Source organism: Hypanus sabinus, chromosome 25, assembly GCF_030144855.1.
Source record: "Hypanus sabinus isolate sHypSab1 chromosome 25, sHypSab1.hap1, whole genome shotgun sequence".
Taxonomy (NCBI): Eukaryota; Metazoa; Chordata; class Chondrichthyes; order Myliobatiformes; family Dasyatidae; genus Hypanus; species Hypanus sabinus.
In genome coordinates, this window is record NC_082730.1 from 6,103,315 (window position 1) to 6,230,116 (window position 126,802).

At 45.3% G+C, this 126,802-nt stretch overlaps 2 protein-coding genes across 8 annotated transcripts; one reads left to right on the forward strand and one right to left on the reverse strand.

The window, feature by feature from the left end:
• Window positions 1-8,117: 8,117 nt before the first annotated feature.
• Window positions 8,118-102,535, reverse strand: LOC132380948 (sushi, von Willebrand factor type A, EGF and pentraxin domain-containing protein 1-like). Of its 6 annotated transcripts, XR_009507881.1 has the most exons (20): window positions 101,859-102,535; window positions 96,368-96,464; window positions 93,374-93,447; window positions 91,422-91,598; window positions 82,221-82,317; window positions 79,856-79,929; window positions 77,244-77,420; window positions 72,915-73,011; window positions 64,208-64,281; window positions 61,602-61,778; window positions 57,981-58,077; window positions 56,107-56,180; window positions 53,516-53,692; window positions 48,229-48,325; window positions 45,842-45,915; window positions 40,419-40,595; window positions 37,780-37,842; window positions 22,334-22,400; window positions 13,206-13,353; window positions 8,118-9,106 (listed from the first exon to the last, which is right to left on the reverse strand). XR_009507881.1 is itself a non-coding variant. In XM_059949957.1 (19 exons), the coding sequence occupies exons 1-19, from the start codon at window positions 101,911-101,913 to the stop codon at window positions 9,103-9,105; spliced, it is 1,929 nt and encodes a 642-aa protein (XP_059805940.1). In that variant the 5' UTR covers window positions 101,914-102,535; the 3' UTR covers window positions 8,118-9,102. The 6 variants fall into 6 exon arrangements, 5 of the variants coding, with proteins under 5 accessions (XP_059805940.1, XP_059805937.1, XP_059805941.1 ...); XM_059949957.1 differs by lacking the exon at window positions 13,206-13,353; XM_059949954.1 differs by lacking the exon at window positions 8,118-9,106 and having other exon boundaries at window positions 9,120-13,353.
• Window positions 102,536-106,005: 3,470 nt separating this feature from the next.
• Window positions 106,006-125,670, forward strand: LOC132381258 (complement decay-accelerating factor, GPI-anchored-like). Of its 2 annotated transcripts, XM_059950639.1 has the most exons (6): window positions 106,006-106,188; window positions 108,291-108,482; window positions 114,024-114,120; window positions 117,482-117,555; window positions 122,981-123,134; window positions 125,604-125,670. In XM_059950639.1, exons 1-6 carry the CDS (start codon window positions 106,119-106,121, stop codon window positions 125,611-125,613), a joined length of 597 nt encoding a protein of 198 aa, XP_059806622.1. In that variant the 5' UTR covers window positions 106,006-106,118; the 3' UTR covers window positions 125,614-125,670. The 2 variants fall into 2 exon arrangements, with proteins under 2 accessions (XP_059806622.1, XP_059806621.1); XM_059950638.1 differs by lacking the exon at window positions 125,604-125,670 and having other exon boundaries at window positions 106,007-106,188; window positions 122,981-123,366.
• The last annotated feature ends 1,132 nt before the right edge of the window (window positions 125,671-126,802 follow it).

A 126,802-nucleotide genomic window follows, 5' to 3' on the forward strand; every position in this document is an offset into this window, starting at 1 on the left:
GTCTGCAGAAGGCGGCTTGGAGACCACCGAACCCCGTTTCCCGTCCCGTTCCCCGTGCATAGTTTATCGAACACTGAACCCTGGTCTCCCGTTCACCGACTCCCCCGTCACAGTTCACCGGTTCCCACATTTACCGATAGCCGTTACTTAGTTACACTTCTACACCACCCGCCCCCCCCCCCCCCCGTTCCCCATTCACCATGCAGGGTCACCGTTTAGTGACCACTTGTGTCCCGGTTCACTGTTCACCACTCCCGTGTTCCCCAGACCCCCTTCACCGGCCCAGACTCTCCATGAGAGCGTACTCCGGCCGGATTTACTGCGGCCCATGACACCGCTGACCTCCCCTTTGCCCCAGACCCCGTCACACGCCGAATCCCGCTATTTCGGCGACAGCCTCCGATTCGATCTCCGGCTCCACAAGCCAGGAGCACCCACACTTTGTTCGGTGGTTGCCAAATCCCTATTTGCCTACGGACTTTAAAATGACATACTCCTTGTTTTAACGCGAGGCGTTCCTCCCCCACTCTCAAACCTCAACAGAAGTGGTTTGCCATTGTCTTCTTCTGGTCAGTGTCTTTTCAAGATGGGTGACCACAGCCATTATCAATACTCTTCAGAGATTCTCTGCCTGGCATCAGTGGTCCCATGAGGCAGAGCGGCACAGCAGCAGCGGCCTTTCAGACCTGGTGTTACTTTAATTTTCTATTTTAAGTTTGATACACAATTTTCAATTCGGGCACATGGATAACAGAGCGGCTATCTACCATCGCCAGACACTACTACAATACAGAGATCGCCCAAAAACAGACCTCCACAAAGATCTGCTGGCTGAATTATGCGACGTCGGCTTGCTGAGGGGAATGGGCCTACATTCCTCGGACTCGCCTGAAGCTGGTAGCCAGCGATGGAGACGTCGAAAGCGATGTGCAAGGAAGCAGAAGTGAGGCAAGCAGGTAGGGGTCCGTGCCAGGCTAAAAGCAAACCCTAGCCGGCCGGCTCTCCTGTCCAGATCGTAAAGAGCACCAGATTTCTTGGTGATCACCTGACGGAGAATCTCACCTGGTCCCTCAACACCAGCTCCATAGCAAAGAAAGCCCAGCATCTTCTCTACTTTCTGCGATGGCTGAGGAAAGTCCATCTCCCACCCCCTCATCCTCATCACATTCTACAGGGGTTGTATTGAGAGTGTCCTGAGCAGCTGCATCACTCCCTTGTTCGGAAATTGCACCATCTCGGATGGCAAGAACCTACAGCAGATAGTGAGGTCAGCTGAGAAGATCATCAGGGTCTCTCTTCCCGCCATCATGAACATTTACACTACACGCTGCATCTGCAAAGGAAACAGCATTATGAAGGACCCCATGCACCCCTCATACAATCTCTTCTCCCTCCTGCCGTCTGAAAAAAGCCTCTGAAGCATTTGGGCTCTCACAACCAGACTTTGTAACAGTTTCTTCCCCCATGCTATCAGGCTCCTCAGTACCAGAGCCTGGACTGACACCTTGCCCTATTGTCCTGTTTATTATTTATTGTAATGCCAGCACTGTTTTTGTGCACTTTATGCAGTCCAGTGTAGGTCTGTAGTCAAGTGCAGCTTTCTCTGTGTTGGTTTTTTTTATGAAGTTCAGTCTAGTTTTTGTACTGTGTCATGTAACACCATGGTCCTGAAAAATGTTGTCTCATTTTTACTATGTACTGTACCAGCATTTATAGTCAAAATGATAATAAAAGTGACTTGACTTGTCTTGACTTGGTCACATAACCATGACTTGTGATATCCACACCTGCTTCCGTGACTTCTTGTGACCCCATAGCAAAGCGGGTGCTACACTTTGCCCAAGGGTGATTTGCAGGCGAGCTGAGGAAAGAAGCACCTTACACCTCCCTTGGTAGAGACGTATCCCTATCCTGCCACCCTCAATCAATTTTGTGTACCTCTATCAAATTTACTCCTCATTCCCCTTTGCTCAAGGGAGTAAAGACCTAACCTATTCAACCTTTCCATGATCAGGGTATCACCCTGCCAACCTTATGCACAGGCCTTCCTCAGTGACAGCTTAGTCAGAACAGGGATCCTTCTGCAAATACAACCAGCTACACTTCAGTATATGTGTGATTTTAACAGGAGATGTTTAGCTCTTCAATTCTGACTCTACCACACGATGCTGGGGTATTATACCATCCAGTGGTCACCTGGACTTCCAGGAAGGCGATCAGACATTGATAGGCTCCTTCACATTCACTACTCACACACTCTGTGGCTATGGAAAAAACTCGTAAGTAAATTTTATTGTCAGAGTACGTATATGTCACCATATACAACCCTGAGATTCATTTTCCTGTGGGCATACTCTGCAAATCTATAGAATAGTACCAATAACAGGATCATTGAAAGACTAGAGTGCAGAAGACAACAAACTGTGCAAATGCAAATATAAATAAGTAACAAGAACTTGAGGTAATGAGATAAGGAGTCCATGAAAGTGAAATCACTAGTTGTGAGAACATCTCAGTGGATGGGCAAGTGAGTGTGTCTCTGCCCTTTTGTTCAAGAGCCTGATGGTTGAGGGGTAGTAACTGTTCTTTAACCTAGTGGTGTGAGTCCTGAGGCTCTTGTACCTTCTACCTGATAGTAGCAACAAGAAAAGAGCATGGCCTGGGTGGATCTCCAGTGATGGACACTGCTTTCCTACAACAGCGTTTCATGTAGATGCGCTCCATGGTTGGAAGGATTTTACCTGTGATTGATTGGGCCAAATCCAAAACACTTTGAATATTTTCTGGTCAAAGACATTGGTGTTTCCATACCAGGCTGTGATGCAGCTAGTCAAAACACGTTCCACTACACATCTATAGAAGTTTGTCAAAGTTTCTGATATCATGCCAGATCTCCAAATGAGACTGCGGAGAGCTAGGCACCGTATATTTAATGCAGATGTCGATAGATTTTTAGCTATTAAGGAAATCATGGATTTGGGATTAGTGCAGCAAAGTGGTACTGAGATAACAGGTACATCAAAAATACATTGAGAAGTGTTGTTTCCATCAATGACCAACAGAGTCTGAGGATGTGCTGGGGGCAGCCGGTATATGTCACCATACTTCCAGAACCAACATACATAGCATGCCCACAAATTGGTAAGTCTAACCCAGACATCTTTAGACATTGGGAGGAAACCCAGACAGTCACAGGGAGAACGTACAAACTCCTTACAGGTCATGGCAGGAATTGAATCCTGATCGCTGGTACTGTAAAGCCTTGAGCACCTGTAATGTGCTGTACTGTATGTTTGTGTACAGTTTTTGTCTGACAGTAAGATCTGACCTGCTCAGTGCACTTGGATGTAAAAGCCAGCTTAATGTCAGTAGCAGACAAGAAACCTAATAATGGAAGACAAGTGTAGCATTTCCAAAGGGAACCAGTGGGTATATTTAGAAAGGAAACACATGCAGGGCCTGAAGGGGAAAGCAGGGCCAGGGATCAATCAAACAGTTGTTTCCAGGAGCTGCTAGGGCTTGGGAGAAGTCTGCAGACTCCTCTGATTGTCTGGTTCCAACATACAAGGAGAGGTTTAAACTTCAGGTGACTCCCAGGTCTACTCACAGGCAGAGTAGACATTAGCAACAGAGAGTATGGTTTTAGTTCAACTGGGATAGTTTAGATTTCATTCATTTCCTTTCACACAAAGAGTAGATCCTGCACCTGGTGTGTCTTTCCCCCCACCCCCCACCCCCATCACCTCCCCTGTAACCTCAGCCAGATTTGAAAGCTCACACTGCAAGATTCTTCGAATGCTTACAGCCATCTCCGAGCAGTGCCTCAGATATCAAAGACACAGCGCATGCACTCTCCCCATGCAAGCTCCAGTTAAAGATTTGCTATTTCTTTCAGTTGCATTGACATATCAAAAACATGGAGTGAGATGTGTCATTTGAGTCGACAACCAACAGTCCAAGGTGTACTGGGGGCAGGGCGTGCTTCCGACACCAACACAACAAGCACACAATTTGCTAACCCTAGCCCATATGTCTGGACTGTGGGAGGAAACCAGAGCGCAGTCATGGAGAGAACATACAAACTCCTTACAGGCAGCAGCGGGAATTGAACCCTGGTCGCTGGCGTTGTAAAGTGTTACACTACCTGCTATGCTACTGTGACCCCCCTCTTCCACCTCTTTCCCTGCTGGCAGCATCCTGCAGGCTTTCTCCTCACGTTAATCCCACTCCATTTAAAAAAAATAGGTGGAAATGGAATAGATGTGGATGTAGGGGAAGGAAGAGTATGATTCTGAGTGACGTTTATTTGTGTTATTTTATTTTTATGTTTGCATTTTATCCCATTGTAAAGCACATTGAACTATATTGTCTGTGTGAAAAGTGTGATAATTTTTATTATTATTATTATTAAAAGACCATAAAACATAGCAGAATTAAGCCATTTAGCCCATCAAGTCCACTCCACCATTCCATCAGGGCTAATTAATCATCCCTCTCAATCCCATTCTCCTGCCTTCTCCCTGTAACAGTTGATGACCTGACTAATCAAGAACCTATCAACCTCCATTTTAAGCATATTCAATGATTTGGCTTCCACAACTGTCTGTGGCAATGAATTCCATAGATTCACCAACCTCTGACTAAAGGAATTCCTCCGCATCTGTGTTCTAGATAGACGTCCCTCTATTGTGAGGCTGCGTCCTCTGGTCCTAGACTCCCCCAATATAGGAAACATCCTTTTCACATCCACTCTATCTAAGCTTTTTAATATTCGATAGTTTTCAATGAAATCCCCCCTCATCCTTCTACACATCAGCGAGTACAGACCCAGAGCCATCAAATGCTCCTCACACATTAACTATTTCATTCCATGAATCATTCTTGTGAACCTCCTTTGGACCCTCTCCAATGTCAGCATATCTTTCCTTTGGTGAGGGACCTAAAGCTGCTCACAATACTCAAGGTGTGCTGTTAACAATGCCCTATAAAGCCTCACCATTACATCTTGCTCTTGTATTCTCATCCTCTTGAAATGAATGCTACCATTGCATTTGTTTTCCTTACCACTGGCTCAACTTGTAAGTTAATGTTTAGTGAATCCTCCACAAGTTCTCCCAAGTCCATTTGTACCTCTAACTTCTGAACTAGCATTGTAGATAGTGAAGATACAGATAAAGATCAGATGAAAAGACAGACAGACCATTGGACCATTGCCCAAAGAATTTAATCCTGATGCTTGATGGACAGTATTGTGCAAAAGTCTTAGGCTCAGATATATATATATATATATATATATAAAAAGGTAGGGTGCCTAAGACTTTTGCACGGTACTGTCCGTCAACTTATCAGAATATTTCCCCAGGGTGGGCAGTCTCAAACTTGGAATCACATCCTCGAGGGGTTGGCCATTCAAAACCAAGATGAACAGAAGTTTCTTTTCTTGGAGGGCTTTGAACCATTGTAAACCTCTCCCCACAGAGAGGCTCAGTCAATATCTGTTTACAGGGCAAAAATCAGCAGATTTTAGGACCTGTGGGGACCAATCAAGATGAGCACAGGTAACAAGATTGTATCAGCTGTTTTCCCTCGGGATTCAATATCCTGTCCGATCTCCACATCCGCAATACTCACACATCCAGACATCTGTCAGGGGTAAATGACTGGCAAACCCTAACCCAATAGCATCTTCAATATGGTGTTGAGCTGCAGTCTCCATTCAGGTCGCAACTCAGAATTAGTTGTATTTTAGGTTCAAAGATGGTTTGAGGGGAGAGGGGAGTTAGAGAGCAGCTTCGTGTTTAGTGACAGAAATGTGGGAGAATTATAGAACAGGTCAGATTCTAAGCCTCCATGTTCAGAATGTTCAGGTGTTGAACCCACAGACCAGGACAGACAACTGCTGGAGTCATCAGCGTATTCTGGGATCAGTGTCCTGTGTGGCCAGGAGAAATGAGGGTCCTGATCCCCTAGGTATGCAAATCATGTGAGTGCATTTCGAGGCCTAGTGTTCCTTGTCATTGTTGGCAAGCCAAGAGCTCAGGGCCTAGATTTTGGATCATCACCGAGAGCCTTAGTTCGCCATCATCGGAAAATGCTGGGTCAAAAGCGAAGATCGAAGCCTGAAGGTTGATCAGAAGTTCAGAAATGGAGGCCCAACGGCCACAGCCCCAAGGCTGCGAATCTCTGCGAGTCCACTGTGAAAGCTGAAGGTGTAATCTCTGCAAATCCACGAGTCCACTGGAGGCCGGGGCCAAAGAGGCAGCAAGATTATCGGATTTTGTATGAGTGGGTGGGAAAAAGGCACGAGGCTTCTTTTGCTGTTGTCGTTCTGTCGCTTGGTGTGTTCTGTAGTTTTGCTGAGCACTGTGGGCATGCTATGTCGCACTGGAATGTATGGTGACACTTGCAGGTTGTCCCCAGCACATCACTGGGTGCATAAGTTGTTAATGCAAACAGCACATTTCACAGTTCAAATCTCTTAGGTACCCTAGATTTTTTATGTCAGGGTTCCCGACTTTTTTTAATGCCATGGAGCCCAGGTTGTTAAACCCTGTATTATATGGTTTTAGATCAAATGGTACAAAACCATGATCTCAACATCATAGGGGCTGTCTGGCATTACCTGGAGAAACAGAAACAAGCGAGACAGCCAAAGTCTGCAGAAGAACTGTGACAAGTTTGCAAGAAACATGCTTAGAACAACCCACCAGCCAAATTTCTTATAAAACTACACAACAACGTACCTCAGGGAATTGATGCAGTTTGGTGCTGTGTGGATGCTGAGAAAAATTTCAACAACTTCCTTGAATGTTTTCCATGTGATTTTCTCCGGTCCCACTAGAAATTTTTCAAAGTGCCTTTCATTGATGACCTATTTGATTTGTGGACTTTTCCTTAATTTCCTTAAGGAAATGCTTTCCTTAATCTTGGCATCAGTTATTCTGGGAAGCAACTGTCTCAAGTATCAAAAAAACACACACAAAATGCCAGTGGAATGCAGCAGGGCAGACAGCATCTATAGGAAGAAGTACAGTTGATACTTCAGGCCGAGACCCTTCATCAGGACTAACTGAAAGAAAAGATAATAAGAAATTTGAAAGTGAGAGGGGGAGGGGGAAATCTGAAAAGATATGAGAAGACCGGAGGGGGAGGGATGAAGCTAAGAGCTGGAAAGTTGATTGACAAAAGGGATACACAGCTGGAGAAGGGAAAAGACCATGGGATGGGAGACCTAGGGAGAAAGAACGGGGGAGGGGAGCACCAGAGGGAGAAGGAGAGCAGGCAAGGGGTGTTTGTGAGAGGGGCAGAGAGAGAAAAAAAAGAGGGAAAACAATAAATAAATATGGGGTGGTGTGAGAAGGGGCATTAACAGAAGTTAGAGAAATCAATTGATTGTGAGAGGGACAGAGAGAGAAAAAAGGGGAAAAATAATAAATGAATGAATGAATGAATAAGGGATATGGTAAGAAGGGAAGGTTAGAGAAATCAATTCATATCTCCAATTTCCGTTAATGCCCCTCCTCTCCTTCTTACCCCATCCCTTGTTTGTTTATTTATCATTTTTTTTCTCTTTTCACTCTTTTTTCTCTCTCTGCCCCTCTCACAATCACTCTTTGCCTGTTCTCCATCTCCTTCTGGTGCTCCACTCCACCTTTCTTTCTCCCTAAGCCTCCCATCCCATGATCCTTTCCCTCCTCCAGCTCTGTATCCCTTTTGCCATTCACCTTTCCAGCTCTTAGCTTCATCCCTCCCCTCCTGTCTTCTCCTTACATTTCAGATTCCCCCCGACCACTTTCAAATCTCTTACTATCTCTTCTTTCAGTTAGTCCTGACGAAGGTTCTCGGCCCAAAGCGTCGATAGTACTTCTCCCTATAGATGCTGCCTGGCCTGCTGTGTTCCACCAGCATTTTGTGTTTGTTGCTTGAATTCCAGAATCTGCAGATTTCCTCGTGTTTGCAAATCTCAACATCCTTCTTAGAAATGTTTGTGTCTGGTGATAGCGAATTCCATTGTTAGAGTCCTGAACCCAATACTTATTACTAAAACCTGTCCTGCCAAGCAGCAGCCGCGCTGCCTAAGCATGCCTAGACAAGACAGGAAACTTTCCAGCTTACATTGTAGACAACATTTTAATTGACTTGAAATATGAATTGAAATACAGGCAGTCCCCGGGTTACGTACGAGTTCCATTCCTGAGTCCGTCTTTAAGTCGGATTTGTACGTAAGTCAGAACAAGTATATCCGGTATTATTTAGCATCAGTTAGTCAAACGTTTGTCTTAGTATATAGTATATATTTTACCTTTCTATGCATATAAAACTTAAGAAACGTATGTATTCCAATAATTAAACCACTGCGTTGCTTAGTAATAATTGCAGCTTTCATCGAGGCAAGGTCTATCACATGCTCCATTATTCTCACTTTATCCGTTATCCTTTAAAATTGTTCCGATCATTGACCAACTGTAGCCTAACGCTTTTCTAATGATCGATGGCGTTTCACTTCTTTCCGATCGCTTTATTATTTCCACTTTATTTTAAATCACGATTGCTTCCCATCAATGGAACAGAAACACTGCGGGCGGTGGGTCCCGAGCTCCGCCGGCTCCCGAGGTCCGCTGGGTCCTAAGGACCACGCACTGAGACAGGTTAAATGGAACAAGTGGGGGCTGTGCTGGGTTTGGGTATTTGATCCACCACAATATTCCGCGTGGTAATTTAAACTGGAGGTGGCACTGTTTTTTTTTAACGAGGTCGAGTTGCAAGCTCGACATCAACCCGGCACAGATGCTACAGGAGTCACTAGATCGACATCAACCCAGCACAGGAGTGGTCTGTCACTGGATTGAACTCGGGAAACTCCGTTCTCCAGCCCGGCGCTGATCTCACTGCGCCACCAGTCGACCAGAATGGGGGGCGGGGTCAGGGTGAATCTTACTAAGAAAAATTTAAGCCAAATATAAAGTTAAACATTCAACACAGTGCCAACAGCAACAACTTAAAATGATGGACGGCGTCATGATCTGACTTAAAGTGGCGAACAGCGTTCTCCTTCCTTGGCTCGTAAGTACGAGTTGTCCGTAAGTCGGACTTTCTTGGGGACTACCTGTAATAAACATAAGTGATTTCAAAAAAGGGTGAGTGATAGGGAAATTTCATGGTGATTTTCATGATCAGTAGCCCAAAATTCATTAGATACACCTAAAAGTATTCAGGAAACAAAATCTTTGTTGTCCCGTGATATTGATTTGATCTCGTTTTTATTGTTTGCTGCTCTTTATAGTAATTTTTTATTGTTAGAAACTTTTCATTATTTTTGAAAGCACCTTCGCTTTGCAGAATTTTTTTACATGTGCCTAAGACTTTGGATAATACCATATGTTTCTATGTACATAGAAAATAGAACACTTCAGGCCATTTGGCCCACAATCTGTGCCGACCCAGCTGAAAAGCAAATCAAAAACACCCAAACACTAATCCCTCCTACCTTCACCATGTCCATATCCCTCCATCTTCCTGACATCCAAGTGCCTATTCAAATGCCTCTTAAAAGCCTCAAATGTATTTGCCTCTACCAACATACCTGGAAGGGCATTCCAGGCACCATTCTCTGAGTAAAAAACCTAACACTCGTATCCCCTTTGAACCAGCCCCCATTCAATGTATATTAAGGGTTAAGGGGAGATGAATCCATAGCCAGATCAGCCATGATCTTATTGAATGGTAGAGCAGAATTGATGAGCCAGGGAGCCTACTTCTAATCCTCTTTCTTATATTCTGGTACTGGACACTTCAAACTGGGAAAATATACTCCCTGTCTACTCTAACTCTGTCTCTCATAATCTTGTAAATCTCTATCAGATCTCCTCTCAGCCTCTGCAACTCCAGAGAAAACAACCCAAGTTTATCCAGTATTGCATGATAGCATAAACCAGACAGCGTACTGGTAAACCTCTCCTGCATCGTTTCCAAAGTGTCAGCATCCTTCCTATAGTAGGGCAACCAGAAATGTATGCAAAACATTTGATTAATAAATCTATACATAGAAACATAGAAAACCTACAGCACAATACAGGCCCTTCGGCCCACAAAGTTCTGCCGAACATGTCCCTACCTTAGAAATTATTAGACTTCCCCATAGCCCTCTATTTTTTCAAGCTCTGTGAACCTATCCAAAAGTCTCTTAAAAGACCCTATTGTATCCACCTCCACCACCGTTGCCGGCAGCCCATTCAATGCACTCACTGCTCACTGCTCTCTGAGTAAAAAACTTACCCCTGACATCACCTCTGTACCTACTTCCCAGCACCTTAAATCTGTGTCCTCTTGTGGCAACCATTTCAGCCCCGGGAAAATGCCTCTGACTATCCACACGATCAATACTCCTCATCACCTTATACACCTCTATCAGCTCACCTCTCATCCTCCATCGCTCTAAGGGGAAAAGGCCGAGTACTTTCAACCTGTTTTCATAAGGCATGCTCCCCAATTCAGGCAACATCCTTGTAGATCTCCTCTGCACCTTTTCTATGGCTTCCACATCCTTCCTGTAGTGAGGTGACCAGAATTGAGCACAGTACTCCAAGTGAGGTCTGACCAGGGTCCTAGATAGCTACAATATTATTTCTCGGCTCCTAAATTCAATTCCGTGATTAATGAAGGCCAATACACTGCACACCTTCTTAACCACAGAGAAAACCTATGCAGCTGCTTTGAGCGTCCTATGGACTCAGACCCCAAGATCTCTCTGATCCTCCACGCAGCCAAGAGTCTTACAATTAATACTATATTCTGCCATCATTTTTGACCTACCAAAATGAACCGCTTCACACTTATCTGGGTTGAACTCCATCTACCACTTCTCAGCCCAGTTTTGCATCCTACCAATGTTCTGCTGTAACCTCTGACAGCCCTCCACACTATCCACAACACCCCCAACCTTTGTGTCATCAGTAAACTTACTAACCCATCCTTCCACTTCCTCATCCAGGTCATTTATAAAAATCATGAAGAGTAAGGGTCCCAGAACAGATCCCTGAGGCACACCACTGATCACCAACCTCCATGCAGAATATGACCTGTCTACAACCACACTTTGCCTTCTGTGGGCAAGCCAGTTCTGGATCCACAAAGCAATGTCCCCTTGGATCCCATGCCTCCTTATTTTCTCAGTAAGCCTTGCAGAGGGGAACTTATCAAATGCCTTGCTGAGATACATATACACTACATCTACAGCTCTTCCTTCATCAATGTGTTTAGTCACTCAAAAAATTCAATCAGGCTTCTAAGGCATGACCTGCTCTTTACAAAGCCGTGCTGACTACTCCTAATCATATTATACCTCTCCAAATGTTCATAAGTACTGCCTCTCAGGATCTTCTCCATCAACTTACCAAACACTGACTCACTGGTCTATAATTTCCTGGGCTATCTCTACTCCCTTTCTTGAATAAAGGAACAACATCTGCAACCCTCCAATCCTCTGGAACCTCTCCCATCCCCATTGATGATTCAAAGTTCATCGCCAGAGGTTCAGCAATCTCCTCCCTTGCCTCCCACAGTAGCCTGGGGTACATCTCATCTGGTCCAGGCAACTTATTGAACTTTATTCTTTCCAAAAGATCCAGCACATCATCTTTCTTAATATCTACATGCTCAAGCTTTTCAGTCTGCACTACAAAGATCCTTTTCCATATTAAATACTGAAGTACAGTATTCATTAAGTACCCCTGCTATTTCCTCCTGTTCCATACACACTTTCCCACTGTCACACTTGATAGGTCCTATTCTTTCATGTTTTATCCTCATGCTCTTCACATACTTCTAGGATGCCTTGGGGTTTTCCTTGATCTTGCCCACTAAGGCCTTCTCATGGCCCCTTCTGGCTCTCCTATTTTCCTTTTTAAGCTCCTTCCTGTTAGCCTTATAATCTTCTAGATCCCAAACATTACCTAATTCTCTGAACCTTTGGTAATCATTTCTTTTCTTCTTGACTAGATTTATTACAGCCTTTGTACACCAAGGTTCGTGTACCCTACCATAACTTCACTGTCTGATTGGAACATACCTATGCAGAACCCCACACAAATATTCCCTGAACATTTCCCACATTTCTTCCGTACTTTTCCCTGAGGAGATCTGTTCCCAACTTAAGCATCCAATTTCCTGCCTGATAGCCTTATAATTCCCCTTAAACCAATTAAACCCTTTTCTAAATTGTCTGTTCCTATCTCTCTGCAATGCAAAGGAGATAGAATTATTTGAGAATAAGCAGCCATCAGATGACAAACAGGAAACAACTTCTGCGTCACATGAGTACCAGGCAGCTATCATCTCCTGTAGGGGACAATGTATCCACCTACCACTGATATCCTTTGCTATACAGTCACCAAACTCCTCACCATCATCAGCCCAGGATTCTGACTCGCCCCTGAGTTAAGGAGTGGTCAACCATGCAGAAGGGTCTCAAAGGCAAGATGCTGGAAACCTTAAGTAAAAATAGAAGAAATGTTTCCTCATCTCAGCCCTGAATGGCCAATTCTTCAGTTTGAGACTGTGACCTCTAGTTTCAGAATCCTCAACGAGGGGAACGTCAACAAGTATCTAATGTTCCAGTGAGATTCCCTCCCACTCTCCTGCCAGTCAATTCCACACTGGACACATGCAGTATCTCAGAAACCAGTCTGGTGAACCTTTACTCGACTTCTCCTCAGCAAGTACAGCCAACTCTCACGTTCCAGCTGTTCAAGTAAAGAAATTTGGCTTTAGAAAATTCCTTAAGGCCCAGGAGCAAATTAGGCTATGCGGCTCTTTGTCCGCTCTGCCATCATGACCAACTTAGAATTCACAAATAACTACCAAAAGAAATGAGATAAGCAATAAAACTTCATTGTTACAAATCTATGAGTTTAAAAATTAAATAAGTGAGCTGAAAAGGTAAGGAGCGATCAGGCCAAAGATCATAGGCTGATGGTGAAGATTGATATTGAGTGTCCAGAGTTAGACAGTTGAACGAGTGATCAAGACTGGAATTCTGGAATGATTACTGTGCGGGGGAGACCATTTGCCCATTATGTCCATTACAATATGCCATTGGAACAAGATTTGAAATTTCCTTAAAATATTCCTATTTGCAATTTATTTTTAGTAAACCAAGTACAACTGTTTCACATTTATAGGCAGAAAACTGCTGGAGGATGCAATACCAGATTTGTTCTTTGGTTTCCTAAATTGTCACCCAGACCTGGTGAGCCAAGGACAGGAATGTTCCCATGGGTGGGAGTTCATCACTAATGTACTGTTAGCTATTTCAGTGAGTCTGCTTCTTCATCATTCAATGTTACTCTATAGGATCTAAAATAGAAAAAAAGCAAAAAAAATTAATAGCAAAGTAGAATGTGATGAACTTTTAAACTTGTAAGAACAGCTGCGCTATCTAAGGTACTGTGAAATGCAAAGTATCATGCTGACAGTTCAGTTACAGGGACTCAGAATGGAGACAGCTCCTGTACTTCCACTCTAACAGTGCAGTTAGTCTTCCAAGAGGACCAGAACCTTGTCGAGGTTTGGAGGCTTGTGTGCCTCAGTGACCCAGAGAACTATGCTGGCTGGAGTCAAGGCTTTAAGCTTTGGCTCTTGGTAGGGTCACCCATGCCAAACAGGTCAAAGGGTAGAGGCCAGACTAAGAGTGGTCCACTGGTCCTCCAAGTTCAGGGGTAACAACCCTGACAAGTAAAACAAAAATGATATGGAAACAGCAATGAAGAATCCTTCTACATCTGAGTGTGACAGTATTCCTGAACCTCCACCTGGGACTTGCATGACTCACAGTAAACCATGCGACCATAAGATATAGGAGCTGAATTAGGCCATTTGGCTCATCAGGTCTGCTCTGCCATTTCATCAGGGCTGATCCATTTTCCTTCTCAGCCCCAGTCTCCTGACCTCCCCCGTTTCCCCTCATGCCCTGACCAATCAAGATTCTATCAACCTCTGCCTTAAAGATACCTAATCGCTTGGCTTCCATAGTCACCTGTGGAAAGAATTCCACAGATTTGCCACTCTGGCTAAACAAATTCCTCCTCATCTCCATCCAAAAAGAATGTTCCTCTATTCTGAAGCTGAGTCCTCTGGCTTTAGACTCATAGGAAATATCCTCTCTACATCCACTCTATCAAGGTCTTTCTACTTTTGATTGTTTTCAATGAGGTCACCCCTCAGTCTTCTCAATTCCAGTGAATATGGCCCAGAGCCATCAAACACTCTTCACGGGACAAGCCATTTAACCCTGCAATCATTTTCATGAACCTCCTTTGAACCCTGAAGTCCCACAATACTCCAAGTGAGGCCTCACCAGCACTTTATAAAGCCTCAACATTACATCCTTGCTTTTATATTCTAGTCCTCTTGAAACAAATGCTAACATTGCATTTGCCTTCCTCACCCCAGACTCAACCTGCAAGTTAACCTTTAGGGGATACTGCACAAGGACTCTCAAGTCCCTTTGCACCTCAGATTTTTGAATTTTCACTCCATTTAGAAAATAGTCTACCCTTACATTTTTTCTACCAAACACTTCCTGACACTGTATTCCATCTGCCACTTCATTGCCTATACTCCTAATCTGTCTAAGTCCCTCTGTAGCCTCTCTACTTCCTCAAAACTACCTGTTCCTCCACCTATATTCATATCGCCTGCAAACTTTGCAACAAAGCCATCAATTCCATCATCCAAATCACTGACATTTAATGTAAAATGAATCAGTCCCAATGCAGACCCCTGTGGGACAGTACTAGTCATTGGCAGCCGATCAGGAAATGCTCTCTTTTCCCCCACTCTGTGCCTCCTGCCAATCAGCCGCTACTTTGCCCACGCTAGTATCTTTCCTGTAATACCATGGACTCTTAATTGTTTAGCAGCCTCACGTGTGGTACTTTTTCAAAGACCATCTGAAAATTCAGAACCACAACATCCATCAATTCTCCTTTCTCTATCCTGTTTGTTATTTCTTCAAAAAATGTCTTCAGGGAACTTCCGGTAAGATGGCGATTGCTTAGCTGCTCCGAACTTTTGTTCCGTTACTGTCGCTATCTTTGCACTAAATGTCTCCATTTTTTAAACCTTAGTTGGGAACTTTTTCGGTATCTCTTACTTGCCTGTGAACACATCTAACTTACAATGTCCAGCAAGAGCTCTAAATCCGGGAGAAAGGAAGCTACGGCTCTCTCAGACGAGACCCTGGCTGCGCTCGGTCAGCTCCGAGACGAAATTTTAAAGGAATTCAAAACCACTTTCAAACAGTTGGAGGACAAGCTTGATCGGATCAATGACAAGGTGGGCAAACATGCCCAACACTTATCTCCCATCGATTCGACTTCTGAAGATTTTGAAAGTCGTGTTCGATACTTGGAGACTCTCTGTTCCAGCTTGGAGGAAAAGTGTGGCAAACTCCTTTTCAAAACGGTGGGTCTCAAAAATCGCAGCAGACGCTGCAATCTTAGAATTCTTGGATTGCCAGAGGCCACCGAACAGGGATCAACAGTGAAGTTTTTCGCCGAGTTTCTCTGTGAGATATTCGGGAAAGATTTGCTTCCGAACCCGCCTGAGCTCAAACTGGCACACCGGGTCCATGTTCCTGTCGGAATTCTGGGCAACCGCCCGCGACCAGTAATCTTGTGCTTCCATCAATACCAGGTAAAACACCGTCTGATCGTAGAGGCACGTCGCAGAGGTTCTCTTATTTTCCAGGATACAACCATTCGCTTTGTGGAAGATTTTGCACCCCAGACCTTAAAGATGCGCTTTTTGAGTTTAAAGGCACAATGAAAGTGCTTTTTGATCGTGGTTTTAAACCCTCTCTTCGTTCCCCTGCTGATCTACAAATCAAGCTTAACACTGGGAAATACAAATGGTTTAAGTCAGTGAAGGAAGCTGAAGCATTTGTGGCAAGTCTTCCGGCTATCCAGCCATCTTTGGAACCCGATCGGACCTCCTAAAATGGTGGATAAGTACTTCTCGTAGTAAAATTACTTCTCCTGGACTCAGACTTTACTTGAATCATTCAGACTTTATTCATCGAAACTCTAAGGGCTGTTGACAATCTCTCCCTGGATTTGGTGTGTGTGTGTAATCTATTTTTTATTTTTGTACAACTTTATCTACAGAATTCTACAACTGACTTTAACTTGTTTTGGAGGTTTGAAGTCTTCAGTGAAGGCCTTCCTGTTTGTTGGTTCACAGTTTAATTGCCGATCTATTTTTCCTTCTTTTTATATTTATTTATTTTATTATACTTTTTTCTTTTCTTCACCCCTTTTTTCTAATCTCTGAATTTTTTTCTCTCTTCTCTGTAAATGGTTGATAAATACTCGTCTTGAATTTATAATTTTCCCCTTCCTCTCCTTTTTTTTAATCCCTTTTTTTTCCTTTCTCTTACTTTATTCTTCTATAATTTTTTCGCTGGCAAGTTAGTTTTGGTCCTCTTCCGATTTTCTCTGTATTAAGTTTTATATTCCTGCAGAAGGTGTTCTAATCTGTAGTTATGTTTTCTAGTGCATAAACTAGTTACTATTTGTTATAGTATTTACACGGAACTGCTGTTAATGACACAGATCTGGAAGTTGTATTTGGGTTAATTTTTTTTGGTAGAGCTAGCTACTTGTTTTGGTAGCCGTCTAGTTTTGGGTTGTGTTGATGGGGTGGGTTTTCTAGTTCCAACATCACTCACTGTATATATTATATCTCTTTATTGCTCAGGACATGTATATGTTTTGATTTTATGAATCTATGTTTACATCTCTGCTCCCAGACTGCTATTGTACTGCTTGACTTTTTATATGCCTTCTGTCTTTTATGCATTAGTAATCGATACTGGCTAGTGCACTTAAATTCGTGAGCTGGAATGTAAAGGGATTGAATCACCCTATTAAAAGGAGGAAGGTATTCTCACATATCAAACAACTCAAAGCTGACATTGCTTTCCTTCAAGAAACTCATATTCGTTGTTCTGATAACTCCCGGCTTTTGTCAAAGTTTTCATTCATCCTTTACCGCTAAAGCTAGGGGAGTCTCCATTCTTATTAACTCAAATATTCCTTTTGAACTCCATAATAAAATATCTGATATAAATGGCCGTTTTATTATTGTTTCTGGCAAACTATATAACACTAAAGTTGCACTAGCAAACCTGTATGACCCCAACTTTGATGATGTTAATTTTTTTGAATGGTTTTTTTCCTCACTACCAGACTTAAACTCATACTCTCTTATACTGGGTGGGGACTTTAATTGTTGGTTAGATCCTAATTTGGATCGATCGTCCTCTGTTACTAGACCACCTACTAAATCTGCCTTGGCTATCCAATCGTTTCTCTCTAATTATGGTACCTCTGATATATGGCGTTTCCTCCATCCTACGGAGAGAGATTATTCTTTTTTCTCACACGTTCACCATACCTTCACTAGAATTGATTATTTCTTACTCGATAACCAACTTATTCCATTTGCCCACTCTTGTGACTATCAGAGTATACTGATCTCTGACCATGCCCCAATTACTCTCTCTCTCTGAATTTGCCTGGTCTCCCTCAGAGGAATAAACACTGGCGGTTTGATTCAACTTTACTATCGGATGATGATTTTTTAAAATTTATTAAGGATCAGATAACCTTTTATTTTAACACTAGTACATCACCTGAAGTGCCATCCCAGATTGTCTGGGATGCCATGAAAGCATATCTGAGGGGGCAAATAATCTCTTACACAGCAAATCTCAACAGAAGATCCTGTGCAGATCGATTAGATCTCATTAACCAGATTAAAGAATTGGATCAAATATATGCCCAAACTAAGAACCCTGAATTATACAAGAAGCATGTTGAACTCCAAACTAAATTTAACCTTCTGTCCACTCAACCTGTCGAACGCCAACTTCTCGAAAGTAAGAGTCGCTTTTACATTCATGGGGATAAGTCTGGTAAATTCCTAGCCCATCAGCTGAGGCGTTCCAAAGCCAAACAACATATTACAAAGATCCGGAAGGAGAACGGAGACTTTACATCGGATCATTTAGAAATTAATGACGCATTTAAAAATTTTTATTCTCGGCTTTATTCCTCTGAATCTCTGAATGACAATATCTCTGTTGATCAATTTTTACAGAATCTGAATATCCCCTCACTTTCATCTGATTTCAAAGCCAAACTCAATGCGCCTATGTCATTAGAAGAAATATCTACTGCAATTTCTGCACTGTCCTCAGGGAAATCTCCTGGACCTGATGGGTTCCCTGTAGAATTTTATAAATCATTCTCTTCTCTTCTTTCTCCTCAGTTACTTTCAGTATTATCTGACTCGTTTAATTACGGCAAATTACCACCCTCTTTCAGTGAGGCATCTATTATTCTTCTTTTAAAAAAGAGCAAAGACCCAACAGAGTGTTTCTCGTATAGGCCGATCTCTCTGCTCAATGTTGATGTAAAGATCTTAGCTAAAGTTTTGGCTCATAGATTAGAAACCATCATTCCCTCCATTATCTCTGATGACCAAACAGGCTTTATTAAAAACTGTCTCCCTTTTTTTAACATTCGGCGTTTATTTAATATCTTATACTCACATCCAGCTGGGATTCCTGAATGTGTTATTTCCCTCGATGCGGAGAAAGCATTTGATCGTATAGAGTGGAACTACCTTTTTGCAGTTTTAGAAAAATTTGACCTTGGCCAAAGTTTCATCTCTTGGATCCAATTGCTGTACCTGTGTCCTACTGCTTCTGTTTTAACCAATTTTCAGAAATCCCAAGTATTTAATCTCAAACGTGGCACCCGCCAGGGATGCCCCTTAAGTCCCTTTCTCTTTGATTTGGCTATGGAATCTCTGGCGATAGCATTTCGAAACTGCCCTGAATTGACTGGAATTTGGTGAGGGGGTGTTGAGCATAAAGTTTCTCTCTATGCTGATGACTTATTACTCTTTCTCTCAAATCCGTCTACATCCTTACCTCTAATGTTTTCACTTCTTCACCAGTTTAGCCAGATCTCTGGCTATAAACTTAATTTACATAAGAGTGAACTTCTCCCAATTAATAAAGAAGCACAAGAACTAACATTTCATGATCTCCCTTTTAAAGTAGTCCATAATCAATTTACTTATCTTGGAATTACAGTCACAAGGAAGTTTAAAGATCTCTTTCATGAAAACTTTGCCAATCTTTCATATGCTATAAAACAGAGTCTGGTACAATGGTCACCTCTATCTATGTCTTTGGTAGGTCATATTAATGTTGTTAAAATGTATGTTCTCCCCAAATTTTTATACCTATTTCAATCTATCCCAATTTTTATTCCTAAATCTTTTTTTGATTCCTTAGACTCCATTATTTTGTCATATCTGTGGCAGAATAAGCACTCTAGAATTAATAAAATCCATCTCCAAAAATCTAAAAAAGAGGGTGGCATGGCTTTACCTAACTTTCGTTTATATTATTGGGCAGCTAATATACGTTGTGCTACCTTTTGGTCTTTCTTCCATGGCCAAACCGAGTGCCCTAACTGGGTGGCGATGGAGCTGAGCTCCACTAAAGAATTATCTATCTCTGCACTTCTTGACTCTGCACTCCCTAGTAGTCTGCTCAGATCAATAGCTAATCCTCTTGTTAGACACACTTTGCGTATATGGGCTCAGATCAGGAAATGCTATGGTTTCCAGGGGTTTTCCGTTTCCAGCCCTGTTGCTCATAATCACCTTTTTTTACCTACTACATACGATTCAGGTTTGGTATAGGAAGGGCATTAGACATTTTGAAGATCTTTTCATTGATAATCGCTTCGCTTCTTTTCAGTTGTTAAGTTCAATCTGCCCAATGCTCATTTTTTCAGTTATCTCCAAATCCGACACTTTATTGCTCCTTTAATTCCTAACTTTCCTGAAATGTCTGCGAAAAATGCTATGGACCTATTTCTTTCCATGAATCCACTAGGTAAAGGCTTAATATCAATCATCCGAGATAAACTAGCAGCCTTACGACGGGCCCCCATGGATAAAATCAAAATGGCCTGGGAGCAGGATTTAAATATCTCCTTATCTGAGGAGAGCTGGGATTCAGTTCTCAAATCGGTTAACTCAACCTCTCTTTGTGCTCGCCACTGCCTTTTACAGTTTAAGATTGTTCATAGAGCCCATATGTCTAAATCTAAACTATCTCAATTCTACCCTAGCGTTAGTCCGCTCTGTGATAAATGCAAGAGGGGCGTGGCCACTCTCATCCATATGTACTGGTTCTGTCCTAGCTTGGAGAAATTCTGGAAAGATGTCTTCACTACGTTATCGTGTATTCTGAATCAGCACCTAGAACCAAACCCCTTAATTGCTCTGTTCGGTTTTTGGGGCGAGACAGATTTATGTCTGGGTCCGACCAAATGCCGAATATTATCCTTTGCCTCTCTCCTGGCTAGACGCTTGATCCTCCTCAGATGGAGAGATGTTGCCCCGCCCACTCATGCTCAATGGCTTAACGACATCATGGCCTGCTTGGACCTCGAAAAAATTCATTATTCAGTTCTCAATTCTGATCTAAAGTTCCATAAGGTCTGGGGACTTTTTATCAAGTATTTTCATAACCTTCCTCTTGACTAGGGTTTTTTTTTCTTTTCGGTCCCTTGCTTTCAGCTCCTTTTTATTTTCTGGTAGAAGGCATTATTATCCTCTGTTGCTGAGTGTATTCACAGTCTGGGAGTTTGGCTGTCCTGACTTATACTCTCTATATTGTGTTGTGGTTGGTCTGGAGTTGCTGTTGTTTTTTCTTGTGTTGTGGGGCTTGGGGAGGACACTAAGCTTACTTGTCTTTAATTTAAGTGCTTTTTTTTGTTAAATTCTCTTCCTTTGTAGCATATTGTTATTGTATGCTTAATTTTGCACTGTTTTAATATTCCTCATTAGGATTTGGGGTTTTTAATTTGTAAAATGTTTTGAAAAACTAATAAAAAAATTAAAAAAAAATGTCTTCAGATCTGTCAGGGAAGATTTCCCCTTGAGGAAACCATGCTGACTATGGCCGATTTTATTATGAGCGCCCAAGTATCCCTGAAACACATCATTAACGATCAACTCAACTTCCCAACCACTGAAGTCAGACTAACCACCTGATTATTTCCTTTCTTCTTCCTCCCTCCCTTCTCAAGGAATGGAGTGACATTTGCAATTTTCCATTCCTCCAGAACCATGCCAGAATCAATTGATCTGACTCTTGAAAGATCATTATTAATGCCTCCACAATCTCCTCAGCCACCTCCTTCAGAACCCTGAGGTGTACGCCATCTGGTCCAGGTGCCTTATCTACTTCAGACATTTCAGTTTCCCAAAAACCTTTTCTGTAGTAATGGCAACCTCGCACACTTCTGCTCTCTGACGCTCGAAGGTAGACACAAAACGGAACCACCAACACGATGATGGAAGCCCTGAACACCACCAGAGATGGAGGACCTTCATTACTGCCCTAAACACCAGTGGCATAACAGGCAGTGTGTAAGTAAGTGTTAGCAGCTTCCGACATCACTGTATATGTATATACCCGTCTGTGAGTCATGATATTTTACCATAGGACAGTTTAGGAAAGGTTTGCAAGGGCTCCCAATCTTCTTCATGCCATGGATCCCTGCCGTTCGCCGGGGGAGTCCGTCAAGGCCAGGTTGGGTATCTCTGATTAGAGGAACACAGTGCCCAACTGTGGAGCAGCCAGTGATTGTGATGCAGATGCAAATCCACAAGTATTCACCAGGAACATGGATACTTTAATGGCTGCACCAAATTGTAGTTATATCCCAGCTCTTGTTATGCCCAGGAGCTCTTCACAGTCACTGTTAAAACATCAGAAGCACAACAGCCAACTGATGCACAGAAAACTCCCATAAACTACTAATTGATCACAGGCAAATGACAATGTTTACTGTGTCTGCAGAATGAACACTGTCCACAGCACTGAGGATAATCCTTCTGTTCTCTGACAGATCTTTCCATAAGACCAATAGATACAGGAGAAATAGGGCAGCTTGTCCCATCGAGCCTGCTCCACCATTCCTTCATGGCTGATTCATTATCCCTCTCAATTCCATTCTCCACGTTACCTTTGATGCCTTTACTAATCAAGAACCTATCAACCCACTATCTTGGCCTCCACAGTTGTCTGTGGCAATGAATTCCACAGATTCGCGACCCACTGGTGGAAGAAATTCCTCCTCTTCTCATTCCTACACATTGCCAACCATTACCAACCAAGTACTGATAGTGTGGTTTGAGCCACTTACATAGAAGACACTGAGATACGTAGGTTTGCTCTTACCCCTGCTTCGCACATTGCTTAATGATGGCAGCGATGATGAGGACAGTGGCCACGCCTATGATGAATCCTGAAATTGAAACAGCGTCTGAGCATAAAACATAGTATAGGAACAGAACCTTCGCGCCGATGGCCAGGTAGGAGAGCCAGCTATTCCGGCACTTCCCTGCAGCAGCGCTCAAAAGCAACCGAACCGCGAGGCACCAATCCACCACCCCCCCATTGTAGGAACATGAAAGACAGCAGCAGCGTTTGGCCCTTCGAGACACCCCTCCCGCTCAACGAGATTAAATCGGAGTTTTACATCAAACTGAGCTTTCAGTGAGGTTAACAAAACTGCATTCACTGGCGCACAGTGTGGTCCCTATCTCTCACTGGACATTAAAGCAGTTCTCTAGGTAGTTTACACCCACCAATCCTCACAGAAGGATCAGAAATGGACAGAGTGAGCAATTTCAAGTTCCTGGGTGTCAGGATCTTTGAGGACCCAACCTGGTCCCAACATATTGATGCAGCTAGAAAGAAGGCAAGACAGCAGCTATATTTCATTAGCAGTTTGGGGAGATTAGGTTTGTCATCTAAAACACTTGAAAACTTCTGCACCTGTACCTTGGAGAGCAATCTGACAGGATGCAACACTGTCTCCATGGGGGTGGTAGGGAAGCTACTGCACAGGACTGAAAGAAGCTACAGAAAATTGTAAAATTAGTCAATCCATCATGGGTACTAGCCTCCATAGTATCCAAGACAGCTTCAAGGAGCGGTGACTCAGAAAGGCCGTGTCCATCATTAAGGACCCACAGCATCCAGGACATGCCCTCTTCTCATTGTTACCATCAGGGAGGAGGTACAGAAGCCTGAAGGCACAGTCAGTGATTCAGGAACAGCTTCTCCCCCTCTGCCATCCAATTCTTAAATGGATATTGAACCCATGAACATTTGAAAACAGCAAATCTCAGTGGCAGTGTATTGTATTTGAGCCAATAAAAAGAAAGGAAGTTTAAGCAGAGCGGGCATTGTGTGAGTGGAGCAGTGTTAGGCTGGTCCAGCTTTGGCTAACAGGTATGGGCAAGCACAGACACAGGCTCTGTGTAAGTTTATACTATGTTTTTCTGTTAATACATAGCTAATGCTCTGGGAATGAATCCAGGTATAGTGGTATCTTCCTTGTGTGAGATGTGGGAACTTTGGAGGCAGGTACCTTTCAGGAGAGGGAAAGGGAATAGGCGGCCAGCTTAGAGAACCTGTGTGGCCATTCCCCACAATAGTAAGTACTCTGCTTTGATACTGTTGGGGGGTGGGGGTGGGGGCGAAGCCACAGTGAGCAGGTCTCTGGCACTGAATTTGGCTCTGTGGCTCAGAAGGGAAGGGGGAAGAAGAAGAGTGCAGTAGTAATAGTTAGGGGGAGAAGACAGGAGATTCCGTGGATGTGAAAATAAAAATCTGATGGTACTTTGCCTCCTCGGTAACAGGGTCAGGGATGTCTCGATTCAGGTCCACAGCATTCTAAACGGGGAGGGGGAGCAGCCAGGGGTTGTGGTACATAATGATACCGACGACATAGGTAGGAAATGGGAGAACGTCCTGAAGAGAGAATACAGGAAATTAGATAAAAAGCTGAAAAGCAGTACATCCAGGGTAAACACCAGTGACATGCCAAAAATTCGAGAGTGTCATGGCACAGAAGTGAGTACTGTTGCTATTACTAAGGAGAAGGTGCTTGGAAAGAGGAAAGATCTGAAATGAGATAAATCCCCTGGGCTAGATGGTCGACACCCCAGGGTTCTGAAAGAGGTGGCTGAAGAGATTGTGAAGGAATTAGTAATGATCTTTCAAGAACCACTAGATTCTGGAATGGTTCCAGAGAACTGGCAAACTGTAAAGGTCTCTCCACTCTTTATAAAGGGAGGGAGGCAGAAGAAAGGGTATTATAGACCAGCTAGCCTGACTTCATTGGTGGCAAGATGTTGACGTCAGTTATTAAGGATGAGGTTTTGCAGTACTTAGAAGTACATGATAAATTAAGCCAAAGTCAGCGTGGTTTTCTTACAGGGAAATCTTGCCTTACAGATCTGCTGGAATTCTCTGAGGAAATAACAGGTAGGATCGACAAAGGAGAGTCAGTGGATGTTGTTTATTTCGATTTTCAGGTCTCTAACCAGGTGCTGCACATGAGACTGCTTAACAAGATAAGAGCCCATGGTATTAGAGGAAAAGTACTAGCATGGATAGAAGGCTGCTGCAGACAGGAAGTCAATAAAGGGGGTCTTTTCTGGTTGGTTGCCAGTGACTAGTGGTGTTCCACAGGGGTAGGTGTTTGGACCACTTCTTTTCACATGAAATGTGAATGATTTGGATGATGAAATTAATGGCCTTGTGACCAAGTTTGCAGATGATATGAAGATAGGTGGAGGGGCAAGTAGTGTTGAGGAAGCAGGGCATCTACAGAAGGACTTAGACAGATTGAGAGAATGGACAACGTGCCAGATGGAATGTAGTGTAAGGTCATGCACTTTGGTAGAAGGAATAAAGGCACAGGCTGTTTTCAAAGCGGGTAGAAAATTAAAAATCAGAGGTGCAAAGGAACTTGGGAGTCCTTGTTCAGGATTCCATAACGGTTCATTTCCAGGCTGAGTCGGTGGTGAGGAAGGCAAACACAATGCTAACATTCATTTCGAGAGGATCAGAATATAAGAGCAAGAATATAATGTTGAGGCTTTATAATGCATTGGTCAGACCGGCACTTGATAGGTTCCACCAGACCCTGAGGATTTACCCAATACTTTCTCAATACTCTCAACATGTCCAGTTTCTTAATATTTAGCCCCAAATTATTAACATACCCTCTCTGACTTCACTCTCATCCATGTCCACCTTGGTGAATACCTAGGCAAAATACTCATTAAAAACCTGCCTCCTTTACTCAGTGATAGACACTAACCTCCCCACCATCGAGGACATCTTCAAGAAAGCAGCATCCACCAAGAAGGACCCCAGCACCCAGAACAGGCCCTTTTCTCATTGCTACCGTCAGGAAGGAACTACAAGAACCTGAAGACACACTAAATGTTTAAGGAGCAAATTCTTCCCCTCTGCCATCAGATTTCTGACAGACGTTGAACCCATGAACACTACCTCACTACTTTTGCTCTCTTTCTGCACTGCTTATTTATATTTATAATTTATTTTTATTGTTGTTTATTTATTTAGCGATCAAGTGCAGAATAGGCCCTTCTGGGCCTTCAAGCGATGCTGCCTCAGCAACCCCCAACAAACCCGATTAACCCTCACCTCATCACGGGACAATTTACAATGACCAGTTAACCCACCCGGTACATCTTTGGACTGTGGGAGGAAACCAGAGCACCTGGAGGAAACGTGCATTGTCACTGGGAGAACGTACAAACTCCTTACAGGCTGCTGCAGGAATTGAACCCAGCTTGCTAGGTCCTGCAGGTGGAATCAGTATTAATCTGACAAAGCAACGGATACATGGCATAAGATTATTTGTAATGCCTCATCGGGCTTAATTGAAAGAATGAACTGCCTGCTCAAGGAAAAAATTTGCACTCTGACACCCTCTGGCACACTGCAGGGGTGGCTAAGTGTCCTTCAGCAGGCCGTTGACCAATTAAACACACGGCCCACTGGCCGGGGGGGGGGGGGTCCCCACTGTCCTGCCATTTGGCACACTTCACACCGCCCAGCTTGGAAACCACTGAACCCCCCGAGACTGAGGACTCGGGTAGAGTATGGATAAGACAGCCACCAGGTCCCCCCAAGAAGGGAGAAATTGTCATCTGCGGGCCAGGGGACACCGGCTGGGTCACCATTCCGGGTAAATCTGATTTGCCCTGTATACATACCCGGCATTTAACCCGCCGGGAATGAGTTTCCTCCTGCTTCCCCCCCCCACAGGACAATAGTGATACTTCAGTCATCCCTCCTGGTCGGTGTGATGATCGGCTTCATGACAGCTGCCAACACCTTCCTCAGGGTCGCTTACGAGTTTGTCTGCAACACCAACAGATCGGACTGCTGGATCTGCACGCGAAGCCCAGTACACGCCGATCCCACTGGATGACATCAAGATGAACTGTTTACACAGACTGTTTGCTCCTGTTGGTTTTGGTATATCTGTTTGGTGGGGGGGGGCCTGCTGGCAGTCCCCCACCACTCTCTTCCCCACTACACTACGTCTCTTCCCTTGATCCCCGATGGTGGGGTGGGTGCTTCAGGAACTGGTAGGTGGAGTTTCAAGATGGCGACGTAAGAATCTGCCTTTTAGGCGCTCTTCATTTTTTCAACTATAATCACCCTTTAATCAAATTTTTTCGAACCTAATCATATGAGTTGATACTTTTGATTAACTTTTTTTTTCCTAAAACAATATTTGATTTAATCTTGTCAAACTTAAAATGGCTACAAGCAAGAAATTGTCTAAGGATCCTTTATCCATCGACGCAATTTCTCATCTTCTGGATGCTAAACTTGCAACTTTGGAAAGCAGGCTAGAAAGTAAATTGGAAAGTAAACTGGCAAGTTTGGAAAATAAGCTTACCACGAAAATATCTGAACTCGAAGTATTTGTTAGATCGCTTGATACTAAGCTTCAATCGTAGGCATCAGATATTCAGCGGCATGAAGATAAGATTACGACTCTTGAAAAATTAATTTGTGAAAAAGTACGTACAATTGAAGCGCTGGAGAAGAAGGTACAGTCGACTGCTAAAACAATAGATCAGTATAAGTTTAAAATTACTGATCTCGAAAACCGATCTCGCAGACAGAATTTGCGAATTATCGGGTTCCCCGAAAAAGTTGAGTCTGGTGATTTAACTGAATTTTTCTCTAAATTATTGTGGGAAATTTTCGGTGGTGAAGCTTTTTAAACCTGTTATCGACCGCGCTCACAGAGTTGCGAGGTTTTTGGCTGCAAGTGGCAAACCACAAGCTGTGATTGTTCACCTTCATTATCCTCGGGAGAAAGAGCTTTTAATTCGATTAGCTCGTAAAAAAAGGTATGATTTCTCACAATAGCAACACATTTCGAATTGTTGAAGATTATTCATTCGAAGTAATGAGGGCGAGAATCGCTTTTAAACCAGTGATGGCAGAGATTCATTCGATTGGACTTAAACAAGCTTTAAGATATCCAGCGAATCTTAGAATTACGTTGAAAGACAACAGTCAGCAATTTTTTAATACCCCGGAAGAAGCGAAGAAATTTGTTGAAGATTATCGATCTTCTAGTGCAAGTTGAACTATGTGTTATGCTGAAGATTTTTTGGAGAGAAGATGCCATTTTATTTTAAGTTTTAACCTTTGAAGCTGGGTTATAACTTCTTATCCTGATCTACGGGTCTGGTTTCTTTTTTTTTACTATCATCATCGTTTATAGATGCTCTTTTAATTTTTTATAATATCTCTTTTTTTATTATTCTTTTTTCTGTTTCGGATATACACGTTTATATTTTGTAATAAGGATTTACTTTTTTTAAGATGTCGTTTCTTCTTCCCATAAGACTTTGCTTTCTGTAAGCATTTATTTGTTTGCCTGCACTTGGAAATGGGACGAATGTTTTGGATTTTTTGGTCTTTTTTTATATATATTGTAGTGTCTATTAAATCTTTTTTAATCCTATTTTGATAACTTTTTTATTAAATTTTTCAATAGATTGCTGAACTTACATTTATATTTTGTAATGTGGCTTTTTCAAAATGTCGTTTCTTCTTCCCATAAGTCTTTGCTTTTGAAACGTCATTTTTCTTGTATTTGAACATGGAAATTTTTTAAAGGTATATTACACTTTCAAATTTTAATGTTTATACTTTTTTTTATTAATGATCGTTTGTTTTATTATATTACTTTTTTTTCATTCTGATTGATATATATTCTCTCTTTGCAACCCTATATTTAAATCTGGGTGTTATATAGTTTTTTCTATCTTTTTATGGAGCTGCCATCTTGAAATGGGGGCAATATTAGTGTTAGTTTATGCGCCTGCCGCTTGGCTTTCTTTCAAGGGGTGGGGGGAGGGGGGAGAGATCTTTTTTCACGCTTTTGCTTTTTATTTTTTTGCTTTTAGTTCATGGGTCGACTTCAAATTATTAATATTGGTGAGGTGTCATGTTCTCCGGTTGCTCCTGTATCATTTTTTCCTTCTTCCTGAATTATGGGTTATGTGTTTTTTTAACCTTTCATGATATATACAATTAATATTAGCATGATGGATAAGTCTATTAATTTTATTTCTTGGAATACTAATGGTTTAAATCATCCGATTAAACGTAAAAAAATATTTAAAGTATTCCATAGACTAAATGCTAATATTATCTTTGTACAGGAGACCCATATTAGGAGGGCGGATAATCAACGCTTTTTTAGGTTCTGGAAGGGTCAACAATTCCATTCGAATTGTACTGCTAAAATTAGGGTTGTGTCTATTTTTATAGACCCCTCAATTTCGTTTATACATCATGAAATTATATCTGATCCACAGGGCAGATTTTTGTTGATTACTGGTTCACTTTTTAACCGAAAAGTGGCTTTAGTTAATATTTATGCTCCAAATTTTGACTGCCCTGATTTTTTTAAACGTTTATTTACTGCCCTTCCTAATCTAAATGAATATATGTTGATAATGGGTGGAGATTTCAATTGTTGTTTGAATCCTTTGATGGATAGATCTAAACCTATTCGAACTCTTCCGAATAGATCAGCTTTACTTATTAACTCTTTTATGGTTGATTCGGGAATTACTGAAATATGGCGGTTTTTGAACCCTAAAGATAAAGAATTTTCGTTTTTTTCACATGTATATCATAGTTATTCTAGAATTGATTATTTTCTTATTGATCATCGTTTATCAGCAGATGTTATTGATTGTAAATATGATTCTATTGCTATTTCGGATCATGCACCTTTGAAGTTATCTATCAAGATTTCGGACTCTTTCATTAATACTAGATCTTGGAGACTCAACGCTACTTTGCTTCAAGATCCAGAATTTATTACCTTCATAAAACAGCAAATTGACTTATTTTTTTCAACAAACTATACCGAAGAGATTGACAGAGGAATACTTTGGGACTCTTTTAAGGCTTTTATTCGTGGACAAATTATCTCATATTCTGCTGGTAAAAGAAAACAAAGATATTTAGATATAGCTTTATTGGTGGATAAAATTAAAGAAATTGATAAGATTTATTCCGTTACTCCTACCAAGGAACTTTATAAGAAGAGAGTTGAACTGCAAATGGAACATAGCTTACTGTTATCTTCTTCAATTGAGAATCAATTAATTAAGACCAGGGCTCAACTTTATATCCATAGTGATCGAACTGGTAAATTGTTAGCTAATCAATTAAAAGCTATTTCGACTAAGCAACAAATTATTAAAATTCGTAAACAAGATGGTAATCTGACTACTGATCATAAAGAAATTAATAATACTTTCCAAGATTTTTATAAATCTTTATATCAATCAGAATTTGATGGTGATCTGTCTATGATGGATAATTTTTTTAACAATTTGAATATTCTCAAACTGACAGATGAAGATCGAAGTTTATTTGATGCTCCTATTTCTATGGCTGAGGTAGGAGAGGCTATTTCATCGATGAATTCAGGGAAAGCTCCTGGCCCTGATGGTTATATTATAGAATTTTTTAAAACTTTTTCTTCTTTGCTTTCCCCTTGGCTATGTGAAATCTTTAATGATGCATTTATTAAGAAGAGACTACCCCAGTCCTTTTATGAAGCTACTATTTCTTTAATTCTTAAAAAAGATAAAGACCCTACTTTATGTGCATCCTATCACCCTATATCGTTACTAAATGTAGACTCTAAGATTCTTACAAAAATTTTAGCTATTAGGTTAGAAAAGGTACTATCACAGATTATTTCAGGAGATCAAACTGGTTTCATTAGGAACCGATACTCCTTTTTTAATGTTAGAAAATTGATTAATATAATTTACACTTCCTCACCCACAACCCCAGAATGTGTTATTTCATTAGATGCTGAAAAAGCTTTTGATAGAGTTGAATGGACATACTTATTTAATGCCTTGAAGAATTTTAATTTTAGTTCTAATTTTATATCATGGATTAAATTAATATATTATAAACCTGTTGCTTCTGTTCTTACGAATAATTATAGATCCTCTTTTTTTCAATTATCTCGTGGTACGAGACAAAGTTGTCCCTTAAGTCCTTTATTATTTAATATTGCATTAGAACCTTTAGCCATTGCTATTCGTGAATCCCCTAATATTTTTGGTATTACCCATAATGAGAAATTATACAAGTTATCGCTCTATGCTGATGACTTGTTGTTATATATTTCTGATCCTGATAATTCTATTCCCGCTATTCTATCCTTGTTGGTTCAATTTGGTAGTTTTTCTGGTTACAAATTAAATTTGGATAAGAGTGAACTCTTCCCTTTAAATGCACAAACTTTACTGAATGACAGGATACCATTTAAAATTGTTACTGATAATTTTATTTATTTAGGTATAAAAATTACCAAGAAATATAAAGATTTATTCAGATTGAATTTTTTACCTATGCTTCATCAAATTCAACAACTTACTACTAGATGGTCTCCTTTATCCTTATCATTGGTTGGTTGGATCAATGCTGTTAAAATGATAATTTTACCGAAATTTTTATATTTATTTCAAGCCTTACCAATTTTTATTCCTAAGTCTTTTTTTGATAGCATTGATTCAAAAATTTCCTCATTTGTGTGGCAAAATAAAAACCCCAGATTAAGTAAAAGACAGTTACAGAAATCTAAAAAAGATGGTGGTTTAGCTTTACCCAATTTTAGATTTTACTATTGGGCGAATAATATTCAGAATTTATTATACTGGAAATTAGATTTAGATTTACCATTGTGCCCACAGTGGGTAAATTTAGAATGTAATGGTACACAAGGATATTCTTTATTTTCTGTTCTTGGCTCTTCTCTCCCTGTTGATTTAGTTAAACTTAATAAACAGATATCTAACCCTATTGTCAAACATACATTACGAATTTGGTTTCAATTTCGTAAATTTTTTACTCTAAAAAACTTCGTTCTTGATAGCCCTATCTTACTTAATTTTTAAACCCTCTTTAACAGATCAAGCTTTTAGTATATGGAAAAGGAAAGGTATAATATGTTTTCGCTATCTTTTTTCTGAAGGTAGTTTGATGTCTTTTGATCAACTTTCTAACAAATATAAATTACCTAAATCAAATTTTTTTAGATATTTACAAATTAGAAACTTTTTGTATAAAGTTTTACCATCCTTTCCTAATTCAACTTTGATAGATTTTTCAGATATGATTTTTACTTTAAATCCCTGTCAGAAGAGATTAGTGGCTCTTATTTATAATATGATTATGAAGATACAACCAGAGTATCAGGTAGAATTAAACAGGAATGGGAAAAAGAACTTCAATACAATATTTCAACGGAAAAATGGGAAAAAAATTTACAAATGGTTAATTCTTCTTCTATATGTGCTAAACATGCTTTAATACAATTTAAGGTTGTACATAGAGCTCATATGTCTAAAGATAAGCTTGCTCGGTTTTATTCTCATGTTAATCCTCAATGTGACAGATGTCATTTAGATGTGGCTTCATTGACCCACATGTTTTGGTCATGTCCTACTTTACATAATTATTGGAAGGACATATTTGCTACCATTTCCTCAATTTGGAATATTGATTTACAACCTCATTTTATCACTGCAATTTTTGGTAGACCAAATGAAGATGATAGTCGATTCTCCCCTCCAATTAGACGAATGATTGCCTTTGTAGCATTGATGGCCAGGAAATCTATATTACAAAATTGGAAAGAAGTAAATCCTCCTACCACATTTCAGTGGTTCTCTCAAACTATTTCTTGTTTAAATTTAGAAAAAAATTAGAAGTACTATTTTTGATTCATCAATTAAATTTGAAGAAACTTGGGGACCGTTCATTCGACACTTTCATATGAATTAATCTGACTTCTTCCAGACCTTTACTCTTATTATTCTTGTTCTGGTATGGAGTTCCGGAGTTTTTGACACTATCATATACTTATAAACTATTATTACTGCCCATGTTAGTTTAGGTTTATTTTTTTTATTATTTCCTTAAATATACATTTTTTCTTATATTTTACACTTTTTTTTTCTTTTGATGATTATTTTTAATCTTTTCATGTATAATCAATATAGATTAGATTGATATTGTATGATCCTTTTTCGCTGATAGTTTAATAAGATATTGTTATCTTGTTACTAATTTAATTTCAAATTTATTGTATTCATAACCTATTTAATATAATATTATGTTATGTTCTTTTTTTAAAAAAACTAATAAAAAGATTGAAAAAGAAAGAAAGGAACTGGTATTTCCCTCCCTACAATTTGACCTCCACTCGCATCCCCACCCTCAGAGTTATCCCACAGCCACTGAGTCGACCCAGGGGAATGCTGGTGCAGGTTCTGCAATGAGCACACATCCAACCTTTCAGTTGGACACAGCGACTGCGAGTGAAACTGGTACCCGGGTGCCCCAGTGACCACTGCTGATGGTGCCGCTAAGCTGGGAGTTCCCTGGACTCTGAACGGGACCCACTGGACCTGCGGCCACCGCGCCTACCCGTGGCTCCCCACCAGCTGGTACGGCTGCTGCTTTCCAGCTTATGTGGTGCCCCTCATCCACTCCCTGATCGACCTTGGGGAGCACCCAGCATACAGCGGTCATCAGGACAAGAGGGCCATTACGGAGGCTGAGAGGTTCTGGATGATAGCCTTTCCCAGTTATGGTGCGGGCCGAGAGTCACGGGTGGTGACCCAGATGACCAAAGTGCTCGGGACTCTGGCCAACGAGACAGCAGCGGAACTGCAACACACTGAGAATGCTCTCACCCAAACAGCGGCAGAACTGACAGCTGTCAGGATGGTCGCCCTGCAGAACTGAATGGCCCTGGACTACTTGCTCGCTGCTGATGGTGGAATGTGTGCAGTGATTGGTAAGGAATGCTGTACCTTTATCCCTGATGAGTCTAGCAACATCACCCACTTGGCTGCTCACATTCAGGACTCGGTGGCTAAATTTCAAAAATCCAGGCACCAGCTCCTCCAGCACCAACACCTCATGGGGCAATTGGTAGTGGTTTGGGTCCCTGGAGGAGGGGGGGGGGCAACTGTCATCCACTGGTCCATCGCACTCATTCTTGTCATTACTGCTATTATTATACTATGTTGTGCATGCCAAATTATTAAGAGTGTGCGCCTGCCTTTATTTAGCTGCTTTGAAATGGTTACTTCTCGTATCTGTTGATATTGTTTTCACTCTCCCTTATGTGTCCTGGCTGTGTGGTGTGTTCTCTGAGGGGTGGAGTGTAACCTGTGTCTGTCCCGTGACAGCACTGCCCTCACCTGGTCGGAGGTCACACCACCTGCCAGTCAACATTTCGTCCTTCCCAACTAATCAATGCACACCTAACCATTGGCCACCTTAATTGGATTAGCCTGTCTAGCACCAAGCCGTTGGTCCCCTGACCTATAAAAGGTGCGACATGTGCTTGGCTCGCTCTCTCTTTTGCATCCTCGACGGACCACCCTGCTTCACTCCAGGCTGAAGACTGCAGAACAGTGCTGGAGACACGTGGTAAGGTGTGCACTGAATAGGCTTGTGGGAGGGTTTATTGTTGTCCCTTTAGCAAAGAGCCGTGCTTGCCCCAGCCAAGGGGGGCAAGTATTGTAGTTACTTTCCCCTTGCTTGTATGTGTACCTGTACTCCGTCCCTACACTGTTTTCCCGAGTATTGTACTGCAGACCTGATTTTTCCCGCGCTCCTCTATTCTTAGTGTGTTTGTACAAATACTGTAGCCGCTTGTGTTGTTCCCAAGCTTTTTCTCGCCTTGTAAATAAACTCATTATTAAAACTATTTAACCAGCACTCTTGCCTTTGAGACCCAAAGAATCTTTCTCATTTCCATCACAACATTATGGTGAAGTGTGACCTCCTTGGCAGGCAAAAGGGAGCCCCCCCAACCGCTCGATTTGCATGTCGGTGCCCCTTCATGCGGCCGGATTGCCTGGGATGATGGTGGGCTGGGCACCTGTATCGACAAGTGCCATCCACCTCCGTGTGTTTCCATTTCCCATATACTGTGACGGGTCTATGTGGCCTCAGGTCCCCCGGGTGGGAGAGGGCGAGAGAGCAAATGTGCCGAAGGCCCTGGCCTTCATCCTATGGGAGAGGGGGAAAGGTCTGCCACCCCTGAGGTGAGGTGCCTTGGTGGAGGAGGTGGGCATTTCCTGTCGCAGAAACTCTCTGAGTGCTGCCTTGAGAGCAGGTGAGGCAGTTTCAGGTAAGGGAGGTGCAGAGGGTGTGTTGGTGTGGGCTTGGTGGCACCCCCTGTGTCGGGCTTGGTGGTGGGGCAAATGGTGATATTGTTGTAGCTAGTTTTGCCCCTGCAATGCTCCTTCCACAGGGCATATAGGTTGGGGGTGGGGATGACATCTATCTGATTACGATCCACCCCTGCACGCAGCAGGTCTGTGTACAGCCGCCTGCGTGTAAAATGAGGAGGGATAATGTTTGGAGCCTTTGCCTCGGTCTTGTGGACCTGCGCAGGTGCCCCCCCCTGCATATATTCCAGTCCCTCCAGGAGGGTGATGGCATCCCGTACAGTCCTACTGCTGGCTGGTGCCATGAGGGGCAGGATGACTGACTTCAGGTTGGGGTGCGCGGTAGTGACCAGGTTACCTGCTAGGGCACCGGTCACTCGTGTGTCTTCAAGGAAGTTGCGGTCGCAGGCACCTTGATAGATGCCGTTGACCAGTGTTGATTCCCTGATAACCCGGGTGCCCTCACTGACCGTACCCCATTGCAGCCGCCCGTATAGATCCCACTCCAGAAAGGTGGGATATCGGGCTCTCACCGCGGTCACTACCCGATCCCGCAGAGTAGTGCCATCGCAGACTCTTGCTTGTGGTGCCCGCAGCCTATTGTTTATACTCTGCTGGTCAGAGAGGCTTCCCAGGGCGCTTGCCTCCTGATGGGAAAGGCCCCTTCGTCCCACAGCTGGAGCAGCCAGGCAGCCAGGTGCTTGTCTGGTCGTTGGCGGTACCGATCTGCCAGTTGGGAGAGCTCCTTGGGGGAGAAGTCCCGGGTCTCCGTGATCTAGGAGTGACCAAGGGTAAGTCCCCCTCATCCCCTTCCTCCCCGCGGTGAACCTGGGACCACGTGGTGACGGGTCAGGCATGTTGGAGCTCGGGTGAGAAGAGGGAGGGGTGGTTGTGGGACCTAGGCTCCTCGGGCTCCCCCTCCTCTTCGCTATTCAGCCAGATGTCCCCATCCACCAGCCACGCGTCGAGCTTGTTGCTGCGCTGGACCAGGACTCGAATGTTTAACGGGTCCGGCAACCAGCCAGACCGACGAGCTACCCGCGCCTGCTGCAGTTGTATGAGCCTGCAGGGGGCTTCAGTTCCCCTGACCTCGAGCTCCTTGGCTCGGGTCTGGGCAGCTTGTGCTGCCTCCAGCAGCGTGCAGCAGTTGTGTGAGCCTGCAGGCGGCCTCAGTTCCCCTGACCTCGAGCTCCTTGGCTCGGGTCTGGGCAGCTTGTGCTCCCTCCCGCAGCGTGCAGCAGTTGTGTGAGCCTGCAGGCGGCCTCAGTTCCCCTGACCTCGAGCTCCTGGACTCGGGTCTGGGCAGCTTGTGCTCCCTCCCGCAGCGTGCAGCAGTTGTGTGAGCCTGCAGGCGGCCTCAGTTCCCCTGACCTCGAGCTCCTTGGCTCGGGTCTGGGCAGCTTGTGCTCCCTCCCGCAGCGTGCAGCAGTTGTGTGAGCCCGCAGGTGACCTCGGTTCCCCTGACCTCGAGCTCCTCGGCTCGGGTCTGGGCAGCTTGTGCTCCCTCCCGCAGCGTGCAGCAGTTGTGTGAGCCTGCAGGCGGCCTCAGTTCCCCTGACCTCGAGCTCCTGGACTCGGGTCTGGGCAGCTTGTGCTCCCTCCCGCAGCGTGCAGCAGTTGTGTGAGCCTGCAGGCGGCCTCAGTTCCCCTGACCTCGAGCTCCTTGGCTCGGGTCTGGGCAGCTTGTGCTCCCTCCCGCAGCGTGCAGCAGTTGTGTGAGCCTGCAGGCGGCCTCGGTTCCCCCGACCTCGAGCTCCTGGACTCGGGTCTGGGCAGCTTGTGCTCCCTCCCGCAGCGTGCAGCAGTTGTGTGAGCCTGCAGGCGGCCTCGGTTCCCCTGACCTCGAGCTCCTGGACTCGGGTCTGGGCAGCTTGTGCTCCCTCCCGCAGCGTGCAGCAGTGCTGCCGGAGTTCTTCTGGCTCCTTGTCCTTCTGACCACATCAGTGCTGAATGTGGTTGGTAATTCTGACCTGGTGTCTCAGCAGGGACGCAAACAACCAGAAGGAACCCCTTTGACTCCCCCTGGCTTTGGGGAACCCTGATTCCTTCAGGATGGAGACCACGTGGTGGTCCAGCTTCTCGCCATGGGGGTCTAACTGTTCAGACAAGTCCACTGGTTTCCCGTGGTCTGCCAGCATGCTGGCCAGACTCTCAAACCCCTCCCTTTCATCGGTCCACCCGGGGATCTTATTCTGGGTGCCTGCACTGGCTTTTCTCCCCTTGTTCCAGAACATTCTTCCCTGTGCTCTGTGTCCAGCCAAGACCTATCAGACCCTGCTCACAGTGCCAAATGGTGTGGTGGAAATAAAAAAGATTCTTTGGGTCTCAAAGGCAGGAGCACTGGACACACAGTTTTAATAATAAGGAGTTTATTTGCAAGGGGAGAAAAAGCTTGGGAACAACACAAGCAGTTACAGTATTCATACAAACATGCTTAGAATAGAGAAGCATTGGAAAAATCAGGTCTGCAGTACAATACACGGGAAAACGGTGTGGGGATGGAGTACAGGTACACATACAAGCAAGGGAAAAGTAACTACAATACTTGCCTCCCCCCTTGGCTATGGGCAAGCAGGACTCTTTGCTAACAGCTCTCTGGTTACAGCAATGGACACATGGCAGAAGACTATTTGAAACACCTCTCCTTGTGTCAGACGTAATTGCCCTGGAAAAAACACAGCACAATAGCATAGCAGTTAGCATAATGCTTTACAGCACTGATGAATGGGGTTCATTTCTGCCACAGTCTATAAGAAGTTTGTATATTCACCCCACAACAGCATGCATTTCCCCCCGCTGTTCTGGTTTCCTCCCACAGTTCAACAATATACGGGTCAGTGTTAGTGAGTTGTGGGCATTGGAACCACGGTGACACTTGTGTGCTGCCTCCAGCACAATCCCCGGACGGTGTTGTTTATTAACAACACATTTCTCTATACAGTTCAATGTACAAACAAAGATAATCTTTTATATACTGGCCAAGACGGGATGAAGAGCAACTAATTTACAGGTACAGGTATATAGATATCTAGTTACCAACAAGAAATCCCATTAGTGCTACAGTCTTCTGGAATGCTGCATTGTATACGACCAAGGTGCCTGAAACATAAGGCAAAAAGAAACAGTAAGAGATAAGCACCCTGTTTCTCTCACCCTCCCCTCCTCTTCAGTCCCTTCCAGGAGGAACTCGTCTCTCCAGCGTCAAGGGCATCTTCAAAAGGCGGCATCCATCATCAAGGACCCCATCACCTCTTCTCACTGCTGCCATTAAGGTGGGGGTACAAGAGCCTGAAGACACACACACCACCATCAACACTACCTTCACCCACATCTCCTCCATTTCATGCATGTCTGCCTTAACCCTGTCCTCCCCCTGCAATACCAGGGACAGAGTTCCTCTTGTTCTCACTTATCACCTCATTAACCTCCAAGTCCTGCAGATAATTGTCCAAAACTTCTGCCATCTACGATAGGATCCCACCACCAACCACATATTTCCCTTCCCCACCCCCCAGCCCTCCCGACTTTCCACTTTCCACTTTCCACAGGGATTGTTCCCTACATGACTCCCTTGTCCATTCATCTCTCCCCACTGATCCCCTCCTGGTACTTATCTTTGTGAGCAGAACAAGTGTCACACCTACTCCTACACCTCCTCCCTCACTACCATTCAGGGCCTCAAACAGTCCTTCCAGGTGAGGCAACATATCACCTGTGAGTCTGTTGGGCTCACCTACGGTATCCAGTGCTTCTGGTGTGGCCTCCTGTATGTACCTGACGTAGATTGGAAGACTGCTTTGCTGAACACCTACACTCCATCCAGCAGAAACAGTGGCATCTCCCGGCAGCCACCCATTTCAATTCTACTTCTGGTTCCCAGTCCAACATGTCAGTCCATGGCCTCCTCTACAACCGCAATGAGGCCCCACTCATATTGGAGGAGCAATACCTTACATTCCATCTGGGTAGCCTCCAACCTGATGACATGAACATTGATTTCTTCTTCCAGGAAAAAAATTTCCTAAACCCCTCCCCTCTTCTTCTTTTTGACACTCTGGCCTCAAACTTCTGGTACTGCCCACCCCCTTCACCATTCACCATTTCTCTTTCCCTCTCCCTTCTATCCTTCCCTGCCCATCACTTCCCTCTGGGGCTCCTCCTCCTTCCCATTCTTCCATAGTCTTCTACCCTCTCCTGTCAGATTCCCTCTCCTCCAGCCCTTTATCTCTTTCACCACTCAACTTCCCAGCTCTTTACTTCACCCCTCCCCCTCTCCCGGTTTCAACAATCACCTACCACCTTGTACTTCTTTCTCATCTTCTCCCCACCCCCCTCTTTCTTACTCTGACTTCTCGTCCTTTTTCTCAGGTCTGAAGGAGAGTCTTGGCCTGAAACGTCAACTGTTTATTCATTTCCATAGATGCTGCCTCACCTGCTGAGTTGCTCCAGCATTTTGTGTGTGTTGCCCTCAATGTTTCAGGAACAGCTTCTTCCCTCCATCATCAGATTCCTGAATGGACACTGAACCCATGAACACCTCTTCACTACCCTTCTTCCCTTTCCTTCAGCACTACTCATTTTATATATACAGTCTATACGCACACACATATTATAGATACATATTTCTTATTGTAATTTATAGATTTTTATTATTCTGTATTGCAAAGTACTGCTATTGAATAACAACAGATTTCATGACATATGCCAGTGATATTAAACCTGATTCGGATTGTGAATGAGTAAACATTGGTACCAATGAAGCCAGTCTCTCAGGCTTTGGTCTGTTCCTCTCAAGCTCTCTGCTCCTCCAATGAAGAGCTGCTGTGTCTGTGAGGAAGGAACAGAGCCCACTCACTGACTTCTTTCTTCTGCATGGAAACCTGTTCCAGTGATGAGTGTGAGATTGGACCAGAGGGTTCAGGATCAGACAGGCTTGCCTGGTTCTGCCTGGAATCTGGGAGCCGATGGCCAAAGGGAGGCAGTGTGAGTGCCGGGAGAAAGAGACTCTGAGACATTAGCAAACAAAATGCTGGAGGAACTCAGCAGGCCAGGCAGCACCTATGGAAATGAGCACAGTTGACTTCTTGGATTTGCAGCATCTGCAGATTTTCTGTTGTTTGTAATAAGACACAGGAGCAGAATTAGGCCATTTGGTCCACTCGAACCTGCTCCGCTATTCCATCATAGTTCACTTATTATCCCTCTCAACCCCATTCTCCCATAACCTTTGACACCCTTACTAATCAAGAAATTTGCAACCTCCACTTTAAACATGATTTGACCCACAGATCCACAGAGAGGGAATTCGAATTCCATTCAGAGGGACTTCCTTACATTCAGAGGCTGTGCCCTCTGGTCCTAGAATCCCCGACTGCAGGGTCATTCACAGAGGCAGACCTCAAGGGCACAGATAATTCACATTGGAAATTTGCATTCTCTGACTTGATGGCTTCGCTAGTTTTTTTTATTGGAAGAGATGTTCTGGGTGAAATTTGAAGATCTACTGGCAGGAACCCTGTGAAAAATGAAATGATCACCATCCCAGGTCAATTGTGCAAGTAAACTAGAAACTCCACCCACCCACCCAGCGTAGATTGTCCCCACAGGTGTTTTCATCGACAGCACCCACACAACCAGTGACCAGTTGCCACCATTCAACACCTGGGCTACATCACCTGTACAGACTGGAGGGGGGTGACTCCAGGTCCCGGTATCCGTGCAGTAAATGGTCTCTTGACCAGTCAAGGTATGGCCCTCGTCACAGGAATAATTCGCCTCGGCCCCATACGTCCACTCCTCTCCCTCAGTAACCCTGCCATTGTTGATTGTTGGTGGATGGTCACACTCTATTTCTGTAAAACAGAGAATGGAACTGTCATCACCAGTGGTTACAGGCAGGAGTGAGCGGGGAGGTGAGTCAAGTGTCCGTCCTGACTGAGAACAAACAGATTGATGAGGGTCAGTTGGAGTGTTTATTCCAGCCGGTCACTCCCAGTGGTCACTTCAGGCAGTCAGATGCAGTGGATGCCAGCGGTGATCGTGAGGTGGAGGCTCCTGTGAGGAGGGAGCTGGTTGTTCTGGTGAAGGAGGTCCCACCCTGCAGGGAACCCTCCTGCACCCCACAATTCAATCCCACACTTCAATTGCTGGGTCTTTGGTGGGAGCTCCCATCGGACTCTCTCGAGTTAGTGCCCCAGGGATTAGATGTTAAACTCTGAGAGGGATTTGGAGCACAGGAAAACTGTTTTGGTCACCAACACATCTCCCTGACAACGGCAAAAGGCTCAGTAAGTCAAGTCAGCACGAGTTTAATGCCATTTAACTACATACATGCATTCTGTCAAACGAGACATTTCTCCAAACCAGGGTGTAAAGCACAGCGGTACACGTAACACACAATAACTTATGAAAGTAAGGATAAAATCTACAGATGAATCCTGAATAAGTAAGCAAACTAAAGTATATAAATATTGTAAGATACGGAATAGATTAACCAGTCACACTGTGAATGCGATCTGATAGGAAGTTCAGAAGCCCAATGGCCTGAGAGAAGGAACTGTTTCCCATCGTGTTTCCCACCTGTTCGTGTTTTTATGCATTGGTCTCCTTCCTGATGTAGGAAGTCAAAGAGGACGCTGGATGGATGTCTGGGATCTTTGATAATACTAAGGGCCCTGTATGCTCAGTGCTCCTGATAAATGTCCCCGATAGATGGTCGGGGGACCCAGGGCCGGATTAAAGTAGCATATGTTACGGGCCCCGTCTGCACTAAATGCTTGCAAGCTACAGTCTGGTGAAATCTGCATTCTCACCGTTTTCTCACCACTGTTTTGGGTAGACGATTCATTTACACTTAAATGAATGTCTTCAGCCATCAGTCTTCTGTTCTTTGACAAAGTACTGTGAATTGAGTTGATAACAATGCGTTTCCTAAAAGCTGTGAACCCAGTTTCTTTCTGATAATAAAATTTATTTTGCACTTTGAGTTTCGGGGAACTTCCCTTGATTCTGAGAACAAACTCAGACTGACAGCTCCAGCTTCCGGTAGCAGTCCGTCCTCAGACACACCCACAGCCAATCAGCGAGTACCGCTGGGAGAAGCATGCTCTCGTTGGCTGAGGATTATCAGTGGGCGGGACGGTGTGCACTCGGAGCGGTCTGGGGAGAGGCCAGAAATTGGCAGCTGCACTTTGGGTAAAGACTGCAACACCGGCCAGGGTCTAGTGGCGCATCTATTTGCGCCTCCAGCTTGTTGTATGTACTGTATTTATATTTGCATTTGCACAGTTTGTTGTCTACTGCACTCTGGTTGATCTTTCATTGATCCTGTTATAGTTACTATTCTATAGATTCGTTGAGTATACCCATGGGAAAATGAATCTCAGGGTGGTATATGGTGACATATATGTACACTGATAATCAAATTTACTTTGAACTTTGAAATATCACAGGCTGAGTGAAGTCCATGTGCACTGCGTTAAGTATTATATTCCATGTTTTTGACCTAATTGACATTGGCCAATAAGAAAGCCTCACCCGATAACCACACCCTCTAAACCAGACAGCATCCTGGTAAACCTCTTTGGCACTCTCTCCAAAGCCTCAACATCCTTCCTATAGTGGGGCGACCAGAACCACATGCAATAGTCCAGATGTGGCCTGACCAGGCTTTTATAAAGTTGGAAGATTTTTCAACTCAATCCCTCAACTAATAAAACTAACCATTCCATAAACCCTTCTTAACCACCTTGTCAACCTGTGTAGCCACTTTCAAGGAGCTATGAACTTGGATCCCTTGATCTCTCTGCTCTGCAACATTGTTAAGGATCTTGTTCTTAACACTCTACCTTCTCCTTGTATTTGCCCTACTGAGGCGCAACACCTCACTTTTATCTGGGTTAATCACCATCTGCCATTTTTCTGTCTATATCTGCATCAGATCGACATCGTGCTTTACTCTTTGCCAGTTGTCTACACTATTCACAACTCTACCTATCTCGGTACCATCTGCAGATTTACTAACCCACTCATCTACATTTTCATCCAGGTCATTTCTAAACATCAGAAATAGCAGAAGTCCCAGTACAGATCCTTGCAGAAATGCACTAATTACAGATCCCCAACTCGAAAAAGACCCTCAATACCTACCCTTTGTCCTTTACACACAAGACAGTTCTGAATCCAAATGGCCAATTCCCTCTGGACCCCATTAACCTTCTGATTTAGCCTCCCATGAGGGACTTTGTCAAACACCTTAGTAAAATCCATGGCCCTACACCCGCATTGTCACCCTCAACCCCCAGGCAATTCCTGTCTTGTGGCATTTTGACAGGTGCTGGTATCAGGCAAATTCTTGAGATTTGGGCCAAATAGCAGCAAGTGAGATTAGTGTAGAGTCTGACAGTGGCCTTGGACCAGGTGTGCTACAGAGACATTTCTACCTCTACAAAGCCTTGACAATCACCTGTACAGTTTGGAGGTGGGTGACACCAGGCCCCAGTATTCGTGCAGTGAATGGTCTCTTGACCAGTCAAGATATGGCCCATGTTGCAGGAATAACTTGCCTCGGCCCCATACGTCCATTCCTCTCCCTCAGTAACCCTGCCATTGCTGATTGGCGGTGGATGGTCACACTTGACAGAGAGAGGAACTGTCATTACCAGTCATTACAGGCAGGAGTGAGCAGGGAGATGAGACGAGTGTCCGTCCTGACTGAGAACAAACAGATTGATGAGGGGCAGTTGGAGTGTTTATTCCAGCCGGTCACTCCCAGTGGTCACTTCAGGCAGTCAGATGCAGTGGATGCCAGCGGTGATCGTGAGGTGGAGGCTCCTGTGAGGAGGGAGCTGGTTGTTCTGGTGAGGGAGGTCCCACCCTGCAGGGACCCCTCCTGCACCCCACAATTCAATCCCACACTTCAGTTGCTGGGTCTTTGGTGGGAGCTCCCATCGGACTCTCTCTCGAGTTAGTGCCCCAGGGATTAGATGTTAAACTCTGAGAGGGATTTGGAGCACAGGAAAACTGTTTTGGTAACTAACATTTCTCCCTTGAGTATGCCAAAAGGCTCAGTAAGTCAAGACAGCTCGAGTTTAATGCCATTTAACTACATACATGTATTCTGTCAAATGAGACATTTCTCCATACTAGGGTGTAAAGCACAGTGGTACATGTAACACACAATAACTTTTGAAAGTAAGGATAAAATATAGAGATGAATCCTGCATATTTGTATAAAATAAATATTGTAAGGGAAAGAAGATTAAGCAGGCACACTTTGAATGCGATATGGTGGGGAGATCAGAAGTCCAGTGGCTTTGGGGGAGAAACTGTTTCCCATCCTGACCATTCTTGTTTTTATGCATTCCTCCTTCCTGATGTAGAAGGTCAAAGAGGATGCTGGATGGATGTGTGGGATCCTTGATGATACTAAGGGCCCTGCAAACTCAGCGCTCCTGATAAAAGCCCCCGATAGATAGTAGGGTGACCCCTGTGACCCTCTCAGCCATTCCCACAGTCCTTTGTAGGGATTTCCAGTCCAATGCTCAGCTGCTCCCATACCAGACAGAGATGCAACTTGGCAGGACACTCCTGATGTCCAATGTCTCACCCACTGCCTCGAAGTTTCAAAGTATGTATACAGAATACAACCTGAGTTTCATCCTCCCACAGGCAGTCACGAGACACAGAAACACCAAGGACAACCTTCCCTCTGAAGAGTGCGCCTTTGCGCGCACACACATCTTTTGCTATAGGGCACAAAGGAATTTAAACTGCACACAAAAGGTTTGTCACCCTCTACCACAATGGCATGTTAAGTATATTTCACGATCGTAAACAATCACATTTCCTTTTCCGGTACCTGATGCGGATAGTACTGACAACGTGGAGTTTCTGAAGATTTCTCTGCAGATATTAGAAAAGCTTTATTTCTACTGTTTGAATTGAATAAATTATTCAGTGTGCACATGTTGTTGTCACTGAGCAAAAAATTGCACAGCACAAGATTTTTGTGCACACTGATCATTAGAAAATTCGAGGGAACATTGACCATAGAACCAGTTTAACAAAAACGTCAGACACCTAATGTACAAAAATGAACAAGTAGCACAAGCAGCAAAAAGTGAGCAAATAACACAGAGATTATTAGACGTTAAACTTCCGAGTCCTCGGAACAATCCAGGAGTGACAGCCACCGAGCCAGTTCAGTTTAGCACTGAGAATGACCAAGCCTTGGACATTAAACATTTCTATCAGCCGACGCTCTATTTTTAGAACAATATCAACTCTTGTCATACAGTGTGGTTTTCCACTTAATGTAAAGGGACAGTACACAGTTAATAGCAGCACCCTCAACAGTGTTAACATTCAGAGAGATGTCAGTGCAAAGCCTATAGCTCCCTTAAAGTGACCACACAGGTTGACAGGGAGTTCAAGCAGGATTACAGCATGCTTGCCATTATTAATCGAGATAATGGATTAGAGAACAATATCCAACAGGATGGACCCCCACCACCTAGAATGTGCTTTCATTTCACTGCTGCCATCATGAAGAAGGTACAGGAGCCTCAGGACCTCACCACCTGCTGCAGAAACAGTTACTACCCCTCAATCATCAGGCTCTTAGACCAGAGGTGATAACTCATCCCCATTTCTGAGACGTTCCCACAACCCATGGACTCCCTTTCCAGGACTCATCATCACATGTTCTCGATATTAATTGCTTATTTATTATTATTAGTATTATTATTATTTATTTTTTCTCATTTCTTGTTTGTATTTGCACTTCTGTTGCTTTTTTCACAGTGGTTGTTTCCCACCCTGTTGGGTGCAATCTTTCATTGATTCTGTTGTGTTTCTCATGTTACTGTGAATGCCCACAAGAAAATGAACTCAGGGTTGTATATGGTGACATTGATGTACTTTGATAATAGGTTTACTTTGAACTTTGCTCATTACGGACTGTCAAGCGCCTGAGTGAAGAGATCTCTCCTCCCCACTATCCCAACAGGCCAACATCTAACTTTCTCTACAATTGTTTCACAGTGAAATGGTTTAAAACATAGTAATCAAGTGAGAAGAAGGTCTATTCATCACTTACTCTGACAAGACATAGTAGTTTTGGACCATCCCTTTCTCGTGCACAGTATCCTGTTTCTCCCATGCAGAATATAGCTGAAAGAAAAGGCTTCAGATGAACTGGACAAGATTCAAGATTCAGATTTATTTATCAGGCATACATAGAACCATACAGTAAAAGGTATCATTGGCATTGACAACAAACAAAATCTAAGGCTGTGCTGGGGGTGGCCAGCAAATGTTGCCACACACTCTGGAGCCAGCATAGCTTACCCAAGTGCACGGCAGAACAACACTGGACCATAAGACCAGAAGATATAGGAGCAGAAGTAGGCCATTCAGCCCACTGAGTCTGCACCGACAGTCAATCATCTCTGGTCCAATTCTTCCACTCATCCCAACTCCCCTGCCTTCTTCACATACCCTTTCATGCCCTGGCTAATCAAGAACCTCTCTTGATGCACACAGTGTCACCCATACAAACCAAAACTAACTGAGTTACCATGGGTTTCCATTCCTTCCAAATGGGTGGTATTTTTCCCAATGGAGTTTAGGAAGCAAAACTCTAAACTCCAAAGGAGTGTATAGAGGCAGCTTTGGAGACACTGGTGTGGAACTAGACCGGCACAGGAACAGGCCATTCAACCCATCACTTCTGTGCTGATTACTATGCCAGTCTCAATAAGTCCCTTTAACTCCAGTCAGAATCAGGATCAGCTTTAATATCACTGGGTGTGTGGTGTGAAATTTGTTGTTATGGTGCAGCAGTTCATTGCAATACATAACGATAATTCACTGAATTCCAGTGAGCATATTTAGTATATTTAGGAAAGGAAAGGTATGTCGCATCTAGAGTTTCTCCGGTTAGCGGGCGATTTCCCTCCACACCTCTCTGATGTAGTGGGGAACCATGTACGAGGCGAGTTACAGCACTGGTTTGCATTGCCTTCTGCTGAGTGAGTTTCCAAACAGATCACCACCACAGATAGAAAGCATTTAGGGCAGCCGGCTGGATTCGAACTCGGGACCTGTTGTCCCAAAGTCCAGCCACTGCACCACCAGCCGGGTCTTAGTATATTTAAGTGTGTGAAAATATATGACGTGGGCGCACATGGTCACATGTCCACGATTGTTTCTGAGAAGTTCTTCTACAGAGATAGTTGCCATTGCCTTCTTCTGGACGATGTCTTTATAAGATGGGTGACCTCAGCCATTATCAATACTCCACCCTGCCAAAAAGACTCCACCTACAGAATCAGTTGCTCTCACAATCTTATAAACCTCTATCAGGCCACCCTTCAGCCTCAAATGCTGCACAGAAAATAACCCAAGATTGTCCACTCTTCCCTTGTGTGGGGCAAGTTTTGTTATACACAGAGCGGAGGCTCCCCGGAACATGCTGTGTGAGCAGATGGCGTTAGTTGTTAAAACCACAAAGTTTAAGAGCAGTTGGACAGGTGCACCAACAGGCAGGGAATGGAGACACATGGACCATCTGTAGGCAGGTGAGATTAGTTTAAATTGGCATCTGGGTCAGCAGGACTATGATGGGCCAAAGGGATTGTTCCTGTGCTCTATTGTTTTGTACTCTATTATTCCACCAGGGAGTGACGGCTTGGAGTGGCTCCACCTGGAAATAACCACAGTTACACCCTTAGCGGTCATCCCCCAATGTTCACTCCCAGTGATCACCCTGAGTGTTCACTGCCCAGTGGTCACTCCCAGTTCTCTTTGCAATGGTCACTCCTTGCAGAGAGCCCATGTTCACACTCAGTAGTCGCTCATAAAGTCCAGTACTAAACGATGAAAATTCTGCCTCCCCCTGACAACACACAGTCTGCAGAGATCCACGGTGGGGGTGGGGGAGAGGTGGACCTGCCTTTTCCTTGGTTTTACTCCTGGGACCTGACACAGCCCCTTCCCTGTGAACCACCAAGGGCAGTGAGGGGCGACTCTGAGCTGAGGGGAGATCTCCGGTAAGGGAGGTGGGTGGGGGAGAGAAAATCATCTGGCTGGTAGCTGCAGACAGGAAGTCAGCCAGCCAGCCAGCAGAGGTAGACGGGGCTGGATTTCTCACCAGTTATCTCCATCCTCAGCCGTCCTGCAGGGTGGAGATAAGCTGGATAAACATTCGATGTAGGAGAGCCGGAAGCAGGTCTTGGCTGACCTGTGTGGAGACACTTAGAACACAAGACCATAAGATATAGGAGTATAATTAGGCCATTCAGCCCATCAAGTCTGCTGTTCCATCATCATGGCTGATTTAATATCCCTCTCGACCCCATTCTCCCGCCTTCTCCCCATAACCTTTGATGACCTGACTAAAAAAGAACTTCTTTAAATACACCGAATGGCTTGATCTCAACAGCCGTCTGTTGTAATATGGTCTAATGGAGAGTCACTGCTTACCCTTTATTACAGGTGTAGAACGCCCAGTTCCCAATTGTGTAGCCTGATGCATCACAGTTCGCATTCTCCAGGTCTGGTGGAGGACCACAGTCGCTGGCTGCACAAAACACAAACACCTTCACCATCAATTTCAACAATTTTAGAAACCCTCATACCATACATTAAATGCAATTTCAAGAGGTTTCAAATCCTTCAGCTTGCAACACTCCTACAGGGTTTGGACCATTAACCTGGAATTTAAGTGTAATCTCTAAAATTAAACTGGGATCTCAAAATAAATATATGAATTTGACTAACTTCTATAGATGTGTAGAGGAGAGTATATTGACTGGTTGTAACACTGCCTAGTATGGAAACACCAATGCCTTTGAATGGAAAACCCAACAAAAGATAGTGGATTTGGCCCAATAAATTACAGGTATATCCCTCCTAACCATTAAGTACATCTACTGCACATGAAACTCTATCGTAGAAAAGCAGCATCCATCATCAGAGATCCCCGCCACCCAGGTCATGCTCTCTTCTCACTGCTGCCATCAGGTAGAAGGTACAGGAGCCTCAGGACTCACACCTCCAGGTTTAAGAACAGTTATGACCGCTCACTCATTATACTCTTGGATAGAAGGTGTAACTACATTCACTTCTTCCATCCTTGAAATGTTCTCACATCTAATGCTCACATTTTTAGGACTCTTTATCTCATTATCTCATGTTCTCATTATTTATTGCCATTTACTTATATTTGTATTTGCACAATTTGTTGTCTACTGCACTCTGGTTGATCTTTCATTGATCTTATTATAGTTACTATTCTATAGAGTTGTGGATTATAATCACAGGGAAATGAATCTCAGGGTTATATATGGTGACATATATCTATACTGATAATCAAATTTACTTTGAACTTTAAAATATCTCAGGCTGAGTGAAACATAGAAACATCGAAAACCTCCAGCACAATACAGGCCCTTCAGCCCACAAAGTTGTGCTGAACACATCCCTACCTTAGAAATTACTAGGCTTACCTATAGCCCTCTATTTTACTAAGCATGTACCTATCTAAAATTCTCTTAAAAGACCCTATCGTATCCGCCTCCACCACCATTGCCGACAGCCCATTCCATGCACTCACCACTCTCTGAGTAAAAAACTTGCCCCTGACATCTCCTCTGTACCTACTCCCCATCACCTTAAACCTGTGTCCTCTTGTGGTAACCATTTCAGCCCTGGGAAAAAGCCTCTGACTATCCACACAATCAATACCTCTCATCATCTTGTACACCTATATCAGGTCACCTCTTTTCCTCCGTCGCTCCAAGAAGAAAAGGTTAAGTTCACTCAACCTATTCTCATAAGGCATGCTCCCCAATCCAGGCAACATCCTTGTAAATCTCCTCTGCACTCTTTCTGTGGTTTCCACACCCTTCCTGTAGTGAGGCGACCAGAACTGAGCACAGTACTCCAAATAGGATCCGAGCAGGTTCCTATGAAGCTGCAACATTACCTCTTGGCTCCTAAATTCAATTCCATGATTGATGAAGGCCAATACACCATACGTCTTCTTAACCACTGAGTCAACCTGCACAGCTGCTTTGAGCGTCCCATGGACTCAGACACCAAGATCCCTCTGATCCTCCACACCACCAAGAGTCTTACAATTAATACTATACTCTGCCATCATATTTGACCTATCAAAATGAACCACTTCTCACATATCTGGGTTGAACTCCATCTGCTACTTCTCAGCCCAGTTTTTCACCATATCAATGTCCTGCTGTAGCCTCTGACAGCCCTCCACACTATCCACAACACCTCCAACCTTCGTGTCAACAACAAACTTACTAACCCATCCCTCCACTTCCTCATCCAGGTCATTTATAAAAATCACAAAGAGTAAGGGTCCCAGAACAGATCCCTGAGGCACACCACTGGTCACTATGCAGAATATGACCCGTCTACAACCATTCTTTGCCTTCTGTGGGCAAACCAGCTCTGGATCCAGAAAGCAGTGTCCCCTTGGATCCCATGCCTTACTTTCTCAATAAGTAATGCAGGAGCTACCTTATCAAATGCCTTGCTGAAATCCATACACACTAAATCTACTGCTCTTCCTTCATCAATGTGTTTAGGCACATCCTCAAAAAATGCAATCAGGCTCGTAAGGCACAACCTGCCCTTCACAAAGCCATGCTGACTATTCCTAATCATATTATGCCTCTCCAAATGTGCATAAATCCTGCCTCTCCGGATCTCCTCCATCAACTTACCAACCACTGAGGTAAGACTCACTGTCTATAATTTCCTGGGCTATTTCTACAACCTTTCTTGAATAAAGGAACAACATCCACAACCCTCCAATCCTCGGGAAACTCTCCCATCCTCATTGATGTTGCAAAGATCATCCCCAGAGGCTCAGCAATCTCCTCCTGAAGTAATCTGTAGTACATTTGATCCAGTCCCAGTGACTTATCCAACTTGATGCTTCCCAAAAGCACCAGCACATCCTCTTTCTTAATATCTACATTCTCAAGCTTTTCAGTCTGCTGCAAGTCATCACTACAATCACTAAGATCCTTTTCCATAGTGAATACTGAAGAAAAGTATTCATTAAATACTTCTGCTATTTCCTCCGGTTCCATACACAGTTCCTGCTGTCACATTTGATAGGTCCTATTCTTTCATGTCTTATCCTCTTGCTCTTGACATACTTGTAGAATGCTTTGGGGTTTTCCTTAATTCTGCCCGCCAAGGCCTTCTCATGGCCCCTTTCTGGCTCTCCAAATTTCCTTCTTAAACTCCTTCCTAGTAGCCTTATAATTTTCTAGATCTCTAACATTACCTAGCTCTCTGAACCTTTTGTAAGCTTTTCTTTTCTTCTTGACTAGATTTATTACAGCCTTTGTACACCACGGTTCCTGTACCCTACCATAACTTCATGTCTCTTTGGAATGAACCTATCCAGAGCTCGACACAAATATGCCCTCAATATTTGCTACATCTGTTTCCAATTTAAGGCTCCAATTTCCTGCCTGATAGCCTCATAATTCCCCTTACTCCAATTAACCGCTATTCTAACTTCTCTGTTCCTATCTCTCTCCAATACTATTGTAAAGGAGATAGAATTATGATCACTATCTCCAAGATGCTCTCCCACTGAGAGATCTGACACCTGACTGGGTTAATTTCCCAATACCAGATCAAGTACAGCCTCTCCTCTTGTAGACTTATCTACGCACTGTGTCAAGAAACCATCCTGAACACACCTAACAAACTCCACCCCATCTAAACCCCTTGATCTAGGGAGATGCCAATCGATCTTTGGGAAATTAAAATCTCCCATCACAAACACTCTGTTATTATTACACCTTTCCGGGATCTGTTTCCCTATCTGCTCCTCAATATCACTGTTACTATCAGGTGGCCTATAAAAAACACCAAGTAAAGTTATTGATCCCTTCCTGTTCCTAACCTCCACCCACAGAGACTCCGTAGACAATCCCTCAATGGCAGCCATAACACTATCTCTGATAAACAGTGCCGCACCCCCACCTCTTCTGCCTCCCTCCCTTCCTTTATGAAACATGTAAATCCCAGCACATGAAGTAACTATTCCTGTCCTTGGGCCATCCAAGTCTCTGTAATGGCCACTACATCATATCTCCAAGAACTGATCCACATTCTAAGTTCATCCACTTTGTTCACAATACTCGTTGCGTTAAAAGATACATCTCAAGCCTTCGGTCTGAGTGCGTCCCTTCTCTATCACCTGCTTATCCTCCTTCTCACACTGTTTACAAGCTTTCTCTATTTCTGAGCCAACCTCCTCTTCCCCAGTTTGGTTCCCACCCCCCAACAATTGTAGTTTAAACTCTCCCGAGCAAACCTCCCCGCCAGGATATTGGTCCCCCTGGGATTCAAGTGCAACCCGTTCTTTTTGCACGGGTCACACCTGCCCCAAAAGAGGTCCCAATGATTCAGAAATCTGAATCTCTGCCCCCTGCACCAATCCCTCAATGACACATTTATCCCCCACCTCATCCTATTCCAATTCTCACTGTCGCGTGCCACAGGCAGTAATCCCGAGATTACTACCTTTGCGGTCCTGTTTCTCAACTTCCTTCCTAACTCCCTGTAGTCTTTTTTCAGGACCTCTTCCTTTTTCCGACCTATGTCATTGGTACCAATATGTACCACGATCTCTGTGTATTCTCCCTCCCACTGCAGGATATCTTGGACGTGATCTGAAACATCTGGACCCTGGCACCTGAGAGGGAAACGACCATCCGAGTTTCTTTCCTGCGTCCACAGAATTGCGTGTCGGACCACCTAACTATAGAGTCCCCTATCACTACTTCCTTCCTCTTCCCTTCCCTACATTTCTGAGCCACAGGGCCAGACTCTGTGCCAGAGGCACGGCCACTGCAGCTTCCCCCAGGTAGGTCGCTCCCCCGAACGGTAGTCAATCAGGAGTACTTATTGTCAATGGGTACAGCCACAGGGGTACTCCCTCATACCTGACACTTCCCCTTCCCCCTCCTGAAGTTCATCTGCACTGTGTTCAGTATTATATTCCATGTTTTTGACCTAATTGACATTGGCCAATAAGAAAGCCTCACCCGATAACCACACCCTCTAAACCAGACAGCATCCTGGTAAACCTCTTTGGCACTCTCTCCAAAGCCTCAACATCCTTCCTATAGTGGGGCGACCAGAACCACATGCAATAGTCCAGATGTGGCCTGACCAGGCTTTTATAAAGTTGGAAGATTTTTCAACTCAATCCCTTGACTAATAAAACTAACCATTCCATAAACCTTTCTTAACCACCCTATCGACTTGAGTAGCCACTTTCAAGGAGCTATGAGCTTGGATTCCAAGATCTCTCTGCCCAGAAAAAAAACTGTTAGGGATCTTGTCCTTAACACTGTACTGTCTCCTTGCGTTTGCCTTCCTGAGGAGCAACACCTCACATTTATCTGGGTTAATCTCCACCTTCCAATTAACCATGGACCCCATTAACCTTCTCAATTAGCCTCCCATGAGGGACTTTGTCAAATGCATTTGTAAAATCTGTGTCGACAACATCCACTGCCCTATACCCCCATCACCACCCTCAACTCCCAGGCAATTCCTGCCTTGTGGCACTTGGACAGGTGTTGGGATCAGGCAGGTCCATGAGATTAGGGCCAAATGTCAGCAAGTGGGATTAGTGTAGAGAGACTGACAGTGGGCTTGGACAAGGTGAGCTACGGAGACCTTTCTTGCTGTACAAAACCTTGACGATCACCTGTACAGATTGGAGGTGGGTGACTCCAGGCCCCGGTATCGGTGCAGTGAATGGTCTCTTGACCAGTCAAGATATGGCCCACGTTGCAGGAGTAACTCGCCTCGGCCCCGTACGGCCACTCCACTCCCTCAGTCACCCTGCCATTGTTGATTGGCGGTGGTTGGTCACAATTTATTTCTGTAAAAGAGAGAGTGAAACTGTCATCACCAGTGGTTACAGGCAGGAGTGAGCGGGGAGGTGAGACAACTGTCCGTCCTGACTGAGAACAAACAGATTGATGAGGGTCAGTTGGAGTGTTTATTCCAGCCGGTCACTCCCAGTGGTCACTTCAGGCAGTCAGATGCAGTGGATGCCAGTGGTGATCATGAGGTGGATGGTCCTGTGAGGAGTGAGCTGGTTGTTCTGGTGAGGGAGGTCCCACCCTGCAGGGACCCCTCCTGCACCCCATAATTCAATCCCATACTTCAATTCCTGGGTTTTTGGTGGGAGTTCCCATACGTCTCTATCGAGTTCGTGCCCCAGGGATTAAATGTTAAACTCTGAGAGGGATATGGAGAACAGGAAATCTGTTTTAGTCACCAACACATCTCCCTGACAACGCCAAAAGGCTCAGTGTCAAGTCGAGTTTAATTCTATTCAACTACATACATGTATTCTGTCAAATGAGACAACATTTCTCCGAACCAGGGGGTAAAACACAGTGGTACACATGACACACAATAACTATTGAAAGTAAGGATAAAATCTACAGATGAATCTTGCATACATGTATAAATTACATATCGTAAGATAAGGAACAGATTAACCAGTCACACTTTGAATGCGATATGGTGGGGAGTTCAGAAGCCCAGTGGCCTTGGGGAAGAAACTGTTTCCCATCCTGACCATTCTTGTTTTTATACATTCCTCCTTCCTGATGTAGGTCAAAGAGGACACTGGATGGATGTGTAGGATCCTTGATAATACTAAGGGCCCTGAAAACTCAGCGCTCCTGATAAAAGCCCCCGATAGATGGTAGAGAGAGCCCTGTGACCCTCTCAGCCATTCCTACAGTCCTTTGTAGCGACTTCCAGACCGATGCTCAGCTGCTCCAATACCACAAAGAGATTCAACTTGGCAGGACTCTCTTGATGTCCAATGTCTCACCCACTGCCTCGAAGTTTCAAAGTATATATACAGAATACGACCTGAGTTTCATCCTCCTGCAGGCAGTCACGAGACACAGAAACACCAAGGACAACGTTCCCTCTGAAGAGTGCGCCTGTGCGCACACACACATCTTTTGCTATAGGGCACAAAGGAATTTAAACTGCACACAAAAGGTTTGTCACCCTCTACCACAATGGCATGTTGAGTATATTTCACGATCGTAGACAATCACATTTCCTTTTCCAGTATCTGATGCCAAGGTTGTGCTGACAACATGGACTTTCTGAAGATATGTCTGCAGTATTTAGAACTGGTTTATTTATACTGTTTTTACTGAAGAAATAATTCAGTGCACACCTGTTGCACAGTCCAAGATTTTCGTGCACACTGGTCCTTACAAATTAGGGGAAACACTGACTATGGAAAGAGTTTAACGAAAACATCAGACACCTAATGCACAAAAAATGAACAAATAGCACAAGCAGCAAAAAGTGAGCAAATAACACACAGATTATCAGACGTTAAATTTCCGAGTCCTTGGAACAATCCAGAAGTAACAGCCACCGAGCCAGTTCAGTTTAGCGCTGAGAATGACTGAGCCTTGGACATGACACATTTCTATCAGCTGGCTCTCTATTTTTAGAACAATATCAAGTCTTGTCATACAGTGTGGTTTTCCACTTAATGTAAAGGGACAGTACACAGTTAATAGCAGCACCCTCAACAGTGTTAACATTCAGAGCGATGTCAGCGCAAAGCCTATAGCTCCCTTAAAGTGACCACATAGGTTGACAGGGAGTTCAAGCAGGATTACGACATGCTTGCCATTATTAATGGAGACAATGGATTGGAGAGCAATATCCAACAACAGGGACCCCCACCACAATGAAGAAAGAAGGTACAGGAGCCTCAGGACCTCACCACCAGGTGTAGAAACAGTTACTACCCCTCAATCATCAGGCTCTTAGAACAGAGGGGATAACTCATCCCCATTTCTGAGATGTTCCCACAACCTATGGACTCCCTTTCCAGGACTCGGCATCTCATACTCTCGATATTAATTGCTTATTTATTATTATTAGTATTATTATTATTTATTTTTTCCCATTTCTTGTTTGTATTTGTACTTCTGTTGCTTTTTTCACAGTGGTTGTTTCCCACCCCCTTGTGTGTAGTCTTTCATTGATTCTGTTGTGTTCCTCATTTTACTGTGAATGCCCACAAGAAAATGAACTCAGGGTTGTATATGGTGACATTGATGTACTTTGATAATAGGTTTACTTTGAACTTTGCTCATTATGGACTGTCAAGCGCCTGAGTGAAGAGATCTCTCCTTCCCACTATCCCAACAGGCCAACATCTAACTTTCTCTACAATTGTTTCACAGTGAAATGGTTTAAAATATAGCAACCAAGTGAGAAGAAGGTCTATTCATCACTTACTCTGACAACAGAAAGAAGGTTTGCTCCATCCATTTTTTGTGCACCGTATCCTGTTTCTCCCATACAGAATATAGCTGAAAGAAAAGGCTTCAGATGAACTGGACAAGATTCAAGATTCAAGATTCAGATTTATTTATCAGACATACATAGAACCATACAGTAAAGGTATCATTGGCATTAACAACAAACAAAATCTAAGGCTGTGCTGGGGGTGGCCAGCAAATGTTGCCACACACTCTGGAGCCAGCATAGCTTACCCGAGTGCACGGCAGAACAACACTGGACCATAAGACCAGAAGATATAGGAGCAGAAGTAGGCCATTCAGCCCACTGAGTCTGCACCGACAGTCTATCATGGCTGGTCTAGTTCTTCCACTCATCCCAACTCCCCTGCCTTCTTCACATACCCTTTCATGCCCTGGCTAATCAAGAACTTCTCTTGATGCTCACACAGTGTCACCCACACAAACCAAAACTAACTGATTTACTATGGGTTTCCATTCCTTCCAAATGGGTGGTATTTTTCCCAATGGAGATTAGGAAGCAAAACTCTAAACTCCAAAGGAGTGTGTAGAGGCAGCTTTGGAAAAACACTCGTGTGGAACTAGGCCGGCACAGGAACAGGCCATTCAACCCATCGCTTCTGTGCTGATTACTATGCCAGTCCAAATAATTCCCTCTAACTCCACTCAGTATCAGGATCAGCTTTAATATCACTGGGTATGTGTTGTGAAATTTGTTGTTACGCAGCAGTAGTACATTGCAGTACATAACGATAAATCACTGAATTCCAGTCAGCATATTTAGTATACTTAGGAAAGGAAAGGCACGTCGCATCCGAGTTTCTCTGGTTAGCGAGCCATTTCCCTCCACACCTCTCTGATGTGGTGGGGAACCGTGTACAATGCAGGATACAGAATTGTTTTGTATTGCCCTCTGCCGGGTGAGTTTCCAAAGAGATCACCACAGATAGATAGTGTGTAGGGGAGCCAAATGGATTAGAATTCGGGACTTTTTCTCCCAAAGTCCAGCCACTGCACCACCAGCTGGGTATTAGTATATTTAAGTGTGTGAAAATATAGCCTCGAATTCTGCTCAGAAAATAACCCAAGATTGCCCACTCTTCCCTTGTGTGGGGCAAGTTTTGTTTTACACAGAGCGGAGGCTGCCTGGAACATGCTTTGTGAGCAGATGGCGTTAGTCGTTAAAACCACAAAGCTTAAGAGCAGTTGGACAGGCGCATCAACAGGCAGGGAATGGAGACACATGGACCATCTGTAGGCAGGTGGCATTAGTTTAAATTGGCATCTGTGTCAGCAGAGCTATGATGGGCCGAAGGGATTGTTCCTGTGCTCTATTTTTCCTGCTCACTCCCAGTTCTCCTTGCAGATAGTCCATGTTCACACTCAGTAGTCACTCATAAAGTCCAGTACTAAACAATGAAAATTCTGCCTCCCCCTGACAACACACAGTCTGCAGAGATCCACGGTGGGGGTGGGGGAGAGGTGGACCTGCAGAGGTATTTGGGGCTGGGTTTCTCACCAGTAATCTCTCTCCACAGCCCTCTTGCAGGGTGGAGATAAGCTGGCTAAACATTCCATGTAGGACAGCCAGAGGCAGGTCTCAGCTGACTTTTCTGGGGACACTTAGAACACAAGACCATAAGACATAGGAGTATAATTAGGCCATTCAGCCCATCTAGATTGCATTGCCATCATCATGGATGATTTAATATACCTCTTGACCCCATTCTCCTGCCTTTTCCCCATAACCTTTGTTTACCTGACTAAAAAAGGTCTGCTTTAAATATACCGAATGGCTTGATCTCAACAGCCGTCTGTTGTAATATGGTCTAATGGAGAGTCACTGCTTACCCTTTATTACAGGTGTAGAATGCGCATTTCCCAATTGTGTTGTCTGATACAATGTAGGTCGCATTCTCCAGGTCTGGTGGAGTACCACAGTCGTTGGCTGCACAAAACACAAACACCTTCACCATCAGTTTCAACAATTTTAGAAACCCCCAGACCATACATTAAATCCAATTTCAGGATTCAAGTCCATTAGCTTGCAACATTCCTCCAGGGTTTGGACCATTAACCTGGAATTTAAATGGAATCTCTAAAATCAAACTGGGATCTCAAAATAAATATGAAAATTTGACTAACTTCTATAGATGTGTAGTGGAGAGTATATTGACTGGTTGTAACACTGCCTGGTATGGAAACACCAATGCCTTTGAATGGAAAATCCTACAAAAGGTGGTGGATTTGGCCCAATAAATCACAGGTATATCCCTCCTAACCATTTAATACATCTGCACATGAAACATTGTCGTAGCAAAGCAGTATCCACCATTAGAGATCCCCGCCACCCAGGTCATTCTCTCTTCTCACTGCTGCAATCAGGTAAAAGGTACAACAGCCTCAGGACTCACAGCTCCAGGTTCAAGAACAGTTATGACCCCTCAACCATCAGACTCTTGAATAGAAGGGGATAACTACATTCACTTGTTCCATCCTTGAAATGTTCCCTCATCTAATGATCACATATTCAGGACTCTTTACCTCATTATCTAATGTTCTCATTATTTATTGCTATTTACTTATATTTGTATTTTCACAATTTGTTGTCTACTGCACTCTGGCTGATCTTTCATTGATCCTGTTATAGTTACTATTCTATAGAGTGTTGAGTATACACACAGGAAAATGAATCTCAGGGTTAAAAATGGTGACATATATGTATACTGATAATCAAACTTACTTTGAACTTTGAAATATCACAGGCTGAGTGAAACATAGCAAACCTACAGCACAATACAGGCCCTTTGGCCCACTAAGTTATGCCAAACACATCCCTACCTTAGAAATGACTAGGCTTACCTATAGCCCTCTATCTTACTAAGCTCCATGTACCTATCTAAAAGCCTCTTAAAAGACCTTATCGTATCTGCCTCCACCAACGTTGCCGACAGCCCATTCCACACACTCACCACTCTCTGAGTAAAAAACTTACCCCTGACATCTCCTCTGTACCTACTCCCCAGCACCTTAAACCTGTGTCCTCTTGTGGCAACCATTTCAGCCCTGGGAAAAATCCTCTGACTCTCCACACAATCAATACCTCTCATCATCTTGTGCACCTATATCAGGTCACCTCTTCTCCTCCATCGCTCCAAGGAGAAAAGGTCGAGTTCACTCAACCTATTCTCATAAGGTATGCTCCCCAATCCAGGCAACATCCTTGTAAATCTCCTCTGCACCCTTTCTATGGCTTCCACATCCTTCCTGTAGTGAGGCAACCAGAACTGAGCACAGTACTCCAAGTGGGGTCTGAGCAGGTTCCTATGAAGTTGTAACATTACCTCTTGGCTTCTAAATTCAATTCCACGATTGATGAATGCCAATACACCATACACATTCTTAACCACTGAGTCAACCTGCACAGCTGCTTCAAGCATCCTATGGACTCCGACCTCAAGATCCCTCTGATCCTCCACATTGCCAAGAGTCTTACCATTAATACTATATTCTGCCATCATATTTGACCTACCAAAATGAACCACTTCTCACTTATCTGGATTGAACTCCATCTGCCACTTCTCAGACCAGTTTTGCATCCTATCAATGTCCCAATGTAACCTCTGACAGCCCTCCACACTATCCACAACACCTCCAACCCTTGCGTCGACAGCAAACTTACTAACCCATCCCTCCACTTCGTCATCTAGGTCATTTATAAAAATCACAAAGAGTAAGGGTCCCAGAACAGATCCCTGAAGCACACCACTGGTCACCAACCTCCATATGACCCACCTACAACCACTCTTTGCCTTCTGTGGACAAGCTAGTTCTGGATTCACAAAGCAATGTCCCCTTGGATTCCATGCCTCCTTACTTTCTCAATAAGCCTTGCATGGGGTACCTTATCAAATGCCTTGTTGAAAACCAAATACTCTACATCTACTGCTCTTCCTTCATCAATGTGCTTAGTCACATCCTCAAAAAAATTCAATCAGGCTCATAAGGCATGACCTGCTCTTTATAAAGCCATGCTGACAACTCCTAATCACATTAAATCTCTCCAAATGTTCATAAATCCTGACTCTCAGGATCTTCTCCATCAACTTACCAACCACTGAGGGAAGACACACTGGTCTGTAATTTCCTGGGCTATCTCCACTCCCTTTCTTGAATAAAGGAACAACATCTGCAGCCCTCCAATCCTCGGGAAACTCTCCCGTCCTCATTGATGTTGCAAAGATCATCGCCAGAGGCTCAGCAATCTCCTCCCACAGTAGCCTGGGGTGCATTTTGTCCGGTCCCGGTGACTTAACCAACTTGATGCTTTTCAAAAGCTCCAGCACGTCCTCTTTCTTAATATCTACATGCACAAGCTTTTCAGTTTGCTGCAAGTCATCACTACAATCAATAAGATCATTTTCCATACTGAGGTAAAGTATTCATTAAGCACCTCTGCTATTTCCTCCGGTTCCATACACACTTTCCCACTGTCACATTTGATAGGTCCTATTCTTTCACGTCTTCCTTAATTCTGCCCACCAATGCCTTCTCATGGCCCCTTCTGGCTCTCCTAATTTCCTTCTTAAGCACCTTCCTAGTTGCCTTATAATCTTCTAGATCTCTAACATTACCTAGCTCTCTGAACCTTTTGTAAGCTTTCCTTTTCTTCTTGACTAGATTTATTACAGCCTTTGTACAAGTCAACTTTTTGGGCTGACACTCTTCCTCACAACTGGGGAAAACAAAAGGTCTTCTATTCTCCAATCCTGAGGAACGGTCTCGGCCCGAAACGCTGACTATACTTATTTCCATAGATGCTGCCTGGCCTGCTGAGTTCCTCCAGCATCTTGTGTGTGTTGCTTGGATTTGCAGCATCTGCAGATTTTCTGTTGTTTGTAATAAGACACAGGAGCAGAATTAGGCCATTTGGCCCACTCGAACCTGCTCCGCCATTCCATCATAGTTCATTTATTATCCCTCTCAACCCCATTCTCCCATAACCTTTGACACCCTTACTAATCAAGAAATTTGCAACCTCCACTTCAAACATGACTTGACCTCCACATCCACTATGGCAATGAAATCCACAGAGAAGGACTTTCAATTCCATTCAGAGGGACTTCCTTACATTCAGAGGCTGTGCCCTCTGGTCCTAGAATCCCCGACTGCAGGGTCATTCACAGAGGCAGACCTCAAGGGCACAGATAATTCACATTGGAAATTTGCATTCTCTGACTTGATGGCTTCGCTAGTTTTTTTTTATTGGAAGAGATGTTCTGGGTGAAATTTTAAGATCTACTGGCAGGAACCTTGTGAAAAATGAAATGAGCACCATCCAAGGTCAATAATGTAGGTAAACTCCAGAACTCCACCCACCCACCCAGCGTAGACTGTCCCCATGTGTTTTCATCGACAGCACCCACACAACCAGTGACCAGTTGCCACCATTCAACATCTGGGCTACATCACCTGTACAGACTGGAAGGGGGTAACTCCAGGCCCCGGTATCCGTGCAGTGAATGGTCTCTTGACCAGTCAAGGTATATCCCTTGTCACAGGAATAAATCGCCTCGGCCCCATACGTCCATTCCTCTTCCTCAGTAACCCTGCCATTGCTGATTGTTGGTGGATGGTCACACTCTATTTCTGTAAAACAGTGAGTGGAACTGTCATCACCAGTGGTTACAGGTAGGAGTGAGGAGGGAGGTGAGTCAAGTGTCCGTCCTGACTGAGAACAAACAGATTGATGAGGGTCAGTTGGAGTGTTTATTCCAGCCGGTCACTCCCAGTGGTCACTTCAGGCAGTCAGATGCAGTGGATGCCAGCGGTGATCGTGAGGAGTGAACTGGTTGTTCTGGTGAAGGAGGTCCCACCCTGCAGGGAACCCTCCTGCACCCCACAATTCAATCCCACACTTCAGTTGCTGGGTCTTTGGTGGGAGCTCCCATCGGTCTCTCTCGAGTTAGTGCCCCAGGGATTAGATGTTAAACTCTGAGAGGGATTTGAAACACTGGAAAACTGTTTTGGTCCCCAACACATCTCCTTGACAACGCCAGAAGACTCAGTAAGTCAAGTCAGCTCGAGCTGATTGCCATTTAACTACATACATGTATTCTGTCAAACGAGACAATATTTCTCCAAACCAGGGTGTAAAACACAGTGGTACACATAACACACAATAACTTATGAAAGTAAGGATAAAATCTACAGATGAATCCTGCATACATGTATAAATTAAATATTATAAGGTAAGGAACAGATTAACCAGTCACACTTTGAATGCGATATGGCGGGGAGTTCAGAAGCCTAGTGGCCTTGGGGGAGAAACTGTTTCCCATCCTGACCATTCTTATTTTTATGCATTCCTCCTTCCTGATGTGGAAGGTCAAAGAGGATGCTGGATGGATGTGTAGGATCCTTGATAATACTAAGGACCCTGCACACTCAGCGCTCCTGATAAAAGCCCCCGATAGATGGTAGGGAGACCCCTGTGACCCTCTCAGCCATTCCTACAGTCCTTTGTAGGGACTTCCAGTCCGATGCTCAGCTGCTCCCATAACAGACTGATAACAGTCTGATAACTCCCATAACAGAGATGCAACTTGGCAGGACTCTCCTGATGTCCAATGTCTCAGCCACTGCCTCGAAGTTTCAAAGTATGTATACAGAATTCAACCTGACTTTCATCCTCCCACAGGCAGTCACGAAACACAGAAACACCAAGGACAACGTTCCCTCTGAAGAGTGCGCCTGTGCGCGTGCACACATCTTTTGCTATAGGGCACAAAGGAATTTAAACTGCACACAAAAGGTTTGTCACCCTCTACCACAATGGCATGTTAAGTAAATTTCACGATTGTAGACAATCGCATTTCCTTTTCCAGTGTCTGATGCTGATGGTGCTGACAACGTGGACTTTCTGAAGATATGTCTGCAGTATTTAGAATTGGTTTATTTATACTGTTTTTACTGAAGAAATTATTCAGTGCACACCTGTTGCACAGTCCAAGATTTTCGTGCACACTGGTCCTTACAAATTAGAGGAAACACTGACCATGGAACCAACTTAATGAAAACATCAGACACCTATTGCACAAAAAATGAACTATTAGCACAAGCTGCAAAAACCGAGCAAATAACACACGGATTATTAGACATTAAACTTCCGAGTCCTCAGAACAATCCAGGAGTGACAGCCACCGAGCCAGTTCAGTTTAGCGCTGAGAATGACTGAGCCTTGGACATGACACATTTCTATCAGCTGGCTCTCTATTTTTAGAACAATATCAAGTCTTGTCATACAGTGTGGTTTTCCACTTAATGTAAAGGGACAGTACACAGTTAATAGCAGCACCCTCAACAGTGTTAACATTCAGAGCGATGTCAGCGCAAAGCCTATAGCTCCCTTAAAGTGACCACATAGGTTGACAGGGAGTTCAAGCAGGATTACGACATGCTTGCCATTATGAATGGAGATAATGGATTGGAGAGCAATATCCAACAACAGGGACCCCCACCAAAATGAAGAAAGAAGGTACAGGAGCCTCAGGACCTCACCACCAGGTGTAGAAACAGTTACTACCCCTCAATCATCAGGCTCTTAGACCAGAGGGGATAACTCATCTCCATTTCGGAGAAGTTCCCACAACCTATGGACTCACTTTCAAGGACTCGTCATCTCATGTTCTCAATATTAATTGCTTATTTATTATTATTAGTATTATTATTACTCTTTTTCTATTTCCTGTTTGTATTTGCACTTCTGTTGCTTTTCGCACAGTGGTTGTTTCCCACCCTGTTGGGTGCAGTCTTTCATTGATTCTGTTGTGTTCCTCATGTTACTGTGAATGCCCACAAGAAAATGAACTCAGGGTTGTATATGGTGACATTGATGTACTTTGATAATAGGTTTACTTTGAACTTTGCTCATTACGGACTGACAAGCACCTGAGTGAAGAGATCTCTCCTCCCCACTATCCCAACAGGCCAACATCTAACTTTCTCTACAATTGTTTCACAGTGAAATGGTTTAAAACATAGTAATCAAGTGAGAAGAAGGTCTATTCATCACTTACTCAGACAAAACAAAGAAGGTTTGCTCCATCCATTTTTTGTGCACCGTATCCTGTTTCTCCCATACAGAATATAGCTGAAAGAAAAGGCTTCAGATGAACTGGACAAGATTCAAGATTCAGATTTATTTATCAGGCATACATAGAACCATAAGGTAAAAGGTATCATTGGCATTAACAACAAACAAAATCTAAGGCTGTGCTGGGGGTGGCCAGCAAATGTTGCCACACATTCCGGAGCCAGCATAGCTTACCCAAGTGCACGGCAGAACAATACTGGACCATAAGACCAGAAGATATAGGAGCAGAAGTAGGCCATTCAGCCCACTGAGTCTGCACCGACAGTCAATCATGGCTGGTCCAATTCTTCCAGTCATCCCAACTCCCCTGCCTTCTTCACATACCCTTTCATGCCCTGGCTAATCAAGAACCTCTCTTGATGCACACAGTGTCACCCATACAAACCAAAACTAACTGAGTTACCATGGGTTTCCATTCCTTCCAAATGGGTGGAGTTTTTCCCAATGGAGTTTAGGAAGCAAAACTCTAAACTCCAAAGGAGTGTGTAGAGGCAGCTTTGGAGACACTGGTGTGGAACTAGGCCAGCACAGGAAAAGGCCATTAAACCCATCACATCTGTGCTGATTACGATGCCAGTCTCAATAATTCCCTCTAACTCCACTCAGAATCAGGATCAGCTTTAATATCACTGGGTATGTGTTGTGAAATTTGTTGTTACGCAGCAGTAGTACATTGCAATACATAACGATAAATCACTGAATTCCAGTGAGCATATTTAGTATATTTAGGAAAGGAAAGATACGTCGCATCCTGAGTTTCTCCGGATAGCGGGAGATTTCCCTCCATGCCTCTCTGACGTAGTGGGGAACCGTGTACGACGCAGGGTACAGAATTGTTTTGTATTGCCCTCTGCTGGGTGAGTTTCCAAAGAGATCCCCAGCACAGATAGAAAGTGTGTAGGGGCGCTTGTTGGATTCGAACCTGTGACCTGTCGTCGCAAAGTCCAGCGCTGATGCCACTTCGTCACCAGCCGCATCTTAGTATATTTAAGTGTGTGAAAATATATGACGTGGGTGAACATGGTCACATGTTCATGATTGTTCTTGGCAAATTGTTCTACAGAGATTGTTGCCATTGCCTTCTTCTGAACGATGTCTTTACAAGACGGGTGACCCAAGCCATTATCAATACTCTACCCTGCCAAAAAGACTCCACCTCATGAATCAATGCCTCTCATAATCTTATAAACCTCTATCGGGCCACCCCTCAGCCTCGAATGCAGCACAGAAAATAACCCAAGATTGCCCACTCTTCCCCTTGTGTGGGGCAAGTTTTGTTTTACACAGAGCGGAGTCTGCCTGGAACATGCTGTGTGAGCAGATGGCGTTAGTCGTTAAAACCACAAAGCTTAAGAGCAGTTGGACAGGCGCATCAACAGGCAGGAAATGGAGACACATGGACCATGTGTAGGCAGGTGGGATTAGTTTAAATTCACATCTGGGTCAGCAGACTATGATGGGCCGAAGGGATTGTTCCTGTGCTCTATTGTTTTGTACTCTATTATTCCACCAGGGAGTGACGGCTTGGAGTGGCTCCACCTGGAATTAACCACAGTTACACTCTTAGCGGTCATCCCCCAATGTTCACTCCCAGTGATCACCCTGAGTGTTCACTGCCCAGTGGTCACTCCCAGTTCTCTTTGCAACGGTCACTCCTTGCAGATAGCCCATGGTCACACTCAGTAGTCACTCATAAAGTCCAGTGCTAAACGATGAAAATTCTGCCTCTCCCTGACAACACACAGTCTGCAGAGATCCACGGTGGGGGTGGGGGAGAGGTATACCTGTCTCTCCCGTGGTTTTACTCCCAGGACCTGACACAGCCCCTTCCCTGTAAACCACCACGGGCAGTGAGGGGCGACTCTGAGCTGAGGGGAGATCTCTGGTAAGGGAGGTGGGTGGGCTAGAGAAAATCATCTGGCTGGTAGCTGCAGACAGAAAGTCAGCCAGCCAACAGAGGTAAATGGGGCTGGATTTCTCACCAGTTATTTCCCTCTGCAGCTGTCCTGCAGGGTGGAGATAAGCTGGATAACAATTCGATGTAGGAGAGCCCGAGGCAGGTCTCGGCTGACTTGTGTGGAGACACTTAAAACATAAGACCATAAGACATAGGAGTATAATTAAGCCATTCAGCCCATCAAGTCTGCTCTTTCATCATCATGGCAGAGAAACATAATTAGGCCAATGTAACCAGAGAGCTGGCCCTGTCCCATTACAGCACTGCCCTCACCTGGTCGGAGGTCACACCACCTGCCAAGTCAGCATTTCACCCCTCCCAACTAATCAATGCACACTTAATCATTGGCCACCTTAACTGGATTAACCTGTCTAGCATCAAGCCGTTGGCCCCCTGATTTATAAAGAGTGCTACATGTGCTTGGCTCGCTCTCTCTTTTGCATCCTCGAGGGACCACCCTGCTTCACTCCAGGCTGAAGACTGCAGAACAGTGCTGGAGACACGTGGTAAGGTGTGCACTGAATAGGCTTGTGGGAGTGTTTATTGTTGTCCCTTTAGCAAAGAGCCGTGCTTGCCCCAGCCAAGGGGGGCAAGTATTGTAGTTACTTTCCCCTTGCTTGTATGTGTACCTGTACTCCGTCCCTACACTGTTTTCCCGTGTATTATACTGCAGACCTGATTTTTCCCACACTCCTCTATTCTAAGCGCATTTGTACGAATACTGTAGACGCTTGTGTCACCATATGGTCCCAGATTCACCGCAGGGAGGAAGGGGATGAGTGGGACCTGCCACAGACCTACCTCTGGTCACTCCGAGACCACGGAGACCCGGGACTTCTCCCCCAAGGAGCTGACCCAACTGGCAGATCGGTACCGCCAACTACCAGTCAAGCACCTGGCTGCCTGGCTGCTCTGGCTGTGGGATGAGGGGGCCTTTCCTATCAGGAGGCAAGCGCCCTGGGAAGCCTCTCTGACCAACAGAGTATAAACAATAGGCTGCGGGCACCACAAGCAGGAGTCCACGATGGCACTACTCTGCGGGATCGGGTAATGACCGCGGTGAGAGCCCGATATCCCGCCCTTCTGGAGTGGGATCTATACGGGCGGCTGCAATGGGGTACGGTCAGTGAGGGCACCCGGGTTATCAGGGAATGAACACTGGTCAACGGCATCTATCAAGGTGCCTGCGACTGTAACTTCTTCAAAGACACACGAGTGACCGGTGCCCTAGCAGGTAACCTGGTCACTACCGCGCACCCCAACCTGAAGTCAGTCATCCTGCCCCTCATGGCACCAGCCAGCGGTAGGACTGTACGGGATGCCATCACCCTCCTGGAGGGACTGGAATATATGCAGAGGGGGGTACCTGCGCAGGTCCACAAGACCGAGGCAAGGGCTCCAAACACTACCCCTCCTCATTTTACACGCAGGCGGCTGTACACAGACCTGCTGCGTGCAGGGGTGGATCGTAATCAGATAGGTCATCCCCACCCCCAACCTATATGCCCTGTGGAAGGAGCATTGCAGGGGCAAAACTAGCTACAACAATATCACCATTTGCCCCACCACCAAGCCCGACACAGGGGGTGCCACCAAGCCCACACCAACACACCCTCTGCACCTCCCTTACCTGAAACTGCCTCACCTGCTCTCAAGGCAGCACTCAGAGAGTTTCTGCGACAGGAAATGCCCACCTCCTTCACCAAGGCACCTCACCTCAGGGGTGGCAGACCTTTCCCCCCCCCCTCCCATAGGATGAAGGCCAGGGCCTTCGGCACATTTGCTCTCTCGCCCTCTCCCGCCCAGGGGACTTGAGGCCACATATACCCGTCACAGTATATGGGAAAGGGAAACACGCAGAGGTGGATGGCACTTGTCGATACAGGTGCCCAGCCCACCATCATCCCAGGCAATCCGGCCGCATGAAGGGGCACCGACATGCAAATCGAGCGGTTGGGGGGGGCTCCCTTTTGCCTGCCAGGGAGGTCACACTTGGCCTAGCCATAGGCAACTATCCCCCCCACCCCCCCGACCTGTACAAGTCCTTATTGCCTCCTCCCCAGAATGTATCCTCGGGATCAATGTTTTAAAGGGACTTCAAACAAACAGGGGCAAGTTGATCTCCGGCATCGTGCGAGCCACTATTGTCGTTGGCGCGGCTAAGTGGGAGCCCATTGTTGTCCTCCTCCCTCCATGGTCATCTGCAACCATCAGTACAGAGTACCGGGGGAAACCAAGAAATCACGGACTCCATTCAAGCCCTACTACGGGAGGGAGTTATTCGACCCACAGCCTCCCCTTTCAACAGCCCCGTTTAGCCTGTTCGCAAAAAGAACAGCTCCTGGCGGATGACCGTTGATTACAGGCAGTCGAACAAGGCTGCACCCCCCCACCCCACCCCTCACCACCGCTGTACCCAACATTGTCACCCTCATTGTGGACATCTCAGGACGTCCACATAAACCCTGGAATGCAGTTGTTGACCTTGCTAATGCATTTTTCTCTGTCCCCTTGCTTCAGGATAGCCAGGACCAATTTGCATTTATTTGGGATTGCAGACAATACACCTTTTGTCGCCTACCCCAAGACTATGTCCACAGCCCCACAATCTGCTATGGTCTTATCTCCCGCGATTTACCCCGCATCCAGCTTCCCCCCCCCCCCCCCCCTCCCCGAGCTGTCAATTGCCTATTACGTTGACGATATCCTCCGATATCCTCCTCCAACGCCCGTCTGAGACCATTGTCTCAGAAGCCCTTCACATGCTAATTGAATCCCTCAGGGGATGGGGCTGGGCAATTAACATGGAGACAGTACAGGGCCCCAGCCATTTCTTTTTCTGGGAACACAATGGAAATCTGGCCATAGAAATATCCCTGATGCTGCTAAAAATAAAATTTTAAATTTTGCTGTCCCCTCTAATAAAACTGACACACAGAGATTTGTGGGGCTTCTGGGCTACTGGCGACAGCATATACCTCACTTGACCATGCTTCTTCGGCCACTCTATAGGATCTCCAGGAAAAATACCCACATTTCTATGGGGACCGCAGCAACAGGCTGCTTTTGATACAGCTAAACAGGCTGTGGAACAAGCAATGCCACTTTCTCCCCACCAGGCAGGTCTGCCCTTTGAGTTACAGGTTTCAGCCAGCGAGACGGTGGCTGAGTGGAGCCTCTGACAAAGGACCCACAGGAGCAGAGTCCCCCTCGGCTTCTGGACTAAATCCCTACCTGAAGCGGCAGCGTGCTACAGCCCCTTCGAGTGCCAGCTACTAGCCTGTTATCTGGCACTCATTGCCATGGAACACCAAACAGGAACTGACGCTGTCATCCTTCGCCCCCATCTCCCCATAATGCGATGGGTCAAATCCCCCGATTACACCCACAAAGAGGGCCGTGCCCAGAGGTCCTCCATTGTCAAGTGGAAGTGGTTCATTGCGGACCGGGCTCAGCCCGGTCCTGAAGGGGTCAGCCGCCTCCATGAACAAGTCATGGCTTTCCCCCAGTCCCAGGACCCTGCCCCGGACATCCCCAGCATGTTGGGGTCAACCCTTCGATTCCCTCGACCCTGACAGCAAACTGCCTGGTTCACAGACAGCACCAGCTGCTGGAAAGGGGGAATACCATTGTGGAAAGCAGCAGCACTTCATCCTGCCAAGGGCAAAATTTTGACCACAGAGGGGGAGGGGGGGGGTTCCAGTCAATTTGCCGAGCTGGCAGCAGTAGCCCTCACCCTCCAAAGCACCAGCAGACCAATCCACATCTATACTGACTCCTGGGCAGTAGCTAATGGCATGCTGGTGTGGATGGCCTGGTGGCATAACATAGGGTGGGAAATACACGGGCACCCCTCTGGGGACAGCACCACTGGCGTTTCATTTGGGACCAGACTACTCACAGAAAAAATTCTGTCCACCATGTGGATGCCCATACACAAAAAGATAACAATGAGGCAACATATAATGCCGCTGTGGACCAGGCTGCCCAAATATCATCTGCTACCACTTCCACCCCTGGCACAAACACCAGTGCACTAGCTGTGTGGGCACACCGCAAAGGTGGCCACTTAGGGGCCGATGGCACGCGACAGTGGGCTGAACAATTTGGTGTCACCTTGACACTTGACCAATGCAAAACCTCTGTAGCTAACTGCCCCATCTGCCAGCAGGTCAAGCTACGGGGCTGGTCGAGAGGGCCACCAGGCCATATCCGTCACGGCATGGGAGTGGGTCGGGTATGGCAGATCAACTATATTGGACTGCTCCCGCGACAGAATAAGAAACAGTACGCCCTGATGCTGGTGGACACCTACGCGGGTGTCCTGGTGGTGGTGCCTGTGAGAGGGCCGACCAGAATACCACCATCAATGGATGACAGCACCGCTCCTCTATCTATGGGGTCCCATGGGAGGTACAATCTGATCAGGGCTCACACTTTGCTGGGGCCAAAGCCCAGACCTGGGCGGCTGAGGCGGGGATCTCATGGCTGTTTCACATACCCCATCACCTCCAGGCATCGGGCTTAATTGAAAGAATGAACGGCCTGCTCAAGGAAAAAGTTTGCACTCTGACACCCTATGGCACACTGCAGGGATGGCTAAGTGTCCTTCAGCAGGCGGTTGACCAATTAAGCACACGGCCCACTGGCCGGGGGGGGGTCCCTACTGTCCCGCCATCTGGCACACTTCACATCGCCCGGCTTGGAAACCACTGAACCCCCCGAGACCAAGGACTAGGGTAGAATATGGATAAGACAGCCACCGGGACCCCCCAAGAAGGGAGAAATTGTCGCACGGGGTCCAGGGGACACCCGCTGAGTCACCATTCCGGGTAAATCTGATTTGCCCTGTATACATACCCGGCATTTAACCCAACGGGAATGAGTTTCCTCCTGCTTCCCCACCCCCCCCCCCCCCCCCCACAGGACAATAGTGCTACTTCAGTAATCCCTCCTGGTTGGTGAGATAATCGGCTTCATGACAGCTGCCAACACCTTCCTCAGGGTCGCTTATGAGTTTGCCAGCAACACCAACAGATCGGACTGCTGGATCTGCACGCGAAGCCCAGCACACGCCGATCCCACTGGATGACATCAAGATGAACTGTTTACACAGACTGTTTGCTCCTATTGGTTTTGGTATATCTGTTTGGTGGGGGGGGGGCCTGCTGGCAGTCCCCCACCACTCTCTTCCCCACTACACAACGTCTCTTCCCTTGATCCCCGATGGGGTGGGTGATTCAGGAACTGGTATTTCCCTCCCTACAATTTGACCTCCACTCGCATCCCCACCCTCAGAGTTATCCCACAGCCACTGAGTCGACCCAGGGGAATGCTGGTGCAGGTTCTGCAATGAGCACACATCCAACCTTTCAGTCGGACACAGCGACTGCGAGTGAAACTGGTACCCGGGTGCCCCAGTGACCACTGCTGATGGTGCCGCTAAGCTGGGAGTTCCCTGGACTCTGAACGGGACCCACTGGACCTGCGGCCACGGCGCCTACCCGTGGCTCCCCACCAGCTGGTACGGCTGCTGTTTTCCAGCATATGTGGTGCCCCTCATCCACCCCCTGATCGACCTTGGGGAGCACCCAGCATACAGAGGTCATCAGGACAAGAGGGCCATTACGGAGGCTGAGAGGTTCTGGATGATAGCCTTTCCCAGTTATGGTGCGGGCCGAGAGTCACGGGAGGTGACCCAGATGTCCATCGCACTCATTCTTGTCAATATTGCTATTATTATACTATGTTGTGCATGCCAAATTATTAAGTGTGCGCCTGCCTTTATTTAGCTGCTTTGAAATGGTTACTTCTCGTATCTGTTGATATTGTTTTCACTCTCCCTTATGTGTCCTGGCTGTGTGGTGTGTTCTCTGAGGGGTGGAGTGTAACCTGTGCCTGTCCCGTGACAGCACTGCCCTCACCTGGTCGGAGGTCACACCACCTGCCAGTCAACATTTCGCCCTTCCCAACTAATCAATGCGCACTTAACCATTGGCCACCTTAATTGGATTAGCCTGTCTAGCACCAAGCAGTTGGCCCCCTGACCTATAAAGAGTGCTACATGTGCTTGGCTCGCTCTCTCTTTTGCCATCCTTGAGGGACCAGGCTGAAGACTGCAGAACAGCGCTGGAGACACGTGGTAAGGTGTGCACTGAATAGGGTTGTGGGAGCGTTTATTGTTTTTCTTTAGCAAAGAGCTGTGCTTGCCCCTAGCCAAGGAGGGAGGCACGTATTGTAGTTACTTTTCCCTTGCTTGTATGTGTACCTGTATTCCGTCCCCTCACCGTTTTCCCGTGTATTGTACTGCAGACCCGATTTTTCCCATGCTCCTCTATTCTAAGCACAGTTGTATGAATATTGTAGCTGCTTGTGTTGTTCCCAAGCTTTTTCTCCCCTTGAAAATAAACTCCTTATTAAAAATTTGTATCCAGAGCTCTTGCCTTTGAGACCCAAAGAATCTTTCTCACTTCCATCACAACAGCTATTCAGCCCATCTAGACTGCTCTTCCATCATCATGGCTGATTTAATATCCCTCTCGACCCCATTCTCATGCCTTCTCCCCATAACCTTTGATGACCCGCCTAAAAAAGAACTTCTTTAAATATACTGAATGGCTCGATCTCAACAGCCGTCTGTTGTAATATGGTCTAATGGAGAGTCACTGCTTACCCTTTATTACAGGTGTAGAACGCCCAGTTCCCAATTGTGTTGACTGATACAGTGTAGGTCGCATTCTCCAGGTCTGGTGGAGGACCACAGTCGTTGGCTGCACAAATCACAAACACCTTCACCATCAATTTCAACAATTTTAGAAACCCCCATACCATACATTAAATCCAATTTCAGGATTCAAGTCCATTAGCTTGCAACATTCCTCCAGGGTTTGGACCATTAACCTGGAATTTAAATGGAATCTCTAAAAATTAAACTAGGATCTCAAGATAAAGATGAGAATGAGAATTAGAGGGCGGACATAGAATCAGGGGATGTAGAGTCAGTATGGATAGAACTGAGAAATTCTAAGGGTAGAAAGACCCTAATGGGTGTTAATTACAGGCCCCCAAACAGCAGTCTGGATGTAGGGTGTAAGTTGAATGAAGAGTTAAAATTGGCATGTCGCAAAGGTAATGATACAGTTGTCATGGGGGATTTCAACATGTAGGTAGAGTGGGAGAATCAGGATGGTACTGGACCCCAAGAAAGGGAGTTTGTGGAGTGCCTCCGAGATGGATTCTTAGAACAGCTTGTACTGGAGTCTACCAGGGAGAAGGCAGTTCTAGATTTAGTGTTGTGCAATGAACCAGATTTGATCAGGGACCTCGAGGTAAAGGAGCCATTAGGAGGTTAGTGAACATAATATGATATGTTTTAACCTACAATTTGAGAAGGAGAAGGGAAAATCGGATGTGTTAGTATTACAGTTGAACAAAGGGAACTATGGAGCTATGAGGGAGGAACTGGCCAAAGTTCAATGGAACAAAACCCTAGCAGGGAAGACAGTGGAACAACAATGGCAGGTATTTCTGGGAATAATGCAGAAGGTGCAGGATCGGTTCATTCCAAATAGGAAGAAAGATCCTAAGGGGAGTAAGGGGAGGCCATGGTTGACGAGGGAAGTAAAGGACAGTGTAAAAGTAAAAGAGAAGTATAACATAGCAAAGATGAGTGGGAAACCGGAGGACTGAGAAGCTTTTAAAGAGCAACAGAAGATAACAAAAAAGGCAGTACGCGGAGAAAAAATGAGGTACGAAGGTAAACTAGCCAAGAATATAAAGGAGGATAGTAAAAGCTTCTTTAGGTATGTGAATAGCAAAAAAAATAGTTAAGACCAAAATTGAGCCATTGAAGACAGAAACGGGTGAATTTATTATGGGGAACAAGGAAATGGCAGATAAGTTGAACAGGTACTTTGGATCTGTCTTCACTGGGGAAGAAACAAACGATCTCCCAGATGTAATAGTGGCCAAAGGAACTAGGGTAATAGATGAACTGAAGGAAATTTATATTAGGCAGAAATGGTGTTGGGTCTGAAAGCTGCTAAGTTCCAGGGACCTGATGGTCTGCATCCCAGGGTACTTAAGGAGGTGGCTCTAGAAATCGTGGACACACTGGTAATCATTTATCAATGTTCTATAGATTCAGGAACAGTTCCTGCGGATTGGAGGGTGGCTAATGTTGTCCCACTTTTCAAGAAAGGAGGGAGAGAGAAAACAGGGAATTATAGACCGGTTAGCCTGACGTCAGTGGTGGGAAAAATGCTGGAGTCAATTATAAAAGGGGAAATTACGACACATTTGGATAGCAGTAGAAGGATCAGTCCGAGTCAGCATGGATTTATGAAGGAAAAATCATGCTTGACTAATCTGGAATTTGTTGAGGATATAACTATGAAAATGGACAAGGGAGAGCCAGTGGATGTAGTGTACCTGGACTTTCAGAAAGCCTTTGATAAAGTCCCACACAGGAGATTAGTGGGCAAAATTAGGGCACAAGGTATTGAGGGCAGAGTACTGACATGGATTGAAAATTAGCTGGCTGACAGGAAACAAAGAGTAGCGATTAATGGGTCCCTTTCGGAATGGCAGGCTGTGACTAGTGGGGTACTACAAGGTTCGGTGCTGGAACTGCAGCTGTTTACAATACACATTAATGATTTAGATGAAGGGATTAAAAGTAACATTAGCAAATTTGCTGATGACACAAAGCTGGGTGGCAGTGTGAAATGTCAGGAGAATGTTATGAGAATGCAGGGTGACTTGGACAGGCAAGGTGAGTGGGCGAGTGTATGGCAGATGCAGTTTAATGTCGATAAATGTGAGGTTATCCACTTTGGTGGTACGAACAGGAAGGCAGATTACTATCTAAATGGAGTCAAGTTAGGAAAAGGGGAAGTACAATGAGATCTGGGTGTTCTTGTACATCAGTCAATGAAAGCAAGCATGCAGGTACAGCAGACAGTGAAGAAAGCTAATGGCATGCTGGCCTTTATAACAAGAGGAATTGAGCATAGGAGTAAAGAGGTCCTTCTGCAGCTGTACAGGACCCTGGTGAGACCCCACCTGGAGTACTGTGTACAGTTTTGGTCTCCAAATTTGTGGAAGGACATCCTTGTTATTGAGGGGGTGCAGCGTAGGTTTACAAGGTTAATTCCCGGAATGGCGGGAATGTCCTATGTTGAAAGATTGGAACGACTGGGCTAGAATACACTGGAATTTAGAAGAATGAAAGGGGATCTGATTGAAACATATACGATTATTAAGGGATTGGACACACTGGAGGCAGGAAGCATGTTCCCACTGATGGGTGAGTCCAGAACTAGAGGCCACAGTTTAAGAATAAGGGGTAGGCCATTTAAAACAGAGATGCGGAAAAACTTTTTCACCCAGAGAGTGGTGGATATGTGGAATGCTCTGCCCCAGAAGGCAGTGGAGGACAAGTCTATGGATGCTTTCAAGAGAGAGTTAGATAGAGTTCTTATAGATAGCGGGGTCAAGGGATATGGGGAGAGGGCAGGAACAGGGTACTGATTGTGTATGATCAGCCATGATCACAGTGAATGGCAGTGCTGGCTAGAAGGGCCAAATGGCCTACTCCTGCACCTACTGTCTATTGTCTATAATTTGACTAACTTCTATAGATATGTACTGGAGAGTATATTGACTGGTTGTAACGTTGCCTAGTATGGAAACACTAATATCTTTGAATGGAAAATCCTACAAAAGGTGCTGTATTTGGCCCAATAAACCACAGGTATATCCCTCCTAACCATTAAATATATCTACTTTACATGAAACACTGTCATAGAAAAGCAGCATCCATCATCAGAGATCCCCACCACCCAGGTCATGCTCTCTTCTCACTGTTGCCACTAGGTAGAATGTACAAGAGCCTCAGGATTCGCACCTGCAACAGTTATGACCCCTCAACCATTAGATTCTTGGATAGAAGGGGATAACTACACTCACTTGTTCCATCCTTGAAATGTTCCCACATCTAATGCTCACATTTTAAGGACACTTTATCTCATGTTCTCGTTATTTATTGCTATTTACTTATATTTGTATTTGCACAATTTGTTGTCTACTGCACTCTGGTTGATCTTTCATTGATTCTGTTATAGTTACTATTTTATAGAGTTGTTGAGTATACCCACAGGAAAATGAATCTCAGGGTTATATATGGTGACATATATCTATACTGATGATTAAATTTACTTTGAACTTTGAAATATCACAGGCTGAGTGAAACATAGAAACAGAAAACCTACAGCAGAATTTAGTCCATTCAGCCCACAAAGTTGTGCTGAACACATCCCTACCTTAGAAATTATTAGGCTTACCTATAGCCCTCTATTTTACTGAGCTCCATGTACCTATCTAAAAGCCTCTTAAAAGACCCTATTGTATCCGCCTCCACCACCGTTGCCGGCAGCCCATTCCACGCACTCACCACTCTCTGAGTAAAAAACTCCTCTGACACTACTCCCCAGCACCTTAAACCTGTGTCCTCTTGTGGCAACCATTTCAGCCCTGGGAAAAAGCCTCTGACTATCCACACGATCAATGCCTCTCATCATCTTATATACCTCTGTCAGGTCACCTCTTATCTTCCGTCGCTCCAAGCAGAAAAGGCCGAGTTCACTCAACCTATTCTCATAAAGTACACTCCCCAATCCAGACAACATCCTTGTAAATCTCCTCTGCACCCTTTCTATGGCTTCCACATCCTTCCTGTAGTGAGGCGACCAGAACTGAGCACAGTACTCCAAGTAGGGTCTGACCAGGATCCTATGAAGCTGCAACATGTACTGGGTGAAATTTGAGCATCTACTGGCAGGAACCTTGTGAAAAATGACCATCCCAGGTCAATTCTGCAGGTAAACTCCAGAACTCCACCCACCCACCCACCCAGCATAGACTGTCCCCACAGGTGTTTTCATCAAGAGCACCCACACAACCAGTGACCAGTTGCCACCATTCAACACCTGGACTACATCACCTGTACAGTTTGGAGGGGGGTAACTCCAGGCCCCGGTATCCGTGCAGTGAATGGTCTCTTGACCAGTCAAGGTATATCCCTTGTCACAGGAATAAATCGCCTCGGCCCCATACGTCCATTCCTCTTCCTCAGTAACCCTGCCATTGCTGATTGTTGGTGGATGGTCACACTCTATTTCTGTAAAACAGTGAGTGGAACTGTCATCACCAGTGGTTACAGGCAGGAGTGAGCGGGGAGGTGAGACAAGTGTCCGTCCTGACTGAGAACAAACAGATTGATGAGGGTCAGTTGGAGTGTTTATTCCAGCCGGTCACTCCCAGTGGTCACTTCAGGCAGTCAGATGCAGTGGATGCCAGCGGTGATCGTGAGGAGTGAACTGGTTGTTCTGGTGAGGGAGGTCCCACCCTGCAGGGACCCCACCTGCACCCTACAATTCAATCACAGACTTCAATTGCTGGGTCTTTGGTGGGAGCTCCCATCGGTCTCTCTCGAGTTAGTGCCCCAGGGATTAGATGTTAAACTCTGAGAGGGATTTGGAGCACAGGAAAACTGTTTTGGTCCCCAACACATCTCCTTGACAATGCCAGAAGGCTTAGTATGTCAAGTCAGGTTGAGTTTAATGCCATTTAACTACATACACGTATTCTGTCTAACGAGACAGCATTTCTCCAAACCAGGGGGTAAAACACAGTGGTACATGTAACACACAATAACTTATGAAAGTAAGGATAAAATCTACAGATGAATCCTGCATATGGGTATAAAGTAAATATTTTAAGATAAAGAACAGATTAACCAGTCACACTTTGAATGCAATATGGTGGGGAGATCAGAAGCCCAGTGGCCTTGGGGGAGAAACTGTTTCCCATCCTGACTGTTCTTGTTTTTATGAATTACCCCTTCCTGATGTAAAAGGTCAAAGTGGATGCTGGATGGATGTGTGGGATCATTGATAATACTAAGGGCCCTGCAAACTCAGCGCTCCTGATAAAAGCCCCCGATAGATGGTAGAGAGACCCCTGTGATCCTCTCAGCCATTCCCACAGTCCTTTGTAGGGACTTCCAGTCCGATGCTCAGCTGCTCCCATACCAGACAGAGATGCAACTTGGCAGGACTCTCTTGATGTCTAATGTCTCACCCACTGCCTCGAAGTTTCAAAGTATGTATACAGAATACAACCTGAGTTTCATCCTCCCGCAGGCAGTCACGAAACACAGAAACACCAAGGACAACGTTCCCTCTGAAGAGTGCGCCTGTGCGCGCGCACACATCTTTTGCTATAGGGCACAAAGGAATTTAAACTGCACACAAAAGGTTTGTCACCCTCTACCACAATGGCATGTTAAGTATATTTCATGATCGTAGACAATCACATTTCTTTTTCCGGTATCTGATGCAGATGGTGCTGACAACATGGAGTTTCTGAAGATTTGTCTACAGCATTTAGAACTGGTATATTTATACTGTTTTTACTGAAGAAATTATTCAGTGTGTACATGGTGTTGACACTGGGCAAAATATTGCACAGCACAAGATTTTGGTGCACACTGGTCCTTACAAATTAGAGGAAACACTGACCATGGAACCAGTTTAACGAAAACATCAGACACTTAATGCACAAAAAATGAACAAATAGCACAAGCAGCAAAAAGCGAGCAAATAACACACAGATTATTAGAAATTAAACTTCCAAGTCCTCGGAACAATCCAGGAGTGACAGCCACCGAGCCAGTTCAGTTTAGCGCTGAGAATGACTGAGCCTTGGACACGACACACTTCTATCAGCTGGCTCTCTATTTTTAGAACAATATCAAGTCTTGTCATACAGTGTGGTTTTCCACTTAATGTAAAGGGACAGTACACAGTTAATAGCAGCACCCTCAACAGTGTTAACATTCAGAGAGATGTCAGCGCAAAGCCTATAGCTCCCTTAAAGTGACCACACAGGTTGACAGGGAGTTCAAGCAAGATTACGACATGCTTGCCATTATTAATCGAGATAATGGATTGGAGAGCAATATCCAACAACAGGGACCCCCACCACACTGAAGAAAGAAGTTACAGGAGCCTCAGGACCTCACCGCCATGTGCAGAAACAGTTACTACCCCTCAATCATCAGGCTCTTAGACCAGAGGGGATAACTCATCCCCATTTCTGAGATGTTCCCACAACCTATGGACTCACTTTCAAGGACTCGTCCTCTCATGTTCTCGATATTAATTGTTTATTTATTATTATTATTATTATTATTAATATTATTATTTCTTTTTTCCCATTTCCTGTTTGTATTTGCACTTCTGTTGCTTTTTTCACAGTGGTTGTTTCCCACCCTGTTGGGTGCAATCTTTCATTGATTCTGTTGTGTTTCTCATTTTACTGTGAATGCCCACAAGAAAATGAACTCGGGGTTGTATATGGTGACATTGATGTACTTCGATAATAGGTTTACTTTGAACTTTGCTCATTACGGACTGACAAGCGTCTGAGTGAAGAGATCTCTCCTCCCCACTATCCGAATAGGCCAACATCTAACTTTCTCTACAATTGTTTCACAGTGAAATGGTTTAAAACATAGCAATCAAGTGAGAAGAAGGTCTATTCATCACTTACTCTGACAACACAAAGAAGGTTTGGTCCATCCATTTTTTGTGCACAGTATCCTGTTTCTCCCATACAGAATATAGCTGAAAGAAAAGGCTTCAGATTCAAGATTCAGATTTACTTATCAGACATACATAGAACCATACAGTAAAAGGTATCATTGGCATTAACAACAAACAAAATCTAAGGCTGTGCTGGGGGTGGCCAGCAAATGTTGCCACACACTCTGGAGCCAGCATAGCTTACCCGAGTGCACGGCAGAACAATACTGGACCATAAGACCAGAAGATTTAGGAGCAGAAGTAGGCCATTCAGCCCACTGAGTCCGCACTGACAGTCAATCATGGCTGGTTCAATTCTTCCACTCATCCCAACTCCCCTGCCTTCTTCACATACCCTTTCTTGCCCTGGCTAATCAAGAACCTCTTTTGATGCACACAGTGTCACCCATACAAACCAAAACTAACTGATTTACTATGGGTTTCCCATTCCTTCCAAATGGGTGGTATTTTTCCCAATGGAGTTTAGGAAGCAAAATTCTAAACTCCAAAGGAGTGTGTAGAGGCAGCATTGGAGACACTGGTGTGGAACTAGGCCGACACAGGAAAAGGCCATTCAACCCATCGCTTCTGTGCTGTTTACGATGCCAGTCTAAATAATTCCCTCTAACTCCACTCAGAATCAGGATCAGCTTTAATATCACTGGGTATGTGTTGTGAAATTTGTTGTTACACAGCAGTAGTACATTGCAATACATAACGATAAATCACTGAATTCCAGTGAGCATATTTAGTATATTTAGGAAAGGGAAGGCATGTCGCATTTGTCCGGTTAGTGGGCGATTTCCCTCCATACCTCTCTGAACCGTAGTGGGGAACTGTGTACGAGGCAAGTTATAGCAGTGGTTTGCATTGCCTTCTGCTGGGTGAGTTTCCAAAGAGATCACCAGCATAGATAGAAAGCGTGTAGGGCAGCTGGCTGGATTCAAAATTCGGACCTTTTGTCACAAAGTCCAGCGCTGATGCCAGTACGCCACCAGCTGGGTCTTAGTATATTTAACTGTGTGAAAATATATGACGTGGGCGCACATGGTCGCATGTCCACGATTGTTCTTGAGAAATTCTTCTACAGAGATGGTTGCCATTGCCTTCTTCTGGACGGTGTCTTTACAAGAAGGGTGACCCCAGCCATTATCAATATTCTACCCTGCAAAAAAGACGCCACCTACCGAATCAATGCCTCTCACAATCTTATGAACCTCTACCAGGCCAGCCTTCAGTCTCGAATGCTGCTCAGAAAATAACCCAAGATGGCCCACTCTTCCCTTGTGTGGGGCAAGTTTTGTTTTACACAGAGCGGAGGCTGCCCGGAACATGCTGTGTGAGCAGATGATGTTAATTGTTAAAACCACAAAGTTTAAGAGCAGTTGGACAGGCGCATCAACAGGCAGGGAATGGAGACACATGAACCATGTGTAGGCAGGTGGAATTAGTTTAAATTCACATCTGGGTCAGCAGAGCTATGAAGGGCCGAAGGGATTGTTCCTGTGCGTTATTGTTTTGTACTCTATTATTCCACCAGGGAGTGACGGCTTGGAGTGGCTCCACCTGGAATTAACCACAGTTACACCCTTAGCGGTCATCCCCCAATGTTCACTCCCAGTGATCACCCTCAGTGTTCACTGCCCAGTGGTCACTCCCAGTTCTCTTTGCAACGGTCACTCCTTGCAGATAGCCCATGGTCACACTCAGTAGTCACTCATAAAGTCCAGTACTAAACGATGAAAATTCTGCCTCTCCCTGACAACACACAGTCTGCAGAGATCCACGGTGGGGGTGGGGGAGAGGTATACCTGTCTCTCCCGTGGTTTTACTCCCAGGACCTGACACAGCCCCTTCCCTGTGAACCACCAAGGGCAGTGAGGGGCGACTCTGAGCTGAGGGGAGATCTCTGGTAAGGGAGGTGGGTGGGGGAGAGAAAATCATCTGGCTGGTAGCTGCAGACAGGAAGTCAGCCAGCCAACAGAGGTAAATGGGGCTGGATTTCTCACCAGTTATTTCCCTCTGCAGCTGTCCTGCAGGGTGGAGGTAAGCTGGTTAAACATTCGATGTAGGAGAGCCCGAGGCAGGTCTCGGCTGACTTGTGTGGAGACACTTAGAACATAAGACATAGGAGTAGAATTAGGCCATTCAGCCCATAACGTCTGCTCTTTCATCATCATGGCTGATTTAATATCCCTCTCAACCCCATTCTCCTGCCTTCTCCCCATAACCTTTGATGACCTGACTAAAAAAGAACTGCTTTAAATACACCGAATGGCTCGATCTCAACAGCCATCTGTTGTAATATGGTCTAATGGAGAGTCACTGCTTACCCTTTATTACAGGTGTAAAATGCCCAGTTCCCAATTGTGTAGCCTGATGCAGTGTAGTTCCCATTCTCCATGTCTGGTGGAGGACCACAGTCGCTGGCTGCACAAAACACAAACACCATCACCATCAATTTCAACAATTTTTGAAACCCTCATACCTTACATTAAATGCAATTTCAGGAGGATTCAAGTTCTTTAGCTTGCAACATTCCTCCAGGGTTTGGATCATTAACCTGGAATTTAAATGTAATCTCTAAAATCAAACTGGGATCTCAAAATGAATATGAGACTTTGTCTAACTTCTATAGATAAGTAGTGGAGAGTATATTGACTGATTGTAACACTACCTAGTATAGAAACACCAATGCCTTTGAATGGAAAACCCAACAAAAGATAGTGGATTTGGCCCAATAAATTACAGGTATATCCCTCCTAACCATTAAGTACATCTACTGCACATGAAACTCTATCGTAGAAAAGCAGCATCCATCATCAGAGATCCCCGCCACCCAGGTCATGCTCTCTTCTCACTGCTGCCATCAGGTAGAAGGTACAGGAGCCTCAGGACTCACACCTCCAGGTTTAAGAACAGTTATGACCGCTCACTCATTATACTCTTGGATAGAAGGTGTAACTACATTCACTTCTTCCATCCTTGAAATGTTCTCACATCTAATGCTCACATTTTTAGGACTCTTTATCTCATTATCTCATGTTCTCATTATTTATTGCCATTTACTTATATTTGTATTTGCACAATTTGTTGTCTACTGCACTCTGGTTGATCTTTCATTGATCTTATTATAGTTACTATTCTATAGAGTTGTGGATTATAATCACAGGGAAATGAATCTCAGGGTTATATATGGTGACATATATCTATACTGATAATCAAATTTACTTTGAACTTTAAAATATCTCAGGCTGAGTGAAACATAGAAACATCGAAAACCTCCAGCACAATACAGGCCCTTCAGCCCACAAAGTTGTGCTGAACACATCCCTACCTTAGAAATTACTAGGCTTACCTATAGCCCTCTATTTTACTAAGCATGTACCTATCTAAAATTCTCTTAAAAGACCCTATCGTATCCGCCTCCACCACCATTGCCGACAGCCCATTCCATGCACTCACCACTCTCTGAGTAAAAAACTTGCCCCTGACATCTCCTCTGTACCTACTCCCCATCACCTTAAACCTGTGTCCTCTTGTGGTAACCATTTCAGCCCTGGGAAAAAGCCTCTGACTATCCACACAATCAATACCTCTCATCATCTTGTACACCTATATCAGGTCACCTCTTTTCCTCCGTCGCTCCAAGAAGAAAAGGTTAAGTTCACTCAACCTATTCTCATAAGGCATGCTCCCCAATCCAGGCAACATCCTTGTAAATCTCCTCTGCACTCTTTCTGTGGTTTCCACACCCTTCCTGTAGTGAGGCGACCAGAACTGAGCACAGTACTCCAAATAGGATCCGAGCAGGTTCCTATGAAGCTGCAACATTACCTCTTGGCTCCTAAATTCAATTCCATGATTGATGAAGGCCAATACACCATACGTCTTCTTAACCACTGAGTCAACCTGCACAGCTGCTTTGAGCGTCCCATGGACTCAGACACCAAGATCCCTCTGATCCTCCACACCACCAAGAGTCTTACAATTAATACTATACTCTGCCATCATATTTGACCTATCAAAATGAACCACTTCTCACATATCTGGGTTGAACTCCATCTGCTACTTCTCAGCCCAGTTTTTCACCATATCAATGTCCTGCTGTAGCCTCTGACAGCCCTCCACACTATCCACAACACCTCCAACCTTCGTGTCAACAACAAACTTACTAACCCATCCCTCCACTTCCTCATCCAGGTCATTTATAAAAATCACAAAGAGTAAGGGTCCCAGAACAGATCCCTGAGGCACACCACTGGTCACTATGCAGAATATGACCCGTCTACAACCATTCTTTGCCTTCTGTGGGCAAACCAGCTCTGGATCCAGAAAGCAGTGTCCCCTTGGATCCCATGCCTTACTTTCTCAATAAGTAATGCAGGAGCTACCTTATCAAATGCCTTGCTGAAATCCATACACACTAAATCTACTGCTCTTCCTTCATCAATGTGTTTAGGCACATCCTCAAAAAATGCAATCAGGCTCGTAAGGCACAACCTGCCCTTCACAAAGCCATGCTGACTATTCCTAATCATATTATGCCTCTCCAAATGTGCATAAATCCTGCCTCTCCGGATCTCCTCCATCAACTTACCAACCACTGAGGTAAGACTCACTGTCTATAATTTCCTGGGCTATTTCTACAACCTTTCTTGAATAAAGGAACAACATCCACAACCCTCCAATCCTCGGGAAACTCTCCCATCCTCATTGATGTTGCAAAGATCATCCCCAGAGGCTCAGCAATCTCCTCCTGAAGTAATCTGTAGTACATTTGATCCAGTCCCAGTGACTTATCCAACTTGATGCTTCCCAAAAGCACCAGCACATCCTCTTTCTTAATATCTACATTCTCAAGCTTTTCAGTCTGCTGCAAGTCATCACTACAATCACTAAGATCCTTTTCCATAGTGAATACTGAAGAAAAGTATTCATTAAATACTTCTGCTATTTCCTCCGGTTCCATACACAGTTCCTGCTGTCACATTTGATAGGTCCTATTCTTTCATGTCTTATCCTCTTGCTCTTGACATACTTGTAGAATGCTTTGGGGTTTTCCTTAATTCTGCCCGCCAAGGCCTTCTCATGGCCCCTTTCTGGCTCTCCAAATTTCCTTCTTAAACTCCTTCCTAGTAGCCTTATAATTTTCTAGATCTCTAACATTACCTAGCTCTCTGAACCTTTTGTAAGCTTTTCTTTTCTTCTTGACTAGATTTATTACAGCCTTTGTACACCACGGTTCCTGTACCCTACCATAACTTCATGTCTCTTTGGAATGAACCTATCCAGAGCTCGACACAAATATGCCCTCAATATTTGCTACATCTGTTTCCAATTTAAGGCTCCAATTTCCTGCCTGATAGCCTCATAATTCCCCTTACTCCAATTAACCGCTATTCTAACTTCTCTGTTCCTATCTCTCTCCAATACTATTGTAAAGGAGATAGAATTATGATCACTATCTCCAAGATGCTCTCCCACTGAGAGATCTGACACCTGACTGGGTTAATTTCCCAATACCAGATCAAGTACAGCCTCTCCTCTTGTAGACTTATCTACGCACTGTGTCAAGAAACCATCCTGAACACACCTAACAAACTCCACCCCATCTAAACCCCTTGATCTAGGGAGATGCCAATCGATCTTTGGGAAATTAAAATCTCCCATCACAAACACTCTGTTATTATTACACCTTTCCGGGATCTGTTTCCCTATCTGCTCCTCAATATCACTGTTACTATCAGGTGGCCTATAAAAAACACCAAGTAAAGTTATTGATCCCTTCCTGTTCCTAACCTCCACCCACAGAGACTCCGTAGACAATCCCTCAATGGCAGCCATAACACTATCTCTGATAAACAGTGCCGCACCCCCACCTCTTCTGCCTCCCTCCCTTCCTTCATGAAACATGTAAATCCCAGCACATGAAGTAACTATTCCTGTCCTTGGGCCATCCAAGTCTCTGTAATGGCCACTACATCATATCTCCAAGAACTGATCCACATTCTAAGTTCATCCACTTTGTTCACAATACTCGTTGCGTTAAAAGATACATCTCAAGCCTTCGGTCTGAGTGCGTCCCTTCTCTATCACCTGCTTATCCTCCTTCTCACACTGTTTACAAGCTTTCTCTATTTCTGAGCCAACCTCCTCTTCCCCAGTTTGGTTCCCACCCCCCAACAATTGTAGTTTAAACTCTCCCTAGCAAACCTCCCCGCCAGGATATTGGTCCCCCTGGGATTCAAGTGCAACCCGTTCTTTTTGCACGGGTCACACCTGCCCCAAAAGAGGTCCCAATGATTCAGAAATCTGAATCTCTGCCCCCTGCACCAATCCCTCAATGACACATTTATCCCCCACCTCATCCTATTCCAATTCTCACTGTCGCGTGCCACAGGCAGTAATCCCGAGATTACTACCTTTGCGGTCCTGTTTCTCAACTTCCTTCCTAACTCCCTGTAGTCTTTTTTCAGGACCTCTTCCTTTTTCCGACCTATGTCATTGGTACCAATATGTACCACGATCTCTGTGTATTCTCCCTCCCACTGCAGGATATCTTGGACGTGATCTGAAACATCTGGACCCTGGCACCTGAGAGGGAAACGACCATCCGAGTTTCTTTCCTGCGTCCACAGAATTGCGTGTCGGACCACCTAACTATAGAGTCCCCTATCACTACTTCCTTCCTCTTCCCTTCCCTACATTTCTGAGCCACAGGGCCAGACTCTGTGCCAGAGGCACGGCCACTGCAGCTTCCCCCAGGTAGGTCGCTCCCCCCGAACGGTAGTCAATCAGGAGTACTTATTGTCAATGGGTACAGCCACAGGGGTACTCCCTCATACCTGACACTTCCCCTTCCCCCTCCTGAAGTTCATCTGCACTGTGTTCAGTATTATATTCCATGTTTTTGACCTAATTGACATTGGCCAATAAGAAAGCCTCACCCGATAACCACACCCTCTAAACCAGACAGCATCCTGGTAAACCTCTTTGGCACTCTCTCCAAAGCCTCAACATCCTTCCTATAGTGGGGCGACCAGAACCACATGCAATAGTCCAGATGTGGCCTGACCAGGCTTTTATAAAGTTGGAAGATTTTTCAACTCAATCCCTTGACTAATAAAACTAACCATTCCATAAACCTTTCTTAACCACCCTATCGACTTGAGTAGCCACTTTCAAGGAGCTATGAGCTTGGATTCCAAGATCTCTCTGCCCAGAAAAAAAACTGTTAGGGATCTTGTCCTTAACACTGTACTGTCTCCTTGCGTTTGCCTTCCTGAGGAGCAACACCTCACATTTATCTGGGTTAATCTCCACCTTCCAATTAACCATGGACCCCATTAACCTTCTCAATTAGCCTCCCATGAGGGACTTTGTCAAATGCATTTGTAAAATCTGTGTCGACAACATCCACTGCCCTACACACCCATCGCCACCCTCAACCACCAGGCAATTCCTGCCTTGTGGCATTTGGACAGGTGTTGGGAGCAGGCAAGTCCATGAGATTAGGGCCGAATACCAGCAAGTCGGATTAGTGTAGAGTCTAACAGTGAGACCATTCCCAACAGTTACTCCTAGTGGACAGTCCCAGTGGTCACTCTGATGTCCATGTCCAGCAATTACTGAGAGAAATCTTGACATCCAAGTTTGATCCTGAGAAACTTAGGACTCTCCTCAAAGCATCCTGTCAGCTGTAGGGAGCTGTTACAATCACCTGTACTGCTTGGAGGTGGGAGACTCCAGGCCCCGGTACCCATCCGGTGAGTAGTCTCTTGATCGGTCAACATATTACCTTTGTCATTGGGATAATTCTCCTTAGTGCCCCAGGGATTAGATGTTAAACTCTGAGAGGGATTTGGAGCATAGGGAAACTGTTTTGGTCCCCAACACATCTCCTTGACAACGCCAGAAGGCTTAGTATGTCAAGACAGTTCAAGTGTAATGCCATTTAACTACATACACGTATTCTGGAAAATGAACCATTTCTCTGAACCAGGGTGTAAAACACAGTGGTACACATATCACACAATAACTTTTGAAAGTAAGGGACGCTGGATGGATATGTGGGATCATTGATAATACTAAGGGCCCTGCAAACTCAGCGCTCCTGACAAAAATCCCCCGATAGATGGTAGGGAGACCCCTGTGATCCTCTCAGCCATTCCCACAGTCCTTTGTAGGGATTTGCAGTCCGATGCTCAGCTGATCCCATACCAGATAGAGATGCAACTTGGCAGGACACTCCTGATGTCCAATGTCTCACCCACTGTCTCAAAGTTTCAAAGAATGTATACAGAATACAACCTGACTTTCATCCTCCCGCAGGCAGTCACGAAACACAGAAACACCAAGGACAACGATCCCTCTGAAGAGTGCGCCTTTGCGCGCACACATATCTTTTGCTACAGGGCACAAAGGAATTTCAACTGCACACTATACTGGTAATCAAATTTATTTTAAACTTTGAAATATCACAGGCTGAGTGAAACATAGAAAATCAACAGCACAATACAGGCCGTTCAGCCCATAAAGTTGTGCTGAACACATCCCTACCTTAGAAATTATTAGGTTTACCTATGGCCCTCTATTTTACTGAGCTCCATGTACCTATCTAAAAGCCTCTTAAAAGACCCTGTCGGATCTGCCTCCACCACCGTTGCCGACAGCCCATTCCACGCATTCACCACTCTCTGAGCAAAAAACTTACCCCTGATATCTCCCCTGTATCTACTCCCCAGCACCTTAAACCTGTGTCCTCCTGTGGCAACCATTTCAGCCCTGGGAAAAAGCCTCTGACTATCCACATGATCAATGCCTCTCATCATCTTATACACCTCTGTCAGGTCACCTCTTATCCTCCGTCGCTCCAAGCAGAATAGGCTGAGTTCTCTCAACCTATTCTCATACGGCATGCTCCCAAATCCAGGCAACCTCCTTGTAAATCTCCTCTGCATCCTTTCTATGGCTTCCATATCCTTCCTGTAGTGAGGCGACCAGAACTGAGCACAGTACTCCAAATGGGGTCTGAGCAGGTTCCTATATAGTCGCAATATTACCTCACGGCTCATCAATTCAATTCCACGATTGATGTAGGCCAATACACCATACACTTTCTTAACCACTGAGTCATCTTGTGCAGTTGCTTTGAGCGTCCCATGGACTCAGACCACAAGATCCCTCTGATCCTCCACACTGCCAAGAGCCTTACAATTAATACTATATTCTGCCATCATATTTGACCCATCAAAATGAACCACTTCACACGTATATAGGTTGAACTCCATCTGCCACATCTCAACCCAGTTTTGCATCCTATCAATGTCCCACTGGAACCTCTGACAGCCCACCACACTATCCACAACACCTCCAACCTTTGTGTCATCAGCAAACATACTAACCCATCCCTCCACTTCCTCATTCAGCACATTTATAAATATCACGAAGAATAAAGGTCCCAGAACAGATGCCAGAGTCACACCACTGGTCACTGACCTCTATGCAGAATATGACCCATCTACAACCATTCTGGATCTACAAAGCAATGTCCCCTTGGATCCCATGCCTCCTGACTTTCTCAATAAGCCTTGCATGGGGTATCTTATCAAATGTCTTGTTGAAATCAATATACACTACACAATACTGTTCTTCCTTCATCAATGTGTTTAGTCACAACCTCAAAAATTTCAATCAGGCTCGTAAGGCACGACCTGCCCTTCACAAAGCCATGCGGACTACTCCTAGTCACATTATACCTCACCAAATGTTCATAATACCTCCATCTCAGCATCTTCTCCATCACCTTACCAACCACTGAGGTAAGATTCACTGGTCTATAATTTCCTGGGCTATCTCTACTCCCTTTCTTGAATAAAGGAACAACATCCGCAACTCTCCAATCCTCCGGAACATCTCCTGTCCCCATTGATGTTGTAAAGTTCATCGCCAGAGGCTCAGCAATCTCCTCCCTCACCTCCCACATCTCCCACAGCAGCCTGGGTTACATTTCGTCCGGTCCCGGCAACTTATCTAACTTGATGCTTTCCGAAAGCTCCAGCACATCCTCTTTCTTAATATCTACATGCTCAAGCTATTCAGTCTGCTGCAAGTCATCACTACAATCACTAAGATCCTTTTCCATTGTGAATAATTTCCTTCTTAAGCTCCTTCTTAGTAGCCTTATAATCTTCTAGATCTCTAACATTACCTAGCTCTCTGAACCTTTTGTAAGCTTTTCTTTTCTTCTTGACTAGATTTATTAAAGCCTTTGTACACCACGGTTCCTGTACCCGACCATAACATCACTGTCTCATTGGAACGTACCTATCCAGAGCTCGACACAAATATGCCCTAAAAATTTGGCACGTTTCTTCTGCACTTTTCCCTGAGAACAACTGTTTCCAATTTAAGCCTCCAATTTTCTGCCTAATAGCTTCATAATTCCCCTTATTCCAATTAAACACTTGTCCATTCCTATTTCTCCAATATTATTGTAAAGGAAATAGAATTACAATCACTATCTCCAAAAAGCTCTCCCATTGAGAGATCTGACACCAGACTAGGTTCATTTCCCAATACCAAATCAAGTACAGCCTCTCCTCTTGTAGACTTATCTACGTACTGTGTCAAGAAACCTTCCTGAACACACCTAACAAACTCCACTCCATCTAAACCCCTTGATCTAGGGAGATGCCAATCGATATTTGGGAAATTAAAATCTCCCATTACGAACACTCTGTTATTATTACAACTTTCCAGGATCTGTTTCCTATATCTGCTCCTCAATATCCCTGTTACTATTAGGCGGCCTACAAAAAAACACCCAGTAAAGTTATTGACCCCTTCCTGTTCCTATCTCCACCCACAGAGATTCCGTAGACAATCCCTCCATGGCCTCCACCTTTTCTGCAGCCGTGACACTATCTCTGATCAACAGTGCCACACCCCCACCTCTTTTGCCTCCCTCCCTGTCCTTTCTGAAACATGTAAGACACAGCACTTGAAGCAACCAAACCTGTCCCAAGGTCATCCAAGTCTCTGTAGTGGCCACCATAACATATCTCCAAGTACTGATCCACGCTCTAAGCTCATCAGCTTTGTTAACAACACTCCTTGCATTAAAAGATACATCTCAAGCCTTTGGTCTGAGTGCGTCCCTTCTCTATCACCTGCTTATCCTCCTTCTCGCACTGTCTTCAAGCTTCCTCTATTTCTGAGCCAACCTCCTCTTCCCCAGTCTCTTCAGTTTGGTTCCCACCCCCCAACAATTCTAATTTTAACTCTCCCCAGTTGCCTCAGCAAACCTCCCCACCAGGATAAGTGCAACCCTCCTTTTTGTACAGGTCACACCGGCCCCAAAATAGGTCTCAGTGATCCTGAAATCTGAATCCCTGCCCTCTGCAACAATCCCTCAGTGACGCATTTATCCTCCACCTCCACCAAGGGGATTAGAGTAGAATGCCCTACAGAGGAATTGGACCAGGTGTGCTACAGTGACCTTTCTTCCTCTACAAAGCCTTGACAATCACCTGTACAGTTTGGAGGTGGGTGACTCCAGGTCCCGATATCCGTGCAGTGAATGGTCTCTTGACCAGTCAAGGTATGGCCCTCGTCGCAGGAAAAACTTGCCTCGGCCCCGTACGTCCACTCCTCTCCCTCAGTAACCGTGCCATTGTTGATTGGCGGTGGATGGTCACACTTTATTTCTGTAAAACAGAGTGGAACTGTCATCACCAGTGGTTACAGGCAGGAGTGAGCGGGGAGGTGAGACAAGTGTCCGTCCTGACTGAGAACAAACAGATTGATGAGGGTCAGTTGGAGTGTTTATTCCAGCCGGTCACTCCCAGTGGTCACTTCAGGCAGTCAGATGCAGTGGATGCCAGTGGTGATCGTGAGGTGGAGGCTCCTGTGAGGAGGGAGCTGATTGTTCTGGTGAGGGAGGTCCCATCCTGCAGGGACTCCACCTGCACCCTACAATTCAATCACAGACTTCAATTGCTGGGTCTTTGGTGGGAGCTCCCATCGGTCTCTCTCTCTCGAGTTAGTGCCCCAGGGATTAGATGTTAAACTCTGAGAGGGATTTGGAGCACAGGAAAACTGTTTTGGTCACCAACACATCTCCTTGACAACGCCCGAAGGCTCAGTAAGTCAAGTCAGGTCGAGTTTATTGCCATTTAACTACATACACGTATTCTGTCAAACGAGACAGCATTTCTCCAAACCAGGGGGTAAAACACATTGGTACATGTAACACACAATAACTTATGAAAGTAAGGATAAAATCTACAGATGAATCCTGCATACATGTATAATGTAAATATTGTAAAATAAGGATCAGATAAACCAGTCACACTTCGAATAGAATGTGGTGAGGAGATTAGAAGCCCAGTGGCCTTGGGGGAGAAACTGTTTCCCATCCTGACCGTTCTTGTTTTTATGCATTGGAGTCTCCTTCCTGATGTAAAAGGTCAAAGTGGATGCTGGATGGATGTGTGGGATCATTGATAATACTAAAGGCCCTGCATACTCAGCGCTCCTGACAAAAACACCGATAGATGGTAGGGAGACCCCTGTGACCCTCTCAGCCATTCCTACAGTCCTTTGTAGGGACTTCCAGTCCGATGCTCAGCTGCTCCCATACCAGACAGAGATGCAACTTGGCAGGATTCTCTTGATGTCTAATGTCTCACCCATTGCCTCAAAGTTTCAAAGTATGTATACAGAATACAACCTGAGTTTCCTCCTCCCGCAGGCAGTCACGAAACACAAACACCAAGGACAACGTTCCCTCTGAAGAGTCTGTGCGTGCGCACACATCTTTTGCTATAGGGCACAAAGCAATTTAAACTGCACACAAAAGGTTTGTCACCCTCCACCACAATTGCATGTAAAATATATTTCATGATCGTAGACAATCACATTTCCTTTTCCGCTATCTGATGCGGATGGTGCTGACAACGTGGGATTCCTGAAGATTTGTCTACAGCATTTAGAATTGGTTTATTCATACTGTTCTTACTGAAAAAATTACTCAGTGTGCACATGGAGTTGTCACTGGGCAAAAAATTGCACAGCCCATTTTATCTCATGTTCTCGCTATTAATTGCTTATTTATTATTATTAGTATTATTATTTCTTTTTTCCTATTTCTTGTTTGTATTTGCACTTCTGTTACTTTTTGCACAGTGGTTGTTTCCCACCCTGTTGGGTGCAGTCTTTCATTGATTCTGTTGTGTTTCTCATGTTACTGTGAATGCCCACAAGAAAATGAACTCGGGGTTGTATATGGTGACATTGATGTACTTTGATAATAGGTTTACTTTGAACTTTGCTCATTACGGACTGTCAAGCGCCTGAGTGAAGAGATCTCTCCTCCCCACTATCCCAACAGGCCAACATCTAACTTTCTCTACAATTGTTTCACAGTGAAATGGTTTAAAACATAGCAACCAAGTGAGAAGAAGGTCTATTCATCACTTACTCTGACAAAACAAAGAAGGTTTGTTCCATCCATTTTTTGTGCACAGTATCCTGTTTCTCCCATACAGAATATAGCTGAAAGAAAAGGCTTCAGATGAACTGGACAAGATTCAAGATTCAGATTTATTTATCAGGCATACATAGAACCATACAGTAAAAGGTATCATTGGCATTAACAACAAACAAAATCTAAGGCTGTGCTGGGGGTGGCCAGCAAATGTTGCCACACACTCTGGAGCCAGCATAGCTTACCCAAGTGCACGGCAGAACAACACTGGACCATAAGACCGAAGATATAGGAGCAGAAGTAGGCCATTCAGCCCACTGAGTCTGCACCGACAGTCAATCATGGCTGGTCCAATTCTTCCAGTCATCCCAACTCCCCTGCCTTCTTCACATACCCTTTCATGCCCTGGCTAATCAACAACCTATCTTGATGCTCACACAGTGTCACCCACACAAACCAAAACTAACTGATTTACTATGGGTTTCCCATTCCTTCCAAATGGGTGGTATTTTTCCCAATGGAGTTTAGGAAGCAAAACTCTAAACTCCAAAGGAGTGTGTAGAGGCAGCATTGGAGACACTGGTGTGGAACTAGACCGGCACAGGAACAGGCCATTCAACCCATCACTTCTGTGCTGTTTACGATGCCAGTCTAAATAATTCCCTCTAACTCCACTCAGAATCAGGATCAGCTTTAATATCACTGGGCATGTGTTGTGAAATTTGTTGTTACACAGCAGTAGTACATTGCAATACATAACGATAAATCACTGAATTCCAGTGAGCATATTTAGTATATTTAGGAAAGGGAAGGCATGTCGCATTTGTCCGGTTAGTGGGCGATTTCCCTCCATACCTCTCTGAACCGTAGTGGGGAACTGTGTACAAGGCAAGTTATAGCAGTGGTTTGCATTGCCTTCTGCTGGGTGAGTTTCCAAAGAGATCACCAGCATAGATAGAAAGCGTGTAGGGCAGCTGGCTGGATTCAAAATTCGGACCTTTTGTCACAAAGTCCAGCGCTGATGCCAGTACGCCACCAGCTGGGTCTTAGTATATTTAACTGTGTGAAAATATAAGACGTGGGCGCACATGGTCGCATGTCCACGATTGTTCTTGAGAAATTCTTCTACAGAGATGGTTGCCATTGCCTTCTTCTGGACGGTGTCTTTACAAGAAGGGTGACCCCAGCCATTATCAATATTCTACCCTGCAAAAAAGACGCCACCTACCGAATCAATGCCTCTCATAATCTTATGAACCTCTACCAGGCCACTCCTCAGCCTCGAATGCTGCTCAGAAAATAACCCAAGATGGCCCACTCTTCCCTTGTGTGGGGCAAGTTTTGTTTTACACAGAGCGGAGGCTGCCTGGAACATGCTGTGTGAGCAGATGATGTTAGTCGTTAAAACCACAAAGTTTAAGAGCAGTTGGACAGGCGCATCAACAGGCAGGGAATGGAGACACATGGACCATGTGTAGGTAGGTGGGATTAGTTTAAATTGGCATCTGGGTCAGCAGAGCTATGATGGGCCGAAGGGATTGTTCCTGTGCTTTATTGTTTCGTACTCTATTTTTCCACCAGGGAGTGACGGTTTGGAGTGGCTCCAACTGGAATTAACCAGAGTTACACTCTTCACAGTCATCGCCCAATGTTCACTCCCAGTGATCACCCTGAGCATTCACTGCCCAGTGGTCACTCCCAGTTCTCTTTGCAACGGTCACTCCTTGCAGATAGCCCATGGTCACACTCAGTAGTCACTCATAAAGTCCAGTGCTAAACGATGATAATTCTGCCTCCCCCTGACAACAGATCCACGGTGGGGGTCGGGGTAGGGGAGAGGTGGACCTGCCTTTTCCTTGGTTTTACTCCTGGGACCTGAGGGAGGTGGGTGGAGGAGAGAAAATCATCTGGTTGGTAGCTGCAGACAGGAAGTCAGCCAGCCAGCAGAGGTAGACAGGAAACACGAGGAAATCTGCAGATGCTGGAAATTCAAGCAACACACACAAAATGCTGGTGGAACACAGTAGGCCAGGCAGCATCTATAGGAAGAAGCACTGTCGACATTTTGGGCCAAGACCCTTCATCAGGACTAACTGAAGGAAAAAATAGTAAGAGATTTGAAAGTAGGAGGGGGAGGGGGAAATGCAAAATGGTAGAAGACTGGAGGGGGTGGGGTGAACCTAAGAGCTGGAATGGTGATAGGCAAAAGGGATACATAGCTGGAGAAGGGAAATGATCATGGTCTGGGAGGCTTAGGGAGAAAGAAAGGGGGAGGGGAGCACCAAATGGAGATGGAGAACAGGCAGAGTGATGGGCAGAGAGAGAGAAAAAAAGAGGGAGGTGGGGAAAAAATAAATAAATCAGGGATGGGGTAAGAAAGGGAGGAGGGGTATTAATGGAAGTTAGAGAAGTCAATGTTCATGCCATCAGCTTGGAGGCTACCCAGATGGTATATAAGGTGTTGTTCCTCCAACCTGAGTGTGGCTTCAACTTGACAGTAGTGGAGGCCATGGATAGAGATATCAGAATGGGAATGGGACATGGAATTAAAATGTGTGGCCACTGGGAGATCCTGCTTTCTCTGGCAGACAGAGCGTAGGTGTTTGGTGAAACAGTCTCCCAGTCTGCGTCTGAGGTAGATGGGGCTGGATTTCTCACCAGTTATCTCCCTCCGCAGCCGTCCTGCAGGGTGGAGATAAGTTGGACAAACATTGGATGTAGGAGAGCCCGAGGCAGGACTCGGCTGACTTGTGTGGAGACACTTAGAACATAAGACCATAAAACATAGGAGTAATTAGGCCATTCAGCCCATAAAGTCTGCTCTTTCATCATCATGGCTGATTTAATGTCCCTCTCGATCCCATTCTCCTGCCTTCTCCCCATAACCTTTGATGACCTGACTAAAAAAGGTCTGCTTTAAATATACCGAATGGCTTGATCTCAACAGCCGTCTGTTGTAATATGGTCTAATGGAGAGTCACTGCTTACCCTTTATTACAGGTGTAGAACGCCCAGTTCCCAATTGCGTAGCCTGATGCAGTGTAGGTCGCATTCTCCAGGTCTGGTGGAGTACCACAGTCGCTGGCTGCACAAAACACAAACACCTTCACCATCAATTTCAACAATTTTAGAAACCCTCATACCATACATTAAATGCAATTTCAAGAGGTTTCAAATCCTTCAGCTTGCAACACTCCTACAGGGTTTGGATCATTAACTTGGAATTTAAATGAAATCTCTAAAAATTAAACTAGGATCTCAAAATAAATATGAAAATTTGACTATCTTCTATAAATGTGTAGTGGAGAGTATATTGACTGGTTGTAACACTGCCTAGTATGGAAACACCAATGCCTTTGAATGGAAAATCCTACAAAAGGTAGTGGATTTGGTCCAATAACTCACAGGTATATCCCTCCTAACCATTAAATACATGTTACACTTACCCAACAGGCTGGTATATGTCTAGGGGAAAAGGAGATCCAGCCACTCACCACCCCCACCTCCCGTACACACAGGTGCTGTGAGAATCAAGTTTATGCCGCGCGCGCACACACCATATCAAACTCACAACAGATACCGTTATGGAATACACTTTAAAGATTTTACTAAAACTAAAGAGTACTATGCAATACAATATATACAAAGGAAAAGAAAATAAAGTAAAAGGCGCCAACTTATCAAAGTTCAGTCAGTTTAGTTCACATCATTGGAGCTCAACCATCGAACCATTCGACCCCTCGTCACTTTCCTCCGACCTCCACTTCCTCGCACCTGGGACCACCCAGGTGGTCGACCGAGCAGTGCAGTGCAAGTCCACCTTCCTCAGCGTCTTCTTCCCGACTCCCCTGAAAAGACCGCGAAAGCCCCACTCCCAGACCCACAAGACAAAATAACATTCCCCATTGGGCAACAAATGAATACAATCCTGATATCAGCAAGTCTAAAGCTAAACAACTGCGAGGGAAAGCACTTATCATACAAAGAAGCATTCCTACCCTTAACAAAACAAAGAAGCCATTTTGATTAACATACACAGTACATTGTACATTCTCCCCCCACCAGCAAATGTCATGCCCTCATGGCATTACTAGAGTTCCCCAATGCTTCTTGCAACACACAAAACCCAACCCAGGTGCAGAAAGCAGCGACATAACTACCTAGAGCAGTAGAAATCACACTCGGTTCCCCTGGCACCACATATGTTAACCGTTCCGGGGGCACTTCTCTGAGATCTCCTTACCCCTTCTGCCGACCCTTCTGCCTCAGACCCCATGGGGGACACTCCTGTCGGACCCTCATCCTTCCCCTCACTGGGCTCCCTCTTCACCTGTGAACACTCTGCCTCAGACACTCCATGTCTACCTGTCAGACCCTCACCCCCTCCCCACAGGGTCCCCCCCTCACCTGAGAACCCTCTGGCTCACGTTCGGGTTCCACCTTCTCTCCCCCCAACGTTGGCTGCCTCTTCATCTGACCATCAACACCTTCCCTCCTCTTGCCCAACTCAGTAGGGGAAGGGCCAGGAGCCTCCTCTTCTGGTACTGGAGTGCCAGCAAATGGGAACAGGTGCCACTCATCTCAGTCATCATCTTCCAAATCGGTATCCATTCCCGGGTTAAGTACCTGTCCCCGCTCTTCAGCAGGGACCTCTTCCCTCGCTCTGCGCCCTCGCAGAGTCCTTGTACTAGGCGCAACCTCCCACTCTGGGTCCTTGTCCACCCGTACTTCTTGACCCATGGTGATTCCGATGGAGTACTTTGACAGGCCCATTCCCATCCTCAGGTTTCACCCAGTAAACTGGTAGATTCAGCATCTGGCTCTCTATTACATAGGGGCTGGCCGCCCATCGATCTGCCAACTTGTGCTTACCAGGGAGTCCCAAATTCTGTAAAAGGACCCGGTCGCCCAGTAATAATTGTACAAACTTCACCTTTTGATCATATCTCATCTTATTCCTCTGATTTTGTTCGGTAGCCACCGCCTCGGCCAACTCATACACCCTCTGCAACTCCCTCCTCATATCGGACACATACTTTAGATAGGGCTTCCCGAGTAATTCACACACTTCAGCACCAAAACACAAGTCAATGAGCAACCTCGCTTCCCGCCTGAACATCAGATAATAGGACGAGTACCCTGTAGCATCATTGCGAGTACAATCTACATGAAACATTGTTGTAGCAAAGCAGTATCCATCATCAGAGATCCCCACCACTCAGGTCATGCTCTCTTCTCATTGCTGCCATCAGGTCGAAGGTACAAGAGCCTCAGGCCTCACACCTCCATGTTCAAGAACAGTTATGACCCCTCAACCATCAGACTCTTGAATAGAAGGGGTAACTACACACTCGACCCCTCATTGAAATGTTCCCACAACCAATGATCTCACTTTAAGTACTCTTTATCTCATTATCTCACGTTCTCGTTACTTATTGCTATTTACTTATATTTGCATTTGCACAATTTGTTGTCTACTGCACTCTGGCTGAGCTTTCATTGATCCTATTGGTATACAATTCTATACATTTGCTGAGTATGCTCACACGAAAATGAATCTCAGGGTGAAGTATGTACTGTACACCAATAATGAAATTTACATTGAACTTTGAAATATCACAGGCTGAGTGAAGTTCATGTGCACTGAGTTAAGCATTATTTTGCATGTTTTTGACCTAATTGACATTGGCCAGTAAGAACGGGCCCATGTTCATGCTTGCAATTGCAGAAGTTCTCAAAGTCCATAGACAGGGGAGACCAGCTGCCAATAATGCAAAGCCTTTCCTTTCTTTAATGTGCCAAACAACATAGTTCTGTTCCTACAGTTTACTGTCCCTCCAAGACTGGCCCCTCCATGTATCTATCCAAGTTTTTCTTTAATGACACTATCGTACCTGACTCAGCCACTTCCTCTAGCAGCTTGTTCCACACACTCACTACCCTCCACAGGAAAATGGTGCTCCCCCACCCCCCCGGCTCTTTTTAAATCTTTCCCCTTCCATCCCAGAAGAGGGCCATTGCTGAAGCAACAAGTAACGTGCTGGTGCAGAGTTCCCACCGACACCATCCACGGATCCTTTCCACCCTCAGACACTGCCCTGCCAGCGGGCTCCTCCTCTGGTCTTTCTCCGAAGAACAAGGGCAGGCGGTGCAGGGCACCACCACCACCTGTAAGACCATGAGACATGGGAACAGAATCAGGCCATTCAGCCCATCATGTCTCCTCCACCATTCCATCATGATTGATTTAATTTCCCATTCAAACATATTATCCTGCATTCTCCCCGTTAGCTTTGACACCCTGTCTAGTCAGGAACCTATCAACCTCCGCTTTAAATATACCCAATGACCTGGCCTCCACTGCCAACTGTGGCAATGAATTCCACAGATACACCACCCTCTGGCTGAAGAAATTCCTCCTCATTTCTGTTCTAAATGGAAGTCCCTCCATTCTGAGACTTTGCCCTCTGGTCCTAAACTCCCCCACTATTGGAAAAATCCTCTCCACATCCACTCTGTCTGGGCCTTTCAATATATAGTAGGTTTCAATTAGATCCCCCTCCATTATTTGAAACTCCTGCGATTACAGGCCCATAGCTGTCAAACACTCTTCATACATTAACTCTTTCATTCCCAAAATTTTTCATGCGAACCACTTCTGGACTCTCTCCAAAACCAGCACAACTTTTCTTTGATAAGTGGTCTAAAACTGCTCACAATACTCCAAGTGTGGTCTGACCAATGCCTTATAAACCTCAGCATTACATCCTTGCTTTGTCAACCACTCAGGAGGACAAGGGCAGGGGACGCGGGGAAGCACCGCCACCCATAGGTTCACGACCAAATTCCAAAGCTGACCTTAAAGTGTATCACAGGTCCCTCGTCACCCCTAAACCCTGGAACTCCTCCCCCTACAGCACTGGAGGGCAGAAGCTGTCAGAGTGGCAGAGAGAAACACAGGTGTCCCTGGAGGTGAGTGGGTGCTGACCCCAACAGGATAGAATGATCAGTGGTCCAGATGGGTACAATTGCAACAGAAAGAGGCGTGTGGATAGTCCATGGAGGGGAGGGTCACAGGCACTGGGACAAGCAGGGAGGATGGACCGGTTGAGTCAACGACTCTATTACTACGACCCCTTCACCAGAAGGTTCGCGTTTTGAAAAGAGGTGGGGAGGGTGTGCTGAGGCAACAACAGGTGGGACGGCTCAACGGTGAATCACCCGACGGCGGATCGGCACGCCCTAAGCCGTCCCAAGGGGTATTCAGGGCGAGAATCTGACGACAGTCCCACAGCTTACTCCTCGGTAGCAGGGGAGGGGTGGGAGTCCTCGAGAGACTGGTGGGTATTAGGGCCGACACATTTCGGGACTGGACTGTAGTGGTGACCCTGGTACCGGGAGGCTTAGGGGAGGGGCAGGGGCGGTTGTAGAACGGGGGAAGGAGCGGAGAGAGAGGAGAAGAGCAGAGATAATGTGGGGAAGGGGAAGAGGCCTGGACGGTGTTGGATAGGGGCAGGTACGGAGCAGCGTAGGGGCTTGTGGGGAAGGGGAAGAGGCCGGGATGGTGTTGGATAGGGGCAGGTACGGAGCAGCGTAGGGGCTTGTGGGGAAGGGGAAGAGGCCGGGACGGTGTTGGATCGGGGCAGGTACGGAGTAGCGGAGGGGCTTGTGGGGAAGGGGAAGAGGCCGGGACGGTGTTGGATAGGGGCAGGTACGGAGCAGCGTAGGGGCTTGTGGGGAAGGGGAAGAGGCCGGGACGGTGTTGGATAGGGGCAGGTACGGAGTAGCGGAGGGGCTTGTGGGGAAGGGGAAGAGGCCGGGACGGTGTTGGATAGGGGCAGGTGCGGAGCAGCGTAGGGGCTTGTGGGGAAGGGGAAGAGGCCGGGACGGTGTTGGATAGGGGCAGGTACGGAGTAGCGGAGGGGCTTGTGGGGAAGGGGAAGAGGCCGGGACGGTGTTGGATAGGGGCAGGTGCAGAGTAGCGTAGGGGCTTGTGGGGAAGGGGAAGAGGCCGGGACGGTGTTGGATAGGGGCAGGTGCGGAGTAGCGTAGGGGCTTGTGGGGAAGGGGAAGAGGCCGGGTCGGTGTTGGATAGGGGCAGGTACTGAGCAGCGTAGGGGCTTGTGGGGAAGGGGAAGAGGCCGGGACGGTGTTGGATAGGGGCAGGTACTGAGCAGCGTAGGGGCTTGTGGGGAAGGGGAAGAGGCCGGGACGGTGTTGGATAGGGGCAGGTACGGAGCAGCGTAGGGGCTTGTGGGGAAGGGGAAGAGGCTGGGACGGTGTTGGATAGGGGCAGGTGCGGAGTAGCGGTGGGGCTTGTGGAGAAGGGGAAGAGGCCCGGACGGTGTTGGATAGGGGCAGGTACTGAGCAGCGTAGGGGCTTGTGGGGAAGGGGAAGAGGCCGGGACGGTGTTGGATAGGGGCAGATACGGAGTAGCGTAGAGGCTTGTGAGGAAGAGAGGAGGCAACAGTATCTCACCCTGGCTTCCTCCGACTAACGCAGAAAGCAGCAGCGCAATCAGGAAGGGCTTCATCCTCGCTCCGTGACGGTGATCGGTTAACCGGCTGCAGACACTCACTCGCTCCGTGTCGGTGATCGGTTAACCGGCTGCGGACACTCACTCGCTCCGTGACGGTGATCGGTTAACCGGCTGCGGACACTCAGATCGGTTAACCGGCTGCGGACACTCACTCGCTCCGTGACGGTGATCGGTTAACCGGCTGCGGACACTCACTCGCTCCGTGACGGTGATCGGTTAACCGGCTGCGGACACTCACTCGCTCCGTGACGGTGATCGGTTAACCGGCTGCGGACACTCACTCGCTCCGTGACGGTGATCGGTTAACCGGCTGCGGACACTCACTCGCTCCGTGACGGTGATCGGTTAACCGGCTGCGGACACTCACTCGCTCCGTAATGGTGACCGGAGCCCAGGTGGTGGACTCCTGCTGGATCCTGCGATCGGCCGCCTCAGTTCGCCCGGGCTGGGATGGTGACGGGTCCAGCAGAGAGAAACTGGAGAGCGGAGCGCCTGTCACCAGAGATAAGGAGGGCGGCAACACAGTGAGACGCTCCTTCAAGGGAACAACCCAGCCCAGCAGTGTTGTCCAGGGACGCCGGAGTGTCGACTGCGACAGAGTGGGAGAGAGGGCACAGGGAGGAAGGGACGGGGAGGGAGAAAGAAGGGAGAGGGAAGGAGGGGTGGGGAGAGAGGGAGATGAGAGGTGGAGGGGAACGATCGAATGGAGGGAGAGGGGAGAGAGGAACCGGGGGAAGGGGGAAGTAGAGACAGAAGAGAGGGGAGACGGGAGAAGGGAGGGGCAGAGAGAAGAAAGGAAGGGAAGTGAGGGGTGAAGGGAGAGGTGAGAGAAAGGGAAGGGAGGGTTTGAGGGGGAGAAGGGAGGGTTGAGGGAAGGGGAAGGGAAAGAGGAGGGAAAGGCGGGGGAAAGGAGGAGAGGGTGGATGGGAGAAGCAGGCAGAGGGTGGAGGGGGAGGTATGAGAGAGGACCAGGAAGAAAGAGTGAGGGAGTGAAGAAACAGGGAGAGTGGGAATGAGGAGAGAACCATGGTTAGCTGCTCTCCAGATGAAAGTTGGCATTCCTGGACTTCAGAAGTGTTCACTGTTTTCAGGAAACATGGATCCTTTCTGCAGTGGCTGATGGAGCCTGATCTCTAATCTCCTCTGTTTCTTGTACTTCTCTCATCCTGCCTCCCACCAGAAATAACGCAAAGTTCCCCAGGTCTTCACCTGCACTGTTCTTGCATCTGCATCCAGCATATTGTCCTTTGTCGGTCCCACCAAATACAGTGAAGGTCCCACCACCATTTCCAACTGATTGCAATGACTCACTGATCCACTCCACCTCCTCCCTGAATCTTAACACTTCTCTCTGACATTGGAGTCGGCGTGACACCTTCCTATTCCTCTGCCCTCACCACCATAGAACAGTACAGGCCCTTCAGCCCACAATGTTGTGCCAACCTTTTAACCTACTCTGAGATCAATTTGACCTATCCCTCCACCTTTATTTCATCCTTGTGTCAATCTAAGAGTCTCTTAAATGCCCCTGTATCTGCCTCTCCATCACCCAGCAGCACATTTCATGCACCCACCACTCTCTGTGTCAAAAAGAGCACCTTTGATATCCCTCCCCCGACATTTTCCTCCAATCGCCATAAAATTTTATCCTTTCATTTTAGTTTTTCTGCCCTGGGAAAAAGAAGCTGGCTGTCTCTTCAAAATATACTTCTTATCGTCTTGTACACCACCATCAAGTCACCTCTCACTCTCCTTCTCTCCAAAGAGAAGAGCCCTGGCTCACTCAGCCTGTCCTCATAAGACATGCTCTCTAATCCAGGGAGCATCGTTCTGCACCTTCTCTAAGCTTCTACGTCCTTCCCATAACAAGGTGACCAGAGCTAAATCTAGAAGTATTGTCCACAGCCCGCAGAGAGTCACCATGGTTCACCAGCACCACCTTCCTACAGTTGGGCTCTCTTTCACTGATTCTGCTATGGTTATTATTCTGTAGGTTATATGAGTACGCCCAGGGTTGTATGTGGAGACACATGTACTTTGATAACAAATTTACTTTGAACTTTGATATTCCATGTATTGTGGAGGCACCTTAATACTCCCTGAACCCTCCCGAGGTGACCTTCTCTACACCAACAAATCCGAACACAGACCTGAAGAGTATTTCACAGAAAACCTATGCTTGGTCCACAAAGACAATCCCCTGCTTCCATTTACTGACCATTCCCCATCCCCACACTGACCTATACATCCCTGGCTATCCCACTGACAGGCTGAGGCCCGAAACAGGCTGGAGGAACAACCTCTCAATTCCACATGGCTGGTCTACGAGCAGTGGTAGGAACATCGGTGGTGTGGAGAGGGGACACTTGCAGCTTGGGCAACTGCTGGTCTTCCCAAAAAAACCTTGCCAGGCTTGTGCCCTGGGAACTTTCACCCCTGCTCCCCAACCTGTTCCTTCTAATCCTCCTCCGGTCCTCACATTTTTCTCCCCCGTCTCCTTTCCTTTCTGCTTTCATTCATAATTACACACACACACACACAAACACACACACACACATCCCTCACCCAAAGGATCAGTGAGACACTGTCCCCCCTCCCAATCCCTGCCTGGTTCCATGTTTCCCAGCGGTTCATATTCATGGCTACTTCTCAGTCCTAATTAGTCAACCATGATGGAATGGCAGAGCAGACTGATGGGCTGAATGGCCTAATTCTGCTCCTGTTCCTTATGGAGTCCAGCACCGGCAGATCTTCGAGTCCCTGGTTCACTCCCTCCAGCAGTAATCTCTCCCACCCCTGACCTTGCTCCCTCTACCTTTATTTCTGCTCCCCCCTTTCTGTCTGCCTTCTTCCATCACCTACCTACCCCTGCCTTCCCACTCCCCTCCCCTGCCTGGTACAACCTGCCTGTCATCTCACATTCCCACTTCTGCCCACCAATCACTTCCGGCTCCTGTCTCACCAGTCCCTTCTCGTTTGGCTAACTTCCCTCTCCACTTTCAGATCTGGTTTCCACTAGAAACACTGACAGCTCCTCTTCTGCCCCAATTTCCACCCCCCCCCCCCACACACACACACACCTCCACCTGCTGACTTCCTCCAGCAGCATCTTTGCGTTGTTCCAGAACCATCCATCACATCACCGATCCCACAGTCAACCCCAAACTCACCAACCCGGCAACCTCTATACTCATTCAGCCGGTTAATGTGGATGAAGGTGGTGGGTTGGAGCTACGTCTCTACCAAAGGAGGTGTGAGGCGCTCCTTCCCTCCGCTAGCCTGCAGGTCACCCTTGGGCAAGGTGTAGCACTTGATTAGCCCCCCCCCCAACCCCGATCAGGGTCCGTGAAGCCACAGGAGCAGGTGGTGAGTGGTCCTACCAGCCTTTGCTGCACATCACAATTGCTGGCTGTGCGGCCACTGACAACCTCTAAAGAGTATTGATAATGGCTGTGGTCACCCATCTTGAAAAGACACTGACCAGAAGAAGACAATGGCAAACCACTTCTGTTGAGGTTTGAGAGTGGGGGAGGAACGCCTCGCGTTAAAACAAGGAGTATGTCATTTTAAAGTTCGTAGGCAAATAGGGATTTGGCAACCACCGAACAAAGTATGGGTGCTCCTGGCTTGTGGAGCCGGAGATCGAATCGGAGGCTGTCGCCGAAATAGCGGGATTCGGCGTGTGACGGGGTCTGGGGCAAAGGGGAGGTCAGCGGTGTCATGGGCCGCAGTAAATCCGGCCGGAGTACGCTCTCATGGAGAGTCTGGGCCGGTGAAGGGGGTCTGGGGAACACGGGAGTGGTGAACAGTGAACCGGGACACAAGTGGTCACTAAACGGTGACCCTGCATGGTGAATGGGGAACGGGGGGGGGACGGGTGGTGTAGAAGTGTAACTAAGTAACGGCTATCGGTAAATGTGGGAACCGGTGAACTGTGACGGGGGAGTCGGTGAACGGGAGACCAGGGTTCAGTGTTCGATAAACTATGCACGGGGAACGGGACGGGAAACGGGGTTCGGTGGTCTCCAAGCCGCCTTCTGCAGACAGGAGCCAGACCCGCCCGGTGCGGGTGGATCGGACCTCTCCCCCGCTCACTGATTCGCCGCCGACCAGCCCGGGGAGACTTGGACCAGGACATATATGGGCGGAGGTGCGGGGCAGCTCACCGACATTCGGCGGCTGTTCCCTGTGCCGGTTTCATGGCGTGGGCTTCGTTCCTCGTCCTGTTGGCAGCATCGGCGTCGGCGCGAGTGACAACGCGGTCAGCCGGTAAGCGGCGGGCACGCACGGGAGCCGCTCCCGGGGGTGCGGAGCTTGGATCCCGGGCGGAAAAGAAAAACTGCGGACGCCGGACCCCGGTGGCTAGGGACACCTCCAGCCCGAGCATGTGTGCGTGAACGGGTCGGCGCCGTTCCCCTGGAGCTAAGAAACACGGGATCTTCCTGTGCGGGGGAGGGAGGAGCGAGCCCCGGTACCGGACAGGACGATCCAGCCAGGGTACCAAGTGCCCACCCCGACCCTAACCCGGCGGCAAGGCTGTTTTCTCACAGTGGCGCCGGCATCCAGTCGCAAGTCCATGCGTCGGGGAGAAAAGCGGGAGCGTGTCCCGGCCCGGAGAACACCCTGAGCGAAGCCACTTCCAACCAGGAGCCGGTGGGAGAGGGAGCCTCCCGGCCAATAGGAGAGAGGGAAATCCCTGGCCAGTGAGAGGGGCAAACTCCCAGCGAGAAAGGGAACTTAGCAGCCAAAGAGGGGCAACTCCTCGGCGGCAGAGGGTATCCCTGTCAGTGGGGGAGTATTCCAGCCAGGGGAGATCCCACATGGAAGAGAGAGGGAACCTCACAGAAAACGAAGGAGCATCCCAGCCAGTGGAGCCTTCAAGTAGGATAGAGAGAGAGTGCCTGCCAGCCGAGGCAATTGGCCGTCCATCGCCAGTTAACATGAAAATGGGTATTGATGTCAAGAGTTCACTCCATGCCCCGTCACTATACCACACCGCCCCTCACTATTCCTCACTAAACCCCACCACCCCACAGTACACTCCTGACCATACTGGCTGATTAGCACCTACTGCGATTTTGGTACCAGGAGGTGAGCAGCCAGATTGAGACTGGACCCGATATGGACGCCGTCGGACTGAGACTGGAGCCGGTGTGGACACAGCAGGACTGACTGGACCTGGTGTGGACACAGCAGGACTGAGACTGGACCCGGTGTGGACACGGTCGGACTGAGACTGGACCTGGTGTGGACACGGTCGGACTGACTGGAGCCGGTGTGGACACAGCAGGACTGAGACTGGACCCGGTGTGGACACGGTCGGACTGAGACTGGACCCGGTGTGGACACGGTCGGACTGAGACTGGACCCGGTGTGGACACGGTCGGACTGAGACTGGACCCGGTGTGGACACGGTCGGACTGAGACGACCCGGTGTGGACACAGCAGGACTGAGACTGGACCTGGTGTGGACACAGCAGGACTGAGACTGGACCCGGTGTGGACACGGTCGGACTGAGACTGGACCTGGTGTGGACACGGTCGGACTGAGACTGGACCCGGTGTGGACACGGTCGGACTGAGACTGGACCCGGTGTGGACACAGCAGGACTGAGACTGGACCTGGTGTGGACACAGCAGGACTGAGACTGGACCCGGTGTGGACACGGTCGGACTGAGACTGGACCTGGTGTGGACACGGTCGGACTGAGACTGGAGCCGGTGTGGACACAGCAGGACTGAGACTGGACCCGGTGTGGACACAGCAGGACTGAGACTGGACCTGGTGTGGACACAGCAGGACTGAGACTGGACCTGGTGTGGACAAGGCCAGACTGAGACTGGACCTGGTGCGGACACGGTCGGATTGAGACTGGAGACATCCAAGCTGCAGCTCTCCAATGCAGAGGAAAAGCTGTATGGAGGAGAGGTAAGCTTCAGGGAACCTAAAATAATTTGGTTCACTTAAATATCACAACTTCTATTTTTTTAATATCTTATCAGAGCTTTAAATGATGGTTTGATTACTTCAATTGTTACTTTAAATTTTACTGCTTCCTGACTGCAGAAGCTGTTAAGAAAGACGTTTATCTTTGACAGTTGGCTAAGTTAGGGTGTGACCAAGCTGACTGTCATTCTCTGTAACAGTCTTCGGGTGACACTTATCTCGGCTCTCCATGCAATGGTATGTATGCCAGGATAGGGAAACTGCAACAAGGACAGTCCCACCATTCTCACAGGACATCCATGGGCCAGGCAATGGGGGAGCAGGTGGCTGACCCCAAACTCTGGGCCAATGAATCTGGAAACGTTATTGTTCCTGCATTTGCAAACCACCAGCTTAAATGTGGTGTTTTTTTTACTTTCCCAAGATGAGTGTGGCAACCCTCCACACCTGGAAAATGGATCACCCTCTGCGGAGTTCCTATCTTCGACATCTTTTCCTGTGGGTACCAGGGTGTTGTATCATTGCTACCCTGGTTATGTCCTCCAGCAAGAAAGCTCAGATTCGGTCAGCTGTGAGGAGGGTTTAACCTGGACCCCACTGGATGCCACTTGTGAGCGTAAGTCATAGACATAGAGTCATAAAGTGCTACAACACAGAAACAGGCCCTGCAGCCTATCTAGCCCATACTGAACCATTATTCTGCCTGGTTCCCTTGACCCTCACCTGGACAATAGCCCTCCATACCCCTCCCATCCTTGAATTTAACTAAACTTCTCTTAACAGTTGCAATGGAACACATATCCAGCACTTCCTCATTCCACTTTCTCACCACCCTCTGAGTGAAGAAGTTCCCCTTAAATATTTCACCTTTCACCCTTAACCCATGACCTCTAGTTCTAGTCTCACCCAACCTCAGTAGAAAAAAACAGTTTGCATTCACCCTATCTATACCCCTCACAACTTTGTATCATCATTGTCAATATATATGATGTAGGTGATCAAGGTCTATCCATGACCATGATTGTTCATGCCAAATTTTTCTACAGAAGTGGTTTGCCATTGCCTTCTTCTGGACAGTGTCTTTACAACACAATTATCAATACTCTTCAGAGATTCTCTGCCTGGCATCAGTGGTCACATAACCAGGACTTGTGATATCCACACCTGCTTCCGTGACTTCTTGTGACCCCATAGCAAAGCGGGTGCTACACTTTGCCCAAGGGTGATTTGCAGGCGAGCTGAGGAAAGAAGCACCTTACACCTCCCTTGGTAGAGACGTATCCCTATCCTGCCACCCTCAATCAATTTTGTGTACCTCTATCAAATTTACTCCTCATTCCCCTTTGCTCAAGGGAGTAAAGACCTAACCTATTCAACCTTTCCATGATCAGGGTATCACCCTGCCAACCTTATGCACAGGCCTTCCTCAGTGACAGCTTAGTCAGAACAGGGATCCTTCTGCAAATACAACCAGCTACACTTCAGTATATGTGTGATTTTAACAGGAGATGTTTAGCTCTTCAATTCTGACTCTACCACACGATGCTGGGGTATTATACCATCCAGTGGTCACCTGGACTTCCAGGAAGGCGATCAGACATTGATAGGCTCCTTCACATTCACTACTCACACACTCTGTGGCTATGGAAAAAACTCTAAGTAAATTTTATTGTCAGAGTACGTATATGTCACCATATACAACCCTGAGATTTATTTTCCTGTGGGCATACTCTGCAAATCTATAGAATAGTACCAATAACAGGATCAGTGAAAGACTAGAGTGCAGAAGACAACAAACTGTGCAAATGCAAATATAAATAAGTAACAAGAACTTGAGGTAATGAGATAAAGAGTCCTTGAAAGTGAAATCATTAGTTGTGGGAACATCTCAGTGGATGGGCAAGTGAGTGTGTCTCTGCCCTTTTGTTGAAGAGCCTGATGGTTGAGGGGTAGTAACTGTTCTTTAACCTAGTGGTGTATGTCCTGAGGTTCTTGTAACTTCTACCTGATAGCAGCAACAAGAAAAGAGCATGGCCTGGGTGGATCTCCAGTGATGGACACTGCTTTCCTACAATAGCGTTTCATGTAGATGCGCTCCATGGTTGGAAGGATTTTACCTGTGGTTTACTGGGCCAAATCCAAAACCTTTTGAAGATTTTCTGTTCAAAGACATTAGTGTTTCTATACCAGGCTGTGATGCAGCTAGTCAAAACACGTTCCACTACACATCAATAGAAGTTTGTCAAAGTTTCTGATATCATGCCAGATCTCCTCAAACTCCAAAGGAAGTCGTGGCACTGCCATGCTTTCTCCGCAATTGTGCTTGCATGCTGGAACAGGACAGGTCCTCTGGAATAGTAATACCCAGGAGTTTAAAGTTCCTGATCCCCTCCCATGTTAAATGGTACTGAGCTGTTACAATGTTGGTTATTGACGATGAACACAGAACAGGTCAGCTCAGGAACAGGCTCTTCATCTCAGTGTCAATGCCAAATTAAACTAATTCTCGTCTACCCTTCCATTCCCTGCACATGCACGTCTCTATCAAGCACCACTATCATATCTACCTCCACCATTCCTGACACCAGCCACTCAAGCTGTAAAAGAAACTTGTCCTGCACATTTCTTTTAATCTTTCGTCCTCTTATCTTAAATGTGTACCCTCTCATATTACACATTTCAACCCTCGGAAACAGAAACAGTTGTCTACCCTATCTTTACCTCTTATAATTTTATAAACTTCTATCTAGTCTCCCCTCCATTTCTCCAGAGAAAACAACACAAGTTTGTCCAACTTTCCCTCGTGTCTCATGTCCTCTTATTCAGGCAGCATCCTGGTGAACCTCTTCTGCACCTTCTCCAAGCCGGCACATCCTTCCTGTCCTCCACAAAATAGCCCAAGTGCAGCATTTCCAAAGGTTTATCAGAACAATTTTTTAAAGAAAATTCTCATGGGAGAGATAGCTCCCCAAACTGGATGGTTGTCAAAGAGCAGAGTCTCAAGATCAAGGGGTGGGAGTTGAGCAAATGAGGACAGTGACACGAGATAGGCCTCTATCTGAGACTGCGGAGAGCTAGGCACAGTATATTTAATGCAGATGTCGATAGATTTTTAGCTATTAAGGAAATCATGGATTTGGGATTAGTGCAGCAAAGTGGTACTGAGATAACATGTACATCAAAAATACATTGAGAAGTGTTGTTTCCATCAATGACCAACAGAGTCTGAGGACGTGCTGGAGACAGCCCGTCTATGTCACCATACTTCCAGAACCAACATACATAGCATGCCCACAAATTGGTAAGTCTAACCCGACATCTTTGGGCATTGGGAGGAAACCCAGACAGTCACAGGGAGAACGTACAAACTCCTTACAGGTCATGGCAGGAATTGAATCCTGATCGCTGGTACTGTAAAGCCTTGAGCACCTGTAATGTGCTGTACTGTATGTTTGTGTACAGTTTTTGTTTGACAGTAAGATCTGACCTGCTCAGTGCACTTGGATGTAAAAGCCAGCTTAATGTCAGTAGCAGACAAGAAACCTAATAATGGAAGACAAGTGTAGCATTTCCAAAGGGAACCAGTGGGTATATTTAGAAAGGAAACACATGCAGGGCCTGAAGGGGAAAGCAGGGCCAGGGATCAATCAAACAGCTGTTTCCAGGAGCTGCCAGGGCTTGGGAGAAGTCTACAGACTCCTCTGATTGTCTGGTTCCAACATACAAGGAGAGGTTTAAACTTCAGGTGACTCCCAGGTCTACTCACAGGCAGAGTAGACATTAGCAACAGAGAGTATGGTTTTAGTTCAACTGGGTTAGTTTAGATTTCATTCATTTCCTTTCACACAAAGAGTAGATCCTGCACCTGGTGTGTCTTTCCCCCCCACCCCCCACCCCCATCACCTCCCCTGTAACCTCAGCCAGATTTGAAAGCTCACACTGCAAGATTCTTCGAATGCTTACAGCCATCTCCGAGCAGTGCCTCAGATATCAAAGACACAGCGCATGCACTCTCCCCCATGCAAGCTCCAGTTAAAGATTTGCTATTTCTTTCAGTTGCATTGACATATCAAAAACATGGAGTGAAATGTGTCATTTGAGTCGACAACCAACAGTCCAAGCTGTACTGGGGGCAGGGCGTGCTTCCGACACCAACACAACAAGCACACAATTTGCTAACCCTAGCCCATATGTCTGGACTGTGGGAGGAAACCAGAGCGCAGTCATGGAGAGAACATACAAACTCCTTACATGCAGCAGCGGGAATTGAACCCTGGTCGCTGGCGTTGTAAAGTGTTACACTACCTGCTATGCTACTGTGACCCCCTCTTCCACCTCTTTCCCTGCTGGCAGCATCCTGCAGGCTTTCTCCTCACGTTAATCCCACTCCATTTAAAAAAAATAGGTGGAAATGGAATAGATGTGGATGTAGGGGAAGGAAGAGTATGATTCTGAGTGATGTTTATTTGTGTTATTTTATTTTTATGTTTGCATTTTATCCCATTGTAAAGCACATTGAACTATATTGTCTCTGTGAAAAGTGTGATAATTTTTATTATTATTATTAAAAGACCATAAAACATAGCAGAATTAAGCCATTTAGCCCATCAAGTCCACTCCACCATTTCATCAGGGCTAATTAATCATCCCTCTCAATCCCATTCTCCTGCCTTCTCCCTGTAACAGTTGATGACCTGACTAATCAAGAACCTATCAACCTCCGTTTTAAGCATATTCAATGATTTGGCTTCCACAACTGTCTGTGGCAATGAATTCCATAGATTCACCAACATCTGACTAAAGGAATTCCTCCGCATCTGTGTTCTAAATAGACGTCCCTCTATTGTGAGGCTGCGTCCTCTGGTCCTAGACTCCCCCAATATAGGAAACATCCTTTTCACATCCACTCTATCTAAGCCTTTTAATATTCAATAGTTTTCAATGAAATCCCCCCTCATCCTTCTACACACCAGCGAGTACAGACCCAGAGCCATCAAATGCTCCTCACACATTAACTATTTCATTCCATGAATCATTCTTGTGAACCTCCTTTGGACCCTCTCCAATGTCAGCATATCTTTCCTTTGGTGAGGGACCTAAAGCTGCTCACAATACTCAAGGTGTGCTCTTATTTATAGGTAGGGTGCCTAAGACTTTTGCACAGTACTGACCATCAACTACAGAGAGTTGATGCAGAGAGCAAGATTGTAAATCTGGCAAGAGCAAAGGAAGTTGGGAACGGTGAGGCTGGAGTGCCATGGAAGGGTGGTGGGACAGGTAGCAGAGAATTGGTTCTGTGGGGTGGGGTGAGGGTGGTGTCAGAGCAGACCCACCCAGCCCTGAGACACCAGGTAAGATAATTTGATTCCAAACAATTGGTTTATTAATTACAGGATGCCTTTCTGGTGCATCCCGCTCCCTCCTCCTTTTCCCAACTATGATTGCCCTCTCTCTGCTGTCTTCCCATTCTCATTCCACAATAGAGACCCATATCAGAATCAGGTTTTTCAGCACTTGCATGTCATAAAATTTTGTTGTTTTTTTTGTAGCAGCAGTGCAGTGCAATACATAAAATTACTACAGACTGTGCAATAGTCTTGGGCCTCTAACTATATATATATGCCTAAGGCTACTGCACAGTACTGTATTTTGCAACGTCAGGGTAGCATGGCAGCGTAGTGGTTAGTGTAATGCTCTACAGCACCAATGATCAGCGATCAGGGTTCAATTCCCGCCACTGTCTGTCAGAGGTTTTGTATGTTCTTCCTGTGACTACATGGGATTCCTCAGGGTGCTCCAGTTTCCTCTCACATACCAAAGGTATACAGGTTATTGTTAGTAAGTAGTGGGCATGTTCTAAGACCATAAGAGCAGAGTAGGCCATTCAGCCCATTGAGCCTGCTCCAATATTCTATCTCTGGACCCCCTCCAATGCCAGCACATCTTTTATAGAGCCTAAAACTGCTCAGAACACTCTGTCCATTGAAGTATTGACTGTACTGCTGCACCAAAACAACAAATTTCACATTTTTTCAGTGATAATAAACCTGATTCTAATACTGTGTCGGCCCAACATTGTGGACCAAAGGGCCTGTATAGTGCTGTACTCTTCTAAAAATTTCTTTGGTAATTGATAACTTTGCTTTTCACTGTCCAGGAGTCGACTGTGGTAATCCAGAGGAGATTGAGAATGGAGCTTTTGTGGCTCCTTCTACTGCGTTTGGAAGTGTGGCTGTTTATCAGTGCAATGAAGGGTGAGTCTGTGCATATCCCTGAGTGGGACTGTTAACAAGACCATGTTTCTGCTGGTGTGCCTGTATCTACCTTGAGGACCAGGGAAGTGGCTTTAATGTCTCACCAACGGAATACAGTGGGTGATGCTGTTAAACACTGTGTGGTGTTATCAGAACAGACTGTGAGGACAGACTATGAACATTGAGGTCCGTCACTGAGAGCAGGTGAATGTCTGAAAGAGTTTGCCGAGGGGTGGGGTGTGTTTTGGGTTTTGTGTCAGTGAATTCCTCCCGGTGTGGTTATCAGTAGCCCAGCACTGGGAGGTCAGCAATGCACCCAAAGGTGCTACAGCACCCGTCACATAGTAAGTCCAGGTGCCAGGTGGTCATTCAATTCCTCATGTCTGCTCTGCCATTCACAGATCACATTACACCTGCTCAAACCCCAAATCCTTCAATTTGCTTCATATCTAAATATAGATTGCAGCAGTGTGTACTAGCTACAAGATTCACTGCAGCAACACACCAAAGTTTGTAAGGCAGCACCTCCCAGACCCATGACCTCTACCATCTAGAAGGACAAGAACAGATACTTGGGAACACCACCACTTGGAATTCCTCTGCAAGATACTCACCATTCTGACTTGGAAACATATCACTGTTCCTTTATTGTCGCTGGGTCAAAATCATGGAATTCCCTCCCTCATAGCACTGTGAGTGTACCTACAGCTTAGGGACTAAGAAGGGTGCTTCACAAGTGTGCCCATTGCACCACTGGCATTTAGGGCAGGAATGTAGGCCCTCCATCTCTGGCAATGTTCAGGGCTTCCTTCATTATGTCAGTAGCTTCCACTTGGTTTTCACTGCCAGTTGTGCAAGTCCCAGCTGGAGGCTCAGGAATACCATCACACTCAAACGTAGAAGGATTCTTCATTGATGTTTCAGAAAGTTTTGTTTGACCAGTCAGGGTTATTAGCCCTGAGCTGAACCCCCAAACCTGGAGGACCAGTGGACCACTCTTAGTCAGGCCTCTACTTTTGACCTGTTTGGCAAGAACCAAAGGACAAAGCCCTGACTCCAGCCAACCTAGCTCTCTGGGTCATTGAGGCAAGCAAGCCTCCAAACTTTACTTTATTGTCACCAAACAATTGATACTAAAGCGTACAATCATCACAGTGATACTTGATTCTGCGCTTCGCAGTCCCTGAAGTACAAATTGAAGTAAATATAATAAAAATTTAAATTATAAATCATAATTAGAAAATAGAAAAGGGAAAGTAAGATAGTGCAAGTCAGCTCCGGATATTTGGAAGGTATGGCCCAGTTCCAGGTCAGGATCCGTTCAGCAGTCTTATCACAGTTGGAAAGAAGCTGTTCCCAAATCTGGCCGTATGAATCTTCAAGCTCCTGAACATTCTCCCGGAGGGAAGAGGGACAAAAAGTGTGTTGGCTGGGTGGGTCATGTCCTTGATTATCCTGGCAGCACTGCTCTGACAGCATGCCGTGTAAAGTGAGTCCAAGGGTGGAAGATTGGTTTGTGTAGTGTGCTGGGCTATGTTCACGATCTTCTGCAGTTTCTTCCAGTCTTGGACAGAACAACTTCCATACCAGGTTGTATTGCACCCCAGAAGAATTATTGAAGGTTTTAGGGGACAGGCCAAATTTCTTCAACTTTCTCAGGAAGTAAAAGCGCTGGTGGGCCTTCTTGGCAGTGGACTCTGCTTGGTTAGACCAAGTCAGGTCATTTGTGATATTCACCCTGAGGAACTTAACGCTTTTGACCTGTTCCACTTGCACACCACCAATGTAGATGGGGTCGTGCGGTCCGCTACTCCTTCTGAAGTCAACAACCAATTCCTTTGTCTTGCTTATGTTGAGGGATAGGTTATTGTCTTCGCACCATGCCATCAGGTTCTTAATTTCCTTTCTGTACTCAGACTCATCATTACCCAAGATACGGCCTACAATTGTGGTGTCATCAGCAAACTTATATATTGAGTTCGATGGAAACTTGACTACACAATCATGGGTGTACAGTGAGTACAGCTGGGGAATGAGTACACAGCCTTGTGGGGCACCGGCACTCAGAGTGATTGTAGAGGAGAGCTTTTCCCCTATTTTTGCAGCCTGGGTCCTGTCTGTGAGGAAGTTGAAGATCCAGCTGCAGATCTGAGTGCTAAGACCAAGGTTCCGGAGCAAAAACAAGGCTGTGGTCCTCTTGGAGGAAGAAGGGAGCTTGTTTACTTTCTAAGTTGAGAATTGCAGCTTCTGCAGTTTTTTTTTGATAATTGCAAAGGGGAAGGAACAGCCCTGCAAAGCCACTAGGAGACAGTGTGAGAATTGTTAGCTGGACCCATGGCAATTTAATCCAGGAGCCCATGTCTGGGCTGTTGATATGTTTGGTTGGGAGGTGTTTTTCTCCAATCATGACAATCTATTACCATGCACGGAGACATAATCAGTGCAATCTTCGCTTGTGGTATGTCCTCTGAATGTCTGGCCTTTGTATATTTATCAATTAGTTGATTGATCATCACTATAGAAACTCAATTGTGAGATCGTGACGAGACCCCCTCCCTACATCACAATTGAGCTTCCCTGATGATAACCAATCAACTGATTGATGAGTAATAAAAGGTCAAGCATTTGGAGGACATACTACAAATGAACAGCACACTGATTATGTCTTCTCGCATGGTGACAAAATATTTGCAAGTAAATTGCCAAGATCACAGAACAACTCAACCCAACCATCAACCTCCCGAATACCACATTTTCAGAGCTGATATGTTTGTTTGTTTGTTTTAACAGCACAGGGAGCCCACAGGGTACCCCTAGCACATCCTCAGTGCTCAGGGCAAACCTCAAGTCAAGAGGCTACCACCAGGATCACTCCTCACCCAGTGCCAGGCATCCCAGAACTTCCTGTGGGATCAGCTGCACCCCCACCCTGCCTCTAACACTAGGCTCCATGGAATTTACTCTACCCACCTAGTCCCAAAATTCCCACATCTAACATCCATGGAATATTGGTGCATCTAAAGAAAAAAATCTCTTCAAACATCTTCCTTTACAATTGGCTACCATCTTTGACCAAATGCAGATAATTGGTCTTCGAACAGCTTTATTTGTCACATGTACAAATCGAAACACACAGCAAAATTCATCTTGAGTCCACAACCCCAATCAGTGATCACTGTCACTATAAGGAGTTACATTAACCACTACCATACCATGCTGTCCTGGAATGACGTGCCCTTTGTTAACACTACTAACTCTCTGCAGGCAGATGTGGCACTAAGTTAGCACTGGGAGTCTTTCCTGTCCAACAGATATTAACAGTAAAGATTATCTCAACTTTTCCTGGTGACTTATTTTTCAGATACAGGATGAGCGGAGGAGGTGTGCGTATATGTGGTTCCAGTGGCTGGACGGGTCAGGAGCCAACCTGCACGGGTAAGTTAATCTTGTTGTCCTTCCTAAGGACCAGATACATTTAACACCTGATCACTGAGTGACTCTGTAGCATCTGATATATCTGACCCAGTTGGTAGACTGGGGGTGGAAAGAGAACTCTGACTGCAGCCAGGAGATTCACCTGTTCCTCTGGTTTGTTTGCACTGTTTAACCCAGCCTAATACATAAGCATTCTCTTCTGTCATTCCAATCTTCAACATTTTCTTTCCACAATCAAAAAGAGATATAAAACAAATTCCTGATGATCTGATTGTGCATTCAATTTATGAAATTATAGGCATTCTATGTCAAAATCATGTTTGTTGTCATGTGTTGAGTTCAAGGGTCAAGAAGTTATGTTCGGCTTTCTAGTTAGGCTACATCTGGTGTATTGCGTACAGTTCTGGCCCCATTATACAAAGGATATTGAGGCCTTGGAGAGGGTGCAGAAGAGATTAACCAGGATGTTGCCTGGATGAGAGGGCATGTGCTATAACAAGAGTTTAGACAAAGTTGGCTGTTTTCTCTGGAGTAGCAGAAGCTGAGGGGAGATCTGTTAGAGGTTTATATGATTACGAGAGGCATAGTGTAGAGAGACAATATATTTTTCTAACTGTTGAAATGTCTAATAACAGAGGGCATGTATTTGTGGATAATTTCAAAGGAGATGTAAGGGGCTAGTTTTTTTGTATACAGAGTGCTGGATGCTTGGAACGCATTGCCAAGCATGAGATGGCATATGTATCAATATTACAGTGGATAAAGGGAATTACAGGGGCACGAGAGAGTTGGCCAGAATTAACTGGAAAAGAACACTAGCAGGGATGATGGCAGAGCAACTTAGCTGAAATTTCTGGAAGCAATTCGGAAGGCACAATATATATACACGTCGAAGAGTAATAAATATTCTAAAGGAAAGATGACACAACTATAGCTAACATGAGAAGTCAAAGCCAATGTAAAAGCCAAAGAGAGGGCATACAAGAGAGCAAAAATTAGTAGGAAGTTAGAGGATTGGAAAGCTTGTAAAAGCCAACAGAAGGCAACTAAAAAGTCATTAAGAAGGTAAAGGTGGAATACAAAAGTAAGCTAGCCAATAATATTAAAAGGATACCAGAAGTTTCTTCAGATACATGAAGAGAGGCGAGAGTGGATATTGGACCAATGGAAAACAATGCTGGAGAGGTACTAATGGGGATCAATGAAATGGTGGACAAACTGAATAAGTATTTTACATCAGTATTCATAGCAAAAGACACTAGCAATATGGTGGAAGTTCTATGTGTCAGGGGACATGGAGTGTGTGAAGTTACCATAACTAGAGAGAAGGCTCTTGGGAAACTGAAAGGTCAGAAGGTAAGTAAGTCAGCTGGACCAGATGGTGTACACCCCAGAGTTCTGAAAGAAGTGGCTGAAGAGATCATGGAGGCATTAGTAATGATCTCTCAAGAATCAATGGATTCTGGAATGGTTACAGAAGACTGGATAATTACAAATATCATTCCTCAAGAAGAGAGAGAGGCAGAAGGAAACTATAGGCCAGTTAGTCTGACCTCAGTTGAGAAGATGTTGGAGTTGATTATTAAGGATGAGGTCTCAGGGTACTTGGAGGCACATGATAAAATAGACTGTAGAGAGCATGATTTACTCAAGGCACAAATTTGGCTAACAAATCTGTTGGAATTTGAAGAAATAACAAACAAGTTGACAAAGGAGAATTGATTGATGTTGTGTACTTGGATTTTCAAAAGGCCTTTGACAAGGTGCCACACATGAGCTTGCTGATCAAGCTACAAGCCCATGGTATTACAGGAAAGATTCTAGCTTGGATAAAGTAGTGGCTGATTGGCAGAAGGCAAAGAGTAAGAATAAAGGGAGCTTTTTCTGGCTGGCTGCCGGTGACTAATGGTGTTCCACAAGGATCTATGTTAGGACTGATTCTATTTACATTATGTATCAATGGTTTGAATGATAGAATTGATAGGTTTGTGCCAAAGTTTGCAGACGATATGAAGATAGGTGGATGGGCAAACAGTTTTGAGGAAGTAAAGAGGTTACAGAATGATTTAGACAGATTAGGAGAATGGGCAAAGAAATGGCAAATGGAATACTGTATTGGGAAGTGTATGGTCATGCACTTGGGCAGAAGAAATTAAAGATTTGACTATTTTCAAAATGGAGAGAGAATACAAAAAAAACTGAGGTGCAAAGGGATGGGAGTCCTTGTGCAGGATTCCCTAAAGGTTAATTTGCAGGTTGAGTCTGTGGTTGAGGAAGGCAAATGCAATATTAGCATTCAATTTGAGAAGACTAGAATATAAAAGCAAGGATGTAATGTGGAAACTTTATAAAGCGCTGATGAGGCCTCACTTGGGAGTATTGTGGGACTTCAGGGTTCAAAGGAGGTTCATGAAAATTATTCCAGGATTGAATGGCTTGTCATATGAAGAGCGGTTGATGGCTCTGGGCCTGTATTTGCTGGAATCCAGAAGAATGAGAGGTGACCTCATTGAAACTTATTGAATAGTGAAAGGCCTTGATAGTATGGATGTAAAGAGGATGCTTCTTATGGTGGGAGAGTCTAAGACTAGAGTACACAACCTCAGAATAGAGGGGTATCCTTTTAGAACAAAGATGAGGAGGAATTTCTTCAGCCAGAGAGTGGTAAATCTGTGGAATTCTTTGCCACTGGCAGCTGTGAAGGGCAAGTCTTTGAGTATACTTAAGGCAGAGGTTGATAGATTCATGATTGGTCAGGGCATGAAGGGATTGGGGCGCAGGCAGGAGGGTGAGACGGAGAGGAAAATTGAATTAGCAATGATGAAATGGCGGAGACGTCTCAAAGGGCCAAATAATCTAATTCCGCTCATGTATATGGTCTTATGGTTTATATAGGCATGTGAATATGAGGAGAATGGAAGGTTATGGGCATTGTATAAGCAGAAGAGATTAGATTAGTTAGCCATTTCATTACCAAATTTGTTCATCACAACACTGTCAGCCAAAGGGTCTGTTCCTGTGCTGTACTGTTCTATGCCCACAAGTACATGTGTGCACAGGTGCAATGAAAAACTTACTTACAGTGGCATCACAGCATTGGATAAGAAGCACTCAATATAAATTATACACAATTTTACAATAACATAATTAAAACAAAATTAATTCAATTTCAGTGTAAAGTGAGCAAAGTTGTCATTGCATTACTAAATCACAAATAAGAGAAAATCTGCAGATGCTGTAAATCCAAGCAATGCACACAGTGTTGTATAGTGTTGCTAAACTGTGGTGATTAGGGCTGTGCCAGTTGGTTCAAAACCTGAATGGTTGAAGGGAAGCAGCTATACCTGAACCTGGCAATGTGGGACTTCAGGTTTTTGTACCACTGGAACAAGATGATAGCTTGGGAAAGGGTGAGATGGTTATTGAATGTAGGCAGTAAATACACGTGATGATAGAAAAATAGAATGTGGGAGAGACGGGTTGGAATGATTTTAAAGCAAGTTAACGGATCACATTGTAGGCTGAAGGACCTGCACTGTTCCATGTTGTAATGTGGGCAAGGTCCCACATGAATACTTCTCATCTGTATTCACCAAAAAATATGTGGCAGAGAGTGAGTTCAGGGAGGGGTATGTAGATTATCTGGGGCAAGTCAGGGGACTGATAAATCTCCATGCTCTATCCATGTTGCTATGGGAAGCAAGGGAACTCTGAATGAGGGGCTTGCATATTTGTTAACTTCAGGTGAGGGTCGAGATACTGGAGGATAGTAAATGTTGTTCCATTATTTAAAGAGGCTGCAGAGATAAGGGGTGAGCCTTGTGTCAGTGACAGGAAAACTACAGTATTAAGTCCAAAGGAATAGAATTTTTGTATATTTGGAATGAAAGAGGTTCATTAGGGATAGTCATGGGTTTGTGTAGAGAAACCCTTCCTCACTAATTTGATTGAGCTTTTTTGAAAAGGGAATTAAGAGGACCGAAAAGGGCAGGCTAGTAGACATTATCTATATGGACTTCCATAATACACTTGTCAAAGTCCATGATAATTTGGTATCATATGTTAAAGCACATAGGATCCAAAGTGATCTGGCTAATTGTGTCCAAAATTGGCTTGGAGACAAGATGCAGAAAGTGATGGTGGAAGTCTGACCAGTGCTATACCACAAGGATTCTTGTTCTTGGTGTCCATGGTATGCTTTAATAGCTTGGATGTGAATGTAGGAGGACTGATTACTAAGTTTGTAGATGACATGAAAGTTGGTGTATTGTGGAAGGTTGCCAAAGGCTACAACAGGATTTAGATCAGATGGAAAGTTGGGTGCAATATTATCAGATGGAAATTAAGCCCAAGTTCAAGGTGATGTATTTTGGAAAGTCAATAGGGTTAGGGTATAAGCAGTTAATAGTAGGGTACCAAAGAATAATGAACATTTGAGGGATCCAAGAACATTGTTCCCAGAAAATGGCTAAACAAGCAGACAGGGTGGTGACACATTCTGCATTCTTGCCTTCATAGCTTGGGGCATTGAATATAAACTTTACAAACCCCAGTTACACTGCACTTGGAAGTGTATGTGCTCTTCTGTTTAACACACTACAGGAAGGATGTGGTTGTGCTGGAGAGGATGAAGAGGGGATTCACCAGGAGGTTGACTGCATCGGAGGACTTTAATTATAGGGAACATAGATGGATACAGTCCTTAAGTGTGCACACGGGATTAGTTATCAGGAAAGGTTGAAAGTTAGCTCTTTATTCCCTGGAGAGCAGGCAAATAGGGGGAGATCTTATACAGGTTTACAAAATTATGAGGTGCATAGAAAGGGTGAATGTTTGCAGGCTTTTTCCCCTCTCTGGTGAGACTAGGGCTAGATATTATAGGTTTAAGGTGAAAGGTGAAATACTCAAGGAGAATCTGAGGATGAACTTCTTCACTCAGAGAGTGGTGTGAGTGTGGAATGACCTGCCAGCAAAAGTGGGGGATGCGGGTTCGATTGCAAGTTAATGGATGAGAGGGGTATGCATTGTCTGACTGCAGTTTGGCATCGACTAGATGGGCCAAAAGACATGTTTCTCTGCTGTAGCGCTCTATGAATCTACGACCAATGCCAATAGGCAAAAAGGTTGGCATCAACAGCATGGGCTGAATGACCTAATACTACACTGTACAACTCTAACACAAGTTACAAATGCTCTTTGACTACACTTTTATATTAAAAACAAGCACTAGAAGAAAGTTTTTTTTTGTTCTTGAAACTTTGTTCTCAATTATCAGATTGTGCTGGCTTGGTTGTGTTAATCTCGAATAACATAAAAATGTTAACCGATAAGAGAGTCATTGAGGAAGTTCAGGAACGATTATAGAAATTTCATGATTATATATACAATCATAAACTGAAAATAATCATATTAATTCTTCATGCAGTATCTACTGCAGCTGGAATCCTTAACGAAATGATCACATTTGGACATGAGCTCATCAACAAGGAAGAAAACGTGATCAAATCATACTACCAGCTTCTGGAAAGGGAACGTGAACTTCTTAGATCAAAAGAGAAGCTTCTTCATGAAGCAGAGAAGTATGTTAATCAAAATATTCCTTAAAGAGTTCTAAATTCTTCATGCTTAAATGTTATGATTTAATAATCACATCAGGTTTTACTAAAGTTATATTCCATGTAAACCTGAGAAATTCTGACATTGTTAAAACTGCATGCTCATTTGTGGTATTGGAATTTCTATTGTCAATGGTCTTGAAGAAACTAATAAAATGAAGAATGCACAGTAAATTATTTTGGGATGGTATCAAAGTTTCTAAGTTCTTACACTTTCAAAGCTTTAATTGCATCTCAGCTTTTCCCTTGTGTAGACAGGATTGGATCAACACAGCTACATTTAACACCAATACATATTGGGTGGCCTGAAAAAAAACACATTCACAAAGACTAGTTTTGGACCATGTTGGTTTACACTCAGGAGCAAAAATCAGGTCATATGAGCAGCTGATGCATATCACAAGTCCTGGTTATGTGACCACCCTGCCAGACAGACAATCACTGAAGAGTACTGATAATGGCCGGGGTCATCCATTTTGTAAAGATACTACCCAAAAGAAGGCAATGGCAAACCACTTCTGAAGAAGAATTTGCTGAGAACAACCGTGGTCATGGGTCTATAATCACCTACATCATACAACACAACACATAATGATGATGACTACAGGTGTTAATAGCCAGCAGAATCCATACATTAAAGGTGACTAATACTTCAGAATTAGTAAAGTAACTGTCCAGTACTAAGTGTCACCCTAGAATCTTTTCTTAGTATCCTTATCTTGACTTGGAATGTCAAATACTTTTGATCCCCTGCTGTGCTAATGGAAGTTATGCTCCTCAAAAACCTTTCTTCAAAGGCCTGTGTTGGCTGCACATGATCTGCAAAGTATCCTTGCCTGGACATTGTCTTAATCCTTGCCTTGCTGCAACTGCCACAAGCACTTCTATTGACAATAGAACCTGCAGATTGGGATATCATTGCTGATAATAATACAATAGTATATTCTTCTAAAAATATAACACAAAATTATGAGGATATAGATAGGATAAATGCAAAAACACTTCTTCCTGCTTAAATTGAATGACAGTAAACTAGAGGTCATAGTTTAAGGATGAAAGATTAATTATTTAATGGAAATCTGAAAGGGAACTTCACAGAGGGTGGTGTAAGTGTGGAATGAGCTGCCAGTGGAAGTGGAGAATGCAGATTTTAGTTAAATGTTTAAGAGAGGTTTGGATAAATACATGGATGGGATGGGTACGGAGGGCTAGGGTGCAGGTGCAGATCCATGGGGCCAGGTAGAATAATAGTTCAGCATAGACTGGAGATGCCAAATGGCCTATTTCTGTGCTAAGATGTTCTGTGGCTCCACCTGAATGATTCAACAAGGTCAGCATTTATCGTCCATCCTCTCTTTCTTTGAGAAGGTGGTGCTGAGCTATTTTCTTGAACTGCTGCAGACGTGTGGTGAAGGTGTCTGACAATGCCATTGGAGGTGGGTGGCAAGGAGGTTCACACACAATGAAAAACTGACCATTTTTAATTTAGAATAATGTGTGAGGCTTGGAGGAAATTTGCCAAGTAGTGGTGTTTCAGATTAGCTTTATTTGTCATAGTAAATTGTGTGTTTGAGTTAAATCAGATCAGCGAGGACTGAGCTGGGCAGCTCGCAAGTGTCACCCTGTTTCCAGCATCAACAGAGCTCTCCCACAGCTTACTTACCCTAACTAAATGTCTTTGGGATGTGGGTGGGAACTGGAGTACCTAGATGACACCCACGCAGTCATAGGGAAAACATACAACTCCTTACAGACAGCAGTCAAACCCCAATCTTACCCTCTTGTATCTGAATTACAGTAAGTATGTGTATATTAAATAGTTAAATTAACTAAGTAGTGCAGAAACATTGTGTTCAAGGGTTCAATGTCCATTCTGAAATCGGATGACAGAGGGGAAGAAGCTGTTGCTGAGTGTGTGTCTTCAGGCTTGCACCTCTTCCCTGATGGTAGCAATGAGAAGGGCATGTCCTGAGTGCTGGGGGTCCTTAATGATGGACACCATCTTTTTAAGGCACTACTCTCTGAAGAGGTCTTGGATACTTTGGAGGCTAGAACCAATGATGGAGGTGACTAATTTTACATTTCTCTGCAGCTTACTTCGATTCTGTGCGGTAGCTCCTCCCCCACCAAACACACCCCTGCCATACCAGTTGGTGATGCCACCAGTCAGAATGCTCTCCACAGAATATCTGTAGAAATTTTCAAGTGTTTTAGGTGACATACCAAATCTCCTCAAACTCCTAATGAAATACAGCCGCTGTTTTGCTTTCTTTATAACTGCATCAATATGTCAGGACCAGGTCAGGTCCTCAGAGAAATTAATACCAGAAACTTGAAATTGCTCACTCTCTCTACTTCTGAGGATTCCTCTATCGTGAAGTCAAATTAAATATATGTCACCATTTACTATCCTGAGATTCATTTTTCTTGCAGGCATTTATAAGAAAATTAAGAAATACAACAGATTTTACAAAAATATATCAATAAAGACCGAGACAACCAATGTGCAAAAGACAAACTATGCAAATAAAAAAAAATATTGAGAACAGAGCTTTGAAAATCTGAGTTGCAGAATCATTAATGGTGAGTCTGTTGGTTGTGGAGTCAGTTCAGAGTTGAGGTGAGTGAAGTTATCCATGCTGGTTTGGAAGCCTGATGGCTGAAGGGAAATAACTGTTCCTGAACCTGGCGGTGTGGGACCTAAGGCTCTTGTACCTCCTGCCCAATGAGTGAGAAGAGAGCACAGCCTGGATGGTGGGGTCTATGATGATGGATCTCCTAACTTGTGGCAGCGCTCCTTCTAGATGTGCTTGCCTGTGATGTTATGGGCTGTATCAACCCTTTTCTGTAGACTTTTCCATTCCTAGGCATTGGTGTTGCAACCAGGCTGGATAGTCTCCTCTGTGCATCTATAGATGTTTGTCAACGTTTTGGATTATGGAAGGTTATGCAGTTGATGTATTGATTCTGCTTCTCTCCCTGCTGAGCAATCCCAGTACTTACCTGTATATCAGACGTGCTGTATCTACAGTAGCTTCGTGATGAAGGGTTTTGGCCCAAAATATCAACTGTATATTCCCCTCTATAGATGCTGCTTGATTTGCTCAGTTCCCTCCAGCATTTTGTGTGCGTTGCTCTGGATTTTCAGCATCCGCAGAATCTCTAGTGTTAAGTATCCACAGCATGTTACTTGTGGATAGAGAAATGACCCAGGTACAAATCAAAACAGAGAGCAATGTGGCTCTGAAAAGAAGAGAGCTTTGAAAATCTGAAGGTAAGAAATTGTGTGTGTGAGTGTGTGTGTGAGAGAGAGAGAGAGAGAGAGAGAGAGAGAGAGAATGGGCACAGTGGTGGTAGAAGAAGAGTTTGATATCACATCAAATTCGACATTCATTAAGAATGAAAGCAGAGTTGAGACCTCTGTTGAGGAATGCTTGTTCAGGGTCAGGGAAGGTAAGAGAGAACAGCGGGAGTTGGAGTAAGGAAAAGGTATGGGGTTAGAGGAAAGAGCAGAGGATGCAAGATCAGGAAGTGTACTGGAAATCAAGCTTGCAATATTTACTCATTCATTTTGCCATCTTCTCTTCAATTTAAGATCACTGCTTTATTTTGTTAAATTTTGGACCTGAAAC

Coding starts and splice junctions, on each gene's coding strand:
- LOC132380948 (XM_059949954.1), bottom strand. CDS start 101,913: ATGAAGCCCTTCCTGATTGCGCTGCTGCTTTCTGCGTTAGTCGGAGGA. Junction 82,318..91,421: donor CCCACCTCCAAACTGTACAG/GTGATTGTCAAG, acceptor TGTTTTGTGCAG/CCAGCGACTGTGGTCCTCCA. Junction 48,326..53,515: donor CCCACCTCCAATCTGTACAG/GTGATCGTCAAG, acceptor TGTTTTGTGCAG/CCAGCGACTGTGGTCCTCCA.
- LOC132381258 (XM_059950638.1), top strand. CDS start 106,119: ATGGCGTGGGCTTCGTTCCTCGTCCTGTTGGCAGCATCGGCGTCGGCG. Junction 114,121..117,481: donor GTTTATCAGTGCAATGAAGG/GTGAGTCTGTGC, acceptor CTTATTTTTCAG/ATACAGGATGAGCGGAGGAG. Junction 117,556..122,980: donor TCAGGAGCCAACCTGCACGG/GTAAGTTAATCT, acceptor TTCTTCATGCAG/TATCTACTGCAGCTGGAATC.